At 50.3% G+C, this 140,971-nt stretch overlaps 5 protein-coding genes across 7 annotated transcripts in view; 2 read left to right on the top strand and 3 right to left on the bottom strand.

The window, feature by feature from the left end:
- Positions 1–18,359, bottom strand: part of LEXM (lymphocyte expansion molecule) — a 24,133-nt gene extending 5,774 nt beyond the window's left edge. The window contains exons 1-9 of the mRNA XM_021684452.1: positions 18,310–18,359; positions 17,265–17,352; positions 16,626–16,790; positions 16,380–16,502; positions 11,883–12,020; positions 11,572–11,715; positions 9,935–10,096; positions 8,806–8,931; positions 6,628–6,761 (exon numbers count right to left, since the gene is read on the bottom strand). Coding sequence (XP_021540127.1) covers positions 6,628–6,761; positions 8,806–8,931; positions 9,935–10,096; positions 11,572–11,715; positions 11,883–12,020; positions 16,380–16,502; positions 16,626–16,790; positions 17,265–17,352; positions 18,310–18,359 — 1,130 coding nt within the window. The remainder of the gene's footprint in view (positions 1–6,627; positions 6,762–8,805; positions 8,932–9,934; positions 10,097–11,571; positions 11,716–11,882; positions 12,021–16,379; positions 16,503–16,625; positions 16,791–17,264; positions 17,353–18,309) is intronic.
- Positions 18,360–23,055: 4,696 nt separating this feature from the next.
- On the top strand, positions 23,056–43,065 carry TTC22 (tetratricopeptide repeat domain 22). The gene is made up of 7 exons (XM_021684339.1): positions 23,056–23,788; positions 36,757–36,812; positions 37,012–37,127; positions 37,426–37,544; positions 38,846–39,007; positions 40,599–40,751; positions 41,250–43,065. The coding sequence occupies exons 1-7, from the start codon at positions 23,222–23,224 to the stop codon at positions 41,784–41,786; spliced, it is 1,710 nt and encodes a 569-aa protein (XP_021540014.1). The 5' UTR covers positions 23,056–23,221; the 3' UTR covers positions 41,787–43,065.
- Positions 43,066–60,677: 17,612 nt separating this feature from the next.
- PARS2 (prolyl-tRNA synthetase 2, mitochondrial) lies at positions 60,678–70,882 on the top strand. The gene is made up of 2 exons (XM_021684336.1): positions 60,678–62,455; positions 70,807–70,882. Exon 1 carries the CDS (start codon positions 60,732–60,734, stop codon positions 62,157–62,159), a length of 1,428 nt encoding a protein of 475 aa, XP_021540011.1. The 5' UTR covers positions 60,678–60,731; the 3' UTR covers positions 62,160–62,455; positions 70,807–70,882.
- Positions 68,779–92,556, bottom strand: TTC4 (tetratricopeptide repeat domain 4). 3 transcript variants are annotated; one of them, XM_021684337.1, is made up of 10 exons: positions 92,361–92,556; positions 91,642–91,759; positions 90,698–90,859; positions 87,255–87,332; positions 85,655–85,779; positions 76,574–76,660; positions 74,538–74,755; positions 73,832–73,913; positions 72,059–72,141; positions 68,779–69,940 (listed from the first exon to the last, which is right to left on the bottom strand). In XM_021684337.1, exons 1-10 carry the CDS (start codon positions 92,469–92,471, stop codon positions 69,838–69,840), a joined length of 1,167 nt encoding a protein of 388 aa, XP_021540012.1. In that variant the 5' UTR covers positions 92,472–92,556; the 3' UTR covers positions 68,779–69,837. The 3 variants fall into 3 exon arrangements, with proteins under 3 accessions (XP_021540012.1, XP_021540013.1, XP_044770462.1); XM_021684338.1 differs by lacking the exon at positions 76,574–76,660; XM_044914527.1 differs by lacking the exons at positions 73,832–73,913; positions 74,538–74,755.
- A 4,870-nt stretch (positions 92,557–97,426) lies between these two features.
- MROH7 (maestro heat like repeat family member 7) lies at positions 97,427–139,732 on the bottom strand. Its single transcript, XM_021683937.1, has 22 exons — positions 138,502–139,732; positions 132,301–132,374; positions 129,318–129,392; positions 127,894–127,973; positions 127,482–127,611; positions 125,330–125,425; positions 124,718–124,822; positions 124,372–124,507; positions 122,351–122,463; positions 121,811–121,987; positions 121,240–121,394; positions 118,885–119,023; positions 115,639–115,829; positions 111,043–111,180; positions 109,869–109,983; positions 105,508–105,648; positions 104,653–104,832; positions 103,911–104,066; positions 103,513–103,635; positions 100,353–100,455; positions 98,257–98,319; positions 97,427–97,725 (listed from the first exon to the last, which is right to left on the bottom strand). Exons 1-22 carry the CDS (start codon positions 139,730–139,732, stop codon positions 97,481–97,483), a joined length of 3,966 nt encoding a protein of 1,321 aa, XP_021539612.1. The 3' UTR covers positions 97,427–97,480.
- Positions 139,733–140,971: the final 1,239 nt, after the last annotated feature.

The raw sequence follows: 140,971 nt of genomic DNA, 5'->3' as shown, positions 1-140,971 counted from the left end.
TGAGAGAGCAAGAATGAGAGAGAGTACATGAGAGGGGGGAGGGTCAGAGGGAGAAGCAGGCTCCTCGCTGAGCAGGGAGCCCGATGCGGGGCTCGATCCCGGGACTCCAGGATCATGACCTGAGCCGAAGGCAGTTGCTTAACCAACTGAGCCACCCAGGTGCCCAGACCCAAGAGCTATTGAGAAGTGTGCTTCCTAATTTCCAAGTACTTGGTTTGGGGGACTATCCTTTTATTGTTAATGTCTTGTTTTTTTGTAACCATGTTTAGAAAAAGTGACCTCAAATTTTCTATGTAGGATGTTTTAAACTTAGACATTTTTTAACAAGATTTTCTTAGAGGGTCGACTTTTATAAATGTTCCATGAGTATCTGAAAATAATATGGAGTAAAGTACACCTATTAAAATCCTCCAAATAATTATTTATGTAGCCTTATCTGTCAAATCCTCAAACAAGTCTATTCAGAATTCTATGATTGTGGGAGTTCATCACTGTTATTTTGGGTGTGTAAAGGTTCAAAGTTATTATAAATTCTTTATGGATTTTATTGTTTATCATGATGAAATACTCAGCTTTGTCCCATTTAATATTTTTGCCTTGAGTTCTACTTAGCTTGGTATTTGTATTACCACTTTTTCTTTTTGTTGTAGGTTACATTTATCTGGTATCTCATAGCCAGATGTATTCTTACATACTTTGTCTTCCCCTTTCTTGAGCTCTCCATGCTAATTCATTTTCTGTTTGATTGGAGTATATCCCCCAGTACTATTTTCAGAAAAAACAAATTTGGTATATATCCTAAATCCTTGTGCATCTCTATTTGCCTTGCACATGAATGACAGTTTGGTTAGACAGAGAATTCTATACACAGTGTTTTCTATCTGTGTGTCAGAAGAGAAGCCCAAAACATGTCTGATTGTCTTTTATTTAAGTTGTAGGTTATTTTTAGATGTGATACTTACAAGATTTTTAATTTACCTTTGAAACTCAGAAATTCCACCACACTTTAAGTGAACTGAATGCATACATTAACTTATCTCCTTCGCAAAATCCCACTAAAACAAGAGTAAGGAATAAAAATTTTTAAAGCATATACTCACAGAGACAAAGAGAATAGAAGAAGCAGCAGTAAAAAAAATATTTTGGAAGTTAAAAAGCAGATGGAAGAACAGTAACTAACTTAGCAGACCCAAGAACACTAAACCCTAAGCCAGGAGAAGATAAATTTAGGAATTCCCTCACTCCAGATGCTGAAGAATCAGCAGCACCAGGTACCTCCGGAAGTGAGAGAGAAAGTGGAACCAAAAACAAGCCTACTAATTGAGAGTCTATGTAGTATCAGTTTCCCTCCCCACTCTCTGCAGCTAGATGAGTGCCTTTCTTGAGTGAAGACTGGAGAATTTATTCTCTGGGGATAGAGAGTTCTCTGTACGGTATGACACCAGGCACAAGTGATCTCATGAGTACCATATTTAAAATGGAATCAAATGGAAGTTCATCCCTAAATATTGAGACCTCTAGACTCTTCTCCTCCACTTAGAGCTCTGGCAGCCAAGCTTAGAACCTGCAGAAGAGTTTTCTCACATCAGCGTAAAAGACAAAACATCTCACAACACTGACATTGAAAACAGTGAAAACACCCAGCTTGGACATCCTATGGTGAAGTCCATAGTCAACCAGCGCCCCAGAGCTTTCAGTAGGATTTTTAGTTAGACATGAATGCACAGCCAAGAAATACCAGACATTTGAGAAAAACCTCTGATACAGAATATTGAGGCCAAAACAAATATACAGGGAGGAAAAAAGGATTTGGTAAAAGGAGACAATGTCAGGCAAACTTGTCTTAATAATATCTTCAAAGTATGAGCAAACATTGCATCCATGAAATAAGAGAATGGTGTTACTAAAACATTTAGAAAACAAAAAAGAGAAATTAGAAAGTCAAATATGAAGTCAGAAAATGAAAAACTCAATGAGTGAAAGAGAGAACATTTCTGGTCACCTGATAACAATCAGCAGCTCAGACGTACCCAGGATGGAACCAAGCACAGAGCAGGCTTTTCAAATGAATCAGTGAAATACTGGGTGTTATATGAAAACAATGGATCATGGATCACCACATCAAAAACTAATGATGTATTGTATGGTGACTAACATAACATAATAAAATTTAAAAAAATAATAAAGAAATAAAAAAGAAAGGCAGAGCTTATCAGGGAATCCTTTTTACCTGCTGTGCCTCGTGACACAGTCCTCCTGACCCAAGAAAGAGCCCAAGTGGGTCAGGGTTACATGGACAATGCCAAAACAGAGCCCCAGGGAGAATCATGCACCAGCCCGACAATTAGACACCCACAGGGATCTGCTGGTCGACTTCCATTCAGTAGCATTCATAGGGCTTAATTAAGCCTGACCATGTCCCTGTAGGGTATAAATCATTCCCATTTTATAGGTGGGAAAACTAAGGTCTGAAGAACAAAGGGTGACTCTCGGCTAGAGATGGGTCTAAATGGAGAACATACAATTTGTATAGTCTGTCTCAAGAGCGCTTGTCCTCTATTTGCCTTAATTTTTTCTGATTATAAAAATGTTACATGTTTATTTTGAAAAATTTAAACATCTCAGAAACAAAACAAAGTAGAATGCAAAAGACCCTGGTAACCCTCCAGAGGTAACCATGAGCAACAGTTTGGGGCTTAGTTCTCCAGAGTGTGTTGTCTATGCATATGGAAATATATTTTAATATGATCATTATTCTTCTGTTTTTAATATTCATATGTATTTACTCTTTCAGATGAAGTTTATAATAAATGTAACCAGCTCCTTGAAATTTGCTAAAATGGCATTAAATATGTACATCAATGGGGAGAATTACTGTTTTTCCAATATCAAATCCTTCCATCCATGAACATGGTATTCCCTCCGGTTAGTCAAGCCTTTTCTGACATCTTTTGGTAAAGATTTATAGTTTTCTTCATGTATGCCTTAACTATACCTTATTAAGTTTATCCCAATGCATTTTTTTTAAAGATTTTATTTATTTATTTGAGAGAGAGAGAATGAGAGACAGAGAGCACGAGAGGGAAGAGGGTCAGAGGGAGAAGCAGACTCCCTGCTGAGCAGGGAGCCCGATGTGGGACTCAATCCGGGGACTCCAGGATCATGACCTGAGCCGAAGGCAGTCGTTTAACCAACTGAGCCACCCAGGTGCCCCTTATCCCAATGCATTTTATCATTGGTGTTGCTACTAAGAATGAGATCCTTTCCTTTTCCTCAATTATGTTTTCTATTAGTTATGGCTGCAGTATCAGAGGAAACTCTTCTCTCTTGGACTATTTTAGGTAAACACATTATAAATTGTGATGATTTGCTCTTCTCAAGAGTTTTATTTCCTATGTTTTTCTTGTCTTGCTGCATTTGCTGGAACCTCCACAACAGTGTTGGATAATGCCAATGACACAAGCATCCCTATCTTGTTCTTGACTTCATGAGAAGCCCTTAGCATTTTACTATCGTATTGAATAGTTTGGCCTCCTCTTTAAAAGCCCCTACCCTCCCTCAGGACTCAAATGCCCTCCTATCTCTCCCCCATCCCTGTCAAATTTCCTTCTTAATAGATATTTTTCCTTAGGTTTTTGACAGCAGAGGGTGAGTTAAACTGCTGTCATTCCTTTTCCTGGATGATGTGCACTCGAAGCCTCTGTGAAGAACTTAAACTAACTAAAACATAGAATTATATATAACTATACATAGTTATATAACTTATATAACTAAAACATAGAATTCCTCCAGGGCATAACAGCTGCTAAGGGACAAGGATGCTAGCACTTGCAACATACCCACAGGCAGAGCACATTTACAAGCATCATCTCCTTCAGTCCTCAAAGCAGACTCTACAAAAGGTGGGTTGTTTTGTTCACTCTCATTTTTCAGAGCAAAGTCTGTCTCCAAGTAATGTGTCCTAGGTCACACAGCTAAGTAGCAGACAGAATTGTAAACCGGGCTACAGAGGAAGTCCTGTAACTTCATAAGCCTGAGTCTTGAATGTGATTACAGTGGTGAAGGGGAAGTGGGGACCCAAGGGGAAGGCAGATGTTCAGGGGAGAAAGCTGAGGGTCTCCTGGAGATGGGGCATCCTTCCCTTCCCTGCAGGCCTTTGCTGAGCAAACAGTATATAGAATGGAGCTTTGTTGACAGGGTGGCTGGGGAGGAATGGCCCTGCAGGAATGCCCAAATCCTCACGTGGGCATGTATGATGGGAAGGGCCCTGCCCTGGAAAGAAAGACCAGATACAAGTCCCAGCTCTATAATTCAGTAGCGGTGTGACCTTGGTTGAGTTGTTTCCCTCTCTAGTCCTGGTTGAACACCCATAAAATAAACCCAACCACCTTGGCTAGAAAGAGGAAGAAAATGCTTTGGCACACTCAGAGTGTTCCATCTGATTTTCAGTTAAACAAGGCAGATGAATACATGCATTTATCTCTACTCTCTCTACTCCTGCAATCTCCTAAAAGGACTAGAAAGGAATATTTTGAAGATAGACAAATGAGAAAGGGAGAGGCCAATATCAGGGGACAAGGGGTGTAACATGTTATTTGGGGAAATGGAGCAAGCTACTTGCAATAGGGGGAGCCAGTGAGAAACCTGCCAGTTCTTACCACAACCCCAGAGAGACTCAGGAATTGGGGGCACCAAAAAGCAGGTGCAAGACCAATGGCTGAAAACAGAGGGAAAGTTAGATGCACACACACACACACACCATTCCTCGTGCACCTGGCAGAAGACTGGATTTAGTATGCAGAGTGGCTCCAGAGCAGGGAGGCTGGGCACAGTGGAAGGCAGGCAGACAGGCACCCTCATCAGAATAGAGGAAGTAGGTGGAAATCCATACACTGCTTGAGATCCCCTAAATACCAGCAACCACATTTACCCACCCCAGGACGTAGGATCCTTTTCTAGAGAAGCTGAATGGTCCCAGAGAAAGCACCTACAAACACTGACATTGAGGGTCCTCCAAAAGAAGGACCAGACCCCCATCATCTAATCACTCCCGGTGAAGCCACTGACTGACAAGCCCCACCCAGACTCACAGCATTGTTTAATGCTTTCCTCTTAAACACGAACAATACAAGTCAAAGAAATAAGGAACTTGGAAGAAGTGCAGGCCATGCAGGGAGCAAAAGGAAACTGAGGAAAATTGTCATTGTTATCTTCAGATAAAAGAATATATGGCATACAAGACACTGAACTGGGGGCTAGGAAAAGACAAGAAAAGAAAAGAAAGCAATCCACAACACTCAAGAGCTCTTGCAAACTATAAAAGATGGAGCCAAAGTTTCAAAAGGCAATAGTAAGGTTCAAAGATAAGGACAAGGAAAATTTACCAAAGAGTAGGATGGAAAAGGCAGAGATGGGAAATAAGAAAAAAACAAGATAAGAAAGCTAGAGCATCAGACCAGGATATCTAACCTTCACCTAAGAGAGGGGAGAGAAAGCAGAGGGGAGGAAATCACCAAAGACACAATGCAAGTGATTTTCCCAGAAAATTGTCCCAGATGGAAGGAACCCACTAAGTACCCAAAACTATGGGTGAAAACAGACTCACACTAGGACTATTTAAGACTAAATTTCATCATGAAATTTCAGCACACAAAGAACAAAGAGAAGATCCTGAAAGCTTCTAGAGAGGAAGATGCAGATTGCGTACAAAGGACAGAAAACCAGAATGGCATAGGAATTCTCAGCCCTGCTTGAAGCTCAAAGGCAATGGAGCAAAGTCTTCAAAATTCCGAGGGAAAAATAGTTCCAACCTAAAATCTTATTTCCAATCTAACTGTTGATCAGTTGTGCAGGTAGGGAAAACAAATTTTTTTTCAGGCGTGCAGTCTATCAAAAATGTTACTTCCCATTACCTTTTCTTAAAAAGCCCCCCCAAACAAGGGCAAAAGTCAAGGAAGAAAACAAAATAGGATTATGTTGCTAAAAATAAGCATTTAAAAGTTGGCTTTCCCTGAGCAATCCAGTCCTCATGCCCTCACCAGAGTTTCCAACAACAAAATGATCTGGAATGCATGTATATTCGCATTTTAACATTTCTGAAATTGAGATTACATTGCAACTGATGGCCTCTTAGGTCAATAAAATATGGCAGCAGCTAGCATTTACAAGCTGCTCTGTAGTTAGCCATGGCATTTCATGCACCTTTTCTCCTTAGGCTTCACAACGGCTTCCTGAAACCTGTTTTACCAACCCCATCATGAACACCAAGAAACTGAGATTCTGCATGGGGAAGCCACCCAAGATAGCACCTAGATGTTGAGTCCCTTTTCCTTACCAGGAGCTTTAGACAGAGCCTCTCATTTGGGGCTCCACAGTCCTCTGCTCATCTATCTGACAGTTGAGGGAAAGGAGGCTCAGAGAGGTTAAGGGACGCAGCCCACCTCACACAGCCAGCAAGCAGCACGGCCAGGATCTGAACTCTCTCCGCTGCCTTGCTGTTGGGCTGGCCCTAGGGACCATATAGCTGCGTTCTCATGGGAAGCGAGCACAAGGTGGTGGTGGGGGAGGGAACCCCAGCCCGCCCCAGAGTAAGCCCTTGCCCTCTGCCAGGGCTCCAGGAGCACTCACTGCATGAGCCTGTCCCTGGCCGGGTCTGAGGGGTAGCGCTTGGATCCACCCAGGAACAGGGACCGATATCGCTGTCGATGGTCCTTGGTCTCTGCCAGCCAGGTGTTGAGGTAGCGGCCCACCCCTACAGGGTTCTGCACCAGGAAGAGGACGGGCAGGACATTAGCAAGCCAGAGGCCTGGCTTGGAGACATGAACTCAGCCCCATGCCCAACCCCGCCACTGCTCCCTATTCCACCTGTTATGGGTTGAACTGTGTCTTCCAAAGACATGTGCAGAAGTCCTAACCCCTAGTACCTCAGCGTGTGACCTCATTTGGGAACAGTTGCTGAGATAATTGGTTAAGATGAGGTCCTACTTAAGTAGGCTGGGCCCTTAATCCAATGAGACCCGTGTCCTCATAGAAGAGACACACAGGGGGAAAGACAGCCCTGAGACAAGGATGACAAGGACAGAGGCAGATTGGAGTGATGCATCTACACGCCAAGGAATTCAAAACTTGCCAGCCACCACCCCAAGCTGGAAAGAGGCCAGGAAGGATTCCCCTTGCCGGTTTCAGAGGGAGTAGCCCAGCCTCCAGAACAGTGGGACGGGATAGACTGAAGCCACCTGGTTTGAGGAACTGTGGCAGGGCGGTCGTAGGAAGTTATACACCAGCCCACCCAGAGACCCGGGTTGTAGATACAAGAGGCGCCAACAGAGACGTTCAGAGAGGAGAAGCCACCTGCCCAGAATGACCAGTGAGGGCGGGAGAATGGCAGGCCAGGAACCCCAGCCCCTGCGGAGCCGCCGTGCCAATGGCAGCCTGGGAGATGTCAGGAGCCTCACAGGGTCCGCGAAGTGCTGCCCACAAGGGAAAGGCCTGTCTCACTGGGGAGCAAGCTCCCGGTGGTGCGCCTCCTGCCCTGGAACCTGGACCTCACCTCAGCCCCTCCCGCTCTGGAGTGGCCAGCCCTGCGGTAGCAGCATCTGGCTCTTACTTGGGGTCCCCACGTGAAGACCCTCTACCCTGCAGGAGGTGCCAGTGTGGGGTGAGAAAAAGAAGCTTGCAGAGAGCTGACCAGCTGGTCCTCCTGAGAATCAGGCAGGGCAACAGGGTGTGGGCACAGTGGGGCCTGAGCCATCACTCCGGAAGGTGAGCAGGTGGGGTGGAGGAGGGGTGCGAGAGGAGGCAGCGGGAGCATCGTGGGAAGGCAGGTGAGTTACAAGCAGGACGGTCCCCCGGGAAACCAAGAGGGACCTAAAAAATAAACAGTTGTTCAAAGCCAGGCAAAACTAAGCCGCACCACTGGAAGTCAAGATGAGGCTACCTGACGCGGAGGGCGGTGTGTGTTGTGGGGGCTGCTGGGGTGCCGGAAATGGGCTCTTCAGAGCTCTGGGGGCTGGTTGCACTGATGAGTCCGATCTGTGGCCGTTCATGGAGCTGTTCCCTTAGGATTCATGCACCTCTCTGTGTGACTATTAGAACCCAGTAAAAGTTGCACTTAAAGACTAAAGGGCAGGAGCAGGAAACAGAATGAGGTCGATGCCCAGTGTGATTGGGGTAAATTAAGAAGGCACGCACACGTAACCCAGGAGCTTAGCTGTTTTACGAGAACACTAACGAAAGGTTATATCGCACATGTGGGGATGGCTGCCACTGGGGAGGGGCGGGAGAGGGCGACAGAAGGGATCCTCGCTCAACCAAGGATGAGAAAGGGGCCAACTCCACTAGCTGCCCCAGAGGCCCCAAGACAAATACAAAGAGAATGGAGGGAGCATTCCCCTGGGAAAGTAAGAGAATGGGATGGTTCTGGGGTGATGTCCCTTAGGGCAGTGGTTCTCAAAGTGTGCTCCCCAGAGCAGCGGCGGCGGCAGCAGCATCACCTGGGGACGTGTTAGAAATGCAGATGCCCAGGCTCCACTACAGGCTACCAAATCAGACGCTCTGGCACGGCGCCCAGCACTCTGTTCTAACAAGCCCTCCAAGGGGATGCTAATGCCCACTCAAGTTTGGAAACCATTGCCTTAGAGAAATAATATAGTGGGAATGGGTGTTTGTCCCTTGGGGAGAAAGAAGTGGGTTCAGGCTGTCACAGAGCCTCAATTCCCAGGGCCAAGGAGGGCTTAGGGCTGCCTGAGGAGGCAGGAGAGGGTTCCCTGCCCATCACCACGTAACTCCCACCCCAGACCCACTCACCCAGCTTCCCAGAATCATCTGGTAGGCCTTTATGCCCATCCGCTTGGAAGACAGCAGGAACGGTGGCTGGTTGACATGTCTGCATTCCTTCTTTGGAGGAAGCCACGAACCGGGACCAGACGTGGCCTATGGGTAAGAAATGAAGGCTGAAAGCGAGAGAGGTCTGGCAGTGGTCAGCCTGGGACTGGGGCAGGTGAGGGCTCCTGGCGGCTGACCTCATCCACCTGGCAGCCTTAGGCCTTGAGCCAAAAACGGGGTGGGGGGGTACCCAGCCACCTTCCAACTCACAGGAGCCCATCCTCCGGCGGTAAAGGGGCCCTGTGTTGCCCTCATAACCCATGCCACCCACTCTAGCCCCACCCATCAGCCTGACACCTCTTTCAGGCTTCCCAAGAGCCCACATGGCCTGGCAGGGCCATAGAGGCGTTTACAACGGAAAATGAAAGCCACACAGACTTTGGAGCTAGATGACCTGGCTTCCTTCTCATACTTGCCGGGGGAGCCTGGGCAAATCCCTTCCCATCTCTGGGCCTCAGTTTCCTTTTATGAAATGCAAATGATAACTCCTACTTTGGGGTGCTGGAAGGTGCCTGGCCCAGAGCAGGCATTCAGGAAATGGTGGCACCCTTTTTCATTCCTCTGGACCCTACTCTTTCCCAAGCCCTGAGGAGTTCTCCCTGGGGGGCGGGTCCTGCCCAGGGGGTCTATCCAGGTCACCGGCTGCCCCACACCCAGAGAGGAGTGCTCCGTTCCCTTGGAGGGAGCAGGTGGGCAGTCCCCTGTCGGGGTAGACCCCATATTCACATTCTGCCCTGCCCCATGTTCCCTCAGCCTCTCTCCAGGAGAGAGATGGGCATTTGGTGGGTTCCAGGCCCCACGCTCCAGCTCCAGTCCTTCACCTCTCTCAAGCCACCTGGTTATGCTCAGAGGACAAACGAGTAACTGAGCCTCAGAGAGTGGGAGGGACTTACTCAGAGTGACAAGACGGGCAAGACCAGGACTGGAAACCATGGGTCTGATACCCAAGGCTGAGCTTTCCCCTGAAATAGCCAGCCCCATCCCATGCCGGCCCCAAAGGAGAGCCCCCTCCCAAGAGAAGAAGGAAGGAAGGTCATGGGTGGGCACTGACTAGTTTTCGGGGGCACTGGCTAAGGGTGGCCCAGTAAATCCTTTCTGTAGGGGTTTCCGGGTTGCGAGAAATTTTCGAAAAAACCCCACGCTTCTTATTGTGACGTGAGTTAAGTTCTTCCACGAAGCTCGTAAAGTTCATCAGTTCCCTGGGCTTTTTTTTCTGAGAAACAGAAAGAAAAAGAAAAAGGTGTCTGTTAGGCCAGGAAAATCCGAGCCCTCTCTCTGGATCCTCAGCAGCAGAGAAAAGCAGGTGGCCATACAAGGAGGCATCACTCTCCAGCCTGCCTCCCTAGGACCCCTGGCTGGGTGGCCAGAGACGCAGCCCCGGCCAGGGGCCGAGTGAGTCTCACAGCGTCTCTCGAAGCCTCCACATCCGTGCACCCCGGACAACGTCACAAGTCTTTTTGTACGTCCTTCATTTTTGTGCTCATTTCAACGGCATTTACGGCACGCGCCCTGTTCTCAGCAGGAGCAGTGGTCCAAATGTCTAAAAACTGGCGTGACAGGGTAACACAGAGGATTTTTAGGGCTGTGATCTACTCTGTAGGGTACTATAATGATGGACACATTTGTCCAAACCTGTAGAAGACATAATCCCAATAGTGAATCCTCAGGCGGACGGTGGACTTCGGGTGATAATGATGTCAGTATATTGTACCTTGTCTGTCACTCCGGGGTGGGATGTGGCCAGTGGGGGAGGCCGGGCGTGGAGGGGGCACTGAGGAGGCTTAGGAACGCTGGGCTTTCTGCTCAAGTGTGCTGTGCACCTAAAAATGCTCCAAAAAGTAAAGTCTATTATTCTTTAGATAATAACAAATATTCTCTCCCACGGCCCCTGCTATGCTGGACGGGATCACGTCGGTAGCTGGTCGTGGGGGCGTCTGGGAGGCCCTGGCGAGGAGTCAGGTGTGAGGGCTTATTCCGTGGCGAGTCGCCGAACGGGGGGATGTATGTCAACATTTCACCACCAGCAGCCTGTGCTCACCACCTGCCGACACTCTGTGGGGTGTTCGCTCATGACTGTGTGTCCTTTGCCAGGGGAGCAGAAGTGCCACAGGGGCGGTCATACCTGCCCTCGGACCTGGCCCCAAGCTACACAGCGAGGGAATGCACAGTGGAGACAAAACGAGCAGGCCGTGGGGCAGAGACCTAACTCCAGCGTGCCGCGGACCACACGACAGGAGCATGACGGGGGCAGGGAAGGGGGGCAGCGAGTTAAAATTCTACCTCGGTTTCCCCCTCCTCCCAGCCCTCCAGGTCTCTGGCTCGTTAACAGCACTGTCGCTAATGTGGCCAGTGAGCTGGGCCTCTGACCCCTGGCCCGTGCTTCCAAAATAGCCGGGCACCCACACCTGCGCCGTCAAGGGCCCCGTGGCCCCGTGGCCGGTGTCGCATGCAGCCCTGGCATCGTGATGCTCTGTGCCTCTTCTGCGGTTCAGGCAGGTGAAGTCAGGCAGACGTGCTGGCGTTCAGATCCCAGCTCTGCTCCTTCCCAGCGGCACGGCCGCGAGCGCGGTGAGCACACGGGCTGGTGGTGGCCCGGTGTCGGGGAGTGAGGCCAGCTGGCATGCTCCACGGGGCCTCACCTGGGTACACACGGGGAGCGCATGCTCCACGCCTCACCTGGTTACACACCTGCACCGAGTAATGTCCGTAAGGCTGGGGCTTGCTGCGGTCACCAGAGAACGTGTCGTAAAAGCCGCGGGTGCCCACGGATTTTGCCAGGTACGCCTCAATGCCACTCTTGAAAGAGTAGGTGCCTGGTGCCAGACCACTCCCCTAGAACAGAACACAGATGCCAGTCCCCCAGGAGAACCGCTGAAGCAGGCCCATCGCCCCCCTCCCCGGGGGGGCTCAGTTTCCCCATCTGCCCCAGGAGTCCCCCACCCCGGCTGCCCCAGGACTGTGCAGGAAGGCAGGCAAGGCTTGGCCAGGTGAAGGAGTACCTGATGAGCCGTGGGGGGCGCCTTGTTGGTCACCCGACACATGAGGCCCTCAGAATGAAAGCGGCTGCAGGCTTTCTCCTCCAGCTTTGTGTATGGGTTGCCCTTCACCCCATAATTTCCAGGGCCTGGATAGTAGTTCTGTGGGGGTGGGGGGGAGGGACATAAAGGTCATCAGTCCCTCTCCTTATGCGGAGGGTGTCTGAGGAAGAGAAGCCCCTGGGAGGGGAATGGGATGTTCAGGGCCCCCGTTAACTGACCCTCAACACACAACATGGTTGGTCTCAACACAGCTCCACCATTGCTCAAACCTTCAGTCCCAGTTCAGACTCTTCCCTGGGGCCCCACTGGCCTGTCCAACTTATTTCATACTGCTCCCTTCCTACATCCCACCCTCCAGCTGAACTGGGTTCCTTGCCGGTTGCCAAATACATACTATTCTGCCAACCTCCTTGCCTGTGTTTGCTTGTGCTGTTAACACCACCCAAAATGCCCTACCTGCCTTCTTTGCCTTGGAAAATGCTAATTCTGGGGCACCTGGGTGACTCAGTCGGTTGAGCGTCCAACTCTTGATTTTGGCTCAGGTCTTGATCTCCTGGTTGGGAGATGGAGCCCCCGGCAGGGTTCCTCGCTCAGCAGGGAGTCTGCTTCCCCTCTCCCACTCCCTCTGCCCCTCCCCGCCCACAGGTGTGTGCACAGCCCCCCCCCCAATAAATAAATCTTTAAAAAAAGAAAAGTCTAATTCTGCAAAGCCAGCGCAAATGTCATCTCTCCTGGGTATGAAGCCTTCCTTCCCTATCACCCCAGACAGTCACTGGCTTTGGTGGTCTTAGAAATGCCATCTGTTACGCCCATTTTATAGCCCTGCATTTGCACGAATAGGGTTCTCACTGTGCTACGAGCGTGCTGTGACCTGGAAGGATCTGGAGTCCTGGGTTTGAATCCTGGCTCTGCTGCTGCATAGCTGAGTGACCTTGGGCATACCACTTAGTCCTTCTAAGCCTCATGGTCCACAAGTGTAACGTGGAGATAGTAATACTTTTCTTCCAAGGTAATGAGGAGAAAAGTAAATAATGTCCATAAAACCTCCTTCGTAGTGCTCAGCCCATACTGGGCACCAACACTTAAGTCAGGGTGGGATGCCTGTCTTAGGGGTCAGGAGGAGAGATTGAGGGGGTAGGAGAGATGGAGTGAGTATTTGGGGGTTCCACTGCCAGGGTTGGAAGTATGGTCTCTGTAGGTGGAGTGAGGGGGGTGGGTGGGTTGGTGTGGGGAGGTAGTCCTCGGATAGAGACCTGGAGCAAGGTAGCTGCTGCCTCTCTCAGCCACACGAGGCCGCTGCCGCCCCACAGATGGCTCAGCCCTGCCCCTCTCCGGCAGGAACCAGCCCTGGGGAGGCAGCCCCACAGGGCAGGATGGAGGGGGCAAGGAGCCCTGCTGGGGGAGTCGGGCCACTATGGCATCAGATCTGTTTGCCCTCAGAGGACAGGACGCCACGTTGCCTCCTTCCAGGGCCCGGGGTTTCCAGGTGTGCTCAGGAGAAGAGCCCCAGGGAGGAGGCTGGGTCCCTGCGCTGTCTCTCTCTCTCAAATAAATAAATAAGATCTTTAAAAAAAAAAAAAAAAGTGCGGTTACAACAGAGAGTGACTGCTGTGTCTGGAGTCCATGGACTGTGCCGAGGCCAGAGCTCTGGGCTCAGCTCTTCCTTCAACCCTTCAGGTTTAAAGGTGTAGCCCACACCTGGGCTCATGTGAAAGTCCATTCTTTTCTTTTCTTTTTAAGATTTTATTTATTTGACAGAGAGGGGGGAGAGAGAGAGAGCACAAGCAGGGGAGGGGAAGAGGCAGGGGGAGAGGGAGAAGCAGGCTTCCCACCAAGCAGGGAACCCAATGATGTGATGTGGGGCTCAATCCCAGGACCCTGGGATCATGATCCAAGCCGAAGGCAGACACTTAACGACTGAGCCACCCAGGCGCCCTGAAAGTCTGTGATTTTAACTGGAATGTTCGGCTGTCAGCGCTTCGGGGACCCAGGCAGGAGTGATTAATTCTGGGGGAGGTGTGTGGGAATGTAGGAATTGGCACAGATTTTTTTTTTTAGCTGGACCAGTGGAGGGGTCCGCACTCTGCACAGGTGGCCTCTGTAGCCCAGAGGAGGCCATCAGGCTCCCAGCCCGGGTCTCACAGCAAGAAGACAGAAAATAGGCCTTGGACATGAGCTCCCCGGGGATTGCCTTCTCCACCCACCAGGGCAGGGCCACCTCCTTGAGCTCGCTGTCCAAGCCTGAGCCCAGGAGAGCAGCTTGGAAAAATCCCGCAGGGCCCGGGGGAGGTTACTGCAGGAGCAGATAGAGGGACAAAGTGGGAGAAGAGCCCGCTGGAAGGGAGGGCAGGTCGTGGGACCTTTCTCCCTACTCAGCGAACACTCACAGATGCCCCGGGGCTAGGGGCTGGGGACACGGGAAGGAAGCATCAAGGCTTGTTCCTCTGCCACCACCTGGGCTGGGTTTCGACCCAGACTGTCCTCCAGGGGCCATCAAGGAACAAAATCCCAGTGAGCCCACCTATGTGTAAAATGCAGTGCTTATATGTGGGCGCCCTTGGATCTGAATCCTCCCGCTTGTGCCACTCATAGCCCTGTGACCCTGGGCGGTGGCTTAGCTCTCTGTGCTCGCTTTCTCATCTGTAAAGCAGGGACAGTGACAGTGCCTACTTCACAGGGTTGTTGTGAGGATTAGGTTGAGTGGTGCACTCAAGTGCTTAGGACAGCACCTGGCAGGTGGCAAGCGCTGCCTTAAGCGTCAATTGTTATTATTTAGATTTGAAGGTAATGACACGGTTTGGAATGCCTCGGGGCAACCCCTCTCCCTACGCTGCAGGGACGGCTTCTGTGCCTGCAGATGCAAAGAGTAGTTCCCAGGCTTCACAGTGGTAAGGCGGAGAGCAAGGGCCTGGCTTTGGGGATGGACATTCCCTGCTTGCCTGAGGCAAAAGGCTTCTCCTCCCTGAGCCTCCAGGGCCTCACCTGGAGGGCTTGCAAACACTTAGAATGTGTGGGGACGCCCAGTACTTAGTAGGCATGTGTGCACTTATTCAGTCCACAGATACTGTGTGCCCGCTGTGTGCCAGGCACAGCTAAGACCTGGCAGTCCTGCAGTAAGCCGACCAGGCAGATGTCGTCCACCCTCAGGGGCTGATGTCCGGTGGGGCAGAGACACTAGGCACACAGCCACGATCGGGACTCCTAGCAAAGGGAGATGTCTGTCACCTAGTGGGGGTCAGGCAGGCTTCGTGGAGGAAGTGACCTTGGAGCTGACAGCTGAAGGTTGACCAAGGGGCAGCTCGGCGGGAGGGAGAGGAAGGGCATTTCTGGCAGAGGGAATGGCAGGAAGAAAGCCCCAGTTAAAAGAGCTTGGCCCATTTAAGGAGCTGGAAGGAGACCAAGAGCATCCAGTGCAGAGAGCAGCAGGGCCAGGGACGAGGGACACTCAGTAAACCACAGTGTGCGGGCTGCTCCAGGAGGCTGTGACTTCTGCCTTCTCCCTCATGCCCTTAGTGAGCTTGAACCCCCCCTCTGTTCTCCCCACATGGGATGACCACCCCCACCCACACGGATGCCACCCCACCCCTCACACCATCACCTCCCATCTGGATGCCTCCAAGCCTCACCCCCCAGGAGCCAGCCTTGCCCCTGCCCAAACCCTCCACTGTCCTCCCACAGCGCTTGCAATCAATCCCGAAGCCCCCACCTTGCTGCAGTGTCCTGCCCTCTGGCCCTCACTCCTCTGTCATCTCTCCTCCTTCTGCCCTCGCCCCTCCCTCCAGCCACACTGGCCTCCTGCCCGCTGGTTCAACTCCGGGCCTGCACCTGCTGTTCCCGCTGCCTAGAACGCTCTCCCACAGCTACCATGAATCTCCAGGGCTCACCTCCTGCAGGTTTTGCTCAAATGTCACCTCCTCCCAGAGGTCTTCCCTGACCACCCTATAAATTGCACCTCCATCACTCTGTATCCCTTTCCCATCTCATTTTTCCTCACAGTCCTGATCATATCGGATTTGCTTCTCTGTACCGTTGTTTCTTCTGCAAGGGCCCCAGTTCCAGTTCCCTAAGCCCGAGAACAGTGCATGGCACTTAGTGGGTGCTCAGCCATTATTTGCTGGGCTAGACAGATGGACATATAGATGGATGCGTTTGTTGAGCACCTAATGTATGCTGGACTCTTTTCTGGGGACTCGGAGATGAACGAGACCCATCCCTGCCAGCAGGGAGGTCCTGGGCTGGTGCGGGAGACAGGCACAGGGATATATGATGGCCCCTGGGCTCGAGGCTGTAGTACTGGAAGGCAGAAGGCAGATGGGTTTGGGGGACCCAGAGGAGAGCTTGGCTAGCCTGGGGAGGAGATGGCACGAGGAGGGGCGCATCCAGCACCAGCCAGGCTGCATGCTCTGCAGATGGAGGGGAGGGTGGGAGGGCCCCTCCCCAGGACATGAGGACACCTACCCCAATGAGTCCTCGGAAACGAATCTCCCCTGAGCTGAGCAGCCCCCGGGTGCTGCAGGGCTTCTCCTTCAGCAGTTCTAAGAAGTCTTTGAGGTTGTAGGAGCCAGGCCCCAGCTTCTCCTTCTGCCCCAAGAGAAGAAAGCAGAGGGTGACAGCCTGCAACTTGGGAATGTCCACCCAGGAGGGAGTCTGGAGAGTGGTGGCATTCCCTAAGGGAGGAGCTCTGCTGGGCCTGGGAGGACTCACCTGCAGCTGCTTCTCTTTCATGATGGCCTGGTACTGGAAGTGGGGCAGCTGGGTCAGCCGGACGGCTTCCTCGGCCCTGGCCCAGCCTGTGCCCACCTCCTTTTTGAGCTTTTTCTTGCTAAAGCAGGTCTCCTTGGAGCTGTAGGTCCCAGGTCCTATGTGGGACTGAGTCAGAGCACAGTCACACCCACCCAGTCTGCGCACAGAGCGACTTCCTCCTCAGGCCACCACCGTGAGCTCGGGGCGGACAGGCTGGACTCTACTGCAGCCCCTCCCCCAGTCCCGAACCCGGCACCGAGGGGCATGGCACTCAAGGTACCCTCACAACATCCTCTGTCATTGATCCCCTTACACTCCCCTGCAACAGGGAGGGGTAGCGCCTCGTTGGTAGCCCACAGCCAGTTCTTTCCGAGAGGAAATGGCCCCCAGGGCTCTGCGGCCCCAAGCCATGCTGTCCTCACCACAGTCCTGCATTTATCAACACATCTAAGGCCCCGGCTCTGAGCCAAGCTCTGTGCTCCCAACGGGGGGCTTGGGGATATGTTAAGGCACAACTGTGGCATAACTCAGCTCCTCCCCGCAGCCAGGGACTGGGTGGGGGGGGGGGGGGGAGGCGGCAGGGAAGTTGCACAAACTCACCAGGTCCACAGAATGAAGCCTGGAGTATGGGGCCTCCGTGAAGGTGCTGAATTTCTTCTGGTTGGGGTAAACAGCGGAGACATCAAACCTAGGGAGGGACAGAGGCCCAGTGAGAGCCCGAAGCCCCGCAGCCGGTCCTGGTGTGGGCAGTTCTGCGGGGCGGCGGTGTTGGCTTCCCAGAGGAGCTGACCGCTGGAACAGGAGCAGGGCTGCTGGACCCCAGGGTCTCTGTCCTTCCTGCTTCTCTCTCGCTGGACGCCACCCTTGCCTGGTCCCCTCCCCTCTGCTGGGGCCTTTACTCAAAAGTCACCTTATCGGGCGCCTGGGTGGCTCAGTTGGTTAAGCGACTGCCTTCGGCTCAGGTCATGATCCTGGAGTCCCTGGATCGAGTCCCGCATGGGCTCCCTGCTCAGCAGGGAGCCTGCTTCTCCCTCTGACCCTCCCCCCTCTCATGTGCTCTCTCTCTCTCTCATTCTCTCTGTCTCAAAAAAAAAAAAAAAATTTTAAAAAAAAAAAAAGCCCCCTTTGCCCCCCCCCCCCCCCCCCCCAAGCTCCTCCTCCCAGCTTCCTTGCTCTCCATAGCCCTATCACTACCCAACATTTTACCTGTTTTTCTTTTTGGTTTATTATCTACTCCAACCACCTCTCCCCCCCGAGAACTGCAAACTCCGGAGTACAGGCTTTTGCTGTTTTTGTTCACTGTTGTGTCCGCAGATGCTAGAACTGTGCCCGGCACAGAGTAGGTGGTACGCGTAGATGGTCTAAATGGCCGGATGAAGGACCCGGGGCTGAAATCCTGCCCACCACTCTTCCGCGGACTGACCTCCCACCGCCCCGCGCCTCTCTGCGCCTGGCCCATAGGAGGTGCTCTCGAAATGCTTTCCAATCACTTAAGGATGGTGAACGAACGAACCCGGGGCCGAGAAGTGCAGCAGGTGTGGCCCGACGAGAAAGGCGGGCCCCCACGCCCCCCTGCCAGGCCCCCTCCCGTCGCTCCCTCCTTCCCCAGGCTCCAGCCGCACCTCGGGGAGGGGGGGGGGCCCACCTGTGGCTCTGCACCCCGAAGGGCGCCCCGCTGAACCACTTGGTGCCCATGGCCCCGCCGCCCCTTGGTCGGGACTCGCGCCACGGGACTCCTCCGGCTGAGGTGGGGGCCACCGCTGCCGCGGCAACCCCGCCTTGTGACCTGTGATTCGCCCGAGATCTGTGCGGGGCCGTGCCCACCGGGCGCCCCCTGCCTTTCTGCTTCCGCTCTGCGCACTTCTCCCGCCACGTCGCGGGAGATCCTCTGCTGAGCCCTGCAGGTTTAGTGGCCCCTCACGGTGGTTAGTGTGGATGCCATGTGGTCAGGATTCAGAGTCATTTGTGGAGGAGCCCTTTCTGATTGCTTGCTGTATCCCAGCGCGCGGCGCGGAGCCTGGTAGAGCGCGGCTCCTGCCTAGTACAGTTAACGGCCGCTCGCGGGGACCCCGGGGCCCACAGAGAGGGCTCAGCTCGGGCAAAGAGGGCATCCCCGTTCCTTCTCCACTTCGGGGAGGCAAGGAGGAGAACGTGGGAACCAGCAAGGAGAGCCAGGGTGTGGAGGGCTACAGAGAGGGAGGGAAGGCTTGCAGGGGTGAAGGCTGGGCTCATCTGTCCCCCACAGACCCCAGACACCCACTCTGGGCAGACGCTGTATAGGATGCCTGGTCTTGGCCCTGAGAGTCTAGTGGGGGAAAGAGTGACCGCACAGTGTGGCCAGGCCTGTGAGAGAAGGAGGCCTCTGATCCAGCCTGTAGGTGGGTAGGTCATAGAAGGCTTCCTGGAGGAGGAGAATTCCAAACTCATCTTTAAGTGTGTGTACGAAGTGCTAGGTAAAGAACGGACTTGAGTCCCCAACAGGGGATTGTCAGCTCTCTTCCCTCCTCTTCCTTTATCCCTTGATCAGTGCCCCTTGGTCATGCTATTTCTAATATCATCTCTCATGATTACCTTTGATCCTCCCAGTTCTTAGGCTGAGGCACAGCAGAGAGTCACACTCCATTTGATGATGACAGGACAGAAGCCAGAGAGAAACAGGACTTGCCTGGGGTCCTACATGCTGTCCGTGGTGGAGCCAGGCTCCCGGAACAGTGTGTCTCCTTTCAGGGTCCACCCAGTACCCTTCTGACATCCCAATTTAGCACTAAAATAGGAAGTCCAGATGCCTAGCGTAGCTGTGGGCTGGCCTCTCAGGCCCCAGGCCAGGTAGGCACATGGCCATGTCTGGCACAGTGCCCACCCCACACCACTGAGCTGAGGAGCAAACGTGTCAGGCCTGGGGACACACACCCTTGGTCATCTAAGCACAGGCCCTGCCCCTTCCCAGCTGTGCAGATGCGGGCAATTCGTTTCCTTTTCTGATTCTCCACTTTCTTACCTGCAAAAGGAAACTAATAATCTGTCTCTCCAGACTGCTAGCAGGATTAAATGAGCTAATTTAAGTATGCTCCTGGCACATAGCAGAATCTCAATAAGAGGCCATTCCCAGCCGTTGGAAAGGGCCCTAGCAAAGGTCCGGAGGCAGAAACTGTGTCTCACCTGCTCCTGGTACTGTACCTGGCACAGAGTCAATGCTTAGTAAATATTTGTTGAAGGACGAGTGAACAAATAAAGGAATTAATCTAGAGTAACTTCCCAGTGATGCAGAAATTCTCAAAGAGAGTCATGTCTGAATCCTGGTTCTGCTGCTTTCTAGCTGGCGGCCTTGGGCGCGTGACACTGGTCAGCGTTCAATTTCCTCATCTGTGACATGGACATTGACTGCTGCCTCGTGGAGGAGCTATTTGGAGGTGTCCGTGAAGTGGGGCTGTGTCCACTAGCAAGTCCTGTGCACGGGAGAGGCCCTGTGACCAGCCCCGTGTCTGTCAGCGTGGCTAGAACCTGCCTGAGGATGCATTGCAGCTTTGCTCCCGACTGAGCCCCTTGGCTCCAGGACTCATGGAGGACTGACCACAGAATCTAGGCCAAGGTCTATTGGGCTGGGAATCCGGGCTGCCAGGCAGGCCAGAGCAGGTACAGGCCGGGTTGAGTCAGCTCGGCAGCCAGGCAGCCCGCCCACCCACGGCAGCCCAAAGCCTCCCCATCATAGCAACGCACTAATCCTAGCAACCAGCTCATTCTCTCTTGAAACCCCCTCCCATCCCATTACACAGAAGAAAAAACCAAGGCTCAGAGAGGGAGAGTAAGTTGCCCTGGTCACATCTAGTGAGATGTAGGGTGACACGGCGGATATGGGATTCATCATTAGGTGTGGGAGCTCCCTGGCTGCAAGAGGTTCTAACCATCCGGACTGTGGAGCCAGCTGTTAGGTCAGCGGAGTCAAGTCAAGATTCTCGGGATTCAGGCCTCCACGATGGTGCTGCCCCGCTGGCTTCTGTGCTCACCCCTCCATCTCTGGCCCATGCTCTGTACATTTCAGCCATATGGCGCTGCCCCGCCCCTAGGCACCCCCTGCGCTGCAGACCTCTGGCCTTTCTCTCTGCCCTTCCTGCCACTGAAATGTACCCACAGCCTACCCTTTCCATCCAATTCCTACTCACCTTCTCAGAGGCAGATCAAAAGCCAAACCCACCCATTAGGATGGCCATTATAAAACACAAAACGAAACAGAAAATAACAAGTATTGACAAAGATGTAGAGACCTTGGAACCTTTGTGCATTGTTGGTGGGCGTGTAAAATGATATAGCTCTTATGGAAAACAGTATAACAGTTCGTCAAAAAAATTAAACATAGAATTGATCTGAGCAAGCAATTCCACTTCTTGGTGTATCGCCAGAAAGAACTGAAAGCAGGGACTCAAACAGAAATTTGTATACCCTTGGCCATGGCAGCATTGTTTCCTGTAGCCAAGGTGCAAACAACCCGAATGTCCACTGATGGATGAATGGATAAACACAATGTGGTATATACATACATATGATGAAATATTATTCCCTTTAAAAAGGAAGGAAGTTCTGACAGAAGCTACAACATGGATGAACCTTGAGGCTAAGTGAAATAAGCCAGACACAAATGGACAAATATTATATCATTCCACTTATATGAGGTCATTAAAGTATTCAAATTCAGAGAGAAATTCAAATTCAGAAAGTGGAACGGTGGTTACCAGTGGCTTGAGGAAGGAAGGAATGGGGGGGGTTACTGTTTAATGGGTACAGAGTTTCACTTTGGGGGAGATGAAACAGTTCTGGAGATGGATGGTGGTGATAGCTGCATGACAATGGGAATATTCTTTTTTTTTAAGATTTTATTTCTATATTTGAGAGAGAGAGAGGACAAGCAGGGAGGAGGAGCAGAGGGAGAGAGAGAAGCAGGCTCCCTGCTGAGCAGGGAGCCCCATGTGGGACTTGATCCAAGGACCCCAGGATCATGACCTGAACCGAAGGCAGACGCTTAACCGACTGAGCCACCCAGGTGCCCCAACAATGGGAATATTCTTAATGCTACTGACTGTACACTTAAATATGGTTCAAGTGGTCAGTTTTATGTTAAGTATGTGTTGCCGCAATAAAAAGAGGGGAAAAAAGCCAAGCACTCTGGGAATCTATCCCTGATGCCCCCAAGAAGGTCAGAGCCCAAGTGTCATCCCATCATCACCAGGAATTTATAGCAATAATTTTTTATTAAAAATTATTAAATTTTATATTGTAAAATTACAGGTGAAACCTAACACCAGAATGATATTTTTAACTTACCTTTTTATTGCTCAAGTCAATTTTTTTCCAGGTTTATTAATTGGCTCTATTTCCACTTTTGAAACCACTGGCCTATTTGTCAAGAAGATGAAGGAACAGGGTCTCAGGAGCCCTGCCCAGGTGGAATGAGGGGTGGGAGGGTCTCAGAAGCTCAGACTTGCTGCACAGCCCAGGCACTGGAGGACCAGCAGCCTTGCCGCAGGGAGCATAGCCTAGCCTTCCCGAGGGCAGGGAACCAGTGCTAGTCCTGGGGGAAGACTGGTAAGAGAAAGAAAACTGGACCACAGGTGGTGTACAGGATGGAGTGGGAACCAAGGGGGAGCAGTGGAGCTGATAGTTACCCAGGGTGACATTCACCAGGTTTACCCTGGATATCTACCTTGGGGGAGAGAATGTGACCCTCATGTCACAGATGAAGAAAGTATGCAAGTGCGAAATTATGAAATGGTTCATAATTATGAAGGTCAGAGGTTATTAGGGATGGAGAACCAGGATTAGAACCAGCACATGGAGCCCCAGAGTCTTTCCACAGTGGCCAACTGCAGGACAGAGAGAAGTCAGGGGAATCCTAAGTGGGGGAGCCTGATAAATCATGGCCTAAGGAGGCGCAGAGAGAAGTGGCAGGCTCCCTTCGCGGGGAAGGAGAACACAGGAACTGCGGAGAGGATGGGAGAAGCAGCAAGAGTGAGGGGGCTTCCGCAGGCAGCTGGAAGGGCCAGCCCTCACCCTCCTAGTCACTAGCGAGCTCACATAGAGAGCGTGGAGAAGTGCCCACGGAGAAAGGGCCTGGCTCGGGTTCAGCCAACTGGGTTCGGGGCTGCTTGGGCACAGCTCCCGTTCTGTGACCTGGGCAAGTCCTTTCCTCCTGAGCCTGTTTCCGCGTCTGCTGGGCAGAGAGAGTAAAAACAGGCCTTTTGCCATGCACCGTGGTTTGTGCGCCCTGCACTTGGCAATGCACCTGTTTTTCTGGCGCACCTGGTTGTGCAACGCTGGCGTCTAAGAGCCGCTGAGCAGCGAAAGCCGACACACCCACAGGGCGCTCCCAGAGCCGACGCTCAGACCCTCCCACCAGAGGGAGGCGCCCCGGGACCCGGAGGCGGCAGGACCCTGGGCCTCCGCGCGCGCGCTGCACCTCGCCGTCCGCGCCGGGCTCGATCCGGGGCGCCCCAGCCACGTCCCCACATCCCCCACCCCCGCAGCCGCCGGGGCAGGGGCGAGGCCCGGGGAGCAGCGGGGCTGCCATGGCGGAGCCGGAGGCCACGGCCGAGGACCTGGACGCCCTCATCGACGACCTGGACTACCTGCCGGGCCACTTCCACCTGGAGATGCAGCTGAACTTCGAGCCGCGCTCGCCGGCCTCGCTCCGCGCCCGGGACCTGAAGCTGCAGCGGGACGGCTTGCAGCAAGAGCTCGAGCTGGCGGCCGCCCCGCAGCGCCCCGCCGTGCGCCACCTCCTAGGCACCTTCGCCTTCTACCTGGACGAACTGGACGAGGCCCGCGAGCTCTTCCTCGAGGTGGCCCGCGAGGACCCGGGCAACCTCAACGCCTGGGCCAACCTTGCGCACGTGTACGGGCGGCTGGGCCAGGAGGAAGAGGAGGAGGCGAGCGCCGGGCGGCTGGCCGGCCTCATGGGCCTGGCGGCGGAGCGCGAGGCGCCGGGGGACCCCCAGCGCCGGGCGGCGCGCTGCCTGGCCGAGCAAGGCTATGCGCACGGCTTCGACGTGGGCTGCGCCAGCCCGGAGGAGCGGGCGCAGGTGCTGGCCGCCGGCATCGCGCTCTACGACAAGGCGCTGGGCTACGGGCAGCAGGTGGGTGACCCGTCCCCAGGTCGGGAGGGCTGGGGTCGTGGCCCCCAACGTCTGCAGGGACGTCCCCGCAGACTCTCCCCAAACCCCAGCCCTTTGGCTTCCAGGGCGCTCTCCCAGACCAGGCCTGTAGCTTTTCTCTGCTAGGGCGTGGACCTGCTTCCTAGCGGGGCAGTCTGCCTAGGTTTCTTTTCTGGCAACGCTGCAAAATCCGCGTTGGCCAACTCATCCTCTCGTCTTGCTTCTCCCAGCAAGTACCTGTCCAAGCGCCTGTGCACATCGCCTAAGTAAATGGCACAACCAACCGCACAACCCAACCTGGGCAGCATTCTTACCTCCTCCCTCCTCCCCCTCACACCCCCTTCCCCATCCACTTAGACCCCAAATCCCTGTCCATTCGGCCTGCCCATATCTCTGAGATCTAGCCACTCCTCCCCAGCCTCCCTCTGCCAGCCCAGCCTCCGTCATTTCCTGCCTGACTAGTTAGTTGCCATCATCCCGCCTGGGTCCCTGCCCTCCTGCCTGACCCTTCTGCTTGGTCCTCCACCCTGCTGCCAGCATCATGTTGCTCAGTCTTATCAGCCACGACCCTGAGCTGCTTACACCCCTGGTAACTCCCCACTGCCTGGCAGATAAGTCCAAGGCTCTCTGGTGGGCACCTGAGACCCTCCATGCTCTTCCTCTCTGCTCTCTCTCTGCCAAGTACCCCCTTCCAGACATGCTTTTGCAAAGCCTGCTTCCCTGTGTCCCCCCAGTGGGCAAGTCTCCTTATAGCTCACCTTGCCACTCTCTTGGCCTCTTTCTATGATGCCCTTCTGCTCCACCTTTGACTGGGAGGTTCTCCCCAGTCTTGGGTTTGTCTCAGGCATCCCCTCCTCTGGGAAGCCTCCCCTGATTCTGCAGGCTGGGTCAGGTGCCTGCCCTGGGCTCCCACAGCACTGCTCATACTGTCCGTTCACAAATCTGTCTCCTTAATTCAGCCTTGAGGTCTTTGAGAGTGGGGATAACATCTGTCTGGTTTATCACTGCAAACCTTATACTGGGGACAGTGCCTGGCACACAGTGGCGCTCAATAAATGTATCTTGAATACTTGTATGGGCAGAATAGGGCCTGGCACTGAGTAGAAAAACACCAAGTATATTAGTTACTTATAGCTGCATTAACAGACACCCTCCAAAACTTAGCAGCATTTATTATCTCGTAGTTTTTGTGGATCAAGAATCCAGGCGTGGCTTAGCTGGGTGCCTCTGGGCTATGTTCTCATCTGAAGGCTTGCTCAGCTGGGGAAGGACCTGCTTCCAAGCTCACTCGCGTGGCTCTAGACAGGATTCAGTTCCTCACTGGCTGTTGGCCAGAAGCCCCCTTCAGGTCCTTTGCCACATGGGCATCCCATCACTTTGGCTATATTCTGTTCACTAGACGTGAGTCACTAGGTCTAGCTCACACTCAAAGGGATGGGACTACACAAGGACATGAATACCAGGAGATGGGGATCACTGGGAGCCATCTCAAAGGTTACCTGCATTAGATGACAGAGGGCATTATTCTCCTGTTACAGAAAAGGAAACCACAGTTCAGAGAGGTACGGTGACTTTTCCATGAAGACAGGTTTAGCTGATAACCATGATGTTTTATAATGGCTTAGATTCGTGATATTTAAATAACAACAAGCCTTCACACAGGGCTCCATTCATAAAACCTCTGTACACTCCCTTGGAGCCTTTTCCCACCCAAAGCCTTTTCCACCTTCAGAGAGGAAATGTGGAGTCCAGACCTCAGGGAATGCAGGGTGGAGGGCACAGACTTGAGTTCAAGAGAGCAGCGCAGGGTAGAGGTTAAGACAGGAGACTCTGGGTCAGACAGTCCAGGTCCAAATCCCAGGCCCCCCCCACCCCCCCCACGCTGTCTCACCTCCAGTCCGTCCTCAGCATCTCGGAGCTTCCATTTCCCTCCCTGTAAAATGGGGATTATAATGGTACATATGTCCTGGGCTCCCTCCACTGTAAGAGGAGGGCATTCTCAGTTGGTTGATGTCATAAGCTGATATTTGGAAAGCACTTCGAAAAGAGTGTGCAAAGAGCCAGCAAATCGGACACAACGCCCACCTCACCCGGGCTGGCGGAGCCCCCAGTGCCTCGGTGGGGGGGCGGGGCTAGCTGTGGCCATCCCGTAGGGCCCACAGGGACCCAGGTGTTCTGTTTTAAAGCCTGAGCCCGAGGCCCTGAATGCCTGCTGCCCTCAGCAGGAGGCATGGACAGCATAGTGTGTATTGAGTGTGGTCCCAGCAGCAGAGCAGGGCCTAAGGGGTCCTGAGCTAGGAGCCAGGAGGCCTCCTGGGCCTTCCCTTCTGGGCTGTGGTTTCCCACCCCTGTGAAATGGGGGCAGAGAGGGGGATGGTCCACAAGGTCCCTTCCTGCTCTCAGGGGGGAAGGCTACCTGGAGGAGGTGAGCGTGGAGGCAGAGGTTTAGGCATAGGGATCAAACAGAGTCCAGCATCTCTCTCCCTGCCGTCGCCGCTGGTCAGCCTAGCCATGGTGGGGGCCACCCCCCCACCCCCCCGCCCACCGTGAGTGACCTCCCAGAGGACAGTGTCAAGCAGGGTGCTGCCCAGGGCTTCAGGGCAAGAACTGACTGCTTCAGGTGGGCGGTGGCCCGGCACCAGGCTCCATGCTATCCTTGGGTCTGGACAGCGCGGCTATAGTCATCCCCCCCATCACAGGAGAAGGTTGGGGATTTGGAGCCCCCATTTTGTCATCTGAGAATTGGAAGAGATCATGCCTCTAAAGCACCGGACCGGAGTAGGTGCTCAAGAAATGGCCATATCGGGGGTAACAATGATGATTTCACTGTAGTTAGAGCAGAAGGCCTGGGTTCAAGCACCTAGCTCTTTTATCATTTTGCTGTGTGGCTTTGGACAAGTCACTTTTCGTCTCTGGTCTTGGCATCTGCTTCATGAACGTTAATAATAGTGATCTCTGCCTCCGATCAAATCATGGGGTGAAAGTGCCCATAAACTGGCAAATTCTGGGCATGTCTGAGAGGCAGGTGCTCAGCATCTTAACATTTATTGAACACCTACTGTGTGTCAGCTCTCCAGATATTGGAGTCTGCAGTCCAGGTCCCGGGGGTAGAATGGCAGTGACGGAGTTTCAGAGAAGGGAGATGCTTCCTTTCAGCACAAGTGAGTGACATAGGCTTCCAGAAGGAGCAGGAGTGTACTGGCGGGAATGAGGTGAGGGCACTCCCAGCAGGGGCGTGGTGTGTCCGAAGGTCCTGCGGTGAGGGCCTGCAGAGCCTGCGGGTGTTAATGACAGCTGAGTGGCTTAGAACGAGGGCAGTCCAAAGCTGCCCACAGAAGAGCCCAGGCTGGCTGGGGAACTGCTGACTCGATCTCTGAAATCTGCTTCCCGCCCTCCTCTTTAGCTGCTTCTGACTTCCCAGCAACTGGAAACCACCTCTGCTCCTCCCAGCATGCTGTGCTGTTTCATACCCCCCTGCCTAGCAAGTAGACTCCATCCATCAAAACCCCGCTCAGATGTCACCTCCGCCTTGAAGCCTTCCTTCACACAACACGCAACTTCACACAATAATACTTACGAATGTCTTCCAGACACGATCTTAGTCCCCACAAGAACCTTCTGATCCCAGATCCCAGCAGGAACTGAGGCATAGCCGGGCTCAGTAACTTGCCCAGGGTCACAGAGCTAGTAAGTGGCAGTCGAATCCACCCCATTCTGTCTGACCTCAAAGCCTTTGCTCGTTCTGGGGAGGTCAGAGAAGTGGGGGCGCGCTAAGTGCAGATGGTTGCACGGACCACGTCCTGGAAACTAGGGCAGAGGAAGTGTCAGGAGAGGGGAGGTGGGTTGCCATGCGTGTGTGGAGGGGGGAGGGTGGGAAAGAGGGGAGCAGAGACGAGGTCAGAGTCAGGGCCAGGGCAGGAGGAGGTGGGACCCCTGCTGAGAGGGTCTGGCCCACGGGGGCCCAGCGGGCGGTGGGCGGCTGGTGGTCTGGCCCACCCTATGCTGTAGCTGCAAGAGATTTTTCCAGCCTCACAGGGCTGGCACTGTCTCAGGCACGGAGGAGCCTCTGGTGCTCAAAGGATAAAGGGCAGCTGAAGAACCAGTGCTCATCTGCCCACTAAAATGACAAGAGAAAACCTTATAAAGTTAATAATTCAGCCCAGAATCCAAAAATAAGTCCAGTGTGTGTGCATGCGTGTGCGTGTGTGTGTGTGTGTTGGGGGGCATGTTTGTGACTTCTGTTCTCAGCTCTTCACTCCCTCCTGTTTTTCTTTAAGTCACAACAATGTGAGGAGGCCGGTTGCTCTCACCTGTCATTACTATCCTCCGGCCAGCAACCCCGTGGTGCGGGCGCGGGCACGCACACAGTCATGGGTGGATTCTTGGTGACAGATCTCAAAGTGGGGGCGAGGGGGTGTTAGGAGCTTTGGAGGTAGACAGACTGGGTTAAAATTCTGTCTCCATCACAGGTGGTACAGATAAGTCACTTTACCTCCCTGAGCCTCTGTTTCCTCATCTGCCAAATGGGATTCTAAGGCCCATCGCCCTGGGTGGCCGTGAGGACTGAGAGAAGTCAGAAGGCTGCGGGCAGGGTACACGTCCTGTCAGAGCCCAGCCTTCTCCCTGCACCTGGGCCTCTCTCTAGCCCCCCACCACTCGGTGTCCAACATAGGGTGGGACACCCAAGAGCGGTTTGTAACTGTTGTTAAATTTCATTTCACTGAGTCACTGGCCTTTAAGTCTTCAAATCCCTATTTTTTTTAACTAAGGTAACTTGAACCTCTGTTTCTCTAAAAAGTACCCCCGTCCCAAGCTAACTCAGGTTCTTGATTGTCTTCCCCTTTACCCAAACACTGGTGGCTTGACACACAGGTGCACTCACGCAGGCCTTCACCCCTGCTCACGGCCCAGGGTGATAGTACGATGATGAGTGCCAGGCCCGGAGTTCAGAATTTTACATTCATTAGTGCATTTGATTGTTATTCAGACTTCACAGACACACTGTCAGTTGAGTAGTGTGATTTCCCATCACACCAAGGACGTAACAGGCTCCACGAGGGCAGCAGCTTGCCCAAGGTGACCCAGCGCGCTGTGGCCATGCAGATCGCACCCCCAGCCAGGCGGGCAGGAAGGGAGGCAGTGCTTACAGGCCTGGCAGAGAGCCTCACAAGCCAAGGTGTGGACATTCCAACCAGCCACCACACCCAGCGGGGTGGGGACGCGGTAGGAAGGGCCAAGAGGGCAGAGCTGGTCGGTAGCCCCAGGGTCCCCTGCATGCACACGCATGCACACGCATGCACACACAGATACACACACACACACACCCTTCTGTACCTCTACAGCCACCGAGAAGGCCAGCTCCAGAGCTCCTGACAGAGCTTTGGCCTCCCACGTGGTCCCCCTCTCCTTCAACCTTCCTTCCTCCCTCTCCCACTCCCCCAAGACCCCTGGGCCCTGGGCAGATGCACTGGTGTGACTGTGGTCAGAGGGTCCGCGTGGGAGTCCACAGCCTGCAGGGGATCGCTGCCCCGCTGGCCATGTCCGGGTGCCCTGGGCCAGCTGCTTAGCCTCTCTGGGTGTCCATGTGTGTGAAATGGGCACAATGGTGCCTGCCTAACAGGGTTGTAGGAAGTGTAACTGTGCTCACAGACAGAAGGCCCAGCCCCAGCAACATCGATGGTCATGGGCTTCCCATCCTCATCCCCCGATGGGGCTGCCAGGACCTGGGATGCAAGTGAGCCCCGGGTCTCTCCTTCTCAGCGAGCCCCCACCCTCCTCTCTCCTTCCTCCTGCCCTTCCTGAGGTCTCCCTCAGCCTAGCCCCAACCAGTCTTGGGAAGAGAACAATGGCATTGGGGAGGACCCCACTCCAAGTCAGGGGCCAGGATAGGGTTCCTGCCCCAGCCCTGCCCCAACTCACTGTGGGTTAGTGAGCAAGTCCCCTCCCCTCCCTGCGTCTCTGTTTCCTCCTCTCTCAAGTGAGAGCAGTGGACTAAGGTGGCGGCCAGAGTGATTCAGGAACAGGAAGGACTTTGCGAAGCAGAGAAGTGGGGGAAGAAATGAACCTCCTGGCAGAAGGAAATGCATACACACATGTGGGAAACCACAGCTTGGGGACCGTGGGGGACAGTGTCTTGAGGACTGAAGAGTTGGAGATCACGGGTAGGGTTTCACCTCCCATGGTGCTTGCAAACACACACACACACACACACACACACGACTCCACAAATCTGAGTGGTTTGATTGGGTTCAGTGAGGAAAAGAGATGGTTAACACTGGAAAGTGAGCTAGGTACTGTGCACTCGTGTACTTTTCATAGTTGATCTCGTCTGGTCCTCACAGAAATGCTGGGAAACCAGAAGTGGTATTAGCCCCTTCTACAGATGAGCAAACTGAGACTACAGAGGTGTAGTGACTTGCCTAAGGGCACACAGCCAGGAGTGGCTGCCGGGAACTGAACTCAGGTCTCTTGGACTTAAAACACAGGCTGGGGCAGCTTTCCTGGGCTCTGGCTCCAGCCTTCTGAGGGCCTTGGAACCACTCCCATTTCTGAGTTTGCTGCTGGCTTCTCTCCCTCTGTACCTAGCATGTTTGGGAAGTGGGTTTCCCCTCCTCATTGATAGAGGATCCCAGAGTCCAACTTGCCTTTAGCATCATCTGGCTCAGCCACCTCTTTTACGGGAGAAAAGAATGTTAAGGGCACATACAGCACAGACCCATGGGAGGAGCTGAGAACATTCAGGCATCACCGTTATTACTACAGGAGGTGAGACACTTCTTCAGACCCACCCAGTCTCTACTGTCCCCAGGGCTGGGTTTGGACCCAGGACTAGACAGGGTCCTTTTTCTCTAAGGACAGTGGGATAGAAAAGTGGCTCAACACAGTCCTGCGAGTCTAGGGAACGAGTGCAATGCAAAGATGACCCACCGCGGTGACATGACAGGCCTAGGACCAGAAGAGGGGTGAGAATGGGAAGCTGCGGTCAATCTGCTCAAATCTTAAATTCCGTGAAGACCATCCAGGGAAGCCAGGACAGGGAGGCATAGGTGACTTACTTCCATGGCATAGCACCGCCCCTTCAGATCCTCTCCACCAATCACATTGACCACTTGTGACACAGGCGGGCCAAGTGGGATCATCCCATTTGTGGATGCAGAAGCCGAGGCCCAGGCTGGGCTGGGGGCCTTTCCAGGATCCCTGGGGGAGGCAGAGGCAGGAATGGGACTCCAATCCCAGCCCTCCATTTATCTCCGCAACCCCTGTGGCAGGAGCTGGGCGGGGGTAGAACCCTAGCCCTTGCCTTTCTGGTGCATGTCCCGCAGGTGGGGTGGGGGCGGCGCTCGGTGTGCAGAGCAGGGAGGCTGCTCTGTGTCATCACAGAGGACATTCCAGTTGTGCAGGAAGAACGTATTCCTGAGGCCTGCCACCTTGTGACTTTTATTTCTGCAGCATCAGCCTTCACAGGGTCGGTGTGATGAGGTGGAAAGAACAGGGGCGTTGGAGGGAAGCAGATGTGAACTTGAATCCTGGCACTTCCACCCCGGGCTGTGGGGCTGGGCGGTGGCTTTTTTTTTTTTATTAGGCTCTGTTTCCTCACCCAGAAAAGGAGGCAGATGCATTGCACCTTCTCAGGCTGCTGCGAGGGTCCAGTCCACGGAGGCACTGAAGCACCCAGTGGAGAGTCGATGCTCGGAAATGTGCATGCCCTTTGCTCCTTCACATCCCCCTCTCCTGGAGGAGAACTAGTCAGCTCTCGGGAAGGGAATCAGAAATGGAGAGTACAATGTCATCAGGGGCAAAGTTCAAATTGCAAGGCAATTATTTTCCTGCAGAACCAGCAAGGTCTCTCTATAGCCTATCCAGATGCATAAAGATTCCTCGCTCATTGGTATATTAAAAGATTTTCTACTGAAATCCTTGAAAATAGCCAAGGCCCACAACATTTCCTTCTTCAGGGGGCCCCCTTTTGAAGTAAGTGGACCAGTCAGGATCCTCCCTTGTACCCACCAAGTTAACACAAGCCTGCCCTGTAATGGCCTATCCTGATCCTCCTCTCTGCCGGTTCTGCCAGATCACCTACCTTTGTCGCTTACCCACGCAGCTGTAGGAACCTGGGTCTTCAGGCTTTTCTGAGGATCACAATTCTGATCCTTTGGCTCATTTAAAAAAGAGATCCACCGACCAGCCCACCATCCCTCAGGTCCCCACCGTGCGCTACAGCGAGGATCTAGTGCATCAGAGGGCCTATTAAAACCCAGGTGGCTCCCCCCACCCCCCCGCCCCCTGCTGCAGAGTTCCTGATTCAGTGAGTTGAGAACTTGCATGTCTATCAAACTGCAGGTGCTGCCGCTGCTGGGAGGGGACAACACATTGAGAACCACTAGTCTAGTCTTTAGGGGCAGGGCCTCTGGGGCTGGGCTGCTGGGGTCCCCGCTCTGCTGCCTTCTAGCTGTGCCGCTCTGGGCCACAGTCGCTTCTTCTGTAAAACCGGGGTAATCATAGTCACGACCTCATAGGTAACCCTGGGGGTTGAATGGGTTCACACATGTACACTATGAGCCTGGCGCATAGCAAGTGCTCAATAAAATTTGCTATTATCAGTATAGCGACAGAAGCACCATTTCCAGGTTTCAGTCTGGGCTTACACTGGCTATGTGACTTTGAGGACATGGTCCCACCTCAGTTTTCCCATCAGTGCTAAGAGAGTAATGGTAACTCACTTTACATTCCACACAGGATGGTCTGAGGACCAAATGGAATCTGTGTGTGTCCACTCTGTAAATGGTAAGCACTGTGCAAACACTTGCGGCTAGATGTGGTGGGAAGGTAAATGAGGGAGGTAAGAGCGTGGGCCTCCGGGGAGCAGGGAAATGTCCTGAGGACCCCTTGCCTGAGGGCTGCACCTTACTCAGTGAGTCCCAGGGTCTGAGGATTTCACTTGAGGGTCAGTGCTGGTGCCTGGGCCTTGCCCAGCTCCCTCCCACCGATCTGCCATGGAGTGGCGGCCTAATGTGAGACCCCCTCCAGCCTGCAGCCTTGGCTGGCCCCCTCTCCAGACCCCGGAACCCCCAGTTCACAGGGTTGTGAGGAAGACCCAGCAAGAGAAAGGGTGGTGTGCTGCCCAGAGCCCACGCTGGGCAGGCCCTTGGGGAACACTCCTCCTCTGGCAGAAGCCCTCTCCGGGCCTCCCGGGCTGCTTCCAACATCTTGCCTCTGGGAGCTATCAACTCTGGAAGTGAGAGCCTTGCAGCCCTAAGAGGTTTCAGGGCAATTTTATTCTCCAGGAGAGAGGTTGAACAGCCCCTCCTTCTCCGGGAGGGGAGGGGGGAGCCAGAGGCCTGTTTAATTTAACGCACCGTGGCTTGCCAGGTTGCCCCTGGTAACAGCCTCAGCTGCTGCTTTAGTTACAACCAGAAGGATTTTTAAAGAGACAGCCCATTTTCGGGCCAGGATAGCCCAGCAGAGTGCATGGCGTCCACCAGATTTCATCACGGGGATAGAGGATTAAAGCTCAAGCCAGGTGAGACCTCAGACTAGATCTGTTTGGGCCATTAACTCCACTCCAAATCTGCAACCCCATAAGCCCTCCTGAAAACGTCACTCTTCAGCAGAATCTGAGGAGGGACTACGTTTGCGATTTGTCATTGCGATGTCACTCAGCTAGCTACTTTTCTGAAAATCTGTTTTAGCCTTCAAGTTGAAGGGAACCAGGAGAGAGGAGTTACCCCTGCAATTCAGGCATACCGCCACCAGGTGGTGGTATTGCCTGCATAGTGCAAACCACAGCCAGGCTCTTGAATTACTCAAGGATACCAACGGGTTTTAAGCCCCGATACTAACTAGCGTGTTACTGGGTAAGTTGCTTCACCTCTGTGGTCTCAGTATCCTCAGAGAAAGAATGCGAGTGATCAAGGAAACAGTGCTGAGGACAATGCTTGGAGCTAGGATTATGAAGGCAAAAATTTAAGTGTCACCTCTGTCTGGTACCAGCTGCGATCTGGGCACATAACTTAGTTTCTTGTGGCTTGAATGCCAAACAAGAGGAACAGGGAGAGCCCTGAGGAGACCATGTAACTCTCCAACACTGGGGGTCTGTGGAGGGGAGAAAGGTGCTTGGGACCCCACAGCGGATCTGAGGTCCTAATAGCACAGTGGGCGGGTGGGGGCGGGGGTGCGGTGGAGAGCAGGGTGAGCCAGGACCCCTCTGGACTCCGGAGAGGTTGTTGCCCAGAGGGAACTGGAATAAGTCCCCTGGACAGAGCAGCCTAACCCACTCAGCTCTAACCCAAGCCAGGAGAAAGGGGTCCAACATTTATGGAGCGCATACTCTGGGCTGGGCACTGCCCCACAATGCCTGCGAGCTCTATATTATTATCCACCTTTGCAGATAAGGACACAGCCTCCCAGAGGTAACTCACGCATCTGGGGTCGCCCGCCTCATAGGGCCAGGCCTGTCGGCCACCTGAGCCTCTGCTCTTGCTCGTGGTCATACCTTCTTGTCAGAAGCCTGAATGAGGCAGCAGGTTCCGTTTCTCCCTACCAGGACTCAGTTTGGCCAACCTCAAAGTGGGCGTGGGGCCAGAGGTCATGAGATCATACCTCTAGACAGAAAGCCTGAGGCACTTAAGCTTCACTCTGTCACACGATCACACACTGACGTTACGTCCCGGTTTTTAGCAAGCATGGCCCCCAAGAGTGGCCCCATGACTCTGAGTCCCCCTTCCTATGTCCCAGGTGCCATGTTGGTAGAACAGGTAAGGTTATCCACCAGCCCATCCTAGTCGTTTGCTTTGACAAATGTTCTCCACTGAGCCCTCGAGGATGTCCTTCAACCCTTGGCAACTGCCGCCCTCCCCTCCGGACAGCCCTGTCCCCAGCTAAAGCCCCATACACGTGTTCCCACCTAAGTGACAGGAGGACTCTCCAAGGTGGTGTGAATGTAAAAACACACTGGATCTGGGCACCGCCTTTTCCAAGGCTCCCCACTGCCCTGAACATGAACCCCAGGACCTGAGCCAGGCCCTCGGGGGCGCCTCCTGATGTGCCCTTGCTGGCTCATCCTCCCACCCCACAACACACCACACTCCCTCATCTCCGACTGAGCTTTGGCACATGATGTCTCTCCATCTGATGCCATGGTGTCCACCTGGGTGGTTCCTACTTGTCCTGGAGAGGCTTGTGCCAGCAAGTCCTCCTCTAGAAGCTCTGTGGGCACTCCTGTAACATGCAGGATGCTTCCTCCCATAACCCGTAGCATTCCTTCCACTCGCACTGTGATATGATCTGGCTTTCGCACCAGACTGGGAGCTCCTAAAGGTGGGACCTGCCTTTCCTCTCCTATCCCCATTGTGCCCAGCCTGGGCCAAACAGAGAAGATACTTGGTGAATAGTGGCTAAGAAATGTGATTAGCGGGGCCTCCTCTGGGGGATCTGGCTTGCACCCTGGGTCAAGACCCTGCCTCGAAGGGCAGTCACACCTCTCCGTGGGATCGGACTCACAGGACCCCCTTTCTCTCTTCTCCCTCCAAGCTCATCCACAGCCTCCTCAGAACAGCCACATCATAACTTGGTGACATTTCCCCCACATACACCCCACTCACACACACCGTGCTCCAAGCTCACCAGTCACGCCACACGTCTCCACACTGAGCCCTCCATCTGGAATGCTCTTGACCCCCAGCCCACCCTCTGAAACACCACTGCTATTCAAGACTCACCTGACAGCCCATCCTCTGCAAGACCTTCTCAGAGTCTGTTGGCTGGGAGTGGCCTCCGCATCCTAGTGCATCTGTCCACATCACTCTCACGGCTTGTTTGGACTTTGCCTCATACGAATGTTGTAGGCAAGCTGGTGTGGTAAGGGGAGCATGGGCTTTGGAGCCTAACAAAGGGAGCTCGAGTTCCACCTCTGAAACTTATATGCTGTGTGACCTTGGGCAAGTCATTTTACCTCACTGAGCCTCAATATGTTCATCTGTAAAAAGCAGATGAAACCTACCCAATAAGTTGTGGAGAGATTGAGAGGGTGGGTGTCAGGATCCTGGCACATGGTGGTCACCCAGTCAGGCTCTATTATTTATGCCTGGACCTGTTTTCCTAGCTAGGTTGTGAACCCATTTGGGCCAGGGTGCCGGTCCAATTCGGTGCCACGTCCCTAAGCACTCAGCACAGGGCCTCACACCACAGATGCCCAGAAATGCTGGCTGGACTGAATGCATTCAACTCGGCTGCTGGGAGTCGGGGGGGTTGATGGGGGTCCTGAGGTGAGGAGGCCATGGTGGGTGGGGGGTGGTGAGTGCAGAATCCAGCCTGGAGATCCACGCCAGGAGACAAATGTGGAGGGAGGGAGCAGAGCCCGAAGCAGAGCTGCTGATATGCACTAGGGGTTTTATTGGTTTTCATTAAAATTCCTTCCTGAGGCAGCAGCAGCTACTCCCATAAATAACAGCATAAATATTTTATCTGGTGCCCAAGTCGGTCTAAATGCCTGGTGAGGTTGGCAAGAATAACAGTGGGAAAACCGTTCAGGGGGGTCCTGGGCTGCAGCTGAACTCCATTAACAAGCCCGAAAGGGCTTTCTCAGGAAGGAGGAAGCTGAAGGGTGGTGCCAAAGGAGAGAAGCGAGTGGACAGTGGGGGAGAGAGAAGGTGACCAGTGGCTGGTGGGCCCTGGAATGGGGGGGATCCAGAGCACAGGTAGGGGAGCCAGGGGGAGGGGAGCTTAGTTTGGAAAGCAAGATGGAGGGAAGAAATGTATTCCACTCCTGCTCCGTGATGGGCACCTTACTTAGGACATTCACACAGGTTGTCTCATCAAAACTTGTGCAGTCAGAGAAATGAGGTGATTCACCCAAGGTTACTCAGCCACCAGTGGCAGATCCAGGACCACGATTAGAGGTGTACTTGCTGCTTCTCGGGGTTCAGGGCAAGTGCCATTCTCTGCTTTCCTAGATCCCAGTGGAGGAGAAAAGGGGCTGGTACTTCACCATGGCAACGCTCTTCATCAGGTCAGCCTGGGGAGCCCGGGACTGGACAGTGGGGAGGGTGAGGTGTGGCCTGGGACCCGGGGAAGAGGTGGCTGAGTCCATTTCCGTGGTGAGGGCTCCCCAAGTTCCCCTCCATGCCACTGGCCTGGGGAGTACTCGCAGCACCCTAGGGACAGCTGGGAGGGGGTGCCAGCTACCCCCCTCCCCTTCTTGGCCACAGGCTAGATGGCATCTTCCTGGAGATGGGCAGCGAGGAGCAGAAGAGGCTGCCCGCCTTCAACCGCACGCTGGCCCTGCTCCGGCAAGTGCTCAAGTCCTCGGACCCCCACCACCAAGGTAGGACCACCTGGCTCCCCCTTTACCTGTCACTAGCCCTGCCTGTCACTGTCATTGTCCCCACCTCTAGCATCGTCTTCCTTTTTGGGAGATCCTGTTGCTCTCTCTCTCACCCTCTGTCCCATATACTCACTCGTTTATCTCACAGAACTCCTGCACCTTGCACCTTGCTCAGTGATTTCATGCCACGGACCCTCCCTTCGTCTTCCTGGGGGCTAACACCGTGCGTGGAGCTGGCCCCCTCCCTCTCTCCACCCCGCTGCTTCCTAGACACCCCTCTCCCACACTTCACCTCCAGCTCTGGCCTGGTGCTACCTCGGGATGCTGCTAGAGAGGAAGGACACCTTCTCCACCACCCCCATGGGTGTCCACGACTGTGGGTACTCGGGAACCGACCCCCTGGACTGCTTTGGCAAGGTACGTCCCCTGGCCACACCCACTCTCCAAACTGGGATGGACCGTGACACCCCAGCCTTCTCTCCTGGAACCCGCTGCTTCTCTGGGTGGCGTCCCACCTCCATCCCCCATCGTGTGCCCCCCCCACCCAGGAAGTGCCCTGGCTTTCCCTCCTCTCTTCATTCAAAACAATGGTGATGTTTGTCATTGTTCCTTTTTGCTTAAGAATCAGACCCTTCCCACGCCCAGTCCCCAAGCCCGTCTCTCCAGCCTTGTCTTCTAAGCTATTCGCCTTGTCTCAGATATACCCTCAGACTTCTCCCTTTCAGGCGTGGTTCTCACTGTCCTTCCCCAACCCCCAGTGACATAGAGAAAGAAGATGGGCTTAGCTGGGGTCTTGTGCCAGCTCTGCCCATGGGCCATGTGACCCTAAGCAAGTCACTTCCATCCCTGAGCCTCATTATGTGTTAATTATGTCGTCTGTCTACCTTCTAGGTCATTGAGAGATTCAAAGGAGGTAGTGGTTGAAACTGTTCACTGTAAACTGTAAAGTGCTGTTCAAGCCTTGTTCTTGGGCACCTCGTTTATATGGTAGTTTCCACACTTAGCTCAGTTTTGAAGTCTTTCCTGGAGGCCAGGGACCCTGTGATATTCATTGACCTGTGCACTCAGCACGGTGCCCTGCATGGAGCACATCCCTAATGCTTGCTGGTGGATAGATTAATGAGCAAGTCCTTGATGAGAGATCTTAGAACAGAATAGAAACGATGGCTCATAAGGATTCTGAGAGTTGTGTCCAATTTAACAAACACACTGCCTTCACCCTTCCTTGAGAACCTAACCTGTGCCCGGCACAGAGATGAGTCCCTGCAGGAGTTCGCTATTCCAGAGGCAGCAACCCACACAGGACAGGCAGTGGTCAGTAACAGTATAGAGAGGAAGTACTGTGATCCCAACAGAAACACTGCACTGTGTACATATGGGGGAGGTAAAGGCTAATTCTGACCCTCCTTCCAACGGCCCTGGGAAACTGGGGGAGCATACCCTGGATGTGTCTAAGGAAGAGAGATTTGCCTGTGTATGGAGGGATTCACTGGACAGGACACATGAACATGGTGGGGAGCATGGGAGTCGGGCTCTTGGGAGTTGAGTGCCAGTGAGTTGTACGCTAACGTGTTAGGTTCCATGATATGGCCAAACTTACTGGCAGGTAGATTTCGGGAGTAAGAGCATGGCAGTGACATGGCTCTATCCAGAGATGGGAGACCTGCTGGTCAGGCAAATAACCAAATAGTTTGCTCTTACCCTTCTCCCTTCCCTAGGCTATTGAGATAGCCAAGGACCAACCCCCCATCCTGAATCGCCTGGCCAAAATCTTCCACTTCCTAGGAAAGCAGGATATGGCCATTGGAACCTGCAACATGGCTCTAGATATCCTACGAGATCCGGAGCTCAACTGGCAGGCATACTGCACAAGGGCCAAGGTGAGTCAGCCTGCAGGCTCCGCCTCATCCTGCCATCAGGAATCAGAGAACAAGGGCCAGAGGCTAAGACTGTTGCCAGAGCCCAAAGGTCATAGGGCCTTCCTGGTGGAAAGGAGCTTAGGAGCCATCAAGACACAAGGTTTGTGTTCTATAAGGTTGTTGAGTGAAAGAATGAAGGAGACCCCCACCCACCGCAGGCACCCCTCTACAATGACCTGTCGATGAGCTCTAGCCTCTACTTGGTTAGCACTCAATACAGGCTGACTGACCTGGGTTGAAATCTGGCCTCTCAACCAATTACTCTATCTAAAACCCCATTCCCCAAACTGTAAGGTATGGATAATGACCTCTGCCTAGAATGCTCTTCTCCCTGATTGCCTTCCTTCCTCATTTCCTGGAGGTCTTGATGAAAAGGAAGCTTCTAGCACCATCTTACTGAAAATGTCAACCTCTCACCAACATTTTTTGTCCTCTTTCTTGGTTTACTTTTTCTTCTTAGTGCTTATTACTCCCCAACATACTATTTATTTATCATGCATATTGTCTTTCTCTCCCACACTAAAATATATGCTCCATGGGGGGAGGGAATTTTGTTTTGCTCTCTACTGGGGTGCCTGGAACAGTATTAGCACATAACAGGCTCTTGATGAATATCTGTTGAATGTATGAATGAATGAATGAATGAATGAATGAATGAATGAACTGAGCACATACCATATGCTAGATCTTGGCTAGAATATGTTCTCTCAATCGTCATGGGAACTCTCCAAGGAAGATACCAGTGTACTAATTTTTCAGATGTGGAAAATAAGGCTCACAGAGGTTGAAAAACATCCTCCCCAGCTCACATGCTAATAAGGGGAGAGGGGAGGGGCTGGAATTCCGCCAAGTCCAACTGGCTCCGAAGCCAGAGTTCCCGCCTCCCCCACCTTATGATGCTCTCTTAGAACTAGAGCCCACCGGGTTGGGTATAAAGCATTAATACCTTCAGCAACAATGACCCCTTTTACCTACTTCCTCCTTCTCATGCCTCCCCTTCGGAACCTGTAGATTTTTTTAATGCGCCAAGTATGGGGGAAAAGGAGGGGTGAGGATGAAGGCAAGAGTCTGGAATCATTTGTAATTTGATGCTTGTAAGTTGGGGCCACCTTCCATTCTTTCCAAATTGCTTATGTGGACTCTCACAAAATCTGTGCTGCCACCCTATCTAAAATAGCCCTCTCCCCCAGTCCCCTCTAGCCCATCACCCTGTTTATTTTTTCATAGCCACTTGTCACCACTGCATGCCCAGTACCTAGCACTGGGCCTGGCATATGATGGGTATCCAGTACATGTTTGTTGAATGAATGATGGGCTCTTTCCCCCTCATTGTACAGACAGGGAAAGAAACTAAGGCCCAGAAAGGGTGTCATTAGCATAGCTGGCACAGAACTAGGACCTAGGACTCTGGGTCCCAGTGTCAGTGGCCCTCTACTGCACCACAGAACTGCCCTGAGTTGCTGCTGAGAAAAAGACTGGCATCATTTAGGGTAGAAAGGAGGGCAGAGGTCCTTGCTTGGAGCATCATCCCTGAGCTGACTCCCTACGGCAGATCCACCTCAGAGCCTACCTGCACAACCTGGAGCGAGCCAAGATGGGGCTCGGGGGCATGCCTGACAGGAACCACCTGTCCTGCGCCAAGGCCGACCTGGAGGAAGTGGTCAAGGTGTGCCCAAGCCTCAAGACCTACCTGGACATTGGCCAGGTAAGGCAGCCTCTTGGCTTGAGTAGCCAATGGCTTACTAAAAACCTGTTCACTCTCTACCAAGGCAGGCCTGGGCACTGAGGACACAGGGAGAAATACATCCCTGTCTGATACCGTACCCACCTCCTACAGCCATGGTGAGGATTATATGAGAAAACGCACATACTGCATTTAGAACAGGGCCGTGCTCTTTCTAAAGCACTCAGGAAGTGAGGGCCATTACTCTTTATCCAGAAGTTCCTTCTGGGCACAAGGAATGATTACCAAGAGGTGATAATATCGTAATTTTCCATACGTGAACACTGAGGCCCAGAGAGTGCCTCGCTCAAGCTGATACGGCCAAGAGTGGTGGGGCTGGAACTGGAATCGCTATTTCTTCTCCTTTTCCGGGGGCGGGAATTTGTGAAGCATTGTCGGAGGGAGGGTGGAATTTTTTAAAAAGCAAGTATGGGCGCGGAACGCCCAGGGAGAAAGGCTCACCCCGCCCTCCCCGGCCAGGTCTACTACTACATGGGTGTGGACGCCGTGCAGGAGCTGCTGGCGGTGGACGAGGCGGCGCTCAACCAGGCGCTGGTCTTCCTGGCCAAGGCCGGCGAGTCGGAGCTGGGCGCCACCCTGCCCGAGCTGCAGCTGCTGCGCGGCAAGTGCCTGCGCATCAAGGGCGAGGAGGCCAACGCGGCGGCCTGCTTCAAGCGCGCCGTGGAGCTGGACGACGCGGGCTCCAGCCACACCGAGGGCTTCGGCTGCCTGCTCGAGGCGCTGCTGGCGCAGTGGAGCCAGGCGCAGCTGAGCGACGCGGAGCTGGGCCGCGAGGTGGACGCGTGGCTGCGCCGCGCCCAGGGCAAGTACCCCGCGGCGCGCCTGCGCCAGGAGCTGCAGCGCGTGTGGCGCGGCCACACGGGCGAGGTGCTGGGGCTTGCCCGGGCCCTGGTGGCTCAGGGCCGGCCGGCGCTAGTGCGGCTGCTCTTCGAGACCATGGAGCAGGACGGCGACGTCGCAGGCGTGCCGCGGGGCCGCCGCGCCTTCTCCCTCTGAGGGGCGTCGAGGCCCCGCCCTACCTACAGCTGATTGGGCGCTCAAAACGGGCCTGCCCTGCCATAGGCTGGCGGTTGGGCGGAGCCAATTAGATTCTCTTCTGGGAATTGGGACGGGGCGGTTGAGAGACGAGGGCAGTTTGGCCTGCCCGCGGAGCCACAAAGGCCCGGCTCAAGAGAGCCGCTGAGGTTGGGGCGGACGCGAGAGACCACCGGGAGACTGCCATTTAAAGCACTGAATTGTGCAAATATGCAGAAAAAGTAAGATGGATGCAAGATACAGAAGATAGTTGTCTCCATTCTGGCGGCTGTTTAGTCCCCTTGCGCAATCCTCGAGGCCTGAGTTCCTGTCTTTGGATTGCCGTGAGCCACACTCTACCCTTATAATAAAGCCGCCTCTCCGTAAATTGACTGGAGTGGGTCTCAGGTCCCGCAGCCAGAAAAGCCACGCCAGAGCAGAGGGCAAAGCTGTGCAGTGAGCAGGTAAGGGCAAGGCAATAGCCTACACCTGGCTGCTCGGGCCTTTTGCCTACCTGCCTAGCAGTCTCCAGCAGGCCTCATCTTTGGCCAGCTTGGTCTGAAAGGCCCCCAAACGCCCTGACGTAAAGCCCATCCAGTATAATCTTTGCTTGATTTCTCTGTTCTTAGGAGAACCTAGGGTCCCCCACCCATCAGGGAGTGCTACCTGCACCCAGTCGTGAACCTTCCACAAAAGCGTGAAGAAAGTCTTGGAATTTTACACGCTTGGACTCATAGTCATAGAGTCTTGGATGTGGAACTTTACTGTCAAAGACTTAGGCTCTGATTGCCAGTAAATCTTAAAATGGCCAAGCTGGATTCTTGTGGCCCTACCTACAAGAGCCACTTTAACCTAAAATTCCAGAAGAGGTCTTGCCAAACTCCGGGAATGCTGGTTGTTCATAACCGCAATGGCAGGACCCCCATAATGGTTTGTGATTTATTTTGCATTTTTTCCCTTTCTTTGGAGAGTTATACCCACTGCTTTGCCCTTATCCCTGATCCTCAAACTTTACCAGGGAAGGGCCAGCACCCCTGCATTGCTTCTCATGTCTCCAGTGACAGATGGAGAACAGACTGAAAAGTGCAGTCCTTAGAGATCATGCACTCCAATCCCCTGTGTAGATGAGAATCCTGAGACTCCTAGAAGGGAGGTGGCTTGCCCAAAGTCTCACCTCCTAGCCTCCCACCCCTGTACTTCAAACTTACTGTCAGCATTTTGCAGGTTTGGAAAAATACTAATAAAGTGATTAACACTAAAGCATTAAGTGTTTACATGTTAAGGGTTTAAGTGTCACCTGTCACATGGGGCACTCTGAGATCCATTAGGATAATGTTCTAACACCAACAGTGGAATCTGTGAAGTCTGGGCAGTGAGACCACGCGAAAGGCCCCAAATTCCACCTCATGGTTCACCATGGCTCACTGCTGTGGGTGGTGACCTCTCCCTCCTTCCTTCCTCTTATCCCCACTGCAGGAGAGTCCAGCAGCTGACTCCAGAGCAAGCAGTACACCCAGCCCTTTCCACTCCTCCCCCACATCCTTCTCCCCCCACAACTGTGACCTGTGCCCTTCCCTAGGCCAGAAAACCAGCCCTTTCTTCTTCTCCCGCTTCCCCGAACAAACTGAATTCGAGGCAGTTTGCTGGCAAAATTGAGAAGCTGGTGAAGTTTGTCTGCGTCCCCAGGCTTCCCAGTTTGCGGCTTTTCCTTACTTTTCCTGTCTGCCAGGTTGTGTATTTCTCCCTTCATTGCCTGCTACTCCTGTTGAACCTTTCCAATAAACTTTCTTTTTGATAATCTCATCCATAACTAACTGTATAAATAAGCAACATAAACACACTAGAGCTTGGAGTATCTGCACACTGGCCAAAAGACGAAAAGAGAAAGGAAACCCCATTTCCAGGACTGCCTCCTATGTGTAAGGCAATTCATACATGTAAGCTCACTAAATTCCTCACCAGCCCTGAGGGGTAGGCACTATAATCCTCACTTTATAGGTGAGGACATGGAGCCACTGAACAAGTCACAGATAAATACGGGAAGGGCCAGGATTTGGACCAGACCTGCCCTGTTGTGTGCTGCCTCCTGGGACAAAGCCCTGCCTCGAAGATGTGTCATCTGTGGTCTAGAGTTAGGCCTGTGATCACCAACTCATCCCATCACTTTACCCCTGCTCCCTCCCCACCAGGTACTAGTCTCCCTGCCCAAATGGCCTTACCTCTGTGCCTTTGTATATCCTATTCCTCTGCTGGCTCTTTTTCCTGTAATTTCTGTCCTAAGTGCTAGGCTCAAAGGTGCCTCCTCTAGGGAATCTTGTCAAGTCCTTCCAACTGTCATTAAGCACTCTTTTATGCATGGATTGCTCTCAGGGCATTGTGCCCCACTGCATTACATTTATTCCCCTCTCCCTGGGTCATAAGTATCCCAACATGAGTGTTGCCCCCACTCAACTCTGGAATCTTTACAGCAGGAACCACATCTGATTCAGCTCCTGGCCCTGCACTGAGCTTGGCACACAGGATAGGCTCAGGTTTGTTGTTGAACTGAGGAAACTCACAGCAGTGACGTGCTACCTCAGTCCCAAACAGGTGACTCCGTCACCACCAGGTCCACAGGGCTGAGGTCAGGGTCAGGTCTGTAGCCCAAAGACCTTGGAGGCCTAGAGCTCAACCAGAAAGCACTGGCTTTCTCTCCACCTCCTTGCCACCTTCTGCCAGTTCCCCAATTCTGCGATTGGGAAACCAAGGCAAGAGAGCAGGACTTGGGCACGGTCGAGCAGCAAATTGATGACAGATACACACTCGTACTCCACCTCCAGACTCGTAGGCCAGTGCTCTCTGCCCTTTCAGCGCTGCCTCCTCTGCCAAGGTTACTTCCGGTAAGTCCAGGAAGACTAAAGGCTTTCCATTCATTCACTCAGCAAATACTTATCAGGCACTGGCCAAATGCCAAGCATAGTGCCAAGCTCTGGGGCTACAGTGGAGACCAAAATAGGCCCTTGCCTTCAGGGAGTTCACAGTGTAGATCAGGCAGAGCAGGTGATGCAGGGCTTTGTGGGCCACACTGGGGACTTTGGAAGGCCAATGGAAAGCTATCAAAGATTTTAGCCAGCAGGGCTGGCTATTCCTCCCCCTCTACACCAGCCACACTATCCTGCGTTAGTGGCCTTTCCCCACACTCTCCCCGGCCCTTGACTTCCCTGTTCCTTGGCTCCCCCTGTTCAGCAAGTCACTGCTAAGGCCAGGTGTGGAAGCCCCCCAGGAGGAGGCTCGCGGGTGGGTGATCTTGATTTATTTACAGCTTTGAGCCCTGCAGAATCTCTGCTAGGTGGCTGGGAGGACAACTGTCTGTCATATCGCCGAAGCAGCAGGAGCTCCTTAGGGGAGCATTGCAGAGTAAAAGCCTTAATGACCCCATCATCAGAGTAATGAAGACGAATCCCACCTCGTGCTGCCTGCCCACTCCTTCCTCTGGGTCTAGCAGCCAACATCAGGCAGCTAGAAACTCCCACTTAGCCAGCATGAGCAAAGCACATTAAAGATTGTGAAAATTACTAGAACTCATACAGCAATTCAGTAATGTGGCAGGATACAAAATCAATGCACAGAAGTCAGTTGCTTTCTTATACACTAACAACGCAACTGTAGAAAGAGAAATTAGAGAAATGATTCCATTTACAATAGCACCAAAAACCATAAGATACCTCAGAATAAACCTAACCGAAGAGGTAAAGGATCTATACTCCAGGAACTACAGAACACTCATGAAAGAAATTGAAGAAGACACAAAAAGATGGAAAAATATTCCATGCTCATGGATCAGAAGAATAAACATTGTTAAAATGTCTATGATACCCAGAGCAATCTACACCTTCAATGCCATCCCGATCAAAATTCCAATGACATTTTTCAAAGTGCTGGAACAAACAATCCTAAAATTTGTATGGAATCAGAAAAGACCCCGAATCGCCAAGGAAATGTTGAAAAAGAAAAACAAAGCTGGGGAAATCACGTTGCCCGATTCCAAGCTATATTACAAAGCAGTGATCACCAAGACAGCATGGTACTGGCACAAAAACAGACATATAGACAAACGGAACAGAATAGAGAGCCCAGATATGGACCCTCAACTCTATCGTCAAATAATCTTTGACAAAGGAAAAAACATGCAATGGAAAAAAGACAGTCTCTTCAATAAATGGTGCTGGGAAAATTGGACAGCCACATGCAGAAGAATGAAACTTGACCATTCTCTAACACCATTCACAAAGATAAACTCAAAGTGGATGAAAGACCTCAATGTGAGACAGGAATCCATCAAAATCCTAGAGGAGAACATAGGCAGTAACCTCTTTGACATCGGCCACAGCAACTTCTTTCAAGATACATCTCCAAAAGCTAGTGAAACAAAAGCAAAAATGAACTTTTGGGACTTCATCAAGATAAAAAGCTGTACAGCAAAGGAAACAGTCAACAAAACAAAGAGGCAATCCACAGAATGGAAGAAGATATTTGCAAATGACACTACAGATAAAGGGCTGGTATCCAAAATCTATAAAGAACTTCTCAAACTCAACACCCAAAAAACAAATAATCAAGTCAAAAAGTGGGCAGAAGAGATGAACAGACACTTCTCTGAAGAAGACATACAAATGGCTAACAGACACATGAAAAAATGTTCATCATCATTAGCCATCAGGGAAATTCAAATCAAAACCACATTGAGATACCACCTTACACCAGTTAGAATGGCAAAAATGGACAGGGAAAGATACAACAAATGTTGGAGAGGTTGTGGAGAAAGGGGAACCCTCTTACACTGTTGGTGGGAATGCGAGTTGGTACAGCCACTTTGGAAAACAGTGTGGAGGTGCCTCAAAAATTTAAAAATAGAGCTACCCTATGACCCAGCAATTGCACTACTGGGTATTTACCCCAAAGACACAGATGTAGTGAAAAGAAGGGCCATATGCACCCCAATGTTCATAGCAGCAAGGTCCACAATAGCCAAACTGTGGAAAGAGCCGAGATGCCCTTCAACAGATGAATGGATAAAGAAGATGTGGTCCATATATACAATGGAATATTACTCAGCCATCAGAAAGGATGAATACCCAACTTTTACATCAACATGGATGGGACTGGAGGAGATTATGCTAAGTGAAATAAGTCAAGCAGAGAAAGTCAATTATCATATGGTTTCACTTTTTTGTGGAACATAAGGAATAACATGGAGGACATTAGGAGAAGGAAGGGGAAAATGGGGGGTGGGAATTGGAGGGAGAGATGAACCATGAGAGACTATGGACCTGAGAAACAAACGGTTTTAGAGGGGAGGGGGGAGGGGGGATTGGTTAGCCCGGTGATGGGTATTAAGGAGGGCACGTACTGCATGGAGCACTGGGTGTTATACGAAAACAATGGATCGTGGATCACCACATCAAAAACTAATGATGTATTGTATGGTGACTAATATAACATAATAAAATTTAAAAAGGGAAAAAAAGATTGTGAAAACAGGTAAGATTTTTCAGTTACAGGTTTCTAGAATCTCAGTGTTGGAAAGAACATTAGCCTTCACCTTTTCCAGCTTCTCCATCTAGATCAAAACTCCTCTCATCAGTGAGTGTTCTGAAAGGAGTGTCTAAACCATGTGCATGCCCCTGGAAAACAGGCAACTCACTACCTATTGAGGGAATCATTCCATTTTTCAGCAGATCTTAAGTCTGCGGAGTATGGCCCACTATTGAGTTGAAATCTTCTTTTCTGGGGCACCTGGGTGGCTTAGTCGGTTAAGCGTCTGTCTGCCTTCGGCTCAGGTCATGATCCCAGGGTCCTGGGATGGAGCCCTAAGCCCTGCATTGGGCTCCCTGCTCAGTGGGGAGTCTGTTTCTTTCTGCCTCTCCCCTGCTTGTGCTCTCTCTCCCTATCTCTGTCGCTCTCTCTCTCTCTCTCAAATAAATAAATAAAATCTTAAAAAAAGAAAGAGGGGCGTCTGGGTGGCACAGTCAGTTAAGTGTCTGCCTTCGGCTCGGGTCATGATCCCAGGGTCCTGGGATTGAGCCCCACATCCGGCTCCCTGCTCAGCGGGGAGCCTGCTTCTCCCTTTCCCCACCCCACCCCCCGGCTTGTGCTCTCTTTCCCTATCTCTCTCTCTCAAATAAATAAAATCTTGAAAGAAAGAAGAAAAGAAAGAAAGAAAGAGAGAGAGAGAAGAAAAAGAGAGAAAGAAGAAAAGAGAGAAAAAGAAAGGAAAAGAAAAAAGAAAGAAAGAAAGAAAAAGATCTTTTCTTCATTACTACTATCACTATCAAGTTCACCTTCGGGGCCACAAAGAACAGACCCTAATAAGCAAGGTGAACTTGAACAAGTCACTTTGCTCTGGCTACTCTGCCAATGGGCAGGCCGAGCTCTGACCCAGCCCGCAGCTGCCGGCACCCAGCCAAGAGCACTGAGTGGGTGCTGGGAGCTGAAAGCTGAGCAGAACAGGACTCCTCCTCATCCCTAATCAGGCCCCAAGGGAACACCCTGTGCGGATGATGGTGGCTGGATGCCAAATGAAGTGAAATATCTCCTTTTCTCAGGCTGTTAACTTTTTTTCTTGTTTAAGGAAGGGGAGGATAATGACATTTAGCACTTTACAACTCAGCAGTAAAATGAGCAGACGGAAACAGATCCCCAGCATTGCGGGCGTGCTTCCAGGGAGAAACCCTCCCTGCTCCTGCTCCGGCTGTGGGCTCCGGGGGCCAAATCACTGGCAAGACTTGCTGGTGGAGTTAGCGAGCACCCTAACAGCCAGCTCCTTCCTGCCCCGGCTCCTCCTCGCTCCGGGCTGCACACGGGTGAGCCTGCCGAGGCGCACCCTGTCCCACCTACCCGGGGCACCTTTCCTACCTCTCCAGTGTTGCGATGAGGAGGAGAGGCAGAGGATGTTCTTGGTGAGACAGGTGAGCAGAAACTCCTGTGGAGATGTGGAAATGCCCCACCTGGCCTCTAGGTGGCCACAGAAGAACAATTTAAGCAGGGGAAGTTCCTGATGGGAAGTCAAAGAAAGTCATCATCATCATCCTCACCATCGAAACTACTTACTGAGAACTTGCCATGGGTCAGTCATTCTAGCACACATCTCACACACCTTGCCCCATTTAATCCCACAAGCCCATTAGCTGTCTCCATTTTACAGATGAGGAAACTGAGGCTCCAGGAGGTTAAATGACTTTCCTGAGGTCCCTCCACACTTAACCTGGGATGTAGGCAGTCTAAAGAGTACTAACAAACCGCTCTTTAACTATTTAGGGTCTAGATTACTCTCTCCTCTATCACATATGTTGCTCTGTAAACTGAACGCTTCAGAAAATCTGAACGCATTTTTCATGTTTATGTTTCCAAAAACAGTCAATAGCTCTGTGATGGAGCTTGTTCTATTTTGGTGTGTAAATTGTTTCATTAAACTGCAGCTCCTCTGTGAGCTTTATTTGTCATCCACAAAGTAAAAGAAAAAACAAAAACAGCCCTACTGTGCTGGAAATCTATTGTTTCATCTGCCCAGCACCCTGCCCTCTGGGGACACCATGCCTCTTCTTCCTGGGCTTCTTATGTGTCCTTCCCCACTCTGAGTGGTGGCAGAGGGCTGCCAGTCATAATATCCCGCCCTCCTAACGCTGACAGGACCCAAGTTGGGCCACTCAGAGCCCTTCCCTCAGAGTTTTCCATCTGGGTGCAAGGGACAGAAGACACTGTCTGCTGGAACAGCTATTAGCAAGTGTTCCCATTAGGATTAGGTTTAGCGATGGGCACCAAAGACCTGAAAACAGTATCCTAAACAAGATGGCGTGTATTTATCTTGCAAGGCCAGCTCAAATATGACCTCGGTGCCCGCCCATGTTCCCTTCCCCTCTCACCCACACCACCGCACCCGCTAAGATCATCCTACTGCATGCACCTGCCACTCTCCACCTGACCGGAAGCACTGGGTACTTGATGCCTCTGGGAGCAACCTTCAACCAATGGGAAGTGGAAACTGGAAGATAAATCCCCCAGCCTCATAAGCAGGGGTGGGGTGGGGGAACAGGATAAATCTGAAGCATGTTCCACAGTCTCCCTGTGGTCCTGTTGGCTTTAATGCCCCATTGCCCACAGCAGGAAACTGCTAGTCTGTTACCACACCCTGTATTCACTTCCAGCGTTTTCTGCTCTCACTTCCCCACCCCCCTTCCGGTGCTTCCTGGGATCACCTCCCAAATAATCTACTTGCCCCAGCATCCTTGACTCGAGGTCAGCTTCTGGAGGAGTCCAGCTTTAGACACCTTCAAAGCCCTCCCTCATCCCAAGAGGAAGACTCTACCACTGCAATGTTCCCAGGGCACTTTCTTCACACCTCTAATGCAGTACATCATGGCCCATCTTGTATTTATTAAGTATGAAATAGGAAGGAATGTGCATTTATTGAGTACAGGTTGTGTACCAGTCACTGTACCAGATGTTTTGTGCTCCTCTATTCATTTATTCACTAATTAATTCATTCAACAAATATTTATTAAGCATTTGCAGTACACCAGGCAATTATCTAGGCCAGAGGTTGGCAAACTATGGCCCACAGGCCAGATTCAGTCTGCCACCTGTTTTTTTTAAATAAAGTTTTATTGGAACACAGCCATGCTCATTTGTTCCCAAGTCTCTATGGCTGCTTTCATGTTATAACAACAGAGTTGAGTAGTTGTGACAGAGACCATATGGCCTGCAAAGCATAAAATATTTACTCTCTGGACCTTTACAGAAAAAGTTTGGTGCCCATTGGTCTAGGCAAATAAACAAAAAAACTAGGACATTTACTATGTTAAATGGTAACCAATGTTGTGAAGGAGAAAAAGCAGGGAGAAAGAGAGGATTGGGAGTAATGGGGGCAGGGGTGGGGATTGCAGTGAAAATTAGGGTGTCGGGAAGTCCTGGCTGTGAGGATGACAATGGAGCATAGACCTGGGGGAGGGGAAGGAGGGAGCCATGTGGACATGGGGGGGAAGAGCAGCTGGCTGGTGGAGAGGCAGATGTGAGGGCCATACTGAAGTATTAACAATAGTTAATCCTACACTGAGTGCTATGTACCAGACGCCCTTCCCTCGCTTCACATACATAATCTCATTTAATTACTTAAAAGTCATCATCTTGTTACACATTTAATCTTACAAAAGAATGATCTGAATAAATTTCTTTTTTTTTTAAGATTTTATTTATTTGAGGGGCGCCTGGGTGGCTCAGTCGTTAAGCGTCTGCCTTCAGCTCAGGTCATGATCCCAGCCAGGGTCCTGGGATCGAGCCCCACGTCAGGATCCCTGTTCAGCGGGAAGCCTGCTTCTCCCTCTCCCACTCCCCCTGCTTGTGTTCCCTCTCTCGCTGTGTTTCTCTCTGTCAAATAAATAAATAAAATCTTAAAAACAAAAAAGATTTTATTTATTTGAGAGAGAGGGAGAGCATGAGAAGGGAGTGGAGGCGGGGGTAGGGGGGGAAGGTAGAGGGAGAAGCAGGCTCCCCACTGAGCAGGGAGCCCGACGTGGGGCCCGGGGCTCGATCCCAGGACCCTGGGACCATGACTTGAGCCGAAGGCCGACACTCAATGGACTGAGCCACCCAGGTGTCCCTGAATATATTTCTGTTACTAGTGTTCATATGGAACTTTCAGTTTACAAAGTTGTTTTGTAATGTTGTTTGCCTGCTCTTCACAACATTTCAGAGTTTACTGACCCCATTGTATTATAGCCAAAGACCAGAAAGGTCAAGTCCTTTGACCCAGGTCACACAGCCTGTAAGTTCCGAAACTAGAAAGCAAACCCAGGTGTGTTTGGATCCAGACGCTGCCTCCCTCTCTCTGAGCCAGCAGCTTCAGAGGGCACAAACTCCACCTCACCACACTCACATCTAACTCGAACAGTGCACCAAAGAGAAAGGGCAAGGGCCTTTCTGGGCCTGTTGGAAGGAACTCCATTCCCTCATCCTCCCAGATGAGAGTGACCAGACAGCCTGCTGGAATCACAGCCATACTCACAGACGTGTGATCATTTGCTCTGTCCTGGAGCACCTATGGTGTGCCCCAGTCTTGAGGCTGTTCCCGGTGCTCTGCGGAGCTCACCCCAAGCAGGGGCTCGAAAAGGACTTCCCGGATGACAGATTAATTATCGCTAGGATTTTGTTTTGTTGCATTTTTAACACGGCATTCCTATGAATTGAGGGAATTATTTAGAAAGACATTAATTTGGCAAATAGGTATTGAGATTTACTATGTGCAGAAAAGAGCAAAACCTTTTAACAGAGTAAGCAGATTTACTGTGGCAGGGCTAGAAATGGACATGACATGTGCCCTCCCCTCTGGGAGCTGGCAGGCTAGTCAGATGTGGGGAGAGAGATGAATTTTTTGTATGTATGTGCTCCTGACCCAGTGTGTGCCCGGCACTGTGCCAGCCAGGTACCTTCATCATCAGTAATAAGAATAATAATAGCAAACACTCCTGAACCCTGACTCTGCACCAGGCGCTATGCTGAGCCCTTTATATCTTCATCAAACTCCAAGGGAAAGTTGTCACTGCTATTTTAAGGCTGCAGCATGTGAGCCTCGGGGAAGTTGAATATCCCGCACAGGCACATGGTAAGTGGGTGGCAAAGTGAGGATTGGCACTCAGGTCTGTTTGCCCCACTGCGTGTGCACACTCAGCTGTAAACCCAGAGAGGGAACAGACACAATTTTGAGGGGTCTCAAGAGAGGGAGAGTCCCTGCCAGTGTGGGCTTCAAGGAAGCGTCCCTAACAGGATGCCCTTGAGCCAGGCCCTGAAGAGTGGGCGTCCAGAGGGGACCCAGCCAAACAGAAATGACCTGTTTGGCTGATTGCTCCTACAAATTTGGTTATGGGTCAAGACATGTCTGATACAAATAAGTTGACATTGGAGGCCATGAGTGTGGAGATCACTTTGCACCAAACAGACCTGGAGATGATCCTTTCTCCCCCTTTTACCAGTTGTGTTGACTGTGGACAAGCTAACCAAACTTTCCAAGCCTTGGTTGCCTCATCTGTAAAATGGACATAACAGTGATACTTACACCTAACGGGACTAGTGTAAGGATTTAATCAGATATGGTATAAAGCGTTTAATATTGCCCCTGGCTCACAGCAAATACTGTATAAATGTGAATGATGATGATGATGATGATGATTGGCAGTCACACTCTTCAATTCTGAGGATTCTGGATAAAAAAGGGGCCCACTGGGGCAACTGGGTGGTTCAGTCGGTTAAGCGTCCGACTCTTGATTTGGGCTCAGGTTACGATCTCAGGGTCATGAGATTGAGCCCCAGAGTCAGGCTCCATAGTCAGTGAGGAATCTGCTTGAAATTTCCTCTCTCCCTCTCCCTCTGCCCCCAACCCCGCTTGTTTGCACACTCTCTCTCTTTTAAAATAAATAAAATATTTTTTAAAAGTGGGGGGGCTACCTTCCCAGCCTCCTTCTGGTCTCTAATGACCCCTAGACTTAGGCACAAAACAAGTAAACAAGTGATACATTCTGGGTCCAAGGAGAAGAGGCTGCTGAAGACAAAAGAGATCCGTGTCATGTGGCGGTGGCAGGAGTAGGGAGTCTGAAGGAAATGGGCAGCAGCAGAGTGATGGTTCTCTCTTTATGGTGGGTGAGGGGAGCCATGGTGTTGCCCAAGTTGGAATGGATTGAAGGATGAGCCAGATGCTTTCCTTTACATCTCTCATTGAACCTTCACAATGGCCCTATGTGTGCCTCATGATTCCTGTTACTAATGAAGAACCGAGGAAGCAGGAGACCCCAAGTCACATCACTGGAAGTGGCCGGCAGGATTCCAAGTCAAGGCTGCCCTCCCCACTCCAGTCCAGTCTATGTGGGCCGGGCTGGGCTAATGGGGCGGGGATGGGCTCAGGAGTCCATCCGGTGGCCTGTCCCAGGGCCCTGGAGTCTGTCCCCTCCTCTCCCACCTCTGCCCGGGTCTGGCCCATTGTAGGAGTCACCCATCCCGCCTCTCTCGCCATCCTCTTCCTCCCATCTGAGTTCACACCTCACTCGGGCGAGGAAACACAGCTGCCCGTGTCCTTCCCTGGTGTAAAGCCCTTCCATTTCCTGCAGGCTGGCTTCTCGCACTGGCTGGCGTCTTCAGCAGAGGAAGCAGCCATCTTCTTGGAGTGACAATCATGCTTGTTTTCAAATTATAACGAACTCATGCTGTAGAGTGGAACGCAAAATGCCCAGGGATTTTCTCCGAGTTGTTGTTTTGGGCTAAGCTTCAAAATAGATGTGTGTTGGTGGGAAGAGGAGTATCAATCTTGAGGAAAAACACTTCACTGTAGCTCAGAGATGAACAGAAACTCACAGGCTGGTCCAGCAGGCCCTGGCACACTGGCATCCACAGCCTTCCCAGTCGTGCTTCCACGATGCCTAAGTGTGCTCTGTGCTCCAGCCAGACTGTCTTTCAGCCTTCTTCCTTACAGCTAGTGGTCACCTGCTTTCCCTCTGACTACACTGTCTTTCTATCTCCCCTGTCATCCCGGGAAGCTCCTGGTTATCCTTTAAGGTCCATCTCTAGGTCCCCTCCTCCAAGAAGCCCTCCGTGATCCCACTCCCCACTCCGTGCAGTACAGCTCTTGCTCTCGGCTCTTCACAACTTCTTACCACAGGATCCGGGGACCATCACTTTGAGAGGCAGACTCTCCAGGAGATTATGAGCAGCTTGAGGTCAGGAAGCTCACCATAAACTCTGACTTCACTTGTTCATTCAACACATATTCAGAGTCCCTCTGTGCCAGGCCATGGGCTCTGGATGAGGGAATGACTCGGTGTGTCCTTGGAAGGGGTCCAACCTGAGGAAGAGACAAACTATCTATTTATCTATCTATTCATTCACTCATTGATATATTAAAACAACAATCAAAAAGCAAAACACTTTGCTAATCGCCAACCAGGCCAGGCCCTCTGGTCAAGGTTAAGGATACAGAAAAGAACAAAACCTGTGCCTACCCCCAAGGAGCTCCCAGTCTGATGACCAATGGCCAGTGCAAGCAAACTGCTAAGTGCATAGTCTGTCCCCAAGGCTGTGCAGCACCAGGGTAGGTGTGGAGTCCTTTTGCTTTAGGGTTTTTTTTTTTTTTTTTTATGACACTGAATGAATGAACTTTTTGTGGGTTTTTTTTTTCTGTTTTATGGAACTTGTAGGGTTCTAATCATGAATGAACTTTGTAAATAAAAAACCCAATAAATAACTGATCAAGTAATTGATTGAAATGTCATACCAGAAATTGCTGTGGCAATAGGGCTAGATTCTGGGTCTCCACCACCCCTGGACTTTCTCAATGGGGAGCAAATCTACTCTGACCATGGCTGGCTCCAGGCTGCAAAACCTCCTGCAAACTCACAGTAAAATGCAGCAGTGCTCGGCCTGCCTCCCAAGGGGGTCGTAAGCATTAATTAGTTACCATTGGTAAAGTGCTCTGAAGATGTGGGGGTGTATAAACACGGCAAGTCATTAGGCCTCTCCACACCACTATGCTCTACAGCCTGGGAACTGCTAATTGAGAAATAATTAACACCTCAGGGTGCAGAGGATGGATGCCTGGTGTTTCCAGGATTGGAAGGGATGTAATAACATGCATGGGAGCAGGGAGAAATATAAAGTTACTGTGGATCCTGATACTGAAGATTATTCACCTCCTGCCCCCAGAGAGGAGGCGTGGGGAATATTGCCTCAGTAAAACCTTTAGGATTGCACTCCTTAGGGAAAGCCTGGACCACAGTGCTGAGCTGCAGAGGCCCAGTGACATTCTTAGAGCAAAAGAGCTCAAGTCCAGCCCAGCTCTGCCTGGCCTCCTAGCTGGAGGGCAGATGCCAGTCGTGGGGTTCACCCAAGCGGTATTTTCTTCCACTGTAAGGCCAAGGTGATGACACCCATCGACACTGCCCCCTGCAACCCAATGCCCCACCAGGCTGTCCAGTGCCTTTCCTGTAGACCAGCAGAACTAGCCCAGATTGCACATTAGATCATCTGGGGGACTACTGATGCCAAGTCCCACCCCAGACTAATACCTAGCATCTCTGGGCAGGGGGACCGGGGCACAGGGTGAGTTCAATGCAGCTCAGGTTGAGAAGCACTGTTTTGGCCTGTGTGTTAGGAGCAGTAAACCCTCTGACACCCCACGATTCCCTCATACCAGCTCATTTCCTGATTCCCTGCCCGAGTGTCCTGGTCCCTCAGCCTGGCCATTCCACTCCGCTCCCACCACCATTCTTGTCCTGGGAAACTCAACTCATCCTTTAGGCTCAGCTCAAGGATCACCTCCTCAGTGAATTCCTCCTTCCCTACACTGCCACAGGACTTTCCTCGGCCCCTATTACACTGATCATATGGTGTTGCTCCTGGCAGATCTTGGGGTCTGAGAGCTTCTTGGGGCCAGTGTCTTGCACTGGGTCTGGCACATTTTAGGCACTCAATAGACTATGTCTGTTCTTAGTTAGCTTGAGTTACATGATATACAGCTCCCTCTTCAGGACATGTGTGCTTGTTCCCTGTGTCTAGAACATTCTTCCCCCAGATAGCTGCAAGGCTTTCTCACCTGCCGGTCTTTGCCAAAATGTCACTTTCTAGATGAGGCTTTCCCCCATCATCCTGAATTGCAACCACTCTACCTCCAACCCATTCCTTTTTCATAGTTATTTTTTTTCTCTATGGATGGATACTGATGGATCCTGTCTTTATTTAGAAGTTTGGTATTTTGTTTACCATGGATTTTTTTTACAATAATTTTAATTAATTGCATAAAAATACTACTACCTTTGGTTACTGAGTTCCTGCTCCCCTTCCAAATTTCACTGTATTGATTTATTGACTCTTTTCACTAGAATGTAAGCCACCTTGAATGCAGGGAATTTTGTTTTGTTCACTCTTCCCAGTTTCTCCAAGTGGTTGGTACATGATAGCTGCTCAAAAAAATATTTTGTGAATTAAAGTTTGATTTAGTGTCTTAAACACTGTCTTGGACTTTGTAATGAAGGTATTTTTTTCTGTTTAAAAATTTTTAATGTATTTAAATTGAAAGCCTGTAAAATCCTAGGGTAGATTCCAAACGGAAAGGCCCACTGTTGCCTTGGTTACACCGCTGCCAGCCTTTCCATTTCGAGAGTGCGGACGCCCCTGGCAGAGGGAGGGAACCCCAGGCTTTTATCATAGAGTTACACCTCCCTAAATCCTAGAGGGCACTTCCGGAACGGTAACTTACTCTTCGCTGTCCAAGCCAATCTATGGTCGTGGAGTAGAGCCGGGCTCTTTCTCCTTAGCTAAACTTCCGGAAAACCTCTCACAGGAGTCTAGAGGGGGGGGGGGGGGGGGGGGGGGGGGGCAGTCTCCGTGAGAGCGGCTTTGTGATTGGCAAGAAAGTCAGGAGGCGGGGCTTGGGGCGGGCACGCCCTGGCGCAGGCGCGTTGGGCCGGCGGGGCGGACGCGCGGGCGGTGTTGACTGGCACTTCAGTTGGTGAGCGTGGGTGACAGCGAGGATTGGGCAGGGGCGGCGCGGGGAAGAGAGGGGTCGGGCTCGGTGTCGGTTCTAGGCGCGGAGACGTAGGACCTTGGTAGCTGTGTTTCCACGTGCGTGCCGTCCTTGGTTTGGGGCGGGGTCGCAGTCACCTGAACTCTGGGTTAATGTGTTTCGTCTGTTGTAGCATGAGGGCAGATCTTCCTCCCCGTGGACCTCGGGTCTTGTGAGTGTCACGGTGTTCCCGGAAGTGCCGGCCCTGGAGAGACCCTCTGGGAGCGTCTGGTGGCCCGGCCAACCTTCCCATTTTACGTGTGGGGAGACAGGCCTGGAGACCGAAGTCACTTGACCAGGGTCACGCAGCCAGTGAAGGCCGAGCCCATTTGTAGAACTAGGTCTGGAGTTCCGTTGCTGTTTGGTGCAGCACGGTCCGAGACGGAAACCGTGGAAACTGGAGGCGAGGACCTAGCATTCCAGGTGTGCCCTGTGCTCATCTGCAGTGTCGCTGGGCCGGTGACCGCACATCCCTGAGTTTACCTCGTCTGTGAGTTGGGCATAATGATAGCAAACACTAGCGCTTACTATGTATCAGGCGCTGTTGGCAGCGCTTTACGCACAGCTTTCCTGATTGGATTGCAGGGCCATTGTAAGTTAACCTTAAAAGAGGCCTGTGCCCCAAGGACCTGAGTAGCTGCTCTGTAAAAATTTGTTGAATAACTCAAGCTCTTTGCCAGAGTCTGAGGTGCAGGACACGTTACTTCCTATACTGTTTTTGAGGTATTGTCTGTAGATAACCTTGAGAATTTGGGATAATAGTAATTATTCTCCCTTCTGTGTAAGCTGAGGGGTCTGAGAACAGGGACACATTGGGGGTGAGGGCAGAGGGCTCACGTCTTTTATTTAAACTATCCAGATAATTGTCGCATTGCACCCCTTCACTTTGCTTTTCATTCACTAATATACCTGATCAGCAAACATTATTAATAGCCTAAATATTAGGCATTGTGCTAGGCCCTGAAATCTGACAATATAGAAAGCATCATGAACTCCTCGTTTAATGGAGGACTAGGACATGAAGCATTGCTCACTCCCAGTGCCTGGCACAGCAGTTTCTCAGAAATATTTTTGAAAATTATTCCAGAGCGGTAAACTATAAAGAGGTGTGTGCAGTGGGGGCACAGAGAAGGAAGTGTAATTATCTCTGTTTGGAGGGGTTGGAGAAGCTTCTTGCAATAAGGAGACTTGAGTGTTGCAGTTGATGGGGTGCAGCCGGCCTCTTCCAGGAATGATGAGCAGTTTGGGGCATGTTAGGGGAGTGGTAGGATAAAAAGCTGGAAGAGGTGTGTTAGGATCAAAATATGAAGAGGCTTCCTATGGCAGTACCATCCCAAGGAAATTAGGATGGGGAGCCAGTGATGGGTTATAAGCAGGGGGGTGATTGGATCAACTGTCTTTTTAGCTGTAATCCGGAGACAGGACAGACAGGGTTTAAGAGTCATTCAGTTCAGTCACTGATGGACATTTATTGAGTGTCCACTGTGGGCAGGCCCCATGCGGATGCTACAGATGCAACTTGGAATAAGACAGACCCGGTTACTGCCCACGTGGAGTGCTTCTCCCAATGTGGTCCCTAGACCAACAGTATCAGCATCACCTGGAAACTCGTTAGAACTACAGTTTCTCTGCCCACTCCCCAGGCCTACTGAATCAAACTCTGGGGCTGAGTCCCCACAATCAGTGTTTTAACAAGCCATCCACGTGATTCTGATGCTCACTTAAGTTTCACAACCGCTGGGCTACTGTAATGGACCAAGCATTTTTGAGGCGCCAACCCAGAATAGAGGCAGTAAGAGCCAGGAAGGAGGGGGTGGACTTGAGAGGAAGGTCAGAGACAGACTCGTTTGCTTTAGGAGGAGTCAAGGAGGAAGGAGTTTCTGGTATGAGCCCCTGGCCTGAGGTGGGACCTGAAGGAAGCGAGTGAGCCAGATGTGAACCATGTGTACCTACCTCCGGGGCTCACACTTTTCCATTCAGTCCTATCAGGGCTCTGTGGTAGTGCGTTCCAACCTGTCTCAGGCCCCAGGCCACACAGGAAATGGTAATATTTGTACTGTGCACGGGGGAAATGGATGAGGCTTCCTGAGGTGGTAGGGGACCAGCTGGAGGACTTGAGGCCATTGGGAGCTGGAGGGGGCCGCCCAAGGGTTCCAGAACTGAGAGGAGGCAGCAGCCCATTTTCAGCATACTGCAGGGCAGCTCTGCTTCATGGGAGATGCTGAAGGGTAGAGGCGCTCACTGAACTTGGCAATATAAATCAGGAACCTTAAAAGAGTTCGTATGTGTTGACTCAGTAATTCCATTCCTGAGAATCTGTCCCAAATGTACCACAAACAAACAAAAGCCTTCTGTTCATTGTAGATTGGATATAACAGAGAAAATGACAACTCTCGTAATAAGAGAATCATTTCTGATATGCTTAATGGAATGTTGTACTGCCATCAGGAATGTGAATGTTTTGTAAAATCATAGAGAAACACATGTGCTCATTCAGTAGACTGTCTAGTAAAGCTCTGCTCCGTGCTGAGTGGCAAGCAAGTTAGATATGGTCCTTGGCCGCACAGAGCTGCGTGCCTGGCGGGAAGACAGGCAGCTACCCGAGCAGTCACTCTGAGAGTGATCGGTGATCAGTAGGGGCTGCTGTGGGAGAAGCTGGCCTTCTGGGCGGGGGCGTGGGACAAGGAAGGCATCCTAGAGGACAGGATGGTGATCCCGAGGCTGGGAGGATAAGTAGGTGCTGGTATGCAAGGGGCACAATGTGTTTTAGAGTGAGCATGGCACAGTTGGAACAGGGAAAGGGCTATTGATGAGGCCAGCAGCAATTTATTTGTTTTTCCCAGTTTTCTGTAATAACAATAGCAAAACATTGATTGTACTCATAGAATGTGTCAGGTACTGTTCAGTTAACTTTTTATAACTCTTCTAAATCCCCACGATAAACCTACAAGGTAGGTCCTGTTGTATTACCATTTAGCAGATGAAGAAACTGAGCACAGAGGGGTTAAGTCATGCGTCCCGAGCTACACAGGGTGCAGTCAGCAAGAAGCACTCCAGGAATCCAGGCTGCCTGATTCCAGAGCCTGTGCAATCCCATGCAGTGGTGTCTCCACAGTATGCTGTTAAAATTTTATTAATGCAAAAATATTGATTTCCTTTTTTTAAACGAAAGGTAGGACTTAAATCTGCTAGAAAATTAGAAATGAAAGAGTTTGCATCTGCAAAGTCGGTGGCTGTCTTAGAAGTGTGTGTTGGAGACCAGACTGAGCTGGCTGCGTGGACACCGTTAACGCTTATCTCTGCCCGGCTTGTCTCTCTCCAGGCACAAGTGCTTCTCTGGGCCGGGTGTCATGGAAGGCCTGCTGTCAAGATGCAGAGCACTGCCCGTCCTGGCCACCTGCAGCCACCAGCTCTCTGGGTCCGGTCCTCACAGGTTTTACCACTGTGACCCCGAGAGAGGGAAGCGCTTGGTGCTGTCTCGCATGTTCCAGCCCCAGAACCTTCGGGAAGACCAGGTGCTCTCTCTCGAGGGCACATCTGGCGACCTGACCTGTAAGAGCCAGCGGTTGATGCTGCACGTGGGCCTGATCCACCCAGCAAGCCCCGGCTGTTACCACCTCCTGCCTTACACCGTGCGAGCCATGGAGAAGCTCGAGCGGGTGATAGACCAGGAGATGCGGGCCATCGGGGGGCAGAAGGTCAACATGCCCAGCCTCAGCCCAGGGGAGCTCTGGCGAGCCACCAACCGGTGGGACCTCATGGGCAAGGAGCTGCTAAGACTTAGAGACAGACACGGCAAGGAATACTGCTTGGGACCCACTCACGAGGAAGCCATCACAGCCCTGGTCGCCTCCCAGAAGACAGTGTCCTACAAGCAGCTCCCGTTCCTGCTGTACCAGGTGACAAGGAAGTTTCGGGACGAGCCCAGGCCCCGCTTTGGTCTTCTCCGCGGCCGGGAGTTTTACATGAAGGACATGTACAGCTTCGACTCCTCCCCGGAGGCCGCCCGGCACACCTACAGCCTGGTGTGCGAGGCCTACGGCAGCCTGTTCCGCAGGCTGGGGCTGCGGTGCGTCAGGGTCCAGGCGGACGTGGGCAGCATCGGGGGCACCGCGTCTCACGAGTTCCAGCTCCCGGCCGACATCGGGGAGGACCGGTTTGCCGTCTGTCCCGGCTGCGGCTTCTCGGCCAACATGGAGACACTGCACTGGCCGCAGACTGACTGCCCGGCCTGCGGGGGCCCACTGACCGAGGCCAGAGGCATCGAGGTGGGGCACACGTTTTACCTGGGCACCAAGTACTCCTCCATTTTCAATGCCCAGTTCACTGATGCCCAGGGCAGGCCATGCCTGGCTGAGATGGGCTGCTACGGCCTGGGCGTGACGCGGATACTGGCCGCTGCCATTGAAGTGCTGTCTACGGAGGACTGCGTTCGCTGGCCCGGCCTCCTGGCGCCTTACCAGCTGTGCCTCATCCCCCCGAAGAAGGGCAGTAAGGAGGAGGCGGCCGCCGAGCTCATGGACCACCTGTACGACCTCATCACGGAGGCCTTGCCGCAGCTCCGCGGGGAGGTCCTGCTCGACGACAGGACCCATCGGACCATTGGAAACAGACTAAAAGACGCCAACAAGTTTGGCTACCCCTTCGTGATCATCGCGGGCAAGAGGGCCCTGGAGGACCCGGCACATTTTGAAGTTTGGAGCCAGAACACCGGTGAGGTGCTCTTCCTCACCAGAGAGGGAGTCACGGAATTTCTGAGCCAAGTGCGGGTTGTCTGAAAGCCCCGAGCCACTCCCACCCCATCCTGCAGCCTTGGTGTTCATTCTAATGCTGCCTTTTCCTACACTCCCTTCCAGGGCCCGTCTCTCCAGAAACAAGGCAGCTCATGGAAGGCAGGAGCGTGTTAGGGAAACTGACTTCTATCCAGTCCTTTGTTTAGACTATTTGTATTTCAAGTCGGTGATTCCATTCTCTGGGCTGACCTTGCTGCCACATACCATTCCTCTTCCATTCCAGTGTGGAGCTTCTGTGAGGAGGCAGGGGGCAAGAAAGAGCTGCTCCTCTTGGCCCTTGGGTGAGTCACTTCCCTTCTCTCGAGTTTCCCATGTAGAGGGTGGGAGGGGCCGGTGGCCAAGGCCCTCCCAGCTCCAGCAGTCTGACCCCTGGCCACTTGCTGCACTTTGGTCTGAAGAGCAGGCCCACCAGCCCTGCTCCACTTGGACAAGTCCCTTCTCCTGCTGGGGCCTCAGATTCCCCATCTGTGACATGAGAAAATGGAACTAGATCTGTAAAGTCCTTACAGCTGTCGCCGGCGGGTTCCACAAGAGGTTCATGACAGGCGGATCTGGTTCCTCTGATCCTCCATAGTCTAAGCTACATAGAAAGTTGATAGAATTAGCTAATCGCCCAAAACACCACCTCCAGAGATGTGGCCCTATTGAGGCGGCTGAGCGCCGAGATCCTGTTCTGCTCATTGAATAAAGTCAGGCTACCGGGACGAGCCTTGCCTGTTCATGAACGGTGGTAAGGCCTGCCGTTTTCACCGTGAGCAGCTTCCTACCTGAGATTCTTCTGTCCTTTCTTTTTCTACTATTTCTACACTCTACTCAAACAAAAAAACCCTACCTTTGGTGGCTGGGAGTATGTTTGAAACCATTTCCTCCCCCAGGTGTGAGGGATAGCAGGCTTCCGGTGTCACGGTGAGCTTGTCCTGGGAGCAGAGCTGGGTCCTAGAGCCACGCCAGGGGGCACATACCAAGGTGTCTGCCTGAATTCTGTGGGAAACCAGGATCAGACTTGAGCCACCCCAGCATACTGCACTTCTTGTCTTAGCCAGTTGCTTCCCAGCAGGGTGTTACTGCTCCCACAGTTACTGCCCAAGCACACACCATCAGGTTTCCTAATGTATGTGGCAAGCCCTGATGGCCCCCAGACCTACCGCTGGCACTCTGGGCCCAGCATTTGGGCCAGGAGATGCACATTCTGACATCAAACCTAGAAAGGCTGGATTGTAAGTCAGGGGACCTTCCCCTTGGCTACACTTTGGTCCCACCCAGTTCTGGTTAGGGTCTGGGGTGTGGCCTGGGCATCGTGCATTTTAAAGCTCCGTAGATGATTCTAATGTGCAGAGTTGATTCATGGTTCCCAGCGTACTTCCAGGCAGTGGCCGTCCCTGAGCGGCTTTGTAGCTGAGTGTTTCTTTGAGTCATTTGCTCTGTACATTATCAGATGATGTGCGCACTCTGCTTTTAATGGTCTGCTCATTTATTTGTTGAGGGCCTGCCACATACCACTGTGCTGTGAGGCACTTTTATATATCCTTTTCATACCTTAAACTGTGCAAGGTGGGTGCTGTTCTTCTTTTACAGATGAGGAACCTGAAGCTCCATTCAGCAACTTGAGGATGCCCAGTGTCAGAACTAGAATCCGAGTATTGACCAACACCTGTGCCGTTCCCATCACAACTGCATGGCCTCTGCCTAGACGGAAGTGATTTCAGTAAACAAAACTGAATTATTTATGTCTGTCTAATCGAGTTAGCCCCAAATAGATGAGCACTTAGAATTTGTGCAAATTTGTCTTAATATTTTAAAAAATTTAATTCTTAACTGAAGTATAGTTGACACACAGGGTTCCATTCATTTCAGGCGTACACTATAGTGACTCAGTAATACTTGACGCTGTGCTCACCACAAGTGTACCCGCCATCTGTCACCATACACTAGTACATGCCATTGACTATATTCCCTGTGCTGTACCTTTTATCCCTGTGTCCCATTCGTTCCATAACTGGAAGCCTGTACCTCCCACTCACCTTTTTTTAATTTTAAATCTGTGCTCCGTAAGCTGATTTATGGAAGTTGGAGGGCTAGCCTAATGTAAGCACTTTTTAAAACGAGATTTCAGGAATAGAGAACCAATTAACTTTAAACTCTTCATAAATGTTCGAGTCACAGAAGAGTTTGAGGACGATACAGAATCATGGAAGTTTAGAACAGGAGGACTTGGGGCCCGCCTGTCCATCCCTCCTTTCACAGATGGGAAGCAAGCCTGGGGTGGGAGTTAACCTGCCACACACCATCTGACTGGCAGAACACCTGACTGCAGGCCACGAGCTGTGTCCCCTAAATCAGGCTACCTCCAGTCGCTCTTGAGAAGTCTGGCTAGATCAGCCTCTGAACTACAAAAGCCTTGTAGGTGTGAAACAGGTACTGTCCTTTATTTTCCAAGGGAGACAAATACAGGGAGTACCATGACTGGCTCAAGGGCAAGCTGAACGGAAACCCAGGTGCCCTGATTACTAAGCCAGCATGTCTTCTAAGAAGCCAGGGGCAGTACGCTCTGGTGGAAAGACCAGAACCTGGAAGAGACATACTCCTAGATCCACCACTTACCAGGGATGTGACCTTAGACAAATTACTTGCCCTTCATGCGTCTCCGCTTCTTCATCTGTAAGATGTGCTCATGGCAGTGCACCTCCCAGGGGGTTGCCTAAGCTCGCTTACGTGAAATACTTAACCCTGTGCTGTCAGGAAACACTTCCTTCACTCCAGACGACTTAGGATCTGCTGGTAATGTATCTCAAGAGCTGGATCTAGTTTTCTTGATGTGATGCTTTATAACCTTCCTGGGGAGTGCCACGGGCAAGAATTAAGTGACACCCATGGAATGGCTCCATCGCCTTAGAGGAAAGACAGATACTCAGACCGTGTACCTTACTCTCTCCTGTCCGAATTTGCCAATGTTACCTCTTGCCATAAATTGATGAAATGGGGATGCTGGCAAAATAACAGACATAGGATGTATTATCATTGCTCATTCCTTGGGGAGATCTAGAAGGAACTGGCCGGGAAATATTTAGCAGAATTAATACTTGGGGACAAAAGCTGGTGCATAACAAAACCATTGTGTAAATCAAGCCTGGAATGTAAATCAAGGGCTCCATTAGTATTCTGTGTTTTAATGGAAGAAACACCTGCTGGGCTGTCAGTAAAGACTTGCAGAAATCTGTTGAAATTGTCGTTTGCTTAACTATTTGAGTGCCAGGGAACTTCACAGAGTTCCCACCATCCATTTCTACACCAAGATGCCAGAATGCTTTTTAGAATGGATTACTACACATCCAAGGGCATGTAAGGTTTTGTTTTAGAGTTAGGAAAAGTTTTATAATGTGGAAAATGGTGAACTTTTTATGATGTTATTGCAAACTTAAAACTTGAAAAAACTCAAGATGCTGCACTTAATTTAAAGTAATGACATACCTCATAGTGACCCACACTAGACACTGTGGAGTCAGACTGCCTAGGCCACTTGATAGCTATCTGACCTTGTGCGAGATGCTTCCTCGCGCTTCCTGCGCTCCCTCCGTGCACCAGGGACAACAGTGGCTCACAGCAAGGTAAGTGGCAGCTGCCCTTACACTAGGCCAGTTAGCCCTTTGCATGTCGTGGGCGGGGGTGCATGTGGGCCAGCAGAACGGGGTGGCATCTTTAGGGTCCCCCTGTTCAGATACCACTTTGGTGCAGGGATGATGTCCACTCCTGTTAAGCCCGCCGCTCTGAAGGCTGCTAATGAGCTTCCATGGTTAAAGCCTAGTTGTTCTTGGCTAAATAAAACTGTAGGGCTAGGAGAGTGAGGAGGAAGCACTTACTGGTTAATGGTGACTGAGGACACGCCATTTGCAAGGGAAGAACTTGTCACCCAGGCTCACCCAGAAAGCTCGTGGGCTGATAGGAGCCCTACTGGCAGGTTGTCGAGTGCTGTGGGGAGTCCGCTGCGGGCTCTGGCAGTCTGGCTCTGCAGGCTAGACTCTTCTGCCCAGGCAGTTTGGGGACATTGCATGACATTGAATGCCAAGACTTGACCACAGCACTGGAGTGAACAGGCAAGGGCAGCTGGGTCTCATGCCAACTCTTCAAAGGCAGAGGCCCAGTCTTATTGTTGGCAGGTATCTCTTGAGGGGCTTAGGGGAGTCATGAATTGAAATCCTGGCTCTGCTTTTCACTAGCTAGCTAACTTTGGGCAAGTTACTTAGCCTCTCTGTACCCCTTTCCTTGTCAGTAAAATGGTACTGTAAACTACTAGCCTGCTCGAAGTGTCAGGCGGAGTGAGCGAGCCAGTCCGCATAAAGCACCAAGAACACGGTCTGGCGCCTCCTCAGGGCTCAGTAGATGGCAGCTGTTACTAGCGAGCCAGGCCATTATGCACGCCCCCTGGAACATGCTCCTTGCCTTTGCTTCGGGGTCCTAACAACCCACACTCACCACCCTTCCCAGGTCCCTCTCCCAACTTCATGGCCCATATCCATCATGGGTGGTGGCTTCCACCCATAATCTGTTGAGAATTCACCACCCCTTCCTCTGGGCCATCAGTTAGTAATTATTTGTGTACCTACTATGTGCTGGGCCAGGTGCTGGCAGGACAAATGTGCACAGGTCAGGGTCCCTGATTCAGTTTACAAAGAAGTGGGAGGAACCATCCAGTAAGCAGACAATTAAAATGCAGTGTGGCAAGTGTGGTAATGGTACAGGTGCCATGCAACATGTGGGATAGGGGGCCAGGAAGGCTTCCTGGAGGAGGTAGCCAGGCCTGGTTAAGCACTAGATGTTAAACAGGAAAGGGAGGAAGAGTTGGGGGTGGAGGCAAGGGTGCAAGTGAGAGTAAGAATGCTCCAGGCAGAGGGAGCAGAATGTGCAAAGGTCCAAAGCTAAGAGCATGGCATGATTGGAGAATAAAAAAATAATTGTCCTAGAGTGAGCACTTAGTTTGAGGCAAGCTGTTCCATGGGTGTCACATAGATTAATTCATACAGTCCTCACAGCACCTGTGTGAGGGAGGTGCTGTTATGCTTTGTGTTGCACATGAGGAAACTGAGGCACAGGGCCTGAGGCCATCAGCTAATGAGTTGCAGGGCTGGAATTGGAAGGCAGGTAGCCTGGCTCCAGAGTGAGACTCAGGCCACTGCACCCTGCTGCCCCAGAGCTGAACCATGTCTGGGATGGCTGGGCTAAGGTGGGAGAGAGGAAGCCGCAGGGGTGGGTAGGGGCTAGACCCTAAAGGGCCTTGAGTGCCACACCAAGCATGTTGGTGAGGGAAGGGGGAGCCGCTGAGGGCTCCCAGCAGGGGTGAGGACTTGCTTGTTGTGGCTTCATTTCTAGTCCTAGCCTCCATGGCTGGCTCCTCAGTTTGCGCTCTACCACTCCCCTAGAGACCAGAGGATGGCGGAGGTCAGAGAAGGCAGGGCCCATGGGCCAGGGAGGCCAGAAGTCTTCTTGGAGAGGGTGCAAGGCAGGCACACGGGCTTGAGCCCGGGAATGCCATTGCTCATGCTTGTGTGTGTGCAGATGGGTCCTTGGAACAGAACTCTGGTTTATTTTTTCATTCATTAGTTCATTCATCCATCCACTCATCAGCGCACACACACAGCTCCCTAGGTGTCACAATCACTGTGTCAGGCCTGGGCACTAAGACAAATCCCCATCTGGCCTCTGCCCATTGAGAGCTTTCCTTCTGGAAGTTTTTGTGCAGTGTTTCTCAAACTCAGCATTATTGATAGTTTGTCAGACGATGCTGTGTTGTGGGGGCTGTCCTGTGCACTCGAGGATATTTAACAGCATCCCTGGCCTCTACCCATAGATGCCAGTAGCATCCCACCAAGTTGTGACAACCAAAAATGTCTCTAGACATTGACAGGTGTGCCCTGGGGTGCAAGTCACCCCTGTTGAGACTTGTTGGTCTGATGCTGCTGATCTGCACAGAGGTGCGATGGACAAGCCTATCAGGTAGGTGTGTTGACTCATTGAGAGGGAGGCCCCGAGCAGTCTGTCCTCACAGGCACGGCAAGTCAGCAGCTACCAGGGTCCCAGCTGTGGTCTGCAGTCTGCCATGCTAAGTCACTCCTCCCCTTTCTACTTCTGCTCCCCCTAGCCAGATAGAGGGGCAGGGCCGAGCCAGGAGCCCACAGGAAGGACTGGGTGGTGGGGATGAAGGTGTCAGAACTTGGGTTTCTCAGGGGTGTCCAGGAAAGAGCTGAGTAAGCCATCTGCTTCACAGATGAGTGAGGTGGCACACCGGGACCCGCTCTGCCCCAGGACAGTGAGGCTGCTGCACTGGCCGCCAGGGTTGCTGCTGACCAACTGTTCGGCCTCGTACATAGAGTGCCAAGTTCTTACAAAGACAGCCAAACAGTCAGTCTCTAGCTGGGAGAGCCTCGGTCTGGCCTAAGCCAGGCGAGGGTGGAGGCGGGACTTCAGCTTCCAGGCCACAAGCCACATGCAGGGACCCGCACCTGGAAGGAGAGCTGCGTGGTTGTCAATATTCCACAGCAAACTGCCCTTCAAAGACAGTAAAGCACACAGCACAGAACCTCAAATTAGTCCATCTTAAGGACAGCAGCTGGTTTCAGTTTAATGATGTATTACTTAGCTTTGCTACAGTAACAACCCCCAAATCTCATTTATTTCTCATTCACGTTACAATCAACGGCTGCAGTCAGCTCCTTCAGCTCTGCTCCATGTCTTACCATTCTGGCACCCAGGCTGATGGAACAGCCGCTAGCTGGGAAGCATGAACGCACCACGCAGTGCTCTCCGGCCTCCCGTCTGGACGAGCCCACCCCCGTCCCTTTGCCTCCCCCGTGGGATGGGGCGGATACTGCAAGCAGTCCCGTGGCTACACCCTCTAGGAAAGAGGGAGCGAACAGCTGCACACAAAAATACAACCTATGACAATGACTCAACTGCCAAAAGATGTTTAAAAGGCACAAAATCCTAAAATGTGAAAACTGGAGAGGAACTCAAGAGTCCACCATCCAAGTCTGTCAGTTTGCCCTACCACACAGATCAGGAAAACTGGTAAACTTTCTAGGGGTTTTGCAGGATCCCGGTTTGTAGGTCTTTACAGGTGCAAAAACAGGAGCCAGCTTTCGTGACCTCATCTCACTCCAAGAACAGTATCCCCAAAGAGCAAGCCTCTCGGCTCACGAGAACCTGGAGGTTGGAGTCCCTCAGCCTGAATGCCTTAAAATTATTTGTGTGGTTTGTGTATACGCGTGGTTTGAGGGGTAGCTTCTCTGAGGCCTCTAACATCGTAAAGGTCCAGCCAACTGGATCCTGAGTCTGTGTCCACAGGCCAGGACCTCCTCAGGTCAGCTGCTGTGGTGACTGTAAGATGGTCCCTTCAGGGATAGAGGCTGGTGGTAACACAGCTCACAGTGAGTCCAAGGATGTCATGACCAAGGTACAGAGTTGTGTATCAACAGAATAGACTGGAGACCAGCTGGAGCTTGGCACTTTGACCAGAGAGAATGTAGTTCAGGGAAGTCAGCAGCTCTCCCCCCGCCACTGTCCCCAGGGTGGCAGAAATAAAGTGTAGGGCTCAGCTGATTCAAATGTGCTGGATTCCAGGCAGAGGCGAATGAGGGAGGAGATCCAGGGGCCCTGGCTCCGCCTGGCTTGGTTACTTCACCTGGTGCACTTTTCTCCCCTGGAGGTAATTCCTACAAAAAGCAGAGGATCCTACACAGACCAAAAATGCTGGTGTCAGGGCTTTTACAAAGTACCTGCAGTGAAAACAACAGAAGAAGGGGTTAACTGAATTGTGATCTTAATCATCCATGCACCTCCCCAACCACATTCAAGGTGAACCTTTGGATGTGAGTCAACATTAAAATGCAAGTTTAGCACATTTATTTTTTTGGTGGTTTACATATCTGGCAAATTAGCATGATCCTCTCCCCCCTACAACCTAGCCAGAACATTTGGGCCAGTCCTCTAGCATCATGTATGCCTGTGGCTAAACATGAAATCAAACTATGAGAACATGCTTGCTTGCTTTCATGCATTCATTCCTTCATTCAACAGTGCATGCCCAGGGTAACTTGGGCCCTGTGCTAAAAACAAAACCCATCATCCCTGCTTTCAAGTCCTGAGGGGAGGGAGATAAGTAATCAATTAATGACAGCAAAAACAACTGTAGAAGCATTTGTGAGGTACAGCCTTAGTCCAAAGGGCATGATTCCCTCTCTAGGAAAGGGGAATCAAGAAAAGCTTCCTGGAAGATGCCTTGTCCATCTTGACTTTAATTTAGAAGAGGGGTAGTGATGAGGCACGGGGGAGCAAAAGCGAGGAAGTGCAGGGCACCAGAGCATTTGCTGTTGTTGGGGCATAAAGCAAGTGGAGTGGGGCAGGTCGGAGAGGTGGGCAAGGCTTTGGCCTCCCAGATTGAAGAGTGTTAGCATTACCCAATGTGCCTGGATCTGGACCGAGGCGGGGCGGGGGCTGTATCTTAGCTCCACTCAGTTCAGGGTCTGAAGTTGCCAGAATCCTGTCCTGAGTAGCCTCTTACCTATGTCAGTCATTTAAGAAGTAAACATTTCTAATAGCATTTACATTTTCTGAGAAGCATGAAATTGGCTTTCCTTCACAGATCTACTTTGTTTAGATTTCTCCCCCATTTTTTGGATGGGGAGAGTGGACCTCAGGCCTTTAAAGAATTATGGTAATAATTTGCTAAATAATGGAAAAAATTTGTCTAGAAACTAGAAGGGAGATTTAGTGCCAGAAAAAAAACCCTGCTAAGAGAAGTCATCATTCATATCTGAAGAAATCTTCACCTCCTGCCTGACAAGCCAAAGCAGAAGCATCAAGAGACCAGCTGGACTTCCTACCAGGTTAGTCACCACATCACCAATTCCCATCCAGTCTGCCTCTGAAATCTCTTTGCCAATCCACCCCTCACCTCATGCATCACCATCAACTAGTACACATAAAATCTATATACTACTCTGTAAATTTTACCTACACATTCTCTGTGGCTCCATATACCACTATCAGGATAAAGTATGCTCCTGAGCAGGGCATTCAAGGCTTTCCTGAATGGCCCTAGCCCAGCTCTCCAGCCTCTTTCCTACCATGCCCAACCACCCTCATGCCCAATACATCGGGCTCCTTTAGCCTAAACGCAAGAGCATTTGCTTTGCTCAAAGTTTAGGGGAAAACAGTCCAAGAGTCAACTTACAAATCCACTGAGGGGATTTCTTTATGGTCCAGGAACACCCCAAAGCTGAACAAAGAGACAAAAGCCACATCCAGCTGGCTGCCATAGCTACTAACAAAGATGCACTCTTACAAAAAGACTGCCCTTTACAGTTTACTAAAGCACTTTGACTCCTGCTCTCTCACTGGCTCTCAAACACCGGAGAACAATGTAGGCAAGAATTAGTACTCCTACCCGAAAGATGAGGAAACCTCCCCAGGGAGGCAGTATGTGCTTACAGTCACACAGCCGGTAAATGATGGCGTGTGACTTCACAAACCGATGTTCTTTCCATGTAACAATATCAGGGGACACAGGCACAAAGCAAAGAGGAACAGGAGTGCCAACCCTGCTGTTTTCAGGTCCCACAGTCAGGCAGCTTGTCCCTTCTCAGACCAGCCCCATTCACTTCTCCCAGTCTGAGGGTGTCCTGGCTGCAGCACAACAGGCTGAGTCATACTGAAGCCTGTTTGGCCAATGACCTGGGCCAGGCTCCATGGCTGCCATCTCAGTTTTGTGTCAGGGCAGAAGGGAGGGCAGTACAAGGCAATCCATCAGCAGTGCAATGAAACCCTGGCTGTATCCCCGGGATGGCACCTGGGCACCTTCCCTGGTCTGCTCGGCCTCATGAAGGTGGACTCACCGGGGGTGCTGCAGCACCTGCAGTAGGGTGCTCTTGAGAGGCACCCGGTAGAGTTCTGTCCCGTCTTCATCCTCAAAGTAGACCTGCAAGAATAATAGAGGAGCAGGAATCAGACACAAATACAAGGTCTCAGCAGCACTAGGCACGCTGAGGCCAAGTCTAGGGAAAAGCTAAAGAGATGGCAACTGTAATTAGTTGAATGACTCCTTTATAGAGTTGTGGAATATAAAGCACTCAGTCCTCGCGCGTGATACTAAGAAAAGTACTATGGGCTCCATTTTCCAAAGATAGAACGAAGGCTCAGAGAAGGGAAATAACTCACCAATGACACCCACCTAGCAAACAGAGGAGCCAAGATTCAAGCCCAGACCCACGCGTCTTCCCTTCCCTAGCAATTCAGTCCTAGACCCCTTCGATGTGGGGGAAGCAAGCTATGGTGGCTCAAAGCAGGGGAAGGGCCCGAGGAGGAGGAGAAGGATGGTGGCCCTGTGCAGGTGTCCAAGCCCGTGCAGGGTGAGGCTGGCAGGGAGGGGTGCCAGAGCCCGGTCAGTGGAGGGCAGTCTTGCTGGGAGCTGGCCAGCCTAAGCCAGGTGAGAAGGGTTACCTGGTAGGATGGCTGTGCAAGATGAGGTGTCAGAGCCCATGCAGGTGAGAAGGGTGTCCCTGCATGGGGACAGCTGATACAGGGTGTCTGAGAATTAGACGGTACAGTATATCAAAGCTAATTTCCTTTTTTTTTTCCTCAAAGCTAATTTCCTAATTTTGATGGGTGAGATTATGAAGGAAAATATCCTTGTTTGTAGGAAACTGACACTGAAGTATTCAGGGGCAATGGGGCATCAGTTGGCATCTTACTCTCAAATGGTTAGTAGAAGAGAAAGTCTTTGTACTGTAAGATGTGATTTAAAAAAAGAAAAAAAAAAGGTCCCAACAATGGAACAATGGAATATTATTCAGCCTTAAAAAGGAAAGAAATTCTGACACAGGCTACAGTATGGATGAAACTTGAAGACATCAAGCTAAGTAAAATAAGCCAGATACAAAAGGACAAGCAGTATATGGTTCCACTTATATGAGGTTCCTAGAGTAGGCTCATTCATAGAGCAAGTGGAATGGTGGTTGCCAGGGGCTGGAGGAAGGGGAGAATGAAGTTACTGTTCCATGGGTGCAGAGTTTCAGTTCGGGACGATGAAGTGGAGACGGATGGTGGGAATGGTTGTACAAACATGTGAATGTACTTAATGCTACGGAAGCAGGGACTTAAAAATGGTTCAAATGGTAAATTTTATGTTCTGTATCATTTGACAAAATTTTTTTTGAATTTTTTAAAGATTTTATTTATTTGACAGAGAGAACAAGAGCGCAAGCACAAGCAGGGGGAGAGGGAGATGGAGAAGCAGACTTCCCGCTGAGCAGGGAGCCCAACATGGGGCCTTATCCCAGGACCCTGGGATCATAATCTGAGCCAAAGGCAGACACTTAACCCACTAAGCCACCCAGATGCCCCGACACAATTTTTTTTTTTCTCAAGATTTTATTTATTTATTCATGAGAGAGAGAGGCAGAGGGAGAAGCAGGCTCCCAAGAAGCAGGGAGCCCGATGCAGGACTCAATCCCAGGACCCTGGGATCATGACCTGAGCTGGAGACAGACGCTTAACTATCGGAGCCACCCAGGTGCCCACAATTTTTTTTTTTAAGGCAGTAAAAACTTGCTCCCCTCACCCCCCTGCAAAAAATATCCCATCCAGGAACAAGGTAAAACATCTCTTACCTCTAAATTATCAGGGCAGTATTTCCGCTCTAAGTCCCAAGAGGGTGTTTCACCAAACATCACCATTAGATGATCAATAAACCTAAGGATATAACATGTACTTTCTAGGTATCAATAACTCATGATCTATTTTCCTACATCACAGTCCCTGGACACCCATTCAGAGAGCTATCAAAAATGTACAAAACATGAAATGCAGGCCTAAGCCATTTTGAGCCAAAACCATCTGACTTAAGCCAAAATGAATGTGTATTACTTGTCCTGTTATGACATAGTAATTTTCTTTAAACTGACTCAGGCTTAACATTCCTTACATTTAGCCACATTCTAAGCATTAACCCTATGAAATCACATGTTAAAATTGCTAGTTATATTTTTTCTAATACACCCTTCAGTTACTATGCATATACTACCTAGAACGACTTCGTATCTCACCAGAGATATGTGTCAGTGCTTGACAAACAATACTGTGGTGCTCTACTTACTAGCCCAGTCAGGATGATGGTGAGACTTGTGTCTGTCATTGCAAAGCTAGTTATAGTTAGTAAAAGGAGAAATCAGCTGCAGGATAGAAAGGTTATGCCAAACCAGACTGTTAATCCTCTATTCTCTTCCCTCCTCAACCAAAAATCCACTTGTTCCTCTGCTGAGACAGTAAGGAAAGAGCATGCCAGCAAGAACAGAGGGCTCTTGGGCAAGTAAGTACCTGGAGTCCTCGTGAAAAGTAGCGATGAAGTCCGACTGGGCGTGCTCCGGGTACAGAAAGAGCACGGGCCAGCTCAACCTGCCCTGCTCGTCTACCTTCAGCCTGGCTCCATAGGGGTTCTCCGAGCTGAGCCCATCCAGGAAAAGTTCACCTAGACCTTCTGAGTCTGAATCTTCATCCCGACCAGCAGCTTCAGAGACTAGCCTGATGTTCCTAGCCTGGATTAAAAACAGAAATACATACAAACCTTATTGTGTGGAAGGATGCAAGCCCATTTCAACAGCAGGGAAACCACCATACTGTGAGCTCCCTGAGGCCAGCTCTACACAATTCATCTTCATTACCCCTGAGGCCTAGCACAGCAGGGATAACTCACCTTCACCAGGATTCTGGATAACTCACCTTCACCAGGATTCTAACACATGCTGGACCCTGTATCACAGAAAAAAGCTAGACATGGTTCCTGCCCTCAAGACCCCGCTCATGGTCTAGTGGGCAAACAACTATGGAAATAAGTACAACATAAGGTAAGAAGTGGAGTTGCAGAAATGCAGACCATCGATAATTAATTCAGCCTGGGGACTGGAGATGACTGGGGAATACTGGGCCCTGAGCAATGACTATGAAAGGCAGAGAAGTTGGAAGGGTCGGGGGAGGATGGAAAGGCATTCACCACCAAGGAACAGAATATGCAAAGGCACAGATAAGATCAAGAGTGTAGCATATACAAAAATGGCAAGTGTGTTGGTTTAGCTAGGACATGGAATACTAAAAATAATGCACATTGACCTAATCTTGACTGTCTCATGGAAATAAAGATAAATCAAAGGTCTGAACAGAAGAGTTGTCTCTTTATGTATGTGTGTGGAGGCTAGCACACGAGGGGAAAGTTACATGCAATCAAAATTACTTTTGATTTGACAATGCTAAATCAGGGGTTGGCAAACTTTTCCTTAAAGGGTCAGATAGAAATATTTTAGGCTTTGTGAGCCAAATGGTCTCTGCTGAAATTAACTACTTGACTCTGCCACCATAGTGTGAAAATAGCCGTAAGTAACATAAACAAATAGGCAGGGCTGTGATCCACTGGCTACAGATCCACTGGCTCCTGCTTTAAACCATCGGTAAAATATGGTTCTGTGTATACGACTATTAGAGTAATTCTTATGTACAATGAAGCTTGAGATGCAGGGTCAAACTAAAGGAGAGCGCCAAAATCAGATCTGTATGCGAATGGGCATTCCAATATTCTACATTTTAGAATGTGACTAAATCTCTCACTGTGAATGAGGATTAGCAAGAGAATCTGGAGTATTCCGTCCCACTCCTGTTAACAGATTGCTTGTTATGGGGAGGGACTAGTGGAGTGCATCTTAGTAGTGTGAAGTTCTCAAAGTCAACAAGTAACTTAAATGGTGCATAATTTAACTCAACAAAGAATGAAACGAAGAACCTACTCCACAATCTCATGGCAGGTGTCATTTCCCTTGTGGAGACCAAGCAAGCCAAAGCTCCACAGGTGACTTGCTGGGTATTCAGTATCCAGGTAAAAAAATAAGAATTGGCTCAGGCTACATCCATTTAAAATGCAGGGAAGAAAGGACAGGGTCGAATTTTTGTTGTTGTTAAAGGAGCAACATCCTAAAAATTCAGATTTTTTCAGGATGCAGTGGCTAAGAGCAAGGACCTGGCTCTGATACACATTAGCTGTGTGAGGTTTCTTCACCTCCCTGAGACCACATCACCATCTAGCAAATCAGTAGCTAGAAGATCTATCTCTGAAGGCCACTGTGAAGATTAAATAATGCTCAACCCACAGCAACTATCCAGTGTAGCTTACCTGAGATCAACATATGTACACAAGCAGGAAAGCTGACTGAACTCAGGGGGTCTGGACTCCAGAGCCCCTTTAGCACAATGCTTCACCAAAGCAAAGAGAAAATGAACAAATTCATTCAGGTAAAGCATCCCAAGACAGTTTCCCAACAAGCTTGAGGATTAGCAAGACCATATGGGCCTGAGGTCTGAGAACTCACCTTGATGGCCTGGAGTAAAGCCTCGTTCTGATTCTGCTCCTTCTTTTCTTTCAACTTTGCTTTCCTGATATCCCTCTGCTCAGTTCTCTAAAAATGAAATTCAGACCCATCAGCTCTAGGGGGCTTGTTTCCTCTTCTGTCACCCCAGCCTGCTGCTTACTATCTCCAGTATCTGTCCAACCCAGGTTCCTGTGTCGAGCAATACCAGCGGCCTGATTCAGTTCAATTAATATTTTAAGAGTGCACGTCTGGTGCCAGGACTGGTGGCAGCAGAAATTTAAAAATGTATAGTTCCCATACCCACGGAGCTCACAGTCTACTAAGGGGGACAAACAATGAAATGTCCGTTATGTGTTACCCTGCCAATGTGAAGCCAGTGCTATAAAATACAGGAGTGATGGATTGTGCCCCACTGAGGTGGGTTTAGATGGACATGGAACATTCTACCAGATGAAGGAGAAAGGGCATTCTAGGTAGAGGGACTGACATCAGGATCTATGAGGTATTTTAACTTCTCTGGGCTGGCTGGAGTATAGGAAACACTGGAAAAACCCAGGGCAAGAACTTATCAGAGGCTCTGCCCTTTGCCCAATTATAATCCATGATAGAAAAACATCATCAGTCTACTTAATCTGGCAGAAATATAATTTAGATTTCCTTTTCTTGCAAATCTGCCCCAAACCAGTTGATTCTGCTCTTACCCTCAGAATCGTAGATTAATAGAGGTCAGCAAACTTTTTCTGTAAAGGGCCAGAGGTTAATATTTTAGGTTTTGCAGACCATGTATGCTGTCACAAATTATCTACTTTTGTTGTTTATAACTCTTTAAAAATGTGAAAAACATCTTTAATTCACAGAATGTATAAAAACAGGCCACAGGCTAGATTTGGCCTGGGGGTCAGTTTGCTGACCTCTGATCTAAAATATAGTACCAACCATCCCTTATCCTCCCCACAAAGGCTAACACAGATCTTTTATTTCTCGTGAACAAAGTCTACCCGTTCAGGAGGACAATGGCTGATAACTCTTGTCCATTCTTTCTCCAATCCAGTCTGCCAAAAGAGCTGCAAAACTCCTTTCTGCTGTTTGATTACACTATCCAGAGTACTCCACCCCACGGACACCACTAAAATCTATGTCCAATTTTGCCTTTACAGTTGAGCTACATCAAACCACAGTGTCTGGTCCACGTTAGAGAATGATTAAGGACGACACAGACTCTGTCCCCTATTGTTTTTACTCTGATTCACACTATACATGTGAGTGATGTGGATTATGAAGTCTCATATAAAGTTTGGGGTCTTGGCAGCCACATAAAGTAGAATGACCGCCAGGTCAGAGGAGCCCTGAGCTGTGGAGTCTGCTGCCCTTTAAAAAAAAAAAAAAAAAAAAATCAACTTTGTTGAGGTATAATGTACAGATTTTAAGTGTATAGTTCTATGAGTTTAGACAAGGGTATACCTTAAGTACCCAACACTTCAATCAAGATGGGCATTTCTATCCCCTATAAAGTTCCCTCATGCCCCTTTGCAGTCAGTCTCCCTCCTATCCCATCACTGATAGGTTTCTTTTTATACCAAGCAATATCCCATCGTATGAGTATCACACTTTACTTATCTCTTACCTCTTGTTGGACACAAGAGCTGTTTCTGGATTACTACGAATAAAACAGGCTGTGACTATTATACAAGTCTTTTTATGAGCATGTTTTCATTTCTCTTAGGTAAACACCTCTGCACTTCCCGCTGTCCCCAACCCCTGGCAACCACTAATCTGCTTTCTGTCTCTATAGATTTGCCTATTTTGGATGTTTGATATATAGAGAGTCATACAATATGTGATCTTTTATAAATCTGGCTTCTTTCACTTAACATAGTGTTTTTGAGGTTCACCTACATTGCAGTGTATATCATACTTCATTCTCCTTTATGGCTGAATAATATTCCATTGTATGAACATACCACATTTTATTTATCATCAGTTGATGGACATTGAGATTGTTTCTACTTTTTGGCCATTATGAACCGTGTTGCTATGAACACTCCTGTACAAGTATTTATTTTAATACTGTTTCAGTTTCTTTGGGTATATACTTAGGAGTGGAAGTGCTGGTTCTTATGTTAATTTTGTAGTTAATTTTTTGAGGAACTGTCAAAATGTTTTTTTTTTTAAGGATTTTATTTATTTATTGAGAGCGAGCGAGAGGGAGCACGAGCAGGGGGAGGGGCAGAGGGACAAGCAGACTCCCTGTGGAGCAAGGAGCCTCATGTGGGGCGCAATTCCAGGCCCCTGGGATCATGTCCTGAGCAGAAGGCAGACGCGTAACTGACCGAGCCACCCAGGCGTCCCTGTCAAACTGTTCTCTATAGTGGCTGTCATTTTACATTCTCACCAGCAACATGTGAAGGTTTCCGTTTCTCCACATCCTTCTCAACATTTGTTATTTTCCTTTAAAAAAAAATTATAACCATCCTAGCGTGAAATAATATCTCACTGCGGTTTTGATTTACATTTCCCTAATGACTAAGAATGTTAAGCATCTTTCATGTGCTTTTTGGCCATTTATGTATCCTCTTTGGAGAAACGTCTGTTCACGTCCTTTGCCCATCTAAAAAATGGCGCTGTCTTTTAATTATTGAGATGTTAAGAGTTCTTTATATATTCTAGATAAAGGTCCCTTAACAGATATATGATTTATAAATACTCTCCCACCCTGTGGGTTGTCTTTTCACTTTCTCAATGGCAGCCTTTGATGCACAAGTTTTTACTTTTGATGAAGTCCAGTTTATCTTTTTTGTTTCTTGTGCTTTTTGTGTCATATCTAAGAAACCATGCCTAATCCAAGGTCATGAAAATTAATGCCAACATTTTCTTTGAAGAGTTTTATACTTTGTTCTTCGATCCATTTTGTATATAGTATGAGGTAGGGGTCCAAATTCATGCTTTTCATGCAGATATGGAAAAGACTATTCCTTCCCCACTGAATGGTACCCTTGTTGAAAATCAACTGTCTATAAATATGAGGGTTTATTTCTGAGCTCTCAATTCTATTACACTGATCTGTAAGTCTATCCCCTTCTGCCAGTACCACAATGTCTTGATTACTATAGCTTTGTAGTAAGATTTGAAATTGGGAAGTGTGAGTCCTCTAATTTTTTTTTTTTTTTTAGGATTGTTTTGGCTATTCTGAGTCCCTTAAATTCATGTATGAATATTAGAATCAGTTGGTCAATATTCTGCAGAGCAGCCAATTGGAAATTTGGTGCAGACTGAGCTGAATCTATACACCAATTTGGGGAGCATTCTCATCTTAACAATATTAAGATCTGATCCATGGAGGTCTTCCATTTTTTTAGATTTAATTTCTTTCAACAGTGTTTGTATTTCAGATTATAAGTTTTATGCTACTTCTGTTAAATTTATTCCTGTTATTCTTTTTGATGCTATTGTAAATGGAATTGTTTTCATATTTGGAATATTTACCAAAAGTCTATAGAATACAATTGGGTTTTGTATATTAATGTATCATACCAGCTTACTAATCTATTAGTTCTAATAGTTTTTTTTAGTGAATTCCTTAGGATTTTCTATATACAAGATCATATCATTTGCACCTAAAGAGTTTTCCTTTTCTTCTCCATTTTTGAAGGATAGGTTTGCGGTATATAGAATTCTTAGCTGATAATCTTTCTTTCAGCACTCTGAATGTCAACCCATGGCCCTTTGGCTCCCATGGCTTCTGATGAGAAATCAGCTGTTACTTTTAGGGGAGGGGGCAGAGGGAGAGGGCCAGAGAGAATCTTAAGCAGGCTCCACGCCCAACACAGAGCCCTACGCAGGGCTTGATCTCACAACCGTAAGTTCATGTCCTGAGCCAAAGTCAAAATTTGGATGCTCAACCAACCGAACCACCCAGGCATCCCTCAGTTGTTACTTTCATTGAGGATCTCTTGTATGTGAAGAGTCTCTTCTCTCTTGATGCTTTTAACATTCTGTTTGACTTTCAACAGTTTGATTATGATGTGTCTGGGTGTAGATTTCTTCAAGTATATCCTACGTGGAGTTTAAGTTTCTTGGAAGGGTAGATTACTTTTTTTAAAATCAAATCTGGGACGTTTTCAGCTATTAAATCTTCATATATTCTTTTGTCCCTTTTTCTTTCTCCTCTCCTGGGACTCCCATGTCTATGATGATATACTTGATGGCATCCCACAGGTTCCTCAGTCTCTCTTCATGTTTCTTTTCTTTTTTAAAAAGATTTATTTTATTTTAAAGAGAGAGAGAGAAGAAGAGAACATGGGTGTGGGGGGAGGGGTAGAGAGAGAGAGAGGAAGAGAATATCAAGCAGACTCCCCTCTGAGTGCAGAGCCTGATGTGGGGCTCAATCCCATGACCCTGAGATCTTAACCTGAGCTGAAAGATGCCCAACTGACTGAGCCACCCAGACACCCCTCTCTTAATGTTTCTTTATTCTTCTTTCTGTTCCTCACACTGGGTAATCACAATGGATCTATCTTCACAGTTCTGTTCTTGAGCCCTTACATGAACTTTTCAATTATTACACTTTTCAACTACAGAATTTCTATTTGATTCTTTTTCACAATTTATTGATAGTCTCTATTTGGTAAGACATTGTTCTCATATTTTTTTTTAGTTCTTAAGACATTGCTTTCTTCCTAGAACATATTTCAAAGTGTGGTTTAAAGTCTTTGCTTTTTAAGTCTCATGCCTGGGCTTCCTCCGGGACATTTTCTATTGATTTTTTTTCCTGTATATGGGCCATATTTTCTTATTTCTTTGCATGTCTTGTAATTTTGTATTGAAAACCAGACATTTAAAATAATACAATGTGGCAACTCTGGAAATTGGATTCTCTCTCTTTCCTCTCCAGTGTTTGATACTGCTGTTGTTACTGTTTAGGTACTTTCCTGAACTAATTCTGTAAAGCCTGTATTTGGTTTTATGTGACCACTAAAGTCCTTAATGATTGGACAGATTTCCCTGAATGCCTGAAGCCAAAAAGTGTCCCACTCTTAGCTGAGGGGCTCTCTCGTGCATATTGTGACACACCTTCAACACTCACCCAAACAGTTTACAATTCAGCCTTAGCCTTCACTTACTACTTTTACAGAGACTGCAAGTCAGCCAGAGGTCAGAGCTTAGGCCTTCTTAGATCCTTCCTGAGCACATGCATAGCCCTGGACACACAGGTGACCTTGCAGACCTCCTGGAATATGTTGGAGCTTTTCAAAGCCCCTGAAGAATCTCATTCCCCAGCTTTTCCTTTTAAATATTCTTCTAAGCCTACTGTTTGCCCTGTTGTTCACTATCTCAGGCAGCTGCAATCTTAAATAACTGCTTCTAATTGTTTTACACATCCCTCCTTCCCAGCCCCCCGCCAAAAGCTTTTCATACTGGGATAGCTCCAAGATGAGTCAAAGAAAATCCGCCTTATGAGTGGGGTCTTCTAGGAGACCACCCAGATGGTCCAATAATGGCAATTCCCTGGGAATGGGGCTTTGAACGAGCTCTAATCCAATCTGCCTCTTCTGGTGGCGCTGGGCTGCTCATTTTCACCATGATTCTTTCAAGGCTACTGTGGTACCAGGGAGGGAGGAGATGGGAGTAGGGAAAGTTAAAATGTCACAAAGCTTGCTGTGCTTATGCAGGTGCAGCCATTTTTCTTAAATAAACACTCCCCAGATTGCTGCAAGCCTTTGGCTCATTTCAGAGCTCTGAAAAAAGTTAGTGACTCTGACCATTTTTGCCAGTTTTCCATAGACTTTATGAAGTAAAGAATTTTAGGTCTTTATTTGGCCATTTTTGCTGGTATCACTTCTCTTTACTGATTTATCTACTTGTTCTATCTCTCTTACTGAGAGACAGGGATGTTGACATCTACACCTATTTGTAGGTTTGTCTCCCTCAATTTTTTTGCTTCTTATATTTTGAGGTTCTGTTATTAGATACGTGCATATTTAGAATTGTTAAATCTTCTTAATTAGCTGACCCTTTTATCATTTAACAAAGCCATGCTTTATTTCTGGTAATATTCATTGCCTTGATGGCTGTTCTGATTTTAATATAGGCATATAAGATACATTGTTTACATAAGCCAAGCACGTAGGAATCCAGAGTCGATTTATACTCAGATATAGAATAAACTGACACTCAGCAAGCAATGTCACCCATACCCAGTGTCAGGCTTTGGGGCCCTGAAATCTTTTTTTTTTTATTTTTTTTAAAGATTTTATTTATTTATTTCAGAGAGAGAGAATGAGAGAGAGCACATGAGAGGGGGGAGGGGCAGAGGGAGAAGCAGACTCCCTGCCGAGCAGGGAGCCCGATGCGGGACTCGATCCTGGGACTCCAGGATCATGACCTGAGCCGAAGGCAGTCGCTTAACCAACTGAGCCACCCAGGCGCCCGGGGTCCTGAAATCTTTAACTGTGCATCTGTATCAGGGAAATATAAATCAAAACCACAATGAGATACCACCTCACACCAGTCAGAATGGCTAAAATTAACAAGTCAGGAAACGACAGATGTTGGCAAGGATGCAGAGAAAGGGGAACCCTCCTACACTGTTGGTGGTAATGCAAGCTGGTGCAGCCATTCTGGAAAACAGTATGGAGGTTCCTCAAAAAGTTGAAAATAGAGCTACTCTACGACCCAGCAACTGCACTCCTAGGTGTTTACCACAAAGATACCAATGTAATGATCCGAAGGGGCACATGCACCCTAGTGTTTATAGCAGCAATGTCCACAATAGCCAAACTGTGGAAAGAGCCCAGACACCCAACGACAGATGAATGGACAAAGACGATGTGGTATATGGGGACGCCTGGGTGGCTCAGTCAGTTAAGCGTCTGCTTTCAGCTCAGGTCATGATCCCAGGGTCCTGGGATTGGGTCCTGCATCGGGCGGAGAGCCTATTTCTCCCTCTGCCTGCCGCTCCCCCGCTTGTGCTCTTGCGCACGCATGCACACTCGCTCATTTGCTCACTCTCTGACAAATAAATAAATAAATCTTAAAAAAAAAAAGATGTGGCATATACACAATGGAATACTACTCAACCATCAAAAAAAATGAAATCTTGCTATTTGCAACAACGTGGATGGAACTAGCGGGTATTATGCTAAGTGAAATAAGTCAATCAGAGAAAGACAATTATCATATGATTTCACTCATATGTGGAATTTAAGAAACAAAACAGAGGATCATAAGGGAAGAGAGGAAAAAATAAAGACAAAATTAGAGAGGGAGACAAACCGTAAGAGACTCTTCATCATAGTAAACAAACTGAGGGTTGCTGGAGGGTAGAAGGGTAGTAGGATGGGGTAACTGGATGATGGACATTAAGGAGGGTATGTGATGTATGTAATGAGCACTGGGTATCCTATAATACTGATGAATCACTGACGTCTACCTCTGAAACCAATAATACATTATATGTTAATTAACTGAATTTAAATTTTTAAAAACATATCTGCAAAAACAAACAAACAAAACAACAACAACAAAAAACTGCGCCTGTGCTACAGGATCTGAAAGCTTTCATTTAGGTCCACTAAGGGTTTTTCCGTGGATTAACTTGGCTATGTCCTTCCGCAGTAGCCCTTTAGACATTCTCTCCTATATACACCACTTTTAGAAATTCTGGCCCATACCCAGTCACCTAGGCTCAGAATTCTGTTACCGAGCCTTGTGAATCACCAGATTATCTACTTTTTCTACCATTTTATATAACCAGAATGACCTCTAAAACCTACCCCTTTGCATGGGAGCTACAGGCTCCCATAGCACTGAAAATTCCCCTTCCGTAGTGTAAGTAATGAAGACAGACTTAGACCAAGAATCAGACTGAAGTCTAGTTCTGGCTTTGTACTGAACAGACACGTAAGGCAGTACTGCATAGGATTCTAGAGCCAGACTGCCTGATTCTGACACCCATCTTCACCACAGCTATGTGACTCAGGCAGCTTCCTGATCTCTCTGTGCTTTAGTCCACCTCACTACTGAGAGGTGAATTAGAATAGTTCCTACTTTCTAGGGTTGTTGTGTGGTTTAAATGAATTCATAAAAGTAAAAATTTTTAAATAGCACCTGGAAGATACACACAGTAAATGCTAAATGCTGGACATTATTTTTGGTAGTGATGGTATTCTGTTATTATTATCAGTTGCTATTACGTGCATTTCATCAGCAAGTTATAGATGTCTTAAAGCTGGGAGTTACACAATATTGTAGAAACTTAAGGATTTGTTTAAATGTTCTTTTTAAAGATTTATTTGAGAGAGAGCATGGCATGTGCACGCATGAACAGGGGCAGAGGGAGGAGACAAGCAGACTCCCTGCTGAGTGGGGAGCCCAACGCAGGGCTCGATCCCAGGACCCTGAGATTACTACCCAAGCTGAAATCAAGAGTCGGACACTTAACCGACTGAGCCACCCAGGTGCCCCTGTTTAAATGTTTCCGTCATTTCCTCTGCTCTCTTTCAAGAGATTTACATAGTGTGCAGACTACATTATGGCAGTCAAGTGCCATTTCTTATTTATTCAAATCACAATAGCCACAAATTTATCAACTCCTTACTGTAAGTCAAGAAATGTGCTAACATACACACTTTCTCATTTAATCCTCATAAAAACCTTTGAGGTATGTATTACGCACACTATTTTCAAAAAGGGGACTGAGTTTCAGAAATATCAAGGACTTGCCGATGGTTATGCTCTCTCCTTTCTGGAATGTTCTGCACTCCTCACCCCCACCCTCCAGTGGAGTAAACTCTTGCTCAGTCTTCAAGAGATCAGACATCACCTCTTTCGACAAACCTTGTCTGCTATCAGCAGATACTACTACTATATATACTATATATTCTTGCTTGCCTCTGTCACATTATAACTATTTATTTATGTCTTTATTTGTTTGTGTCCTCCAGAGTTCCAAAGGTAGGGAATAGTTTTGGGTTTTGTTTTTAAAGAAGAAAAAGTTGACAATGACCCAAAAGACACAATCTGGGAAATACTAATTAATTAGTGCTAAGTAATAAATGCCAACTGGCTAATGATTTTGCCAACCTTCAGCATGTCTGCTTTAGCCCTCATTTCCAGAAGCTTCTTCTCTCTGGCATCGATCTGCAACCCTTCATCACACCAGTTCACAGCCTCAGCAAAGTTTTTCAGTTCCAGATGGCATAAGGCACCTGTAGAACCCAGAACCCTTAGAATACGTGGACAATATGCATGGGAAGAGCTCTCCTTGAGCAGGAACCACCCCCCCACCCCCATCCCCAACCTCCACCAGCTACCAGCTAGCATTCTAAAGGGACAACAGATGATTAAAGCCCCTTCTACTGCATTCCCCAGACAAGGAAGAATATTTTTTGTATCTTAGATCAGAAAGATCTCTAGGGCCCATTCAGCTTAAAACTCCTGTAAGCCTCCCTGACATTAAGGGCTTTTAAAGTAGGGAAGGCTACAACTTAATGGCAAAGAGCACAGGGTTTAGAGTCAGACAGATCTGGGCTGGAAATCTGGCGCTATTGTTTACCAACTAGGCATTAGATAAAATACTGACCATCTCCAAGCTTCAGGTTCCTCATCTGCAAATCAGAATAAAGTCCATCTCAGATATTTAATAGAGACAGAAAACAGAACTGACCTCAGCCATTCATCAAAGCAGTGGCAAGACCAAAGACATTAGGTCTCTCCTAAAATTGTTCCTAATGGCTTCCAGGTTAAGCTGCCTCTCCTCTCACCATGTTTATTCTTCTCCAGTTAGCCTCTTTAGACTTTCCACAGAATTTCCAAATATCAGAACTGTAAGGGCTTAGATGTCAACAGAATCCAACCTCATCTTCCAGAGATGAGCAAACTGACACTCAGAGTGGGTATCTTGCCAAGGTCACATGCTGAGGTAAAACTGACAATTCAAGATTTATAGACTCCAGCTTGTCCCAATTCCACAGGACTACACTGACTTTACTTGCCAATCTTTGAACAGTACCTTCGTTCCCTACAGCTGAGGGACATGGATCTACCTATACAAACCCCTAACTATGCATACCTAAAGATGCATAACTTTGGTAAAGCATTTGGCTTATGATAAAGCAGTCGATCATGGGACTATAAGGAAGATTAATATGTGATGAATAAATTAAAGTTTACAAAGCACCTCTGAGCTTCTCAAAGAAAAGGTAAAGTATAAAAGTAATATAAGCACTATTATTACATAGAAAGGTCAGACCACAAAAGAAAATATAATCTGGGAACATCTCAGCATCAGAGTTATCAGCAAAGGTCCCATAACTTATCTTTTAATTAACATGGCATTTGAAGATCTCGCCTTTCAATTAGCTAACTTGAAAAAAAAATTAGAATGTGGCTTTTGGAACTGCTTTATTTTAATTAATTTTATTGCTAATTTAAAATGAGGAGTTTCAATTTCTCTACAAATTCTTAAAATATAAAGAGTTATATTATTCTCTGGGAAATTCTTTTAAAAATGGCATGTTGCTATTGATAAGGACCAGGAACTTAATATCAAGATTGCAAAAATAAGGTGACTTCATTAGTATCTTAGCACCTTAATATCGAAGCTTAAAATGCCTCAACTTTTGGTGCAGTGAGTGCCAACTTTTCCATAAGGACAACCATACTGTAGTTCTACAATACTTACCTCTTACTATTGCTTTGAGGTGGCAGGGTTTTAGCTTTCTGGCAGCTGTCACATCATTGAGAGCAGAACGAAAATTGCCTAACAGGCACCATTTAGTAAAAGAGAAAACAAGGCTGAGATCAGAATATTTGCAAAATTTCATGTGTAGAGACACAGACATTCTTGTATAGTCTTAGAGAAATACAAATCAGAGCAACAGTTTTTAGAAAAAAATATAGTTGTGCTCATCAAGTCTTAGAAATATTTGTAACACTAGAAGCCCACAGAACAACTATAAATGGCTAGCAAGCCCATGAAAAGATGCTCAACATCACCACTGACTGAAGAAATTAAAATTAACATGGAACTGGTAAAAATTAAAAACAGGTAATATCCAGGATGGGTGAAGACATGGGAAAAGGGCACTCTTAAGGGTAAATCAGAGAGCAAATTAGCATGCACTTGTGCGTATACTCTGACCCAACAATATTCTTCTAACAACTTATCCTTAAAAATACCTGGACAAATAATGTAAGGATAAATGTGAAAGCATGTCAACTGCAGCATCAGTTTTAACTGTGAGTTGTGAAACACTGGTGATACCCTAAATATCCTCAATGTAGTAATGATTAAATGAACTATGATAAATCCACACCACTAAATACTATGCAACCATTAAAAAGGGTAAGATACAGGTGCACGTAAAAGGTGTGACAGGATGCCTGTGTTTTAACTGGTGGTTCTATGTGTATAATGTCAATGTGTAAAATATCAATATTTTTTGTAAAACAAACCAATCTAAATATACAGACATATGTACACACACATATATATTTGTAAAAAAAAAAAAGGTGTGTAGGGGCATCTGGGTGGCTCAGTCAGTGAAGCATCTGCCTTCTGCTCAGGGTCCTGGGATCGAGCCCACATCCGGCTCCCTGCTGAGCGGGGAGTCTGCTTCTCCCTCTCCCTCTGCCCCTCCCCCCAACTTGTACTCACTCTCTCAAATAAGTAAAACCTTTAAAAAAAAGAAAAAAAAAGGTGTGCAATCAAACACACTGTTATCCAAACTAGAAGGGCATGAGGTAGATTTTCACTTTCTAGTTTATACTGTAAATATTACTTAACAGTTTGGTATTTACTTATTATTTTCACTTCTAAAAATCTAGTGAAAACAGTTTGGTATTTACTTATTATTTTCACTTCTAAAAATCTAGCAGAGGTCAGCTAAATTTTTCTGTAAAGGGCCATATAGCAAATATTTTAGGCTTTACAGGCCACATATGGTCTGTTACACATTCTTCTTTGTTTTACAATCCTTTAAAAATATAAAAGGCATTTTTAGTTCACAGGAAGCCAGGAATCCAGATGTGGCCTGTGAGCCATAGTTTGCCAAATCTGGCTTCAGCCTTAAGAATAATCAGAATTCGTAGGAAAACTTTATCACTAACTGTGTTCATTACTGCATTATTTTAAAAAACCTAAAAGCAGCTGTATACTCAATAACAGCAGAACAGTAAAGCCAACTGTGTAAACACTGGTATGTCCAAATGATGCAACTTTATGTAGCTATTAAAATAGTATTCAAAAATATCTTGACAGGTGGTATTGTTTATGTTATAAAATTAAGTGAAAAGAACTGAATACAAAACTGGAAGAACAGCATGATATTAACTATGGAAAAAAATGTATATAAAAGAGATCCAAAGACTTCTGGTTAAGGGTGGTAGATTGAACATAAGGATTTAACTAAACCTCCACTACTCTTCCCCTTCCCCCCAAAATGCCATAAACCCACAGAGACAAGAGTAAGAACACAGAACACATTTTAAAGCTCGAAAACAAAGGGACAATGGTTAAATGACTAATCAGGCCTAAGAAAACTGAATTCTAAGCCAGCAGAGGGAAAGCCCCAAAGCTGTCAAGTTGTACTGCATAACCTAAAAGTACCCAGGACTAAGGAACTGACAGCACCAGGTACCTTCTGGAAGTGTGGGTCAAGGTTTTTTCCATTTAGTGCACTTGGAATCAAACCTGATTCTGCATACTAATCCTAGCACTGTGCACCCTTACACAGTTCATTTTACTAAATTTACTGTACTTTACTGCAGTTGTGTACTCTGCCGACTAGGGATAAAGCTGTTAACCTCACCTACCTTACATAGGTGCTGTGAGGTCAAGAGGGATAACAAATGTGAAAGTGCTCTGTGAGCTGTACCGGTGCCATCTCATGTAAGGAATGGCTGTGATGATTATGCCTCCGCTCCTCTGGCATCACACACACGGTTTTCTTCTCGCAAGGTGGCGCTTCTGGGCTGATTAGCCCTACAGTCTTTAAGTTCCCCAAAGAAAGGAACTATGTAGCTGTCGCTCACAGTGCAATGCCTAGCACACAGTAAACGCTTTATATATATATATATATATTTTAACATATATATTTACTGATTGAATAAAGAAATGAACGCAACTCCTTCTGGAAAAGGCCAGATCTTACTCATCTCTGCGACACCACTGCCTAGCACAGAACAAAAACTCGAGTTCATCTCCTGAAGAAAATGTATTCCTCCAGAAGTTAGAAGAATGGGTTTCTAGTCCAAGTTCTTGCACTTATCAGAGGGACCCTCTCTGGGCCTATGTAAAATGAAGGGGTTGGTTGGCCCAAATAATCTCTAAAGTTCTATACCACTCTTACTATTTAGAATTTTATAATGAAACATGCAAAAGGAGACAACAGTTGGAGCAGACTATGGTTGGGGTGAAACTCTGCTCAAATGGTGATGAGTCCCAGCAGACTCATCCCAGCTAGACTGCAAGGCTTATTCTCTACCAGCCCCTCAGAGGCCCCAGGTCTCCTTAATAATGAGTGTTTCCCAAAGTCACGTGTGCAGAAGAGTCCTGCATGTTAGTTAGTGTTACTTGAAAAGGGGGCTTACAAAACTTAAGAATCAAAGGGTAAAGTTCTTTGCTGCAGGTCATCTCAGCATCTTTAACATACTGTGCACTGCAATCTCCAACAAAGCAGCAGCACTTTCCAAAGAATATTTTTCACTTCAGGTTCCACAGAATACTCTTTGAAAAATTCTCCCTTTAAGATAGTTTCTCTCACACAAACATCTCTTTGCTTGAATCCTTCTAGCATCCTTCAGAAGAGGATAAAAGGCCAAAAACCAAAACCACATTTTTTTTTAAGAGAAAAGCATTTGGGCTAAAAAAAATCTCAGATCATACCAATTCATGTATTAAGGTGTGTCACTCATTTGGTTCAGAGAGTAAGAATTATACAATCTATCTGGTTTCCCTTTTCAGCCAGTCTACCTGGAAGATCAGTGTTCAATTAGAGTAAACTAGCCTAGCTTTCTGGGATAAGCAGCTCTTCCTCTGACACTCTCAAACTCTGCACTAGCCATCATAATGGCTTTTACCATAAGTTAATTCTTTAGAAAGCACTAAATAATAGAATAAATTACCTAGATAGTACTGTGCTGCTGCCCGGTTGGTATAAAGGACAGCATTCAAATCAGGGTCTGTGCATTTCTTCTTTAATCCTTCAGTGTACGAAATCACAGCTTTTTTATAGTCTTTTTCTTTAAAGTAATCATTGCCCTCATCCTTATAGGTCTTGGCCTGTTCTGCAAAGAAGAGAATAAATAATCACTATTTCCTATTTTTTAAAGTCTCATTAAAAATAGATTCTAAATCATACTATAATTTTACATATGATAAACCAAATAAAAAGAAACCAATAAAGGAAACTCCAAAATTAATCCTGTAAAACTGGGTATCAACATGGAGAAGCAAAGTCATGTGTACTTAATGCTACAATCAATTCCAAATATCTTACAAGGTAGATTGGATCCTTACCAAAAAAAAAAAAAGATGCATAAAGAAAAAAAGTATATTTATCCTACCTCTTGAAGGACTTTTTTTTAATTACTGAAGAAATAGAGGGAAATTATACTTCTGTTTTTGCTTATATTTTATTCCCTGGAGTGCAAACTCCCCTCTCCTCACCTTAGTAAGACCCTACAAAATTGTTAAGAATCAGTTCAGATTTCCAATCCATTGTGAGCCCATTCCTACCTCCCCCACTTCAGTGTTCCCGCCGCACCTAGTACATAGCCACATGTTGGCACTTATCACATACCACAAGGGACAATCTGGCTATCCACTGGAGCATGAGATCTTTTTTTTAAATGGAGCATGAGACCTCTGAGGGCAATCTTACTCATCCCTCTATCCCCAAAGCCTAGCATTTAGTAGGTATGGGTGGGTGGGGGGGGGGTGTATATGTGGAATAAATAGTGATGAGTTAGCCCAGGCTAACTACTTCTTGTTATCAGAAACTTTCTGACTCGCTCTTTACCTCAATTCAATGGAGACACAAAACAAATATTAGACTCATGTAAGATACCTTCTGGAGATCGCTCTTCATCAAAAATAATTGACTGAAGGCAAGCCAAGTCAGGATTCTCATTGGGATCAATTTCAGATGGCGCTTTCTTCATAAATAGGGGGACCTTTTCAAATTCCTGGAGATGAAGAGAAGAATGAACTATAGGAATAAGATTTTCCACAGGGTAGATCCAATTCCACATCTCTGTATCAAAGTTTTCTCTCTCACCATGATTTGCAAGTCATGGTTAGCTATCTCTCTCCCTATCCAGGCCTCAGTTTCCCAAGTGTAAGATGACAGCGCAGGGCAAGGATCTCTAACGATTCTTTCGGTGCTCACAATCTTCCAAGGGCGGTGGGAATCACCATTAATGGAACGCTCTTATGTTCCCGGCACTTCACCCACCACATCCCTTCATTTTCGCCGCAATGCTACGAGACTGTGGCTCTAGTTAGGGAAATCTTACAAATGAGGACACGGGCTCAGAGAAGTTAAGTAACTGAGCCAGCAAATGGTGGAGTCTCAGGTCTGTCTGACTCCAAAACCTAGACTCCTAAACGTACTGGCAGCTGAAGACTGCCCTCAAAAACCCGAGTCCCATTTTCTAACAGTCCCAGGTGGAAACCACCTTTCCTCTGGCAGGGCCGGGGAGACCGGGGGTGCGGGAGGCGCCCGCCCGCCAGCCCCAGGCGTCGGGACGACGTCCCCACACACGTGCGGGGCCCCGGGCCGCCCACCTCCTCCCACTGGTCCTCGTGGAAGCCGCCACGGTAAGGCTGGCTCTGGAACTTTTCTAGGAACGAGTCCATGGCATCTTCGCCGGCGGCGTCCGGGTCAGGTAGCTCCATGGCGACTCCTCAGCCCTCCCGCCACGGTCAGGGTGGCGAGAACCGCGCGCCCACTTCCGGCAGCGCGGGTGCCTTTCCCTCAGTCCTCCGGGCCGCGCCCGCCCCCGAGCCTCGGGTTCCGCCCTTCTGGGGCCCGGCCGCCGGCTCCGCCCCTCCCCGACCAGCACCGCCCCCGCCCCGCCCCGCCCCCCCCCCCCCGGGGCGCCCCCCCCCGCCCCGCCCCGCCCCGCCCCGCCCCGCCCCCGAATGTTTGGGGTGGTGGATAAACCCGGCTCCCCACAGTGCCCACTATCACTTAGTTCATTTGTGTGTGTGTGTGTTTTTAAAGATTTTATTTGACAGAGAGAGACACAGAGAGAGAGGGAACACAAACAGGAGGAGTGGGAGAGGGAGAAGCAGGCTTCCCGCTGAGCGGGGAGCCCGATGTGGGGCTCCATCCCAGGACTCTGGAATCATGATCTGAGCGGAAGGCAGACGTCTAACCCACTGAGCCACCCAGGCGCCCCTCATTCGCTCATTTGTTCAGCCAGTCAATACATGTTTCCTAAGCTCTTTGTGTGTTCAGGCCTATTGTGGTCGCTGGGTAAACCCCGCTCTCCAGGAGTTGATAAGATAGTGGGGAAAGACAGACAGTAAACAAATAAGATGTAAGAGGTTGTCAGGTGCTAGAAAAAACTATCGGGGAAAAGTTTTTATTTTATTTTTTTAAGATTTTTTTATTTGAGAGAGAGAGAGAGAGAGAGAGTGCGCATGTGTGCAGGGGGAGGGGCAGAGGGAGAAGCAGAATCCCAAACCGACTCCGCGCTAAGCAGGGAGACAGATGTGGGCTCAACTCACGATCCTGAGGTCATGACCTGAACCGAAATCAAGAGTTTGAGACCCAACTGACTGAGCCACCCAGGTGTCCCTAATGAGGGGGTGGGGGTGCAGTTTAAACTGGGTATACATGCATTCAAGCAAAGGAGGAATCCCAGAGTGGCCAGGGCCTGTCTGGGGAGGAGCATTCTTTAGGGAGAGGACTGGCAGTGCCCAGCCCCAGGGAGGGGAGCTGGGGGTGGGGGTGGTTGGAGCAAAATGAGAAGGAGGGTGAGTAGGTGAGGTAGGAGGGATGATGGGTAGTGATTCTGAAGACTTGGGTCTTCCTAAGAGTGCAGTGGTACAGTCTGAAGAGTTTCAAGAAAAGGGGCTATGTGATCAGCCATGCCTATTTCTGAGGTTAACCACCTCCCTATCCACCCCAGCTGAGATGGAAACAAGATCTCCAGGCCGGGTGCGCCCTCCAGCAGCCATGGGTGCTATAGGCTCAGGGAGCCCACAGCCTGGTCTAGAAGGCTAGGCAGATAGGCAGATAGGCAGCAGGCCAATCTAAAGCACTTCCACAAGTCTGCACAGTGGAGGCACAGAAGGGTGGGTGTTGCCTCGGGGAGTCAGCAAGATTTCACAAACCCAAGTTCTCTGCAGAGCTGAGAGCAGAGATGAGGAAGGTCTCCCCAGATGGTTGGAGGCTGGAAGGGAGTTGAGCATTTTAGGCAGCTGTCAGAGTCCCTGTGCAGAGAGGCATGGTGGTGTGCAAGAGCCTGGCATACTGGGTACCATAAAAGTCAGGAGGAAAGGCCAGCAAGATGAATGGGGGCCAGAGGGCAGTCAGGCCTTTATCTTGTAGCCCTTTATCTTGCAGAGGATAGTGAGCCAGTGATAGACCTAAGGGCAAATTTGTCTTAGGAAGGCCTGGGTTGCCGGGTGAAGGATTGATGGGGGGAGGCTGGATTAAGAGATTGACAAGGCTGCTGATGAGAGACCAGGGAAGAGAAGAGATGGGAGGCCCAGCAGTGGAACTGGCAGGCTTGGTCATGATCTGATCCCAGGGTGAGAGATACAGCAGGGCTAAGGATGACGTACAGAGGACCATGAGCCTTCCAGGACCACACCTGTGTCTTTCCCCTTCTAGCCCACCCATGCCCAGCAGAACACCTGGTCCAAGGGCTCATCTCCTCCAAATCTGAGCCTCCTTTTCCACACTTCCTCCTGCAGCCTGCTCCCTAATGGTTCCCATTCTTACTCTCCTCTTCATTGTCTTTTCCCTTCTTGGGTACAGAGCCTACAAACCCTTTGGCTTCCATGTTTTGATTCCTATAAAACGCTGTGAGGCGGGGCGCCTGGGTGGCTCAGTCATTAAGCGTCTGCCTTCTGGCTCAGGTCATGATTCCAGGTCCTGGGATCGAGCCCCGCATCGGGCTCCTTGCTCCGCAAGAAGCCTGCTTCTCCTCCTCCCACTCCCCCTGCTTGTGTTCCCTCTTTTGCCGTGTCTCTGTCAAATAAATAAAATCTTAAAAAAAAAAAAAAAAAACCCTGTGAGGCAAGAATTCATTTTACAGGTGATGATGGGGGAGGCTCAGGAAGTGAGGGAAGTGACTTGAGTGCTCTTGGGCCCTTCCCACTCAAGACTACTTGGGGGCCTTGGCCAATTACTGACACCGTCAGCCTCTGTTATGCTTCGAAGCCACACGGACCCAGAATGTGGCAGCTGTCGATTGTCAAGACCAGCCTAGGTTCTGGCCAATGAAAGCAGCAGTGTCTTTGGGTGGAAAGGGCTTCAACATGGGAGTTGGGAGACCTTTGGGACCCACATTTCTATTCTCTTGCGTGATCTTGGACAAGGCCCGCTCATCGTCAAGGCCTGTCCTCACCTGTAGAACACACGCAGTAAAGCCAGCCTGCCTTCTTCATAACTCCATATGGCTGCTGTGAGCCTCCAAGCAGGCCATGCTCGTGAACATTCTTGGCAACGGAAAAGGTTATGCATATGGACCACCCCCATTTCCTGCTCCCTCGTAGGCCCTGGTGGTCTTTGCGTATCATTTCTTGGCAGATGATTGTGTGGTCAACTTCATGGGTTCCTCATCCAAGCAGGAGCTTAGATGTATTCTACACCCTCGCCCAGGGAATCTCACCTCAGCCCTGTCTGCGAGGAATCCCAAACCTGGTTCCATTCCAAGTCCCTCTGCCGAGCCTCCCACTGTGCAGCCAGCCACCCAGCAGATGTCTCTACCACTGTGACGCCCAGCCCCTCAAGCTCACCACATCCAGCCTGAATTCCTCTCCCCCTGAACCTGCTTCTGGTCCCGAGAGACCACCCAGTGGGGGACACCCTTGACCCAGTCATCAGCCCAGAAATGCAGGCACCACCCTCAGCACTTCACTCTCCCTCCCCCTTTCTCCATCCTGTCAACCACCAGGTTCTGAAAATTCCTCTTCTCCCATCTCCTGAAGGTCCGGTCTCCCTCTCCATCCTACCCTGCTGTCCAGACTTCCACTCCTTCCCCCAAGCCTCCAGCCAAGCTTCCCTGTGTCCTTGTTCACTGCCCTCCCCCGCTTTCCTTCCACCACACAGTGAGTGTTCTTCCCCTCCCTTTTATCATTTATTCCCCTTGATGTCCCAGAGCCCTCCTTACTCCCTCCCACCACTGTGTTTTAATGTGTATTTTCAGTTTAACAAGCGGCCTTTCTTTTGTGCATGCATTTTTTAACGTACTTTCCTCCTCAGCAGGAGGTTTTAGGTCCCACGTGTTGCACCACATACCCCCTCGGCCTCTAACTGCTGCACGGGCTCCACGGTGCCCATTCCCTCCCCGACCAGGGATGCCCAGGCTGCCTCCTCTCCCAGGCAGTACAAATAATGCTGCAGGAGACTTCCTCACACGTCTCTCTTACGGACCTGTGGGACGAGCTCCAAGGTGTGTGCTCACGAGTGGAATTGCCAGGTGACAGCATGCATAAACTTAGTACCACTGAACAGTGACAGATTCGTGTCCAGAGGGCTGCAGCCATCCGCCCTCCCACCAGCCGTGTCTGTGGGGTTCCTGATCCTCTAGACGAAGCAGCTTTCTAAAGCCGATATTTGCACACATCTCTCCCTGGCTTATCACCACACCATGCCTTCCCGCTGCTCCCTGAAGTCTCCCTCCTTCACACAGCCTCCAAGGCCTTAGGGACCTGGCCCTGGCCCTGATCTCCCCCCACACGCACTCTAGGATCCACTGAACCTACGTATCAGCAGTTGGTCCTCGGTCCCGTGTGCCTTGCTCTCCTCCATATACGCCCACCATGCGGCCATCTTTCCAAGCCCCCTAATGGGGGGTCTTGTCTCTGGGAAGCCTTCCCTGACACCCCAACTCCCTGCTGGCCTATATACATCCTTTGGACTTCACAGCTCCCATGAGTTCCTTCACCACCGCACTGTTGGTGTCTTTCCATGTCTCTGATACTTCCATTAGACCAAAGTGTCTCAACCTCAGCACTTTCGACCATTTGGGATGGATAATTCTTCACTGTGGGGCCTGTCCTGTGCACTGTAGGATGTTTAGCAGCGTCTCTGGGCTCCATCCAACAACGAAAAATGTCTCCAGATATTGCCAAATACTCCCCACAGGTCAAAATCACCCCTTTTGAGAAGCCCTGCTTCAGAGTATGAATTACCAGGGCCTGGGACTGGTCTTGTTCTCCTCCAGCACCCAGAGCAGGCCTGGTCCAGGTTAGGTGCTCAGTGAATGTGACCCGAATGAGAGACAGCCAATCTCCGAGCAGAGACCCAAGAGTGGGACTCAGAGGTCAGGGCTCCAGGATGTGCCGATGTCATGGGGTGGGAGAGTCTCTCCTTTTCCTTCCCCTAAAGCCACTCCAATCACCATCCCCCTTTGTTCTTCTACCCTCCCTGTGGGGGAGGGGACACTGAGGCAGGCAGGAGACTTGCTCTGTGGCCATGAGGAAGCCACTTCACCTCTCAGAGCATGGCTTCCCCACCTATAAAATGTGGACAAAACAGCCCGTGTGAGTCTGTAGATGTTGACCGAGTCAACAGTGAAGGCCACGCTCATCTTAACGATGAGTCGCACAGAGCCACAGCGTCTCCCATGAGGAAACACTCACAGGGAGAGGTAAGCCACGTGGCATTTATAGGGGCATGACTGTGGCCTTGGCCACCCCTGAGGAGGGCTGGGGGCTCAGGGACATCACTGCTTCAAGGACATCTTCCAGGAGCCCAGGGCCTGCATGATCCAGGAGCGCCGCTGGTGGGAAGTGGGCAGGTTCTCACAGCTGGGGCTCCAGCGGTGCGTGGTGGCCGGGTCGCACACCCACGAGTCCCCGTGCGGTAGTGGCCAGGAGTTCCGCCAGCAGCTGGCCAGGATGTGGTCCTGGGCCTGGGCCGCGTAGATGCACACTGATGCTTCTGGGTCGTGTCTCAGGTTTTCCAGAGCTGGGTCACGGGGAGGGGAAAGGCCGCTTGTTAAGACCAGGTCCCCACATAGGTCTCACACTCATCATTCCTTCTCACTTCTGTGTGTTGGCTCAGGCACTCTGCTCAGCATCCCCTCATCTTACCTTCCTCCCAGCTCTTCAAACCGTTACTGCTTTTCAAAGCCTGAATCAAAACTGCCTCCTTCAGGAAGCCTTCTGGGACTGCTCCAGCCTCAGGCTCCCATCCGTTTCCCCAGTTACAAAATTAATCTGCCCCAGTAAGAATCTGAACTATTCGCCCTGCACGAAATGGTTTTGGGCTTATTTTCTAGTCTGGTTTCCTAGACTGTAAACTCCCCTAGGGTGGGGCTGTGTATTGTGTGTCATGGTGACCCCTTAACACTACTCACTGGATAAAGACTAGCACAGCTGGGCTGAGCTGAAGCCACTTGCTTCAAGACCTATCTCTTCTGTTTCCTGTCACCCACTGTGAGCCCACTCATTCTCTCACCGGCCCCCTGAGATCTCAAAGACGTAGGGTATGACTTACCTGCTTTAACTTCATTCAGACGGTCTTCTGTCATTATGCTCTCCATGCAGGGGACCAGGGACCCTTGAGTGTAATCCAAGAGGTTAGTGCATCCACCTCCTGACTCTGACCCCCACCCTCAGACCAGACCTCCTAAGAGAAACTCTCCCACCCTTCTTGAGTCCCACGAATGAGGACATAAAAGGAGAACTTCGTTTTGACCCTGGGACAGATTCTCTACGAGGGGTCCTGGGAGAGATGGCGGGTCCAGAGGGCAGGGATGGCACTGGGACAGGGACAGGATCTGGGCTGCAGCTGACTCTGACAGTGGTCCCTTACCCAGGCTGGCCCTCAGTGTCCTGATCTGAGACTCGGGGAAGTGCTGCCTCAGCTGCCCCCCTTCTTCAGGTAGTTTGAGCAGCATTCATGCGAAGGACACAGTGCCTCGCATACCTTCCAGGCAGGTGGTTGGTGGGGCCCTGGAAGGCCTGAGACTCTGCTCCTTGGCCACATTGTCCAGCCCTCCCCCGCTCCCTGCCTGCATGCCTGGTTCCCAAAGCACCTGCAGGTCCTTGAATGTGGCCTGCTGTTAGGCCCTTCCCACATTTCTCTGCCGGGCTCATTCCTATTTATCCTTGACTATTCAGCTTAACATAATTACTTCTCCAGGAAATCCTTCCTGACCCTGCACCCAAACTCGGTTAGGTGCCTCTCTGGGTTCTCAGAGCACCTGAGTTTCCCTTCATCTGTATATACTGTGATATACCTTGTGACCTATGAACCGCTCCCACCAGACCTGAGGTCTCCCGCTTAGATGCACTCGAGGTGGGCAAGTGGGAAGGGCAGTCTCTGAGGATCTTAAATCACACACACAATTGTATGCATGTATGCATTTTTCTAGCGAAAGCATTCATAACTTTCTTCAGGGTTTCACGAACGCACAAGAGGTGAGAAATCAAAGGGTTAAACGCTAACATTTTTAGATGTGATTAAATGGAGCACGATTTAGAGAAGTCAGCGTCTAGGGAATAATGTCACTCTGTGTGAGAAGCTGCCTCTGAGCAGGCCCCCACAGTCTGAGGGATGCCCCCGGTCCTGGGCATTGCTCCTCTGTCCCTGCCTGGATCATGTTAACAGCACACGTGCCCCACCCCCACCCCTGCCATCCACATCACCTCCGGAAGGGTTCTCTGTTTCTCTAGACTAGGCACGGTGCCCGACACAGAGTGGAGCATCAAGCAACGTTTGCTACCTGAACCAGTGAGTGGGTGCATGGGTGACTGGACCGATGAAAACCACAAGTGAATTGAGGAAAGGAACCAAAAGAAGCGTCGCTTTTCAAAGTGGGGAATGGGAAGGTCATCCTCTCCAAGCTCCTGGGCAGTGGGGTCTCTTGGGCCTGGTGAAGAGCGTGTGGTTATTTGGGGGAGGGGAGGGCAGTAGCTGGGAGGAGATATTCCCACATGCCATCAGAAGGCTCTGGGCTAGAGTGGGGGATTCTGAGTGAGGGGAATCTAGTTGTTTTTTCCCCAGAAAGGCAGAGGTTGGGATTATGGGAAATGTGGAGTGAGCTACGTTGAGGGAGTACCTTGACTAGCCAGGCTTCACATTTTTAAAAAATATTCTCATCTGATCTGTGAAACAGGACTTAATCCCCATTTTACAGGTGAGGAAACAGGCTCAGTGGCAGTAAATGACTCGGTTGGGGTCACATGGAAAGGGGATCATGGAGCTCGGATTCTACTTCACTCTTTCTACTGCACAGCTTGGCCCCTCCTGACACAGTCAATGGTAGGCTCCCGCTGGGCCTGGAGCCATGCTGTATTAACGGTGGGAGGGGCGGGCAGGAAGCAGCAGTTCCACTGTGTACAGTTGCCAAGGTTGTGACCTGTACAAGGACTCCAGGCTGGATCCACCCTGTGGCCCAGTTCCCAAGCAGGGATTTTAGAGGAGGGAAGACCTTTCTAATTTGCACCATGACTGTCTGCTGGCCAAGCCTTGAACCCAAGGGAGGCATTTCCCAGGTGCCAGAAGGACTGGCAGCTTCTTTCCAAGGGGAGGAAGCAAAATGGAGGGCAGGCAGAGTCCCAGCAGCAAAACTAGTTCTGCCAGGTTACCTATGAACATGACTGAGTACTTCCGGAGGGAGGCCCGGGAATTCTTGGCATACTCCAGGCTCTGGCTGAGGAATGTGAAGGTGCTGTCTTGGTGTGTAGTCACCTGGGACAAAGAGAAAGCCCAAGAGTGCTGGCCCTCGGAGGGACTAATCGCCCATCCACCCTTCCCAAAGCTAGGAATGGTGACCCTGTCAGGCAGCCGAGCCCTGGCTCCTCGCCTCCTAAACTTCTCTGCCACCCATCCTGGCCTCTGCCTGAGGCCCCCGGAGGCCAGGCCTCATCTTCTCTTAGTGGATTGCAACAATCCTTTCCATGGTCTTCCTGCCTTGAGTGTATCCTCTTCCAGTCCACCCCCTGCTGCAAGTCGAAATAAAGTTCTAAAATAAGAAGTCCAGCCAAGTGAGAATGGACATGGCATGCAAGGGACATGATGGATAAGGAGACAGGTCTGATGGGGGTGAAGAATTCAAGTTACAGTGCAGTGAAGAATAAATTAGAGAGTTAGAGAGGTCTTAAAAGTCCTTAAAAGCCAGACAGGAATAAGGCTTACTTATGCATCAGAAAGTAGGAAGCCAGAATCCATTCTTGATAGAGCAATGACAAAGCAATGTTTTGGGCAAAATAGTCTGACGGTAGTGTTCAGGATGAGTTTGATCAAGTAGAAACTAGGGGGCAGGCATTCTGCTAAGAGGCTGTGGAGGGAGATGAAGAAGAATCTGATACGATTACTCTCCTGTTGACAATCTGCATGTCAGGGCGTAAACTCTGGGCCTGGCATCAAAGCCTTCATGATCATGCTCCCCTGCCTCAGTTTCCACCAATGCCTCTACCTGGTATGCACACTCTGCTCCAGTGCCAGGATGTGGCCCGGCTCTCCCCAGCTCTGTGCCTGGTACAAGCAATTGCTCCCGATTGGAGTGCCCCTCCCTCTCTTCTTCATCTGATGGATCCCTCTCATCCCTTGAGGCTCAGCTCAGAAGCCACCCCTTCCCTGAAGCCTTTCACAACTCTCAGGCAGAGCGGCTCTCACCACTCTTCACGTTTCTGCAGCATCTTGCACAGCCCTTGTCATGTCACCTATGACATTGTGCTGTGATTATTTATACCTATCTCCCCCACCAGATCCAGAGCTTCCCCAAGAGAAGGGGCCAGCTCACTCAGCTCCGAGTCCGCAGCTTCCTGGACACAAAGCTTGGTGTGGCAGAGCTGCCCAGAAAGCACTGGATGGATGGATGGATGGATGGATGGATGAATTAATTAATTAATTAATGGGTTACTGCCCCCCTCCTTAAAGCTCAGGGTAGAAGTTGACCTTCACATGAGCAAATCTGTTGATGCTGGAAGAGCCAAAACAGAGACTCTAGAAGGGCCTAACACAGAGGTCACAAGCCGACAGCCCACAAACCATGAAGAGTTGGCAGAGCAGTGACCAGCACAGTGTTTTCAACAAGCTAAATTGATTGCTAATTAATGTCTTATAAAAATCTGGGTCTCTAGCTTTTCTTGTGAAAGCAGAGTTGCTGGCAAGAGCGGCCTGCACCGTGAGCAGGATCACCCACTCATGCTTTCAACAGGGCCTGGCCTCCATGTTGCCAGAGGTCCCACCGCTTCTGTGTCACCCATGATCATTTTCCACCCGTTCCCTGGTCGCTGGAGGTATTTGAATTAGCGCCCTGGCCAAACACTGCCCCTAGGCCTCTTTTTCCCTCATGAAATGACGGGAATAATATTAGACCCTGGACTGCAGAGGTTTTGAGCATTACTGATAGTGGTGGTGTCCAGCCCTTTTCTTAATCCTAGGAACCATCTGTGACTCTGCATATTTTCGTTAGATTGCTGTGGGGGGTGCTGGCGTGCCCCACCCAGGTCTCCCTTTGGTGTGAAGGATTTCTCCCCCAACACTGGGGACTGCCTCCGAGGAAGAGAACTGCCGACCCAAGGTCACGTCCCTTTCCCAGGGTGGCTGGCATCCAGTAACAAATGGACACGGGGGTGTAAAGACCTGGCCCCAAATGTGGGGGATCTCACTGCAGCGGTGGCTGAGACCTCCCCCAAAGCTACACTGCAGCTTGACCTCTCCTCCTGTCCCTGCCCTCCCTTCCACAGGTGTCGATCCCAAGGCCGTGCCCAAATAAACCTCCTGCATGCTAATCTCTGTCCCTGAGTCTGCGTCTTGGGGCGCCTGTGACAGCAGGGTAGGTAGGTGGAACTTAGAACAAAGCTTCCCAAATGGTGTGCAGAGGGACTGGGCTGCATCCTGCAGTGTGCATTCCATGGAGTACGGGTGGCCTGCTCCTACCTCAGGATGCCCTCACGTGTTACCTAGAAAGGGGGTTTGGTGGTTAAATAAGTTTGGGAAACCATGGATCAACAACCATGGAACATCTCAGTACAGACCATCTCAGAGCCTTTAGTGAGCCGAAGGGATTGAAAACCCCCAAGAGGAAGATGGCGAGGCAGTGTTTCCCAAACTTATTCATCTTAGAGCCTCTTTTCTCCCCTGTGGGGCATTTCCTGTGGGGTGGGTGTCACAGAGAATACACCCTGGGAAATGCTGATGCAGAACAGGGAATCAGTGAAGCTCCTGAAATAGGGAAATAACACAGACAGACTCGTGTTTGAAGCAGACTGCTCTGGTGGCCCGAGTGGGAATGGGATCGGAAGAGATGAGGTTCAAGGCAGAGAGAGCCGGAGGTGGCTGGATCCACAGCCCAGCTGGGAGACATCTGTGCCCTGAACTAAGGGCAAGGACCGTGGGGACAGGAAGCGAAAGAAAACAGATGCGGAGATGTTTAGGATATTTCAGATTGATCGATTGTGGAAGGTGGGGGAGATGGAGTCTAGGGTAATTCTAGGTTTCTGCTTTGGGGATCTAGAGGGACAGAGCAGAATTGAAATGGGAAGGCCATCAGCTCAGAAGAGGCACGTCGAGCTTGAAGCGTGTGTGGGTCAGCGGGGACGTGTCCGGTAAGCCACCGGAGAGGGACACCAGAAGTGAGAAGCCAGAAATGCAGATGAACGTCTAGGAGCCAAGAACGTGTGGGTAATAGTGCAATTGCCGGTCAGGATGCTTGTGCAAAAAGAAGGAAGAGGAAAGGGGAAAGCTTTGCCCACCTCCAACACGCTCGTCGGGAACCCCTGTGGTCTTGAAAGCACTCACAAGGTACTTGCATATTTTGGCCACCGTCTGCGGCTGGTTGTCCCAGGACTTCCGGCTATAAGCTCTTTTTGGCAATTCCCATGCCATGATGCAAGAACAGCGGAACAGGGTTTTTATACATTTCTGGGGACCAATAGGAAGACAATACCAGAGATGGGGAATTCCAGGACAGCCAGAACATCTTCCAGAAAAAAAAAAAGGGGGGGGGGTTGTGAAACTGAATTCTAGAAAAATCAATTCCTATTTGAAAGGCACAAGTGAAGTTGTCCGTTTTGAGGAGGAATTCTGACATGGTGCCTTTGGAACACAGGCTTGTCCATAATGGATGGTTAGTGATTCTGGCTTGGTTTCCATAAAGGGAGGCTCGGCCACAGGGCCCGCTGCCTACACACACTCACCTGGCTCACCTTGGCGTTGCCCTCTTGCATGATCAGCAGCAGGGGCACCAAGGTGCTGATCAGCTGCTCTTCCACGGCTGGGGTGCAGGGCGACCGCAGCTTCTGGACCACCTTGCCGTATAGGTTGATGCAGGAGGAGCGCACGTCCTCTCGAGACTGGGGCAGACCCCGAGGCTCAGGCATGCTCCCTCCTCCAAGGGGCTGCCTGGGCCTCTGAGCCCCACATGGAGGCTTGCGGCCTTCCTCCCACTCATTCTGGGGGACACTCCAGGCACAAGACACACAGAGATGGAGCAGGTTGGAGGCCACCGGGTGGGGCTGATCTGGGGCCAGCGCCTCCCTCACTGGAGCCTAGCTCTGGACTTCTGCCCGCTCTCCCCAGCCAGGGCCCCCTGCTAACCTAAAAGGTGCCTTAGTGCCAAGTGGGAAAATGCCCGCCTCTGCTGGAAGCATCAAAAACACGTGCCCCCCTCTAGGTGGGCCAATTGCAATGAGGCAAGTTGTCTGGCGAGACTTGATTACAAAAGAGCTCTCTCTGTGAGAACTGATTAGAGAAGGATCTTTCTCGGTGCAAAAGCCATGGGCCAGTTGGAACAAGGTGCCCCTTCCCCTGGGGCTGACTCCGCTCTGCCCTGCCTCAGCAGGCCACCGGAACTATAGCAGCCCCCAGAGTAGTCAAGAGCCACCCTCCATGGGCTGCCCCCCAACCCTCGCACCCTCGCCCCACCGTGGGATCCCTTACGTCGCTGAAATGTGGCAGCAGGATCTGCAGCATCTCCACATAGACGGAGCTGTCCGTCAGCTTCCGGTCCTGCCCCTTGAAGATGGTCTTGAGGTTGTGGGCCGCCTCCACCAGCAGCAGCCCGTCCATGCTCTTCAGGCCCTTCACCATAGAGGGTAGGAGGGCCTGCACCTTGGCATTCTGTGGGGCAGGACCATTGGGATGCAGGCTCCTATCTGACAGTAGGGGCTGACAGGTGGGAGACCCAGCCTCTGATTCACTAAGATGAACTTGGTGGAGCACGTGCTGCCTCCGAGGCCTTTGGTTATGCCATCCCACCTGCCTGGAATGCCCTTGCTCAAGCTCTTGTTGTCCCCAAAGTCCTCTTTGGCCTCACTGACTCCTTCCGGGTCTGGACACCTGAGGCCCTTTGTTACCACCCCTTGTTGGCACTCGGTAGAGGACCTGCATTGCTAGTTAGCTTTCTGGGTCTACATCCTGTCCCTTCATCCCTCTCTACCAGGAGCCGCAACAGTGCCTGGTAGAGGAAAACAAAGCACTTTTTTAAAATGTTAAGATGTACCAACAATCTGGGCCTCAGTTTCCTATCTATAAAATAGGAATAATTACTGCCATCCCCAACCCCTCCTAGACATACTGCCCTCAGGGTTACCGTGGAAAAAAACTGGAGTAGAAACTATTTCAAAAAGAATAAAGTGTATAGGGAATCATTAAAGGCTATCCACTTTACAGATGGGGCAACTGAGGCAGGGAGAGACAGGGATTCCAGCATCTGAGAGTCAGTGATGGCCAGGCTCCCTCCTTCCTCCAGCTCAGGGCCTGGCTGGGCCGGGCTCTCCTCTGCCCTCTGCTCACCTTCTCAGTCCTGCGGGCCAAGATGACCAGGCCTCGGATGGACAGCACCTTCATGATGGGGTCCTGGTGGTTCAGGCCTTCTACCATCCGCCCAAGAGAGTACTCCTCCGGGATCCGCCGCACCTGCTCCATCTGCAGAAGCTGCAGGAGTAACAGGAATTACTCCCTGAGCCAAGGGGCAGGGCAGCCCCCCGTCTCCCCATGCACCGGTCGTGCTCGCTGGATGACCAGGGGCTGAGTGTGGGGCATGAATGATGGCTATCTGGTTAGTGCTGTCCGACGCAAGCCACGTGCATTAAGTTTAAATTTTCTAGGAGCCACATTAAAAAGGCAAAGAAGAAATAGGTGAAATTAATGTTAGTAATGCCTCTTACTTGACCCAGTATATCCAAAGTATTATCATTTCAACACATAATCAATATAAACATTATTAATATATTTTACACTCTGTGAAAAAAATTTTTTGAACCAAGTCTGAAATGTGGTGTGAATTTTAAACTTAAAACACATTTCAATTCAGACAGACACATTTTGGGGGCCGAATAGGCCCCATGTGGCTTGTGGCTATCATATTGGATGGCACTGGTTTAGTTATGACAGCCACTCACTCCTGTCCCCACCCAGCTGTCAGTGTTGGCGACGCTGAACTCTGTCCTCTCTGCCTGGCTTCCCTCTGCCCACTGTCCTCAATGAGCTCCTCTGCTCAGGACTTTAACTGCTGTCCCCGGGCATGTAACACCCTAGTCACTGTCTCTAGTCTGTGCCGCTGTCCGGAGCTTCTGACTTGGAAAACCAACATGTTTGCCAGACATCTCTGCCCGATGTCCATCACCACCCGATGTCCATCACCACCTCATAGCAAGGCTGAACACGTCACCCTCTAGCTCAGAGCCCCCGTGCCCCCCACTGCCTCTCGCCATTGGGCCCAGCTTGCCTCTGGGGCCTCATTCACTCCATGTCCACCCTATAGCCCACACTCTTACCACCAACCAGCTTCTAACCAAGCTCCCCATTGCTTGTGGAATGATCCAGGCTGTTCTGTCCTCTCTGTGCTGGCAGGATGCCCTTCTGCAAAGGCGCCCACCTCCACTCCAGCCCCAGCTCACCTTGCATGGCTCCATCTAAAACTCGGCCCCCCTTGAAGCTGTTTTTGACAATGCCCCCAGACCTCACCTCACCTGGGTGGATTGCCTCCTTCTCTGGGCCCCTGGGAGCCCTGAACATGGAAACCTGAGTGACCCTATCTGCTTAATGCATCTGCCTCCTGCATCCCCCCGGGGCTTCCTTAAGGACAAACACTGACCGTTACTCCCTGGGTTCCTGTTACCTGTTACAAGCTCTGGGGGAGAGTGTGTGCTTAGGGGACACTTTTGGTGCAAGAGTTCAGGTCCAACATGAAACTCAGTTCCTTTCCTCCTTAGAATTGCCCTTCCTCCTGTGTTCCCATTGCTAGGTCTAGCACCACCACCCCTCTGTTGTCCTAGCCTCAATCAGGCATCACCCCCATCTCCTTCCTCTCCCCGCCACCCTCCCACCCGCAGCAGCCAACTCGTCTTCAGTTCCTCCCTGGTCATCCTCATAAACACGTCTCTCATCCATTCCCTGGCCTTACCGCTACTGTGACTACTGAGACCCCGAGTCAGTAGGACAAGGAGAGAGGGCCGGACAGAGGGGCAGGGCAGTGGCCCAGAGGGGGAGGAGGCAGTAGAGGAGAGGCTCCACCCACCGCCCTCGCTCTGCCCAGCCACGCAACTGGTACCCAGGTCCGCTCGGCACCAGTTTCCGGCCTGCACACTAGAGATGTAGAGAAGAGTACTGATGATAATCAATAATAATAATAATAGCAATATAGCTGACTCACAGACGATGCTTCCTAGATGCAGGCACTATCCTAAGAGTTTTACGTAAACTCATTTAATCCTCATCAAAACCCGTGGGGCGCCTGGGTGGCTCAGTCAGTCTGATTTCAGCTCAGGTCATGATCTCAGGATCGTGGGATCGAGCCCCGAGTGGGGCTCCAAACTCATCTGGGAGTCTACTGGAGATTCTCTTTCTCTCTCCCCCCCCCTCTGCCCCTCCCCCTGCTTGCATGAGTTCTCTAGTGCTCTCTCTCTATTAAAAAAACCCTATGAGATGGGCAATTCATTATGCCCATATTGCAAATGAGGAAACTGAGGCACAGGCAGGTTCCGGGACCTGAGGTCACACAGCTCCCTTGAGTTCCCCTGCCGTTGGGAGCAGCAAGCACACACATAGACAATCACAGCGTAGGTGACTGGGGAGGCCGGGGCGGGATATGTGAGCTACGTCAAGGTGCCGCAGTGACTGTGGCGGGCCTGGCTCTGGCGGAGAGCAGCCCACCTCTTCTGGGGCGCGGGAGAAGGACTGAACCTGGCTGAGGATACTTGCTCCAGGGAGGAGGGCCACTGCTCAGAGTTCCCTGGGGAATGTTCAGGAAAGGTTAAGCCCAGCGCCCCTGACCTTGGGGTGGACATGGGAGTGTCCCCTGAGGTCTGGCAAGGTGCCACCACCACCATCCCCCCCAAGAACCACAAGTGGTAGCCACTCACAGACTTAAGAGAGAAGTGGCTGACTGGAAATGAGGATCCAGTCGGGCAGACCTAGTCGGAATCTCTCTGGACTCCTTGAGCATGCCCCTAGCTTGCCCTGCCGGAAGTGACACATTCTACTGGTGCCTGCAGGGCCAGGCCAAGTGTTCATCAGGGCACTCACTCATCCATCCGCCTACTTGGGGAGCTTTCAGGGCCGGGGTTGGGGATGCAATGCCAACACGACATGGTCCCCCCTCCCCAGACTCACAGTCCAGCTGGAGAGGCAGAAAAGATGCAGGAAATGCCTGGAAGGCCATGCTGCCTCCTGTCCATCTAGCAAACTTTACTCACCTGTCAAGGCCCAGCTCAGATGGCACCTCCTCCAGGAAGCCTTCCTTGACCTTCTACTCTCCGAGCAGAAAGTGAGCCTCCTACCTCTGAACCACACTGCAGACCCTGATGATGGCGCAGACCCTAGCACGACAACCAGCAGGTCACATGAGACAGCACGGGTGGCAGTTAGGAGAGTGGGCTTTACAAGGGTCCACGGACAGGTGAACGGACCAAGTGTGGTAGATACATACAAGGGAGTATTACACAGCCTTAAAAAAGAATGAAATTCTGAGCCCTGTTAACAACATACACAAACCTTGAAGACATGATGTTGAGTGAAATAAGCCAGACACAAAAGGACACATTGCATGATTCAGCTTCAGTGAAACCTGCAATGGCAAGCTCATAGTGACAACGTAGAATGCTTGTCGCCAGGGGCTGCAGAGGCCCCCTGGGGAGGTAGTATTTCATGAGACAGTTTCAGTTTGAGGCGGAGGCTGCACTGGGGAAGGAAGATGAACAGTTCTGTGGTTGGTGTTGCCGGCTGCACGGGCGGTGTGAGCGTACGTCATGCCCCTGGACGTACACTTAACCTTGGCGAAAATGGTAACTTTTACGTTATGTGTATTTTACCATGATTCTTTCTAAACTAGAGAGAGAGAGGCAGGGAGGGAGAGAGTGGGTTTGAGAACCCAAGAGTCTGGGTTTGAATCCTGAGTCTGCCACTTATGAGCTGCGTGGCCTTGGAAAATGGATTTAAATCTGTGCCTCAGTTTCCTCTTCTAAAATGGGGGATGAAATGGCATCTGCATCATAGGATTATTATGAGGATTAAATGAATCAATATGGGTAAAACTCTAAGAACGTGCCTGGAAGATAGTAACCGCTCAGCTATTATTGCTGGTGGGTCTCCTCTTCTGGGTCTGACCCTTACCAACCTCCTGATTCATCTCTCCCAGCACCCCCTAGTACCCTCCACACACTCAACTCAGCTTAGATGTCACTTCCTCTAGGAAGCCCTCCCTGATGCTCCCGCCACCACCACCACCACAAGTCTCCTGTTCTCCCACCACAGCGTGGACTGTCCCCATCAGAGCACAAGTAACTCCATGGCACCCCATTTCATAATTGGGACATCCTCGGGCTTCCCTGTCACACTGAGAATTCCTTGAGGGCTGGGCAGAGTCAATTTCATATTTGTACCTCCAACCTTGTATCTCTAGTCTGGCGCTCAGCACATGGCAGTGCCCAGCAAAGGTTGGGGCTTGCCCGGGCACGGGGGGAGTCTGGAAAGAGTAGAATGGGGTGAAGGGGTGGAGAGAGGAGGAGCAAATGGGAGATCCCAAACTCTCCATTTTTAAGTACTGTTCGCACAGGAGAAATGACCGGTAATGTGAACTGAGGTGTGTGCTCAGGGAGGCCGGAGAGGAGCCTCGCCCAGGGCCCGCGGCCCGCGGCCCGCTGCCCGCTCAGTACCTCCACGTAGAAGGCGGTGGCAGTGATCTTGTGCTTTTCGTCGCCTCGCTCCAGGAGTGGGATGAGCAGGTAGAGGATGCGGCACAGCTCCTGACACGAGTAGTGAACCATGGCCCTGGGGGTGAGGAAGGGTGAGCAGCCTCAGGCTCTCCAGCCCCAGGGGACCTGCTAGGGGGTAGGAGGGCCTGGCCTGATACCCTAAAGTCTGAGCAAGTCAGAGGCACCGGGGTTCCTGGGTTTCCAGGATTTCCCATCTGGACAGGACCTCAGAGGCCATCTAGTTTAACTGCTTTGTTTTACAGATGGGGAACCTGAGGCTCAGAGTGGAAAAGCTTGCCCAAGAGCGCAGAGCATACAGCTCTTTGCACAATGCCTAGAGCATAGTAGGTGCTCAATAAATGCAATTGTGTCCTGAGACCCCTGGGGACAGCACCATCCTGGGCACTCAGGGTGCAAGGTTAAGGAAAAGACTGTTCCTGCAGGAGCCACATCATCGGAATCGAGGTGCCCCTTCCCAACCCCATGGGAGGCTGTGTATGGGGGCGAGGGAAGACCCCGGTCTGGGTCAGCAGGTCATCTCCCAGCATTGCCACTTCCTGGCTGTGTGACCTTTGATACACAGCTGTCCCTCTCTGGTCCTTGGCATCCTGCTGTGCAAAATGTGGGCTGATAATCCCTGCCCCACCAGTCAGCATAACCTGTGAAAGCTAACCTGTGCTGAGCCCTTCCCATATACCAGGGGCTGTTTAAAGTACTTTAACCCTCATCCTAAACCCTGGAGATGGGTCCTATTATTATTTCCACATGACTGAGGGGAAAACTGAGACACAGAGAGGGGCAAGAACTTGCCCTGGGTCACACAGCTGAGAGGTGGTGGGCTGGGACTCGGACACAGGCCAACCAGCCCCAAGGCCACACTGAACTACTCGGCTATGCCCCCATGTCTGTATGAGTGTAGGAACTAAGGTCCCCATACAGTCCCCCATACGTAGGGAAGCTAAGTGCCCTGCAGGTGCCAGCACTGTCCCACAGAGGGTGCGGCCACCCACCGAGGCAGACCATACCCCGCCGCTTAGAAGAGGTGATGGACTGAGGGAAGGGTCTTGCCCAGAGAGGGATGCAAACCAAATCTCTCCCTCTGCCCACCCCCTGCGCGCTGCTGTCCCAGCCTCACCTGGCCAGCAGGGACACTCCCCGGTGGTGGTTCTCCGCCTGCTCCAGGAGTTCCCAGCCGCCCTGGTCCTCCAGAAAGGTGGCCTCATACGAGCAGCCCATCCTCAGCAGCAGGGTTTTCACCACTTTGACCACCCAGCTGCTGAGATGAGGGGGCTGAGACCTCATGCCCCCCCGCCCCCCTGCGGGCCGGGCCTCCCTCCAGCCAGCCTCCCATCTGGCCAGCTCCCATCTGGACAGACAAGCTTCTCTGGGCCGGGCTGATGGTGAGGGAGCAGTCATCGGTGTATCCACCAAAAGCGGCTTTTAAAAAATTATTATTGGCTTTGAGAAAGAGAGTCAACAGAGGCAAAATTCTGCCAAATGGTGCTTCATCCTCCCTTTTCTCCTGAGTCTCTTTCCCTGGAGGGAGAGGTTGGAGCCAGGCCTCCCCAGCACCCCGGGGCGTGCGTGCGTGTGTGTGTGTGTGTGTGTGTGTGTCTGACTTTGCTGGTCCAGGACTGTAACTGACAGCATATGTCTCAAAGACCCAGGGAGGGAGAGAGGGAGGCAGGCTCCAGGTGTTGCCCACCCTAAGAGCCTGGAGCTTGCCCTCCCCGACTCTCCCTTCCCCCACCTATTCCCTTCCCCACAAAAACTGGCTGAATAGCTAAGCTAAGATTTACATGTTTTCATTAGGAGAAGGAAGGTTCTACCTTCCATGTCAAGCATCAGCACCTTTAACTAAGACCAAATGAGCCACCTGTGTAATGTTCTCCTCTGTGACTTGACCACCCTCCTCTCCCAGTGTGTCCCCATCTCCAGGGGCAGCCGGTCACCTTCTCACCACCTGGCTTGGGGACAGCTCTGGGCTCAGGAACTCACAGGCAGTGACGTGACTTAGAGGTTTCAGACAGTCGCAGCTTTTACCCAGACCTCACCCACCCGCTCCCGGTGTGTGCAGCTGAGGAACTCGGAATCAGGCTAAAGCTTTTGGACACAGTGCCGCATCATTCCTAGTTAGGTCACTCCACTCTTCCACCATTTCCTTGATCGGGCTCCAAATTTTAACACAAATGACCCTACCCATCTTCCTTCCTCCCCACCCCACTCCCAGAGATATACCTCTAGGAGCCCCAGACAAGGTCTGCGCTGCTTTGTAAAAAGGCGGAGGTGACAGTGTGGGGAGGAAGGTTATGGGTGTGGTGCAGGCCCTATGGCTCCCCCAAACGCCCACTCTGCAAGCTTCTCCACCCTCACAAGCGCCAGGGGAGTCAGAGGTGGTGCCATGGCCTTGGTACGGGGTGTCCCACTGGGAGGCGGGGTCCTATTTGGTCCTTACAACATACCTGTGGGGCAGGAATCACTTACCCCATTTCATGGGCAAGCACACCAGGCTTCCAAGAGGTTAAAGTGGTTTACCCAAAGGACAAAGCCCAAATGATGGAACCAGCACCCAAATCTGAGATGTTCTGACTTCAAGCCCAGCCTTGCAACTGCTTGCCCTCAGCCCCTCCAAGTGTGCCTCCCTGAGCATCCCACACAATAGAAGCCAAAGAAGAAAAGACTGAGAAACTCGACTGCATACAAACTTAAACCTTCTGAATGGCAAAGACCATAAAATAGTTACTGGTTAAGTGGAATACACGTGACAAAGAGTTAACATATATATGTAAATATATATATGTTATATATATTTATATTAATATATAAAAAGCTCTTAGAAATTAACACAAAAAAAATCTCAACAGTCCTATATAAAATTGAGCAAATGTTGCTCACAGAAAAGGAAACACAGGGGCACTGAGTGGCTCAGATGGTTAAGCATCCCATTCTTGGTTTTGGCTCAGGTCATGATCTCAGGGTGGTAAGATGGAGCCCCGCATGCGGCTCCATGCTCAGCACAAAGTCTGCTTGAGATTCTCTCTCTCCCTCTGCATCCCCCTCTGCTCCTCCCCCGCTAACGCATGCACTCGCTCTCTCCCTCTCAAATAAATAAAACCTTTAAAAAAAGAAAACAGGAAGGGCATTTCAACCTCAACCTCAATCATAATAAGAGAAAATCAAACTAAAATGACAGCATTTTTTTTCAACTTTCAGATCAGTGAAGATATAAACATCTTCTGTTCCACTGTGCTGGCCAAGGTGTGGGAGACGGCCATTCTCACACCCTCCTGATGCAGTGACCTCTGGGGGAGGCCATGTGGCAAACTGGCTGCTTGAGGGGGTACTCCATTTTCCCCTTCATCATTCACTGGTCAAGAATATTTTCTACCACATATCCCTGTCCCAGCTCACTATTAAAATGCAGAAACCCTTCAGTGAGCCCAGTCTCCTTTCAGGAATTTGTCTTACATTGTACAATCACATGTGTGCATAAAGACATATAAACGAACTCACTGCAGCTTTGTCTGTAAGTGCAAAGTACCTATACCAAGAGGATCCTGGCTAAATAAATTATGGTACATTGGAATTCCACTCAGTGGCTATTAAAAATAATGAGGCGGCTCTATATGTATGTTCTCCTAAGATATAGTATATGCTAAAAGCAAAAGTGTGTAACTGTAAAGTACGCTACTATTGGTGTAAAAATAGAAACAGAAACATGTGCTTATCTCTATATCAACCACCTGTGGAAGGGTATGAAAGAACCTGGTTGTTCTGGGGAGGCTCACTGGGTAAGGAGAGGAAAGGAGACTCACTTTTAATGCCTTCTGAGATTTTTACCCATGTGCATATATTATCTATACGGGTTAATATTTAAAAATAAAATGGTGAGGGGCACCTGGGTGGCTCAGTCGGTTAAGTATCTGACTCTTTATCTCAGCTCAGGTCATGATCTCAGGGTCGTGAGTTCAAGCCCAGCATGGAGTCCACTTAAAAAATAAAATAATAAAATAAAAGACCTCAATGTGAGACAGGAATCCATCAAAATCCTAGAGGAGAATATAGGCAGTAACCTCTTCGACATTGGCTACAGTAACTTCTTTCAAGACACGTCTCCAAAGGCAAGTGAAACAAAAGCAAAAGTGAACTTTTGGGACTTCATCGAGATAAAAAGCTTCTGCACAGCAAAGGAAACAGTTAACAAAACAAAGAGGCAGCCCATGGAATGGGAGAAGATATTTGTAAACGACATTACAGATAAAGGGCTGATATCCAAGATCTATAAAGAACTTCTCAAATTCAACAGTCAAAAACTAATAACCCAGTCAAAAAATCGGCAGAAAACATGAACAGACACTTCTTCAAAGAGGACATACAAATGGCTAACAGGCACATGAAAAAATCCTCAACATCACTAGCCACCAGGAAAATACAAATCAAAACCACAATGAGATACCACCTTATACCAGTTAGAATGGCAAAAATTAACAAAATGAAACAACAAATGTTGGCGAGGATGTGGAGAAAGGGGAACCCTCTTACACTGTTGGTAGGAATGCGAACTGGTGCAGCCACTCTGGAAGACAGTATGGAGGTTCCTCAAGATGTTAAGAATAGAGCTACCCTACGACCCAGCAATTACACTACTAGGTATTTACCCCATAGATACAGTTGTAGTGAAAATAAGGGGCACACACACCCCAATGTTCATAGCAGCAATGTCCACAATAGCCAAACTGTGGAAGGAGCCAAGATGCCCTTCAACAGATGAATGGATAACGAAGATGTGATACTTATATACAATGGAATATTACTCAGCCATCAGAAACGATGAATACCCACCATTTGCATTGACATGGATGGAACTGGAGGGGATTATGCTAAGTGAAATAAGTCAAGCAGAGAAAGTCAATTATCATATGGTTTCACTCATATGTGAAACATAAACAATAGCACAGAGGACCATAGGGGAAGGGAGGGAAATCCAAAGGGGGAGAAATCAGAGAGGGAGATGAACCATGAGAGACTATGGAACCCGGGAAACAATCTGAGGGTCTCAGAGGGTGGGGCGGGGGGGGGGGCGTAACAGGGTGAGGAGTATTGAGGAGGGCACGTGTTGTGATGAGCACTGGGTGGTATACTTAGCTAATGAGTCACTGAACACTACATCAAAAACTAATTACGGGGGTGGCTGTGTGGCTCAGTCGTTAAGCGGCTGCCTTTGGCTCAGGACATGATCCCGGGGTCCTGGGATCGAGCCCCGCATCGGGCTCCCTGCTCCGCGGGAAGCCCGTTTCTCCCTCTCCCACTCCCCCTGCTTGTGTTCCCTCTCTCACTGTGTCTCTCTCTGTCAAATAAATAATAAAATATTTAAAAAAAAACTAATTACGTACTATACAGTGGCTAACTGAGCATAATAAAAAATAAATAATAAAATAAAAGGTGGACCTTGGATACAAATCTAATACAAATTAATATGTCTAGGGAGGGAGGAGGAAACATGAAATTGTGAGCTCCTTGGGGGAAGGCTGATTCATTGCTGTTGTCCAGCACCAGGCAGGCCTGACACACACACCAAGTAGCTATTGTGCAAATTATTGGCTCTCCTAAAAATGTGCTACTGTTTTCTCTTTTAGTCCCAAAGCTAATTTCTACCGGTTGACTGCCCTCAAGATTTTAGGAAGGGCCCCTGCTTCGTGGCCCTCCCCCAGCCAGGGACAGCAGGACATACCGCACGGGTACGAAGAGGGAAGGCTGAGTGTCCTTCTTGGCGTCCTTGCGGAAAGCCATGCGGCTAGGCAGGTGGAGACCGATGTGGTAATGGACCTGAATGAGCAGGGCCAGGAGCAGCTGGGGGTAAATGCGCCTCACGCGGCCCACGCAGCTGTTGACCGACAGGAGCTCACACAGGCCGCTGGCTGCCTGGGGGCAGAGCAGGGGGCTGGCTGGAGGCTCCTGGCAGGGGCCCAGGCTGCTTCTCTAGAAGGTTGGACCTGGATCTTTGCTCTTCTCTGGCTCAAACTGGTAGAGCCCAGATCTCCCCACACCGCGCCCCCCGCCCCGCCACCGCACCCCAACTCCTGGCTCTGTGGGTGAGCCCTACACCAGAACAAGGGCCTGCCTCTTTGTGTTGACACAACCCTGGAAGAATTGGATGGAGGGCTCCTCTCCCACCTTTTGTGAGGTGGAGTCTTGATCCTATTGCGCAGGTGAGGAGACTCGCTCAGAGGGGTGAAAGCACTTAGCCCTGGTCACCTGGCCCTTGGGAGCAGAGCTGGGACTGGAACCCTGGCTTTCAGACACCAGCTTCCACATGCCCTGCCTCTTCCTCCTTCATAACACAGGCACAGAGACCATGATGGGGCACCAGTTGTCCCCTCGCTTTGGGCCATTAAACCAGGCCGCCCTCACTGCCTCCCCTGGTGCCCAGCAACCAAGAGAAACAAATCCCAGCCTTGAGTGGGAGCCAGGGAGGCCCAGCCCTGGACTCTGGCGCTCCATGCCTACTGATCACTCCCTGCCTTTTCTCTCCACGACTCCCCACACCAGCTGTCCCAAGTCCCGGGAATTTGGCTTTATTGGCTTTTGGCCCACCATGCTCCCTGGGACCCGACGTGCTCACCGTCCAACCTCTCCACCTGCCATTCATCTCTGGTCCTGGCCTGGGCCTGCCTCCCGCCCCGCCCACCAAGGCCTCTCTAACTGGCAGGAGGACAGTGCAGGGGCGGGGGGCGGGGGAGATGATGAGCTGGGGTCACGAGATTGGATAGCTCATTCTGGCCCCACCACTCCCTGGCCCTCTTTGGGCTTCAGATTCATTCATCCTGTCAAGGGGGGGGTCAACGGTCCTCATCCCGCCAGCCCCACAGGTGTGGTGGAGAGTGAATGAGGGGAGAGGTGAGAATGCTTTACAAAGAAGTGACCAAGATCTGTGCTCCCATGCTGCTGGCCCAAGGGAAGAGCATGACTGTGAAGTGACAGAGCCCACGGCATGTTCCCAGGGAAATAAGTGACACAATGAGGGCTGGATGAGAATGATGAATGGTAGTTATTTATACTTTACAGCCTAGGAAGCCCTTTCACACACACTATTTCACTCTTCTGAAAAGGGAAGATAGACAAGGCAGGACTCATTACCGCCCATTTTACAGATCAAAACACCAAGGCTAGAGAGGGGGAAGTGATTGACTGAGATTATATAGTGAGGCAGTGGCAGAGCTAAGATGAACCTCTTGGACTCAAAGCCTTTACGTTTTTCAGTAAACCAAAGATAATGATTGTATCCAAAAAACACAGTCTGTGCTGTAGAGAAAAGTCTCTAGTGATGTGCCATGGGGCTCTGCTCTTGGCTCAATCTTGCTCACATTGTTTATCAACACCATGAGATAAAAATTAGTCCGGGCTGTATCTATGCTCAAACTGTACTTGAACAAAAGCACAAATGAGTGACTCAAGAATACACTAACGCACACTGATTGAGAGAGGAGAGGATGAATGACCAAATCAGGGAAAGAATGGAGGCTCATGCCTTATTTGTAGACCTCAGTGCTGGGGGAGAGAGGCAGAGAGACCCAGTGGTGAAGCACAGGATTCAGAAGTAGGAGATCTGGGCTTGAGCCCTGGCCCCACCACTCACTAGCTCTGTGACCTTAGCTAAGGCCTGGGATATAACTGAGTAAGTGTCCTCCTCTGTAAACCTATTACCACCCATGCCCCCACCCGCCTTTATTCGCTTCCCTCCACCCGAATGTCTTGCTCTCTGCTGAATCCCCAGAATTCATGAGCTTGCCTGGCACATAGTAGGTGCTCAATTAATGCTGTTGAATAAGCAAATCAGTCCAACAAAACTTTTTTTGAGCATCTACTATGTGCCCGGTATATGTCAGACATTGAGGATATCACGGTGAGCAAAAGAGGCTCAGGCACTGAATCCATGCATCTCACAGATTACTCAAATGACCCCACAAATTGGTGTCAAATCAAATCACAACTGGGGTAAACTCCTCCAAGATAAAGTATGTGAAGCAGAGTGTAATATGCACAGATTTGATCATGTCAGGGAGATAAGAGAGGGCTTCCCTGAGGAGGTGATGCTTGAGTTGAGAGCTGAGGGATGAGTAGAAGTTAGGTTAGCGGAGAGCAGTCAAGAGAGGGAACTACATGTGCAAAGGCCCTGTGACAGAGAGAGCATGGTGTGTATGAATTTCTGACAAAGAACAAGGCTGGAGCCACGCAAGTAAGAGGGACCATGGAGTGTGGTAAGGCCCGAGAGGGGCTCAGGGCCTTGCAACACAGGTAGGAACACTGTGTTATTCTCAAGGGGCATGGGAAGCCATTGAGGGGATTGAGAAGAGCAGATGTGCATTCTCAAAGATTTTTTGGCTGTGGTACAGGTTGGAGGGGCTGGAGTGGAAGCAGGGAGATGAGCAGGGGTATTATCCAGCTGGCTAGGGCCAGGATGACAGTGACAGAGGCAGAGAGAAATCTGTCCCTCTACCCAGTCACCTTCCTGCAGTCAGAACCGCCTTTCCCTCTGTGTTCCCAGGGTTGAGCTCGGAGCCTGGCAGAGAGCATGTAAACATGTTCTGTCACTAAATGAATGAATGAGGTACCTCATTTTATCTTCACGACCACCACATAAGCCAAATCTCCTCATTATCATTCCATTTACAGACGCAGGGGCTGAGCCTCAGAGAGGAGAAGTGACTTGCTTGGGTCACAAACTAGTACCCGTAGCCAAGCCTGTTCTCAGACCCAGGTCTGTGAGTCCCCCTCCCGGACTGCCCCCTTCCCTGTAAGCAGTAGCATCGTGGCATCCAGTGGGTCAGAAACAAGAGCCCGGAGACAAGAGCCCAAGCCACATGACTAGTCCCTGGCAGAGCAGGGCACTAGAAGCTGGGCATGCTGAGCTCCGCAGGAGGGGAGGACAGGGAGCGCAGGACAGGGCAGCCAGGGGGTAGGCGAGGCGGGTGCTCACCGCGAGGGGCACGATGGAGGCCCGGCCCTTCTTGGTGAAGGGCTTCTCCTTCAGGCTGGTCAGGAGCAGGTCCAGGAGGTCTCGGACATCACAGCTGGGCTTGCGCAGGATCAGCTGCCGCCACATCTCTGCGCCATTGCTGGGGGGGCGGGAGGGTGGAGATGGTTAGTGGGGACCAGGGTGCTGGGGCCACCCTGCCTCCCAGTGGTTTGGGGAAGCAGAAGGGAAGATGCCATCAAAATTCCATGTGTGCCAGTGAGGAATGGTCCAGAAGACACTCTCTAAGAGGCAGGGGGCTAACAATTATTGAAAACCCTATTTCCCAGGTATCATGCCATGTGCTTTATACACAATTTATTCAGCAAATATGGAGCATCTGCTGTACCCCAGGCACTAGGCAAATCTCTGGACGTATAGATGTGAACAAGATATTCAAGACATTCAAGTTCACTGAACTCTCAAATGACCCTCAAGGTGGGTTATTATTCCCATTTTACAGATGCGGAGTTGAGGCTCAGAGAGGTGAGATCATTTGTCCAAGACATCACAGCTAATGAGCTGCAGAGTCAGGAAGTGACCAGGTCTGGTGCCTTCAAAGCCGGTGGTCATTCCTCTATATCAGGGGGCCCTTTGGGGCCTGGACCTTACATTTGTCACATAATATCAAGAAGTGCCTGCACCTGTCCCCATACAAGGCAGTACTCCAGGCAGGGGAAAGCCTCTGGGCCAGCCAGCCCCAGCCTGTGGGCATTCCTATCGACTGTGCGGAACTGAGAGCACTGAGAGGCCAGTGGTGCATGAAAGGGTTAACGGAACCCCTTGCCCCTCTGCATGAGCATTTGAACCTTCCATTAACTTGCTAACTCTGTTCCCCTGGAAACCTGATATAGATAGTATGTCAACTATGTTGCTAGGCAACATTGCCTATGGTAAAAATGACCCAATTGGTAAATTGCATCTGGGCTGGGAGGAACTATAAATTAACTATAAGAACCGAAGAGGACGCTGTAGCATTGAGCTTCCCAGGGAGCAGTGGCTCTTGGGACTGGGCTTGTCCCCGTGGGGACCCCAGAAGCAAAGTCTGCAGATCTTTTGTAAGAGAGAGCAGTTCTTAGGAGACATTTCAGCCAGGGCAGCCCCTACCCCTCTCACCAGGGAGGCCCAAGAGTCCAGCTCTTAAGCCCAGAGGGAAGACTAGGGCATCCCGGGCACAAGATGGTAGGAGGCCATCTCTCTCGGGCTCACGCAAGCACCGGCGTGGCACCTGAGAGCTGGGCCTCCTTCCATCTTGTCCCGGCTCTGTCTGGCCTGCTGCATGGGCTGCCGCAAGGACTCCTGGGAGGAGGAGCCCCTGCCCCTGCTCTGTCCTACGGCCTGAGCAACTCCAATGTCAGGTGTGGCCCTGCCAGTCTTGTGAGTCTGAAGGTTTGGTGATTCCAAGAAGAAACCCTCTGGGGGGTGGGGGGTAGTGGGGGCCAGAAAGGGTGAAATTCTTCCAGGTGGGAGCACGGGGACGTGTCCCCTGGCCCTCACCTTCCCAGCTAGTCTCCCTGGCCTCTATGAGTGACGCCAACTGTCCCCTACTAGAAGCATAGCTCATCACCCAGCTCGGCACGATTCTGCATGCACTCTCGTACAACTATCTGAAGGTGTGGGCCATATACTTGCTGCCTTGTTCTGCTCATTCAAAGACGTGGGAGTGTTTCCTGGGCTGGGAGGCTGGAGCAGTCAGTCCGGTCTCTCTGGCCACAGTGCCCTCTGCCCGTCAGACCACGAGCTCCCCTAAGGCTGAGAGCAGGGGGCATCCTCCCGCACCATCCAGCCCTGGGCAGGCACTCAGCTTAGCTGGCTACATTGCTTGTCACAAGCAGCCATCTGGAGTGGGAAGCATGCAGGGAGTATTTCCCCCTTTTGCCTTTGGAGGAAAGTGAAGCCCAGAGAGGGCAGGTGAACTACCCAAGACCACACAACAGCTGGAGGCAGAGTCAGGACCAACACTCAGGCCTCCTTTCTATGGCCTCCTTAGGGCTCTGGGCTTGGAGCTGGTCAAATCTGAGTTTAGGTCCTCATCCTGTTGCTTGCTCACTGGGTGCCGAGGACAAGGAACTTCACCTCAGTTTCCCCATCTGCAGAGTGGGGTTGTTGTACTGAGGGAAGGGATTAATGCTCTGCATTCAGACACCCAGCGTTGCTTCGGAAGTGCTTAATGGTTGTCATAAGCACCACAGACCGTACGGAAAAGGGGCCAGCTGGGAGGGCCAGGGCCTGCTCTGGGTGGGAGGACAGGTTCCCAGCCCAGGATGGGGGCTGCTCCAACCCTCTGAGGTATGGTGGCGGGACCCCCTCCGTTGGTACCTGTCCAGCGGGAGGGGGCACATGAGCAGGGCCACAACCACCTCGGTCATGAAGGAGCTGGCCAGGAGGGAGACGGGCAGCAGGGCCACCTCGCGGGCCCGCGGCTCCTGGATGTGGTTCAGCTGCACGTAGATGCCCTGCATGATCTCTGGGATCTGGGGCACAGCCAGAGTGGCCGTGAGCAACCAGGCGGCCAGTTGGAGAAGCCAAGGCAGGCATGGGAGAGCAGGGAGAGGGGAGGAGGAAGGAGGTGGGGGTGGCAGGATAGAGGGGCAGGGGGGAGAATGAGAGAGAGAGGAGGCAACAAGAGACAGATGAGGGGGCGGGCAGCAGCGCACCTGCTCCTTCCCTGGGAGCCAGCCAATGGTCCTCACTGCCTTCCCCACCCCCGCCCAGATCAGTAAGTGAGTTCTTCCTCACCCGCAAGTAGGAGGCACCTAGAACTCAGCCACCACCACCCTTGCCCGCCCCAGTGCTAGGGGCTCCCGCACCCCCCACCCTGCCACTGCCAGATGGCTGGTCTCATCCCTGGGGGCTGTCCCGGCTCAGCCCTGCCCCCAGGGAGCCTTACCACCTCCAGCACCCTGTGGCGGTACCATTCCAGCACTGAGCTGAGCGTGACCTCTGAGGCCAGCTGCATCATCTCCCCAGAGTCCTTCCCCCGGGCCTCTGAGCTGCCTTTCAAGCCTTCCAGGGCTGCTAGCAACAGGTCCCTTATCTGCTGGGGTCCCAGGAAGTCTCCAAACTCCTGAAACAAAGGCACAGAGGTACAGACACCCGTGGACGGACCCCAAGCGAGCCACCACCAGATACACGCAGACGTCAGCAGGGCAGGCCATGCAGACTCTGCAGGGGTCCAACCCTTTGGGGAGGAGCCACAGAAGAAGGGGAGACATGGCCCCTGCCCCCAGAATGGGATAACATGCTTCTGGGCAGGGACCAGAGGAGGAGGGGGCACTCAGGGTGGGCCTGTGTGGTTGGGGAAGGCTTCCTTAAAGGGGACTTGAGCCTGGAAAGATGGAAGCGGGGGAGAAGACATTAGGGTGGGCTGGCACTGCCCCTCTCCCCCGCTCCCAGGAAGACCCCGAGCTGGTGGGCAGCGGGCGGTCACCGCAATCACGCGCAGAATATTCTGGCATGGGCTGACAGGGTTGTAGGGCCCCAGGAATCGCTTGTTGCTCTCATATAGCTCCTCCTTATTGGTCTCTTCCTTCTCTCTGGATCCTGCAAGAAGAAAGCCTCAGTGAGGCCTGGCCACCCTATTTTTTTTTTTTTAACTTTTTGTTAAACACAGATGGAGGAAGTACACAAATCATAGATAACCAGCTTGGTACATTTTTACGGAATGAACACATCCAGGTAACCAGCACCTGAACATGAAACAGAACATGATCAAGAAACAGAACATGATCAGCATCCCAGAGGCCCCTCTTTGCTCTCCCTTCCAGTCCCCTGCCCCCTCCCCCACCCAGGTAACCACTGTTCTGACTCCTAAACCCACAGGTTAGATTTCTTGCTATTGGACTTTATGTGGCATGTTCTCCTGTGTGCCTGGGTTTCCCTCAACGTTATGTGGGGGAGATTCATCCACTGTTGCAGGTAGCATTGACTCATGGGTTCGTGGTGCTGCATCATTTCCCATGGTGGGAATACACTACAATTTATGTCTCTCTCCTACTTCTGATGGACCTTTGGGTCACGTCCAGCTATTGGTGCTGCTATGAACATTCTGGTATGCCTAGTCCATGCCTTTTGGTGAATGTATGTACACATGTGTTGGGTATGTAGCCAGGAGCGTACTTGCCGGGTCCTAGGGTAGGCATCGGGTCAGCCTCAGGGGATGCTGCCAAATGGTTTTCCGTCGGGCCCAACTATGTGCCCACCAGCAGTGCACGAGAGTTCTCGTGGGTCCGCATCCCACCAGTGAGCTGTTGGTTTGATTTCTGCTTTCTGGTGGGTGTTCGGTGATACCTCTTTAAATTGCAACCCCCCTACCTGGCCTTCCCAGACCCCCTTTTCTGATTTGTTTTCTTAAGTGCTCGTTATCTGACTTCACTATATGTATCACTTGTTTATTTTGCTCATTGTCTCCTGACAATGAGAAGGGCAGCTCAACAGGGAGGATTATTTAACTTCATTGCTGTTTTCAGTGCCTTTGGAATAGACCTGGCACAAGGTGGCTTCATATTTTCTGTTGAAGGAAACACCTTTTAGGCTCATTTCCTAAGGCCTGACTGCGGCCTGGCCTGGATCCCCTGGGGTACGCAAGACATAAACACAAGAAAGGGCCATCGAGACAGAGGGACCCTATGGACCAAGTGTGTGGGTTATCTGTAAAGAAAAGAAGCTTGAGACCTGGAATCAGAGAGACCCAAGATCAAAGCCTAGCTTTGCTGCTCCCTCCACTCAGGGGGTCTGGACAAACCACTTCACCCTTGAGAGTCTAACAGGGTGGGTCTGGGGTCACCAGATAAAACACAGGATAGCCGGTTAACTGCGATTTCAGATTGCCAGGTCACTCGGCCTCCGGAGCCAGGGAAGTTTAAACAACATGCCAAGGGCCTGGGCAGGGTTGGGACCGCGGAGAAAGGAAGGAGCAGGTAGCTGCCGAGACGGCACAGTACCAGCCCGATGCCGGTGAGCCCACTGCCCGTCCCCAGCTCCCTAATGCTGCGTCTACACGTTGTAGCCGCTCCAGATTCTAACGTGGGCCCTGTTCTTTGTTCATTCACTCAGTAAACATTCACTGAGCACCCACCTGTGCCCAGGCCCAGGGCTAGACCGTGGGAATGCAGCGGTGACAAATTCCCTGCTCTCGGCACATTAGGGCCAGCACGCCTGCATGTGCGTGGGGCTGTCACAGGAATGGGACAGTGAGAGTCACAGATTACACTTGGAAGGATGAGGAGGGGCTCCGATGGAAGGACTGCTTAAATCAAAATAGGTTTGCTTGTCGCCTCTGTCCTCTGGGTCTGTGGGGACTGAGGCTTCACACTGGCTTCTGCAGACCCCAACAGACACTTCGCTGGCTCCTCCACCTTCTCCCCGTATCTTGCTGCCAAGGCTCTAGTCCATTCCTAGGCTGAGCACCTACTCAGAAGGCTTGCCTCAGAGGCACTCCAAAGAGCTTACGTTTTTGGAGCTCCAGGATGGTGTAGAGGATGATGATGCCGTCCAGAGCCTTCCGGCCAATCTCCTCATCAGGATCCCCGATGCGAAGGATGAGCCTCCCCAGCAGAAGCCCCAGCGCCGGGAACCCCGAGGTCATCTGTTTGTGTCATAACTTCAGAGACTGAGTCTTATAGGTTCAATACTATTATACAGTAATTAGTGAACAGAGCTGGATGGTCTGGCCCCGATAGGAGAGCCCTCTGAAGATGATGAGGACCACCTGGGAACCTCGGGACAGATACACCGGCTCCCTTAGAGCCAAGAAGATTCTCCCTAAGAGTGTCCTCCCCTCCCAGGGGCCACTCACAAAGAAAGGCAGGGTCAGAAGCGTGTGGTTCAACACAGAGACATTGCTGTTCACAGCCCGTGCTCGCTCATGGGCCTTCCCGGAGTTCATCCAGGGCCCCAGGGGCTGTGAGGACAAGGGCGAGACTCAGAGCCACAGGCTGGAGGCTAGCCTTCTGCTGCCTGGGTGGGCAGGTCAGCCTTCACCAGTCAGCAGGAAGCTTCCAGGAGGGCATAAAGGCAACAGTCCACAGCCCCCCTCCTCCCCCTCCTCCAGGAGCATAGGGAGACATGGGGTCCAGAAGCTGAGGCTAGGACTGGAAGACCAGAGGGAGGAGGAAGGTCAGAGAGGAGAGAGATGATAGGTGGAGAGTCATGAGACTAGAAGAGAGAGAGAGAGGGGGATGAGAACGGAGAAGGCAAAGCCATGGGGGCTGCTACAGCAGGAGCATGGGGGATAGGGAGAGAGCAAAGGGGCAGGAGTTTGAAACAGGGCCTGTAAGAGGGACCCAGGGGTGGAACACTAGCAAAGGTGACATCTGGAAGTCAAACCACTCCTTCTGGGCACAGCCTCCCCACCGCTCTGGAGCCTGTTCTTTCCCCTCTGCCCTGGTGCTCCTTCCTGCCCCCACACCTCCAAGATGCTCTTCAGCCCGGCAGGAGTGGGGTCCTCCACAAAGAGGGCGTTGAGCAGTGTCTGCAGGGCTTCCAGGGTCTGACGGTAAAGTGTCTGTGGACAGGAGGAGGACCAAGCCACTAGGAGGCTTCTGGAGCAGACCCGGCCTGCACCCCCTGCTATGGGTCAGGGGACGAGCATTCGGACCCATGAGAGCTGCTTTGTGGCCCCACCTCGGAGACTAACTTGAGGTGTGATATTGGACAAATTATTCCACCCCCCTATGGGTTACAGTTTCCTTATCAACAAATCAGTGGGGCTCCTGGGGGGCAGAGTCGGTTAAGTGTCAGACTCTTGGTTTTGGCTCAGGGTCCTGGGATTGAGCCCTGCGTCAAGCTCTGTGTTCAGCGCAGAGTCTGCTTGGGATTCTCTCCCTCCCTCTGCCCCTCCTGTGCTCGCTCGCTCTCTCTCAAATAAATAAATAAAATCTTTAAAAAAAAATTGGTGATTATTATCCCTGCACTCCTACCTTAAAGGAGGAGGAAGAGGAACCCCAACATTGACTGAGACTCTACCATGGGCCAGCTCAGTGCCTGGTGATTCGCACAACCATATCCCTTTGTCCTCAAAGTGTTTTTCTCATTTTGCAAATGAGGACGCACTTGTCCCAGCTCCCACGACAAGGAGGCTTCGAGTCGTGAGGAACGAATGAGGGGATGGGTGGGGGAATTAAGAGCCAGATAAATGCGGGGGCCAGCCTTATTTTTATTAACGTCTCTGGGAAGTTCTCGGATGCTTTTTTTACTTGCTGCTCCTAGACCCAAATACATTTTCCAAGTTGCCTCTGCAGGGAGCCATGTCTCGCCTGCCCAGGTTCCCGCTCCCTTAGCCACACCACAGTCTGAGAATAGTCTTAGGAAGGTGCAGGCATTACACATACACAAGGTGGAAGAGTGGGTTTGAGCCACTCTGGGAAGACCCTCTGTCCCCTGGCTCCTTTCCTTCTGCCAGCTCGTCACATCTGTCTGTCTCCCAGGTTGTCCCTGTCCAGGCTTCCCCAGTCTGTGCACACCAGGGTTACACCACAACCACCAAGCAGGCCCCACTTACCAACTACCTCCTCCTTCCCTCCGATCCTTGGCCCATCGCTGCACAGCACTGACCTCTGCTGTCTGGGCCTGGTACTGCAAGAGGGCTGCCTGCTCTCTTCCCAGGCTGCAGGGATTCCCCACCTTTCCTTCCGGTCCTGTCTCAGTGCACCCCCTCCCGGGACCCAGAGCCCTCATGCTGCCAGTGCTCTCCAGCCTCGCTTCCCAGCACTCTTGCCTCGACCCCTGCGCTCCAGCCACAGCGCCCCCTTGTCATCCTTGCCATCACCATGTTCTCACTGGCCTCAGGCCACTGTACAGGCTGTTCCCTCTGCCTGGCATGCCCTTCCTTCTGCCATCCCCCCTTCCCCCACCAGCTAACTAGCTCTTCTTTAACCTCTCAGCTGCAGCACCATGACCCTTGACCCCCACCTAGGCCAGGACACCCATTCTAGGCTTGCTTGCAACATTTACCACCGCTGCAAATGTGCATTTATTCGTATGATTCTTTGACAATGTCCATCTCCCCCCTGCCCTCCCTCTACTGTATCCCCCAGCCCCTGGTGGTTTGGGAGTGAATGAAAGGATGAATGAATGTGCCTCCCTCCTGGTTGAAACTCCTCTCCCTAAACCTCCCCCACTGACCCTACATCCTACACTAAGGGTCACCTCTACCCACTTCTCCTGGGACCACCCTGCCGAGTTGGAAGACGCTCACAGGAGCCCCTTAAGGTTCTACCCTCACCCCAGCTAGGCCTCACCCCAGCTCACCCAGTCCTCAGCCCTCCTCCTCCCACTCCTGGCCACCTCCGCTGGCCATGCCAACACGTGCTCACATCCCTCTCTTAGGGCAGGACCCACAAGTGGACAGAGCACCCCAAATGAGCAATCCCTTATTCTGAAGATTCACTCATTCACCAAATATTTATCAAGTGCCTGCTCAGGCCAGGAGAGGTGAGTTCATCCAGCTTGGAGTAGGAGTGTGAAGATTCACATCTACCTTCTGGAACGCTCTTTCTCTCCCCACTGGGAGATCAGAAATGCACCTTACTCTAAGGACACTGACGGCCCTGAGGACTCACCTGTATGGCCTCAGCCTTGGCCTCGTCTTTCTCCTGCATGGCTTGCACAGAGGGGAGGGAGAACACACTCTTCACACACGTGTTCACCAGCTCTGATCTTTCTTGCCCACCCAGCACGGGCTGGGTGTGACTGGCGGAGACAGAAAGCAAGGGCATTCAGTGAGGGAGGGGCCTTGGGGCCAGAGGCAGGAAGCTAAGGATTCAGGGCTGGGAGGAGGGCACCTAGCTGGGGGCCTGGGCATGGCCTGAGCAAGATGAGGTGGGGAGGAGGGAAGTGGGTGTGGAGGACTGGGCCTGGGGAGAGGAAAAGGCACCTGAGTGGGTGGGGCATTGAGGACAGGCCCCAGAGGAGACAGGTGGAGCCCAGGGAAGAGGGGAAAGGGCTGGGGGTCGGGGAGGGGGCTGTGGACACCTCAGCTGGGTCAGGGTCTCCATGGCCTGCCAGCGGACGGTGCTTGAGAGGGAATCCAGTGGCTCCTCCCGGATCTGCCTCTGGACAGGGGATCACAGAGGGGCCAATGAGGGGACAAGGCCACTGCAGACCACCAGGACCGAGGGCACTGTTCCGCATAGGGCGCGGGCCGCGGCAGCCCCTCAGCCTGGACAGAACTCCCCACCTCTACACCATGCAGGGCCTCCCGTGGGGAGAGCCAGCTCACGGCTCAAACCCCGTCCTCAGCTCAGTTCAAGGCCACCAAGCACATCCCACACCTAGGCCCCAGCAAGAACTGCTTCAGCAGCCTCGTGGGAAGGAGGTATATTTAAGCCGTGGACTGGCCCAAAGCAAAAAACACCATGAATGGCTCCTGAAGGGGGTCCACTTGAATTCCTTAAAACTGTCCTAGGAGCTCCTGGGTGGCTCAGTCCGTTAAGCATCTGCCTTCAGCTCAGGTCATGATCTCAGGGTCCCGGGATCGAGCCCCGCATCGGGCTCCACACTCAGTGCAGAGTCTGCTTCTCTCTCTCCCTCTGCCCCTCCCTCAGCTTGTGCATGCACTCTCTCTCTCTCTCTCTCTCGAATAAATAAATAAAATCTTCAAAAATAAAAAATAGGGGCACCTGGGTGGCTCAATTTTTTAAGCATCTGCCTTCAGCTCGGGCCCTGATCCCAGAGTCCTGGGATCGAGCCCCCGCACTGGGCTCCCTGCTGAGTGGGGAGTCTGCTTCTCCCTCTCCCTTTGCCCCTCCCCCACTCATGCTTGCACGCGGATGCAGGCTCTCTCTCTCTCAAATAAATAAATAAAATCTTAAAAATAAATAAATAATAAAATTAAAACATCCTAATTACTTCTCACTGTTCATCTCCCATCTACACACGATAGGTGCTCAATTAATGTTAGTTAAATGAAGTTATCAAGGGCAAGGATTTGATCTTTAAGGGACCCAAAACTAAATACAATTTTGGGGACTTCAGCGGCCCAAACCATTCCAGTGGATAACTGAGAAGTGAATGTATTTTGCAAAATGATAAGGAAACTCTTGGAAGTTTCCCACCAGGAGGAATTTCTGGGAAAAGAATGTATTAAATAGTAACGACTGGTCCCGGGGCCCGGGCTCTACAGTGATCTGCCACCAGGTCGCATCCTCCCAACGAGCGAGCCCCTGCACAGGCATTACCACAGGCACTGAGGAGATGCGAAGGGCCAGGCTCACAGAAGGAAAATGGCCTGCCGAGCTCCCTCGGGGGGTGGAGGGCAGTTAGAGGTGGGCTGAGGCTCACATCCAAGCGTCCTGCCTTCTCCTCTGTCCTCCTCCCACCTCAAGCCTGTCTCATCAGTGGGTGGACTCCCACCTCCTCCCCACCCAATGCCACAGACCCGCACGGCGTTCCCACACCATCATCTTCTTCATCATGGTCTTCTTCTCGCCTTCCCCTTCCTGGCACTTCTGGAGGGTGATGACATTCTCCACCTCGGAGGCAGCAGAGGGCAAAGCCACAGGGTGAGAGCCGCACTGACCCCTGCCCTCAGGGACAGCCCGCACACCCCCACCAGCCACCGCCAACTCGTCCCCAGCCGCCAGCCCCCAGCATCGGCTCCAGAGAAATGAGAAACCACGGGGGCACTTGGGGTGGGGTGCAGATTTGGGAAGACTGTGGTGGCAGCGGGGGAGGGGTTGGATAATCCCTGAAGGGCAGCGTTTGGGGGAGGACCAGATTTCAGGCACTGCCAAGCACACCCCCTCTCCAGTCTCGCTCTCTTGAGGGAGAGGAGGCAGGAGCTGATGGGACAGGAGAGGTGCTGACACCTCCCGCCGAAATCCCACGACCAGTAATACCTTTTAAGGGCTTTCTAGTATCCACTCTTAAGGGCACATCCTAGTCAGGTCAAGTCATCCTGCCACCTGAGAGAGGGAATACCTTTACCAACGTCCAACTAGTCTATGAGTTCTCATTATCTTAAGGTAGAAGAAGAAAAACTCAAGGAATAGATAAACTAACTTCATGTAGTGAAGAAAGCAAAGCAAGTGAACCTGACGGGCGGTGTGGTGAGTGCGAGAGGCCGCACTTTCTTCGCCACCGCAATCAAGAGGACGGAGAGCCCTTGAATCAGGGCTCATCTCATCGCTTGCTTGGACGAACAGAAGGCCATGAAGCAATGATGTACCAATTCCTGGCCTAGCCCTTAAGGAAACTGGCAGTCTTTTCCTTCTGGAACCCAGCCGCCATGCTGCAAGGAAGCCCAGCTAGATAGGGAATGATGACAGCATGTGGAAGATGAGGGTCATCTCGGATGTCCCAGCCCCTGCTCCCGAGTGACCTCAGTCTACAGCACAAAGCAGAAGAGCCACCGCACTGAGCCCAGACCGTTTCAGAATTGTCATACAGTCCAGCAAGTCCACTTCTGGGTAGTTAGCTGAAGAAAACAAAAGCACTCATTCTAAAAGATGTGGGCACTGCTATGTTGACTGCGGCACTATTTACAGTAGCCAAGATACGGAAGCAACCTGAGTGTCCATCGACGGATGAATGGATGAAGAAGGTGGGTGAGATCTATATGTACACACACACAATGGAATGTTACTCAGCCATAAAAAAGAACGAGATCTCGCCACTTGCAACCACATGGATGGACCTAGAGGATATAGTGCTAAGTGAAATAAGTCAGACAGAGCAGACAGAGAAAGACAAATATCATATGATTTCACTTATATGTGGAATGTAAAAAAACAAAACAAACGAACAAACAAAACAAAACAGAACAGATTCATAGATACAGAAACATTCTCGTGGTTGCCAGAGGGGAGGGGGTGGGGGGGCTGGGCAAAATAGGAGAAGGGAATTAAAAGGTACAAACTTCCCATTATAAAATAATTAAGACATAGGGATGCAATGTACAGCATAGGGAATACAGTTAATAATATTGTAACAACTTTGTATGGTGACAGATGGTAGCTAGATTTATCCTGATGATCACTTGGTCATGTATTTAGATGTTGAATCACTATGTTGTACACCTGAAACTAATATAATACTGTATTCACTTATAATATTGTATAATATAGAATATATATTATATTTTATAATATTCACTTATAATATTGTATACACTTCAATTAAAAATAAATTAAAATTAAAATTTTTCAAAAATTTCAGAATCATGAGAAATTGGGCCCCTCAGTCCTTATTCCCCCAGCGGAGTAAACTTTTAGACCACTAAGTTTTACGTTGGTTTGCTAAATAACAACTGATAACTTAAACGGCCAAAGTGATGATAGAGGGATAGCTTATAGACTGAATGGTCATAGAAGACATCTCAGAAGAGTTGATATTTGGACTGAGTCCTGAATGACAAGAAAGAGGTAATCATTTAAAAAAAAAAAAGGACGTAACCACATGAAGAACTAGAGGAAGGTCTGCCTATCTCCCCAAACTAGGCCTCACTTCAACTTTATTATGCCCATTTTGTAGCTGAGAAGAAACTTCCTGGCAGAAAGGACAAGTGCAAAGGCCCTGGGGCAGGAATGAGTATGGCATGTGTGAGAAACCAAGAAAGGCCAGTGTGGCAAGAATAAGGTGGACAACCGGAGGAATGCCATGGGATGAGGATGGAAACTCCTAAAATGCCAGACCTCTTATTACTCCTGGCACCCTCTCCCCATGCCCCACCCTGGGGCACCCAGGGACTGGAGTTTGCCTCTGAAGCAGCCTGAGGGCAGGGCCTCCCTCCTGCACGGCCTGGCCTGGGTGGATCCCACCTCCAGCCTCCGTCCACCAGCCAGTCTCCCTGACTGTGTGTGTGTTCACACTCATGTCCAGCAGCCTGTCCAGTCTGCCCCCACTGGCCCTCACCAAGTCCTATAGCTGCCGGCTTTCTCTGGCCTCCTTCAGTGCTTAAAAACCTTTATTAAGCACCTATGATGTGCCAGGCACCATTCTAGATGCTGGGAGTAGAGCTGGGAATAAGAGACCAAACTCCCTGATTTAGGGGGCGCCTGGGCGGCTCAGCCGGTTAAATGTCTGCCTTCAGCTCAGGTCATGATCTCAGGGTCCTGGGATCGAGGCCTACCTCGGGCTCCCTGCTCAGAGGGGAGTCTGCTTCTCCCTCTCCTTCTGCCCCGCCACTCATGTGCGCACGCTCTCTCTCTAATAAATAAATAAAATCTTTTTTTAAAAAAATCCCTGATCGATAAAGGACATATTCCAGTGTGAGAGGCTAACAAAAACCAAATGAAGTAGCAAAGCATAGTGTATACCAGATGGTGATGAGTCCCAAGGAGAAAAGAAGAGCCGAGCAGAGAAACAGGGACCACTGGGGCTGGAGAGTGGGGGAGGGGGGCACCCTGGGGAAGTCAGCTGGGGGTTGGGCAGGAAGCATACCAGAGCCATCTTGTTGTCATCTTCTCTCTTCCCTGGCACCTTCACCAGGCATGAGGTCACTTCATCGAAGACTCCTGAATGTCACAGTTTCAATGAGGAGACAAGAGGGAGGGTAAAGATCTGATATAGATCTGGTGCCATAGTCCTGTCTCCCCTCCCCCCACCGGGCCCCTCCAATCCTTGTTTCCCTAGCTGCCAGACTGAGCTGCCTTCCCTGAAAGCCTTCAGTGGCACCCCATTCCACTGAGCATAAAGCCTCCATTCTTGTCAGGACCTCAAATCCCTGTGGGATCAGTGTCCTCTGCCCACCTCCCCAGCCTATCTCCTGCTGCTCTCCTCTGGCTCACCATGCTCTGGCCACACTGTCCTCCTTCCAGGCCAGGGCAACCTTCCCGCCCAGGGCCTTTGCACAGGTGGTGTCCTCTACCTGGGCCACTCCACTACCACACCCCACTGGCCCAGCTGGGGCTCCCCTCCTTCAAATCTCTGCTTGCCTGCCACTCCGCAGAGAGGCCTCCCTGACCTTCAGGGTAAAGGAGGACTCACTACAATCCTCTTGAGCATCATCCTATTCTCTTCTTTCAGCTGTTATCACAATGTATAATCAAACTGATTTGTTATAGTAGATACCTGTTTTGTCAGGCCTAGATTTCCTCATCTTTCTTCTGGTGAAAGAGGCCCTTCTCCCCTGTGGGCTACCCTTTCCATGTAGCTAGTAAAGCTGGATTACGCAAGCCCACCCATCACCCCTTCTTCAGATAGGGGTGGGCCTGGAACCCAAGCTTGGCCAATAAAAGCATCCCATGCCCCCAGCCACAGTGATTGGCCCAGGGATGGGCACTTGGCTGAACAGGACCAATAGAGCCCCTTATTTAAGAGCACTGAGAGAAACCCAAAAGAGAATGGGTCTCTTTCTTTCTGAGGGCCTGTGAGTGCCTGGAACTTAGTTCAGGGCCATCTCGGCTACCAGAGGCTTCTGGAGGATGGAGCCAACAGGGAGAGGAGGAGACACCAATAGTGGTGAACATGGCTTGCTCCAAGATCTTGTCTCCTAGGTACCTTTTCCACTGAAAGGAACAAGCCTTCTCGGAGAAATGGCTGAGCCTGGGATTTGGGCAGCAAAGTTCAGAATGAGCCTGAGACATCTGGTACCGGAAAACAAGAGAGCTCAAAGAATGATGGGGACGTGTCAAAGGGACATAAAAGCTTGGTTAAAGGGGATCCCACTGGCCAAATTGGGGACGATTTGGGTATCACAGTAAATAGTGGTAGCAACAGAGTATAGTTCATTGAATAACCTAAGAAATCATGAGTCTATACTAATATAAATGAGTACATGAATACATTGAAAGTTTGATGAGGAATGGAATATTTACATAGTTTCCAAGTACCTCTCCACATAGCGTTTATTACAAACAGGTGGTTTAAGTGCTACTAGCGTCTATTGGGTGGAGTCCAGGGATACATCTTTTTTTTTTTTAAGATTTTATTTATTTCTTTGACAGAGAGAGACCCAGCCAGAGAGGGAACCAAGCAAGGGGAGTGGGAGAGGGAGAAGCAGGCTTCCCGCCGAGCAGGGAGCCCGATGCGGGGCTCGATCCCAGGACCCTGGGACCGTGACCTGAGCCGAAGGCACACGCTTAACGACTGAGCCACCCAGGCGCCCCCAGGGATACATCTTACAATGCATAGGTCAGCCCCTCCACACCCACACCCACATCCCCACAACAAAGAATTATCTAACAAAATGTCAGTAGTGCCAAGGTTGAAAAATCCTGCCCCAGGAGACGGGTATTAAATGGAAAAGGTCACAAGGGACGGTTCTGGGCTGCTGGAAAAGATCTCTGTCTTGATCTGTGTGGTAGTCTCCAGCATGTATACATATGTAAATACTCATCAAGCTGTACTTGAGATTAGTAGTACACTTTACATATTTTACTGATACATGTTATGTATCTTGAAAAGGTTTTTTAAAAGGCTAGTACAATTTGAAAACATGTTGTCTTTAAAAATGCAAATGGACAACAGATGCCTGGGTGGCTCAGTTGGTTGGGCGTTGACTCTTGGTTTCGCCTCACCTCTGCCTCTGGTAGTGATCTCAGGGTTGTGGGATGCCCCCGACTCAGGCTCCCCACTCAGGGATGGAGTCTGCTTGTCCCTCTCCCTCTGCTCCTTCCCCGGCTTTCTCTCTCTCTCTCAAATAAATAAATAAAATCTTAAAAAAAATGCGAATGGACAAAATGTTCCTATTAAAAAGCAAAGATTGGGGGCACCCGACTCAGCCAGAAGAGCATGTGACTCTTGATCTCAGGGTCAATTTGAGCCCCACATGGAGTGTAGAGATTACTTAAATAAATAAAACTTCATTTTTTTAAAAGAATTTTATTTATTTATTTGACAGAGTGAGAGAGAAAGCACGAAGGGGGGAGGGTCAGAAAGAAAAACAGACTCCCTGCTGAGCGGGGAGCCCGATGCAGGATTCAATCCTGGGACTCCAGGATCATAACCTGAGCCAGAGGCAGATGCTTGACCGACTGAGCCACCCAGGCACCCAATAAATAAAACTTAAAATAAAAATAAAAAGCAAAGATTGACCCTAAATAGCCAAAATAATCTTAAAAAAAAAAAAAACCAAAACCAAGAAGTTAGTGGACTCACACTTCCTGATTTCAAAACTTACTATAAAGCTATAGTAATCACGACAGTGTGGTTTTGGCATAAGGACAGACATATAGACCAATGGAATAAAATAGAAAGCCCAGAAATAAATGTAGTCAATTGATTTTTGACAAGGGTGCCAAGACCATTCAGTGGGGAAAGGATGGCCTTTTCAACAAATGGTTCTGGGAAAACTGGATTTCCACATGCAAAAGAATGAAGTTGGGCCCCTACCTCACACTATATACAAAAATTGACTTGAAGACTAAGATTAAAAGCTAAAACTACAAACTCTTAAAAGCAAGCATTGGAGGAAACCTTCGTGATATTGGATATGGCAATAATTTCATGAATATGACACCAAAAGAACAAACAATAAAGGAAAAAATAAATTGGACTTGGTGAAAATTTAAAATTTTTGTGCATCAGAAAACACTATCAGGACGCCTGGGTGGCTCAGTAGATAAAGCGTCAGACTCTTGATTTCGGCTTGGGTCATGATCACAGGGTTGTGAGTGGCTCAGAGCTCAGCGCAGAGCCTGCTTATCCCTCTCCCTCCTCTTCTGCCCCTTCTCCTGCTCATGCACGCATGTGCTCACTCTCAAATAAATAAATAAATAAATCTTATTTAAAAAAAAAAAGGAACCACTACCCAAGAGAATGAAAAGGCAACTCACAGAATGGGAGAGAATATTTACAGAACTTCTAAAACTCAACAACAACAAAAACAACCAAATTTGAAAATAGGCAAAGGACTTGAATACACATTTCTCCAAAGAAAGCATACAAACAGCCAATAAGCACATGAAAAGATGCTCAACATCGGTCATCATTAGGGAAATGCAAATCAAAGCCACGATGAGATACCACTTTACAGCCTTTAGAATGTCTATTATAAAAAATATTTTCAAACGAAGAAAAATAACAAGTGTTGGCAAGGAGAGATTAATTGTGTAGAAATTGGAACCCTTGTACATTGCTGGTGGAAATGCAAGATAGTACAGCTGCTCTGGGAAATAATTTAGCAGTTCCTCAAAAAGCTGAACATAGAATTACCAGATGATCCAGCAAATCCACTCATAGGTATATATCTAAAGGAATTGAAAATAAGGATTCAAACAGGTACTTGCACACTGATGTTTATAATAGCAGCATTATTCACAATAGCCAAAAAGTGGGAACAACCCAAGTGCCCATCCATGGGTGAACAGACAAATAAAATGTGGTACACATCTTGGAATTTTGTCCAACCATAAAAAGAAACAAAGTACTGATACATGATACAGCATAGATGAACGTTATGGTAAGTGAAATAAACCAGACACAAAAAGTCAAATATATGATTCCACTTTCATGATATATCTAGAGTAGGCAAATTCACAGAGAAAGAAAGATTCGAGTTTAGCAGAGCCTGGAGAGAGAGGGATGGGGGGCTGTGGCTTTATGGTATGAGCTTCTATTTGGAGGGATGAAAAAGTTTGGGAACTAGATAGTGGTAATGGTTGTACAATATTGTGAGTGTGACTAATGCCCCTGAATCATACACTTAAACATAGAGTCACCATATGACCTAGTAATCCTATCTCTAAGTGTATACCAAAGAGAAATGGAGACATATCCATACAAAAATTTATGTATGAATGTTCATAGCAGTATTGTTCAAAATAGCCAGAGGGTAGAAACAACCCAAATATCTATCAACTGATGAATGGATGAACAAAATGTGGAATACAGTGGAACATTATTCAGTCATAAAAAGGAATGAAGTACTGATCCACCCTACAACATGAATGAACCTTGAGAACATTATGCTAAGTAGAAGAAGTCAATCACAAAGGACCACATATTGTATGATTCCATTTATACAAAATGTCCAAAATAGATAAATCTATAGAGACAGAAAGTAGATCAGTGATTGACTGGGACTGGGGGTCATGGGTTGGGGATGACATCTAAGGGGTATAGAGTTTCTTTTTGGGGTGATGAAAATGTTCTAAAATGGATGGTGGTGATGGTTGCATAACACTGTGTATATTTTTAAAGCATTAAATTGTACACTTTAAGTGGATAAATTTTATAGTTATATAAATTATATCTCAATAAAGCTGTTTAAAGAAAAAACCAACTTGCGGGGCACCTGGGTGGCTCAGTCGGTTAAGTGACTGCCTTCGGCTTGGGTCGTGATGCCAGGATCCTGGGATCGAGCCCCACATCGGGCTCCCGCTCAGTGGGGGGTCTGCTTCTCCCTCTATCCCTCCCCTGCTTGTGCTCTCTCTCTCTCAAATAAATAAATAAAATCTTTTAAAAAAGAAAAAACCAACTTGCATCAAGTTCCTCTATATCATCAGCATCACCAGCACAAAATAGAAATTGTATTAGAAGATAAGATATGCTTTGTGATAGCAATAAAAACTATAAAGTACCTAGGAATTAACCTACCAAAAAAAAGCACTAGACCTTTATGGAGAATTTTTTAAATTCTAGCAAAGGGTATATCCTATATAAAGGAAAACTTGAATAGACGGATAAATCAATAACATTCCAATAAAAATGTCAGAAAAACTTTTTGAGGACTTAGACAAATGTATTCTAAAAGCATATGGAAAAAATAAGTAAGTAAATAAATAAACAAACATTAAATGCACATGGAAGGGGCACCTGGCTGGCTCAGTCAGTGGAGAATGTGACTCTTAATTTCAGGGTTGTGAGTTCAACCTCCACGTTGGGTGTAGAGATTACTTAAAAATAAAATCTTTAAAAAATTTTTTTTGTTTTTAAACGTATATGGAAGAATGAGGGTCTACTAATAGCCTCCAGGGCACAGTGTGGATGCTATTGTCCTCAGAATAATTTTGAGAAGAACTTCAAAGAGGAATGCTCACCCTACCAGATACATATTGTATCTTTGTAAATACATATTTACAAAGCCATGGTATATTTTTAAAAATCACAATGTGGTATTGGTGGATGAACAAACAAAAATATTTGGAGATACAAATAATTGGGAAAAGGTCTTTACAACATCAACAATCGACAAGGGATTAATTTTCAGAACTCCTGCGTATCCCAGGTGAGTGAGGCGGAGGCTCCAGACAGGACTTCAAGGCTTCACTCAAGTGAGGATGTCAAACACTCAACAGAGGTGAGCTGAGCCTAGAGCCTGCCTGCTCCATGGGTCAAACTTGACCCTGAGAAGCCAGGTCCGAAATTTAACTGGAAAGAAACAGGCCTATATTTTGAAAGAAATGTATAGTTAGTTGTGTGACTCATAATTTTGGACATAATAAAAGTGTTATGATATGGAGTTATTTCAGTTACAGAAATTGAGGCTCAGAGAGATTATGTAGCTCCTCCCAGGTCACACAGCAAACAGAGGCTGAGCACTAGATCTCTTGTGTATAATTAATATATTGCATGCTGTCCACTGCAGGCTATTCTTCCTCCTCCCACTCCTCTTCTCTAGCCTCCCTGCCCTACAAGTCTGAATACAAAATTCTTCCAGGGTAGTGCCCTCTCTGGGGCTGTCACCCTTGCTGTGCTCACCGTCTGGGATGCTTTGGAAGGCCGTGGTGTCCTCGTCTGTGGTGTTACGGGTGGGGAACCCCAGCGGGAACTGACCAGTCTCAGTGCTGACCATCTCGCCCCAGCTCCCCAGATTCTCATCCAAGGGTATGGCATGGATGCTGTTGTCCTCAGAATAATCCTGCTGGCTGCTCAGTGTCAGGGTGGAGGTGTCACTGAAAATGAGGCTGGAGCCCAGGCTGAGGGTCTCATTGGAGCCCAGGATCAGGGTCATGTACGAGGGTGGAGAGAGGGTGGAGTTGGGTCCATGGGTGCTGGAGTGCAGGCTGATACCATCACTAGAGCCAGGAATCAGGGTCAAGCATGAGGCCTGAGTGATGGTCATGTTCAAGTCAGACCTGCGATTGCCATTCGAAGCCACGTTGATGGTTCCCTTGGAACTCGTGTTCCAGGCCGCACCAAAGGCTCCTTTTGAGACAGACCCGGAGATCTTATGTGAAACCGCAGTGATGGTCTCATTGGCATCTGGGATCAGGGTCCCACCAGAACCTCGAGCCGCATGCAGGTCCAGCTTAGAGGTGTTTCTTGAGCCCACACCGAGTATCCGCTTGGCGTCTGGGTCCAGAGAAGAGTTTGAGGCTAGAGTAAGGAGTGCTTTCGAGCCTGGCCTGGAGACGCATTGGCCCACAACCAGGGCTTCTCTTGAATAGGGCCTTATAAATGGGTTTGCTTCAGGCCTGGAAGGATTGGAGTTACTCTGACCCAAATCAAAAATCTTGCTTGGGAGGGAATTGAGAGCCTCCTCAGAATTGGGCCCTGTGTGCCTCCCTGAGCTCAGACCCTGGGCCTCAGAAGAACTAGGGCTCAGACCGAGGTTTGAGGCTGGACTTGGGGCCCTCTGGGAGGTAGGCCTCAAGACCTGATTTGAACTCGGGCCCAGGGCTTCACCTGAGTGGGAAGTGGTGATCTGGAGGGAGGCGGGGCCCACAGTCCAGCTGTCCACAGGCCTGAGGGTGTTACCAGTCACCAGGCCAGGGGCCTCCTCTGAGACAGGACTCAGACTTGGATTGAGGTCTGGAACAAGAGCTGAGCCAGGATTCAGGGGTGGGTTCATGAGAGGAGCAAGGCCCATGTCTGAGTGGGGACCAGAGATGGCACTGGAGCCTAAATCTGAGGCCTCAGTGAAGCTGAGACTAGGTGTCATCTTCGAGCTTTCACAGAGGACCAGACTAGCCCCTGGGTTCAGGGCCATGCCCGGTCTGGCGGTCTCTCAATGTCTCTGCTTCCTTCTCTCCAACAGCCAACTGTTGAGCTCCCTGCAATGCTCCTGAGAGAGAAAAAGGCAAATTCAGCATGCTTCACCTAAGTCATGCTTAAAACCTTTCCACGGCTCCCCACTATCCTTAGGATGAAAGCCCTTGCATGACTTCCCAGGTACCTCGTGACCACGCCCAGCCCACCTTTCCAGCCCCATCCACACAGCTCTGCGCCTTGCACTCTGGGTCCCAGCCAGATCCCCCGGGGTTTCTCTGGCCACACCTTGCTTCCTCTCAGCTCTTGACCCTTAACCAGCGCAATTCCCTTGGCTTGGAACTTCCTCCCGCTGTCCTTTGCCAAGCCCACTCCCCCCGGCAAAATATTCATCCTACTTTATTCCAGTGACCCATTTCGTGGTCTAGCCTCTGGAAGAGGTGGCAAGAACCATGCTTATCTTAGTCCCTGGAACATCCCCAGCCTCTAGCACCCAGTGGGAAGTCCATAAATACTAGACCAAGGTAGAAAAGGTCAAAAAGGAGCCTCCTTAGGGGTTACCCTACTTCCAGCCTAAATTTCTAGAACTACTCTGCAGATGGCTGTGGCACTGGGTTCCCAAAACAGCCCCTGGCAGGGCTACAAACTGGCCTTGACAGTTTGCCTATTCTGGGTGGGGCAGGCTACCTGGGAGGAGAACCTGGGGCAGTCCTCCAAACCAGAGCCCGCCTCACGCCAGCAATCGGATTGCAGGGTGAATTCCCCAACCCTCTCCCCACCCTACCCCACTTCCACCCTTGGGCTCCTCTCCCTGTGGGAATCACTGGGAGAGCTCACCTGCATTCATGGTGTTCTTAAGCAGGACTGGGCCCCTGCGAGGAGACACAGAAGAAGACCGAGTCAGGTGAAGTGTGTTTTCTCAATGCTTGCTGAGCAAAGTCTACAGGCCAGACATGCACATCTGCTAACCAAATCTGCCCCCCTCCCCCGCACACACACACAGAGTCCTAGAAGTTAGGTATTATTGCTCCATTATATACTTAAGGAAGTGGAGGTCAAGGAAAAGAATGTCACCAACCCTACCAGCCCTCAGGGAAGCCAAGACCATCTCTTTATGCCACTCATCCACCTAAACTCCTCCATGGCGTTCCACTATCTTCAGGACAACATTCCCAGTTCTCAGCAGGACCTAAAAGGCCCTTCTGTGTCTGGCCTTAATGCCCCTTTCACTCCTCTTGCC

This window comes from Neomonachus schauinslandi, chromosome 4, assembly GCF_002201575.2.
Source record: "Neomonachus schauinslandi chromosome 4, ASM220157v2, whole genome shotgun sequence".
NCBI classification, from domain to species: Eukaryota; Metazoa; Chordata; class Mammalia; order Carnivora; family Phocidae; genus Neomonachus; species Neomonachus schauinslandi.
Note: the sequence above shows the minus strand (reverse complement) of the source record. Positions and strands in the feature narration are given on the sequence as shown.

What these genes read in the sequence shown, in the direction of transcription:
- TTC4 (XM_021684337.1), bottom strand. Translation starts at nt 92,471, where the DNA reads ATGGAGCTACCTGACCCGGACGCCGCCGGCGAAGATGCCATGGACTCG. An exon ending in CCTCAAAGCAATAGTAAGAG is followed by an intron (nt 85,780 to 87,254) that starts GTAAGTATTGTA and finishes TGGGTTCTACAG; the next exon opens with GTGCCTTATGCCATCTGGAA. An exon ending in CAGGTGCTGCAGCACCCCCG is followed by an intron (nt 69,941 to 72,058) that starts GTGAGTCCACCT and finishes TTTTCACTGCAG; the next exon opens with GTACTTTGTAAAAGCCCTGA.
- TTC22 (XM_021684339.1), top strand. Translation starts at nt 23,222, where the DNA reads ATGGCGGAGCCGGAGGCCACGGCCGAGGACCTGGACGCCCTCATCGAC. An exon ending in CGCTGGGCTACGGGCAGCAG is followed by an intron (nt 23,789 to 36,756) that starts GTGGGTGACCCG and finishes CTGCTTTCCTAG; the next exon opens with ATCCCAGTGGAGGAGAAAAG. An exon ending in ATGGCAACGCTCTTCATCAG is followed by an intron (nt 36,813 to 37,011) that starts GTCAGCCTGGGG and finishes TCTTGGCCACAG; the next exon opens with GCTAGATGGCATCTTCCTGG.
- MROH7 (XM_021683937.1), bottom strand. Translation starts at nt 139,732, where the DNA reads ATGGCCCTGAACCCAGGGGCTAGTCTGGTCCTCTGTGAAAGCTCGAAG. An exon ending in CCAAGGCTGAGGCCATACAG is followed by an intron (nt 125,426 to 127,481) that starts GTGAGTCCTCAG and finishes TCCTGTCCACAG; the next exon opens with ACACTTTACCGTCAGACCCT. An exon ending in TCCCTCTTCGTACCCGTGCG is followed by an intron (nt 111,181 to 115,638) that starts GTATGTCCTGCT and finishes TCATCTCAGCAG; the next exon opens with CTGGGTGGTCAAAGTGGTGA.
- PARS2 (XM_021684336.1), top strand. Translation starts at nt 60,732, where the DNA reads ATGGAAGGCCTGCTGTCAAGATGCAGAGCACTGCCCGTCCTGGCCACC.